Source organism: Aptenodytes patagonicus, chromosome 12 (genome assembly GCF_965638725.1).
Source record: "Aptenodytes patagonicus chromosome 12, bAptPat1.pri.cur, whole genome shotgun sequence".
NCBI classification, from domain to species: domain Eukaryota; kingdom Metazoa; phylum Chordata; class Aves; order Sphenisciformes; family Spheniscidae; genus Aptenodytes; species Aptenodytes patagonicus.
Genome location: NC_134960.1, coordinates 21,535,615 through 21,673,930, shown reverse-complemented (window position 1 = coordinate 21,673,930; position 138,316 = coordinate 21,535,615). Strand labels below are relative to the sequence as shown.

Sequence of the window (138,316 nt, the reverse complement as noted above, 5' to 3'; positions counted from 1 at the left end):
ACCTGCTCCGCAGGGCACTCTCCCTTCAACGCCTCGGGTAAGGGGGCTGCAGGAGCCTGTAGGACCCCCAGCACTGCCCCGCACCCCTCTCGCCAGTCGCAGAGGCAGTGCGCTGCCCAGTAACAAGGCAGGGGAAGACGAGCATCCCTCCCTTGGAGCTGACCTATGGCTGTGCTGCTCCTCCGTGCCTCCTCCTGCAGACGCGCTGACGCCCCAGGCCAGCGAGCAGACAGTACGGCTGCTGCCGGCACAGAATCGCTGACCTATTTTCGTATATGCAGGCATGCACAACATCACAAACAAAGGGCGCTTTAGCTTAGGATATTTAAAGGAAAAGATACTCATCTAACTATCCCCAGAAACCACAGCGGCTCTTATGACATTTATTACCTTCCTGAGAATCATCCTTGTGCATGACTGTGGGAAGGAAAAAAGAAAAAGCACAGAGCAGTTGGGTAAAAGCAAAACAAAAAGCTCCATTAAGCTGCAAAAATCACATTTCTAGGAAAGCAACAAAAAGAGATATAAGAACTTGAGAATAAACTGGGCCTAGAACTTGATAAGCACAAGAGCGACCAGGACTCCCTCCACCTACGTGGAAGGAAGAAATTTCTATAACAGGGAGTTATAGACTGAGCAGTCCTGCACAGATATCCCCCACCTCCCTGTCACTGATGGATGAGCTGCTTGTGCAGACTCATCTAAACAGACTTTAAACAAGTCATCCTTCCCAGGGATTTTTGTTCCAGTTCGCTGACGGACTTGGACCAAATTGTGAAGTATTTCATCTGCGCTTCCAGCAGGTTTTGGAGCTGCCGGCTTCACCTGGTTTGAAGTCAGTTGGATGCATTTATGCCAGCTACTATGTCTGTGCACATACCTGTAAGGGCGAGGACCTACAATTTGGTTCTCAGGTACTGGAACAACAGACGCCACAAAACAAAACCCTTAAACTGCACTCCTTAGTCTGCGAAAAACCCCCAAACAAACCCAGGAGCCCTACAGAGGTTCACAAAACTGTCTCCTGCTAACCAGCTCTCACGGAAGGGAGAGATGTGCTGTGCTCATCTCAGAGCAAGAGCCTGCAAAGAGGCAGCGACCCGGAGTGGACCACAGATGTGCGAGTCCATCTGCGAGCCCGCAGCATCCTTGTTCAGTTGGTTCACTGTCGGAGAAGCCTCCGGCAGTTCGGATTGCCGGCTTGCTTCATATCCTGGATTGGGAAATGCCCGCTCACCCCTAAGTGCTCCACTGCACAACACGAAGGATGCAGTGACGAATAACAAAAATGTTTACTACAAATAGAGACGCTGACAACAGTTACTCAATATCACATGCTGGCAGCTCTCCTGGGGCTCTCCACACAGCTGGGAAAGGTGCTGCTGCCAGGATTTGTTGGCAATGAACCTGGGGCAACATCCTACCCCCTGCAACATGCACAGGCAGGAAGGAAAAAAAGAGCAAGAATAGGTCTCAGTGTCCTGAACAATGAAAACAGGAAAGTCCCTCTCGTCTGGGGACCCCAGACAAGAGCAGCTCTGCAGCAAAGCCTCAGTTCCATCCTGCTTCCAGGCAGTTTGCGGGGTCTGCTCAGCCTGGAGATGTGGGTTAAAAAAAGCAATATTGCAGCTAGAGCATCCTGCGACAGCAAGGGAGGGAGAGAGGGAGGGCAGGCACCATCCAGTCTTGGGGGCTGGCAGGGGCAGGGGGCTCAAAGCAGTATTTCATCTGAAACACCAGCTCTCTCTGCAGACCCCCTCCTCCCCAATTCTGGCATCCCCCCCAAGAGAGCCCCTCGCTCTGCATCCCCCTGGGTACAAGTCAGGGCTCACTGCCTCCCCCCACCCCAGCCCTGGTTCAGAGAAAGCCGCTGCCAAGCTTTGCCTCAGCACGTCCCGCTCCCCCCCATTCTCCCCCCCCTTTGCCAACCTTTTTATTTTCTGCGTCAGAAACATAAAATGGAGACTGCAGGGAAGGAAAACACTTTGCCTAAGATGGCTGAGGGAAAAGAAGGATTTGCACGGCAGTGCACGAGCACCCTCTGCCGCTGGATGAGCCACTCGGGGGGGGGGGGAGCAGCTCTCCAGCCCTGCTCCAGCCCCACAGGCTCCAGGCAGAAAAAGAGACTCCAACCAGCCCTTATTGGGTCATTTAAATTGCCATTATAGCCAAAATATTTGCTTAAAAAACTTCAGCAGCGTTGTCGCCTCCTGAGCTCTCCTGGTTGCCTCTCCCCACCACCCCATTTATATTCTGCTTTTCCTCACTGCGTTACTTTCACAAACCTTAGGAAAAGGATAGTATTTTGGATTAAAACAGTGTGTTTCACACACACAATTCCCAACAACTAATGCCGCTGCCCTCCACCCTTATATAGTTTTCCAGGTTTAAGAAAAACCACCGAATTTCACCTGTGTTACGTTTCACACCAGGGTGAGCACCCGAAGCCTGGCGTTACCTCTCGTGGGAACACACTCAGGCCCAGAGATGGAAGAAAGGGCTGAAGACAGACATGAGGGGGAGAACCAGCACCCACCTGAAATGGGGTGACCAGGTGTTGTCCCTAGGAAAGGTTTAGGGACCAAAGGGTACATGCAAAACCAGCACAAGGATACCTTGCAAGCTGCTCCCTGAGCATCCAACTTTCAAGCCAGGAGCAAGTCAGCGTAGGGCCAAATCCAGCTGAATCTGAGGCTTAAATTCCTATGTGAATCTCGCAGGAAGTTTTCCCGGAATGAGCTCAAAAAGGGCCAAAAGGCATCACTCGGCTATGAGACGAAAAACAAATACATCCAGGATCCCAAGCCCTTTGTGGCAACTGAAACAAATGCAGAGGAGGATGAAGAAGAAAAGCAAGGAGTTTTAAAGAAATGAAAGGAAAAGACAAAGACAAAGCACTTATATAGGTGACTGCAGGTAATATCCTAACACCGAAGGATTAAATTCAGCCGGGTGTGGGGTGCCCAGCACATATTTTGGCACCATAGCTGCACCCATCCAGCCTGCAAGGACAGAGCCGGGCAAGCGCCAGTTCTAGGGGTACCAGCACTTACACGCCACAAAGCTGCACACAAAGTCATGCTGGCTATATAACTAACTACAGAAACGCCTCTAAGGGCCTTTTCTGGGAGACATCAGTCCTTTTTGTGGGATCAGGGTGAGGCTGACCCGGAGCTGGAGCTCTGCGGTGATGCTCCTGCCGTAGCAGCACGCCTGGGTGCAGATGGAGCGTGGGACACCCGGGATGGGGCACCCAGGGAGGCTTGATTTTACTGTCACCTCTGCAGCTGCAGAAACTATGGGCATGTCCCCCTGCATGGCAGGAGACAAGCAAGGCTGACACTGGGACAGCAGGGAGCTCGGCAGGTCAGAGCTGGCCGGCAGGGCAGGGGGATCAGCATCATGGTGTGCTGACGAGCGGGTATTTTTGCAGTGTTGCTGCATAGGAAGCGGCATCAAAAGATGAGGTGCCAGAACATCTCATCCTGTGAGCAATAGGGGACTGAAAAAAACTGTAAAACATAGCTTTGGGGCTACTAAACACGGGTGTATTCCCAGCACACCCTGGGTGACTCAGTCTGGGAGTGCTGGGAAAGTGAGACATCAGGGTGGACCCCAGCCTGGTAAGACGGTGCCACGGGGCAGGAGCGATGGCAATGGGCAGAGCTCTGGGGGACCCCAGCACCAGGGCATGCTGGCACTGCTGGGCAGCCACCTGAGCCTCTAATGTCAGCAGAGAAAGGGGTTTGGGGGGGGTGCAGGAACAGAGGAGCACTACACCAGCACAACAGCAATGGCTCAGAGCACAGGGCAGGAATGGGGTGCACTGGAGAGGCTGTGGGGAGCCCCGCAACAGAGGGATGTAGAGAGGGGCTGGCATAACACCCTAGAGATCCTTGCTTCAATTTAACGGCACAAAACACTGCTAATCCCTGCTCCTGCTCTCAAACTGCCTAATAACTAAGCACCCAAAAGGCTGGTGATGCCGCTGGGGGGCAAGTGCTGCCTTTGTGTGCCAGGGCAGGTGATTTCTCCCTGCGACCCCCCCATTCCTCCTAGCAGCAGATGGAGACCCCCTTCCTAATTATGGTCTTGTCACAGGCAGAAAAAAGAAAGACAAATCTCCCAAAGAAGGCTGTCTGACAGGACAAAGGCTCCTTGAAATGGGAGCTGAGCTGTTGTTTCCAGGTTCAGAATGGGGACGGAGGGAGGGGGACAGAGCACAAGGGGGGGGCCGGGGCTGCCAGCGGCGCAGGGCAGGATGCGCACGCAGCCAGCACTTCCTCTCTTTGTCTGGAAAAGGAGGTCACGGGGGGGGACATGGGGGGATGCAGGGGAGGATGCAGGGCTGCGTCAGCCCCTCATCAGGAAAGCAGCTGATCTCTTCTCCCAATCCCAATCCTCTGACCTCATCCCCAGGAACCGAGCCAACACGGCTCAACTGCGCGCATCTGGCGGATGAAAACAGCACTGCAAGGGACCTGGAAATATTAACACACAGCAAGGGGAGCACAGAGAAACCCCCCAGTTTTTAAAGCCAAAAAAGCTCCAACACCCACATGAGGCCAAAAAAACCCTAGGGCACCCCTGGCCCTAACCTGGGGTTTACCCAGGGGCCTCTCAAAGCTCAAATTGCAAATAAAATCACTGCCCAGTGCTGATGCCCCAGTGCAAATGCGATGGATGAGCGTAGCGGGCACTACAGGCACAGTCTGGCTCCCAGTGTCTCCCAGTAAGCACCAGTCACCTGCACGCAGCCCACCAGTAACATCCCAAGTGCTTCTTGTGGCAGCAGCAGCCTGGCACGGGCAGGAGCTGCACCCCAGAGCTGGGCTCACCCGTCACCCGCAGCACCCCCAAAAGCGAGCACCAGCAGCCGACCGCCGCCAGGCGAAGGCCTGGCAGTGTCAGCACTGATGGGGACAGCAGCAGCTCCTCGCTCCCAAGGAGGCACCCCTGGGTCACAGCCCGATCTCGCTCCCGCTTACTTTTCTACATATCCTCTGTTAGAAGTGCCACCTCCACCTGGCAAAATATCTGCACCAGGACGTCTGCTGCAGCTGAACCAGCGCCTGGGCACTGGCCAGGCGCCCCAGGGATGGCACTGCAATGGCAGGAAAAGTGCTGCTTGCCCAAAAGTGTAAGAAAAGGTCACTCCAAGCCATACAGGCAACACCATCGCCTGTTGCGAGATGAAAACATCAACTGCTAAAATACAGGGCTGTGCTACAGAAAGGTTCTGAGCTGGTTGCGGTTCTTCTCTCTGGACTCTGATACACGTGGGTGGGAAACAGCGGGAACATACAAACAACTCTCAGACCGGCCAGCACTGTACCTGTACTTATAGATTGCATACATGTGATGAGGAGTGACTTCAGTTTCTAGAAACTCCAGGGCACAGGCTCAAAACCCTCTCCTAGGAGGGAACGGATACCCCACATATTCTGCACAGATAAAACACAAGATCCAGGGAGAAAGCTCTCAGACAGGTTCTGCCTCCCTTGAAAAGCAAATGAACGTTCAGTTTCCCACCACCACTGCTCCCAGAGACCCGTCAAAGTACACTGATGCTGTTGGTGTGTGTTCCCCAACCCCACTCCAGGAGAAACAAGGAAGTGAGAGCAGGGAAACAGCTAAGAGATAACAGCCACCAGCTCCAACAAGGCAAATCCTGACTTGATGTAAGGAGAATTATTATCACAAGGGTGGTTAAAACACCAGAGAAGGGAGCCCAGTTACATCTAGAGAGCTGGGGCAATTTCTGTCCTTGAAGAGACTCAAAAACACAACTACAAAAGACCCTGAGCAATCTCCAACTTCTGGGTTAGCCCTGTTGGACCCGAGACCTCCAAAGAAGCCTTTCAATCTGAATCATTCTGCAATGCTGGAAGGACATCTGGTGAGTTCCCCCATTCGTTCTCCTCAGCAGACACTTCTGAACCAGGATTTACCAGCTCCCAGGTTTGTGGACAGACTTCTCCATTTTGGCTGAGAACGTTCCTGAGCAGCACAGGAAGAGAGAAGTTTCTGTCCCTGTTCACTGCCACTTCTCAGCCAACGTTGGCACAACACGTGTGGATGCTTGAGGAAGAGAGAAGCTATAGCTGCAGAATCCTGAAGGCCTCTGCCTCACCATAGAGAGGTGATGGAGCCGGGGACACTGGGCTGGAAAAGGAAGAGGGACGGAGGTATTGGACAGAGGACACACTTGTGCCAGGGATCCCTGCAGCAAGACATGCGTGAGCAAGAGGAAGCGATGCCTCACAGCAGCCTGGAAATCAGAGGACACGTGAAGAGCATGCGGGGAAGCTTTAAATGCATTTGTGAGCACCTGGAGGGCCCAGCAAACCAGCAAAAGACATTTTGCAAGCTAGTCCACAGTGCTGGGCAGCATTTTCAGAACAAAACAAAGTTTCATTCTCAAGAGAAACTTTGGTCTAGGTCCACACAAGGTATTCAGGGCCCTGATCCTTAGCCAGGTGTATGAAGTCTCGCTGTCTGCAATGGTATCTTACATTTCCATGCGTTAGGAGCTAAATATCTTTCTGGATCTGGCCTTCTGGAGCTAAGGAGTCACTGGTTTCTAGCAAATCTCTGGATCTGAATAAGAAACTGGCTGGATGGCTACATCCAAAGAGTTACAGTCCAAATGGAAACCAGTAATGAGTGGTGTCACATAAGGGTCTGTTCTGGGACCAATAATATTCGCTGTCATAACTGATGACATCAACAGTGGGATTGAGTGCACCCTCATCAAGTTTGCAGACAACCAAGCTGAGTGGTGCCGTTGATTTGCTCGAGGGAAGGGATGCCATCCAGAGGGACCTGGGCAGGCTGGAGGAATGGGCCGCGCGAAGCTCGTGAGGTTCAAGAAGGCCAAGTGCAAGGTCCTGCACCTGGGTCAGGGCAATCCCCAGTTTCAGAACAGACTGTGGGATGAATGGTTTGAGAGCAGCCCTGCGGAGAAGGACTTGGGGGTGCTGGTGGGTGACAAATGGGACATGAGCCGGCAATGTGCGCTCGCAGCCCCAGAAAGCCAATCATGTCCCGGGCTGCATCACCAGCAGCGTGGCCAGCAGGTCAAGGGAGGTGGTTCTCCTCCTCTGCTCTGCTCTCATGAGACCCCACCTGGAGTACTGCATCCAGCCCTGGCGTCCCCAGCACATGACAGGCATGGACCTGTGAGAGCGGGTCCAGAGGAGGCCATGGAAATGGTCTGAGGGCTGGAACAACTCTGCTATGGAGAGAGGCCGAGAGACTTGGGCTTGTTCAGCCTGAAGAAGAGAAGGCTCCAGGGAGACCTTACTGCGGCCTTTCAATATATAAAGGGGGCTTGTAAGAAAGAGAGAGGCTTTCTACCAGGGCCTGTGGTTACAGGACAAGAGGCAAGGGTTTAAACTGAAAGAGGGGAGGTTTAGACTGGACATAAGAAATGTTTTAGGACGAGGGTGGTGAGACACTGGAAAAGGAAAAGGTCGTGCCAGAAACCTGCCTCTGACAGGCTCTGCAGGTGCTGCATTGCACCGGCACCCCCAGACCTCCCCGAGAGCACAGCCAGGCCTCTGCTCCCCCAAAAATCCACACCCAGGACTGGAAGTTCACTCTGACAGTCTCCGAAGCAGGGCTGTAAACACAGGCCGCAGCAGGGACACAAAGCCTCCATGCAAAACCAAGAGATCCATGTGCCACCTGGTGTCCAAAAGCAGGTCTGCACCGTGACCCGAATTGCCGCAGACTAAGATCTCGACCCGTCTCAAATGTAAATAGTACCACCATCGGGACAAGCAGCACCCTACTCTGCTGCAGAAACATCGAGTGCCACCCTACCTGTCCTGAACACCTGCAGGTTAGAGTACAGCGACGCAGAGCTTCAGAAAACACCTGTATCTTTTCCTTCACGCAGGTTAATTCCGTCCCAGTAGGAAACTGTTTGCCAGGCTCCCAAGTCCTAGAGACATCTCGAACCATTAAACTCAGTTAGAAACAAAAAGAATCAGGGCATTCAGGAAAGCAGCCTTCAAATTAGAAATCCAAACAAGAGGGGAAACACAAAGCACATGCTTCCAGTACCAGCAGCAGAGCAAGGAGCTGCTGATGAAAAAAAAAAAAGCGGCGTAAAACAGCCTTAAAGTGAAATCTCGCTGTCCCTGCAGCCGGGGCCACCACCGAGGCAGGTCCTGGGCCACAGGAGTCAGGGCTGGCCCTGGGGCAAAGCACCAAACAACAGCTTTTGTGTTTCTGCAACTGCAGGTGCTGCAGGGCTCATCCAGAGCACACGGGCGTCAGGGCACCTCCAGAAACTTCAGTCCCTGGCAGGCCAGCCCTGCTTCTTGGGGGCACTTTGACAGTAGAGGACAACCGAGAAGTGCCGCTGCTCCCTCCCTACCCTTGATCTGTTCCCACAACACAAACACCCACAGGGGATGCACGGCCCTCGCTGGTCCTACAACCACTCTGCTCCTGAGAAAGTCTCCAGGGAGACCTTCTGCTCCCATTACATCCCCCTCACATTGCCCAGACCTCAAGGAGGAAACACAACATGCTCCGTGGTGTCTGCCTGCTGAAGACAACGCCCCAGAAGTTGAAAGGAAGGACACAAAAGCAGTTTTAAAGCAGAATAACCTGGACAACATGAGGCAATTGCAGAAAGCACCTAACCAGGTCAAACCCAGGCTCCTTCTCCGGAGAGCCCTGCCTGCAGCAGAAGCGGGGCAGAGACCAGGGGAGCTCTGGAGAACAAACAGCTCTCCCAGACCCACCACCGAAGCAGGTAACCATCATTTGCCCAGTGGGCTGTCATCTGCCAAGTTGTCCCTTCGCTCAGCACAAATGGACGGAGACGACTTTAAACCACTTCTCCGCTCCCCAAACTCTCAGTCCCTAAAAGATCAGGGAAGGGGAGAAGACGACACCACCATGGCCGTGCTGCACCTTAGCCCGGGAGTGGGACACCCAGCCCGGGCTGTGTTAGTGCCTGAAGACGCAGCAGGCAATCCTCCCGCTCCCCTCGTCCTCCGAGGGGCAGAGATGGTGGGGAACATGGTTTATGGGAGCGAAAGCCAGACGTGGCTGGGCAGCACACCCCAAAATCGGCTCCTGCCGGTGTCAGCTGCAGCTCCCCCTGCTCAGACCGACAGGCTGGGTGTCCTCTGCAGAGGAAACCAGGCACGGGAGAGCACCCAAAGCACTTCTGGTAACTGGGCTGGAAAACAAGCAGCGACAGCATTTCCAGGTCTGTTTCAGAAGGTCTGACGGTGCATTCAGGTCAGGCTGCCCTAACGTCCTCCGAAACATCAGGTACGAGCTTCTGGCGGTAGCAGGACACAAGGTAAAAGCAGCCACTGCTCTGCCCCGACACCAGCGCCGGGTCCCAGGAGCAGGATTTGGTACAGAAATGCTCCCCCCACTTCAGAAGCTGTCTCCTCACATCCCCTAACTCCATCTGTGGTCCCTCTGTCACAGGGTTTCTCCCCTCACTGTTCTCTCAGGCTGGATACATTCACCAATGCTGCACCCTGGGTTTGCTCTGGGGAGTTAAGAGGAGGGAAACTGAGGCAGGATGGAGCTGCAAAGGACCCATCCCAGTGCAGCTGAAGACAGGGCAAGAGTCCACGGGGACAGTCCCATTAATTACAGAAGTGAAGGACAGGGCAGAGCCCCAAAGTAATAACGATTTTTCCATCCTGATTTTCCACCCACGCATGTGGATGCACAAACCTTCTCCCAGCTTATCCTACACCTCCTGCCGAACAGCCTGAGGGCCAGGAAAAGCTGCAGCCGGATTAATTAACTCTGGGTTGCTGCGTTTTGGGGCTGGGAAAGGGCCCAATGCCCGGCACAGCTCCAGCGTAGGGGGCACAAGCCCACCCCATCACCTTTCCACGCTGCCCTCAGCTCCAATTCACTCCGGCTGCAGCGGGACTGGGCAGAGCAGAAGCAGTGCCTGGCCTGCAGCGAAGGCTGAGCCCAATGAATTAAGGCCGTGTTTGGAAATGAAGGGAGACTTTTAACAGGCACAGAGAGCAACGGGAGCTAGCGATGGCTGCTAAGGTAGGTGGCTTATAAGAAAGACGGAGAGAGACTTTCTACCAGGGCCTGCCGTGACAGGACAAGAGGCAAGGGTTTTAAACTGAAAGAGGGGAGGTTTAGACTGGTCATAAGGAAGAAATATTTTACGATGAGGGTGGTGAGGCACTGGAACAGGTTGCCCAGGGAAGTTGTGGATGCCCCATCCCTGAAAGTGTTCAGGGTCAGCTTGGACAGGGCTTTGAGCAACCTCATCTAGTGGAAGGTGTCCCTGCCCATGGCGGGGGGGGGGGGGGGGCGGTGTGTGTGTGTTTAAGGGGATGATCTTTGAGGGTTCCTTCCAACCCAAACCATTCTATGGCCTCTCAATGTGACCACCTCCCACCTCTCTAGATTACACCTACCAGAAAATAAAACAGATAAATACGGAAGGAACTTTATCCACGGGCTGTTTAACACAGAAAACAACCCAGTACAGAAAATGATTGTATGCCCTTGAATGAGTTATCTGGAGCAGCACACCTGAGGCTGAAGCACCCAGGCTGCACTGTGTTACCAACACAGCCAGGGCAAGCATTGCCCCAGGGCACAGCTCAGCTCTGCCTGGCTGGAGCACGTAAAGAATCACATAAAACAAGAAAGAAAAATTATTTTATGTGATTCTTTATGAGCAATTAAGAAAGAAAATTAATTGCTCCCATGGAGAGAACTTCTGGGTGACAGGGCTGCACCGCCCCTGGTCGTAGTGCAGAGAAAGGGCAGCACCACCCTGGCCACAGCTCTGGTCGCTGAGCTGGCCACACTCCTGGTGGCAGAGGATTTGCTGGGCCAGTGCAGAAGCTCACGCAGGAAAGGCACTGATATGCAGCAGTGAGCAAACCCTGCTCCTCTGCAGCCCGGTGACAGTCGTGCTAGAAACCTGCCTCTGACAGGCTCTGCAGGTGCTGCATTGCACCGGCACCCCCAGACCTCCCCGAGAGCACAGCCAGGCCTCTGCTCCCCCAAAAATCCACACCCAGGACTGGAAGTTCACTCTGACAGTCTCCGAAGCAGGGCTGTAAACACAGGCCGCAGCAGGGACACAAAGCCTCCATGCAAAACCAAGAGATCCATGTGCCACCTGGTGTCCAAAAGCAGGTCTGCACCGTGACCTGAATTGCCGCAGACTAAGATCTCGACCCGTCTCAAATGTAAATAGTACCACCATCGGGACAAGCAGCACCCTACTCTGCTGCAGAAACATCGAGTGCCACCCTACCTGTCCTGAACACCTGCAGGTTAGAGTACAGCGACGCAGAGCTTCAGAAAACACCTGTATCTTTTCCTTCATGCAGGTTAATTCCGTCCCAGTAGGAAACTGTTTGCCAGGCTCCCAAGTCCTAGAGACATCTCAAACCATTAAACTCAGTTAGAAACAAAAAGAATCAGGGCATTCAGGAAAGCAGCCTTCAAATTAGAAATCCAAACAAGAGGGGAAACACAAAGCACATGCTTCCAGTACCAGCAGCAGAGCAAGGAGCTGCTGATGAAAAAAAAAAAAGCAGCGTAAAACAGCCTTAAAGTGAAATCTCGCTGTCCCTGCAGCTGGGGCCACCACCGAGGCAGGTCCTGGGCCACAGGAGTCAGGGCTGGCCCTGGGGCAAAGCACCAAACAACAGCTTTTGTGTTTCTGCAACTGCAGGTGCTGCAGGGCTCATCCAGAGCACACGGGCGTCAGGGCACCTCCAGAAACTTCAGTCCCCGGCAGGCCAGCCCTGCTTCTTGGGGGCACTTTGACAGTAGAGGACAACCGAGAAGTGCCGCTGCTCCCTCCCTACCCTTGATCTGTTCCCACAACACAAACACCCACAGGGGATGCACGGCCCTCGCTGGTCCTACAACCACTCTGCTCCTGAGAAAGTCTTCAGGGAGACCTTCTGCTCCCATTACATCCCCCTCACATTGCCCAGACCTCAAGGAGGAAACACAACATGCTCCGTGGTGTCTGCCTGCTGAAGACAACGCCCCAGAAGTTGAAAGGAAGGACACAAAAGCAGTTTTAAAGCAGAATAACCTGGACAACACGAGGCAATTGCAGAAAGCACCTAACCAGGTCAAACCCAGGCTCCTTCTCCGGAGAGCCCTGCCTGCAGCAGAAGCGGGGCAGAGACCAGGGGAGCTCTGGAGAACAAACAGCTCTCCCAGACCCACCACCGAAGCAGGTAACCATCATTTGCCCAGTGGGCTGTCATCTGCCAAGTTGTCCCTTTGCTCAGCACAAATGGACGGAGACGACTTTAAACCACTTCTCTGCTCCCCAAACTCTCAGTCCCTAAAAGATCAGGGAAGGGGAGAAGACGACACCATCATGGCCGTGCTGCACCTTAGCCCAGGAGTGGGACACCCAGCCCGGACTGTGTTAGTGCCTGAAGACGCAGCAGGCAATCCTCCTGCTCCCCTCGTCCTCCTAAGCCCTTTGGCCACATTAGTCCTGTGTGCATGTGTGGACCAGAATCAGTGAATTGATGTGCTAAGGCCTCACAGCGCATTTGTGGTCCTCAGGATTTGATCTTACAAGTTTTTGGAGATTAGAGCAAACACCCACAGGCTGAGGCAGAGAGAGATGTGCTGGGGAAGCAATGAATTCAGGGAAGCAAGCATGAAGAAGAGGGCTACATCCAGACCACAAGCATCACCTGCTGGCAACAGCAAGGCAGCCTGTTCTCGGCTGTGGTCTTGTCCTGAAGCCCTTGCCTTGCGCTTTCGGGGAAGAACAGATTTCTCTGATGAACACACCGTTGTCTTCCCCTGACCAAGAAGAAAATCTCAAAGGCACGAGCCTTTTCTCCCCTTCCACTCTTTTAAGGAACATAAGGTTGGGGATGTCTGTGTTAATCGCCTTTCACGCCCTCCTATTTATACATCCCCTCTACTGCACAGCCACAGGGCTTGCCCTAAGCGCTAGGACAGTCGCATACCCTGTTGTCAGGGCAGGAGCAAGTCCCCTCCAAAGGGCAGGCCTGGAGCTGCAGGCAGAGTGAAGGGCAGAGAGCATGCGGGCAGGAGTGCTCCCTCTCCCCAGGCGATGCACACACACAGCGCCTGGGTCCTGCTGCTCTCCTGCCTCGAGTGCAAAGGTGGGGAAATAGCTCCATAAATATTTAACAGTGAGCGAGATGTTACAGAGATCACTCAGAGATGGGGGACGAGAGCCCCAGCATCTACCTGGTAATGCAGGAGGAAGGAGAGGAGAGAAAACCAGTGAGAAAAGCTGTAACTGGTTGTACACGGTGCCAAGCAGACATCTCTGCCAGGCAGCCTACTCTTAACCCAACTGTTGGGACAGGTAACCAAGCAGGAATGAGAGGGATGGTGCAGAAAGAAAGCACAACGTCCATACTCAAGAGGACGCAAGGCACAGACGGTGCAGCAGCGCACCACGTGCCACAACGTCCTGTCACTGCCACAAACCCTGCCTACAGCCGACCCGGCTCTGCCTCGCAGGCTGCTCACGAGTCGCACCGAGATGCAGGCATCGTGCAGCTGTGGCACAGCCAGGAGATCCCTCCCTCCCCTCATAGCTAAAGAGGACGACATCATCTGGAAGGGCCTCCAGGTCTTCACAAGATCTTACTAAGGACTGCCAGCTTATTAAGCCAGCTTACACAGGAGAGACATCTCAGATCAATGATGAAGACCTTCCAGTCCACCAGAGCCTTTAAAGGTGGCAGAGGAAAGCACGTGCCAGCATGCTGCAAAGCCGGGCCTCCCGCACGGTTTCAGGGGGACCAAGCACTTCAGGTCCCTGTGTGCCCTGTCCTGCCCTCTCTGCAAGCAGAGGCAAAGAAGAAATCACTTCCTTCTACAGAAAATTGGCTTTTCTATAGAGTACAGAAAGCAGGGCCATGAACCCCTCAGCCAGGGTGATGTGAGATGTGGTACAAGGGAAAGGACGAGCTTGCTGGGGTGAAAGAACAATGTGTAAGGTTGGCCTTTAAAATGTAGGTCCTACCTTAGTCCAACGTGGTCTTCGCCATTGTATGGCTGGCTGAGAATCTTCTTCGGAGATGATCCCCGTGGAAGCAGACAAGGTGCACAGGCTCCCTTGAATCCGAAGCCACAAGCAGGAGGGGGAATACCCATTCCTCATGGAGGTGGTGGGATGCCAGAACAACCTAGGAGTGGAGGAGCTGGTGGGAAGTCTCCAGAAACAGTCCCTGGTAGTGGATGGGTGGTGGTGGCTGGATGTTCCCGGCAGTGCCTGGAAGTGAAGCTGCAGGCAGGGAAGAAGAGCCTGAAGCCATTTCTCTCTTGGTGCCTTCAAGATCTTCTTTCAGCCTCTCCATCTGAAGCAGAAACAAGAACATGCCGGTGCTCAGCTCATGCTCAGTTGCCCAGAGCAAACAGGGTACCACCCTGAAGCATGTCCCGAATGATCAGGTCTATCTCAAATCCCCATCCTTCTCCTCACAAGATGCTGCCAACTTCCCTTGTCAATGAAAAACGAGCAGAAGGCGGCATAACAGGTGACCTATACCATCACGTGGGGACTTGACATCCTCCTCCCATGAGCTGATAGAGGGAAAGATGCATTCCTGCAGCAGGGCTACCTCAGAAGAGGTCTGGTGAGCAAGCTGCAGCTGGAAGCACAATAGTGAAGTAGAGTCTGCTCCCAACCCCAAGTCAGTGGTTGAAACAGGCCTCAGAGACGTGTGGTGGTTTATTAGGTCTGTCTCAACTGTTAGGAAGCTGGCAAATATATATAAAAGTGTCCCAGTGATCTACGTCCATGAAGATCAAACAGGGTGCTAGAGACGCACTGTGTAGCATAGAAAGAAAACCCCAATTCTCTGTTTGCACCATCCTAGTGTCAGTGAAGATAGACAGGGAAGAAAGTCTGTGGATCTGCAGGACAGCCAGAGCATATGCTCTTACGGTGGTGTGTCCACACCACAGTCAGCCTGTAGCCCTCGCTGTTTGACACCTCGGAGACCCCGACAGACCTTCTCTTGTGCTGCACGATGCCTTTTCACCATGTGCCCTCCTCTCCTCTCTCAGCTTTTGACCTGACCCTGGTGTCAGGCACTACAAGCCTGGTGAGACAAAACCTCTTGCCCACAGTATCCAGTATCTCAGAAAGGAGAGGTGTCCCCTGGTCAGCTCACTCCTGCCTCGTGATGGGGCAGAGGCAGAGCAGGAGCTGCCACAACCAACTGCCCAGTCCCAAGCAGCCCAAGAACTGCAGCAAAATTAGTTGAATGTTTCCCTCCCTCCAACCTGTGCTTTCTGAACTTGTCAAAGGTAAACAGCCAGAGGGAGAAGGCTCAATAACGGAAATGTTTTTCTTCCTCTCCTCCATCAGAGGAGCTGCTTACAAAAGTATGTAGTCACCAAGAAAGCGATTTCTATAGAACATTGATTTCAAGACCATTTGTTTTGTATAAACAACTGCAAGAAGCTTTATCTTGCTTTCTGTTATTTTTCTCAGGGGTAAAGTACTCAATACGTTTCCAAAAAAAATAACCAGTGTGCATTTTCTATTCTATCAGACAAGGGACTTAGGAGCAGAAATGTCCACATTCAAATCCAAAAGTTTCCTTAACTGTTCGGTCTGCTCTCCAGAGAGCAAAACCAGGTACGCACAGACTGCCTGGGCTCCAGGCAGAGCACGGCACTCGGTGCAGCAACAGGAGACTGCTTGAATTGAGGACGCCAGCTAACACTGGGCATCCTGAAAAACACGATCACAACATTTCTGCTTTTTCCTCCCCCACGTTTTTGTTAATACAAAAAAGCGACTCTGAGAATACGCTTATCAACTTCTGGGGGAAGTCTGTATGTCCAGGGAAAAGCCAAGACACTCTAGGGTCAGTCCCACAAAAGCCAGGTCTCTCCAGGGCAGATCTGGGTGATGCTGAGCTGAAAGAAGCATGTGAGGGGAACGCTGGACAAAGTACAGGAGGAAAGATTCAAGGCAGACAATTCTATTCATGTTAAATCTAAGATTCAAACCTCTTTAGAGCACAACGAAACACCAGAGCTGCCTGTGGAGCAGAAGAGCAGGGCGAGAATCAGCTCAAGGAAAGCCAACCCAGAGACTACTTTTGGGCTAGAGAGAAATTAAAGTAGTCATCTGTGGACTGATCCTGCTGGCCCCAGGTCTATGGATACTGCCAAGAGAATAAGAAAGCAGGGAGCAGCCAGAGCAGCACCAGTGTCATTCAGCCTCTTCATCTTTCTCCTGTCTCTACCTGTTTAAGCAGAAGTGGCTCAGAGCCTCTTGAGGGCACTCCCCAAATCTCTAACCAGGGGAGCCTCTCATCATTGTTTCTCCTCCTTCCAATGTCACCTCTTCCCAGAGAGGGACAGAGCTCTTTGAGAACACAGTCTCTGGACTGCTGTAATCCACCCCAAACTCATCAGCCCATGTCTCAGCCCAAGAAGGACGTCCTCACTCAGATGGGAGACTTTGCTTGCCAGCTTCTGCTTCTCTGCAGTCATCTGCTGCTTCTCCATGTCCAGCATCTCCTTCCCACCACGTGCATCAAGTAGTTTCTCCTCAAGGTCCCTTTTCGTCTTCTTCATTTCAATCTGCAGCTCTTCAGTGCAGTCAGTTCTGAGTTCAGCTGCGGAGGCAACAAACAGGGCTGAGCAGTGACATACAAGGAGTATGTGTATATATAGGGATGGGGGGGCTTCCTTGCTTTTCCTAAAAAGCTCTCAAAACCTCAACCACCCAGCCCTCATGCAGTACTCCAGTCACAGAGATGAAGATTCATGCCTCTGCCTAACCCAAGAGGCAAAAACCCTCCTAACAGTCCATCTCCCGTCCAGCAGTGCTGGCCCCAAGTTTCCCAAGGCACACGTTCACACTGAATCACAGGCAGCGACACCTTTCTTGCTGGGAAGGATTCACTACAGATCTGGCACAGTCTAGAGGCAGCTGCTTGCACCGCAGTGACGGGAATAGCATTCTTCCATTCCACCCCATCACAGCTTCCATTATTTCCTACCAGACAGAAACTGCAGGGGACTATCTGACTGCCTGTGAGTTCAAGAGGTAGGGGAGACCCACGCCCACAGCTCAAACGTTGCTGTGGCAGCTGCAACCCGTTTTTTTTTAAATTAAGATGTAAGCACATGCTCTGTCAGAAAGGTCAAGCACAACGTGTACGGTGGTAATCAATTAGGCAGAAGTGAGCGGCAGCACTTGTAGTCCAGCATCAGGTAGAACAGGCTTCAGTTTGATCCCTGCTAACCTAGCTGTTACCCAACCACATCAGCAAGAAACCTTTGTCTCCAGTTCCACCACTCTGCTTCAACTTTTTCCACCTTGGTTTTATCAATCGAATTATCTAAAAAGAAAAGGAAGGGAAATACAATTAAGAAAAGCAATGCTGCAAACACACTCCCCTTTTCCTTCTCCAATACAACCCACAAGCCTCACGATGCCCCACACCACTCTCTGCAGGGCTGTGCTCTGCCCTTGCTGGAGAAACCCCATCTGCCCACTATCTGCTACTGCAGAACCTCTGCCTGAAGAGTGACATGCCCTTCTCTCAGGGAGGACACCACAGGATAATGGTTTCTTCTGGAAGCTGCTGTCAATATAAACCACTGAATCCTGGCAGCACTCCCTGCCCAAACCCAGCAGCGTTCTGGATTTGATACGGGTGGAATCGCTCTGCCCCAAGCAATGGGAGACGTGTCCCTAATGAAGTAGTGAAGATCGGCCTTGATACCCATCTCACGTGCTGAAAACAAACACCAGAAGACAGTTCAGCTCAAGGAAAAAAATACGGAGAGAAAAAGCAAGAAGCTCTGACGGCCAACAGCTCCAGTGAGTACAGGGATGAAGTAGCAGGGTTTGTCCTGGGACCATGATCTGATGGGGCTGGTTTCAGTCAAGCTATAATCAGTGAAAGGACTTACCCATCCACCGCTCAGGGTTCACGTCAAGCTGCTTGCGCCTGAAGTCAGGGTCAGCTCCATTCTTGTACACTATGATTTGGGAGTCACATTCATCAGCCAGCACGTAATAGTGAGGTCTGCAGCAGAAGACGACAAAGCAACAAAGCATTAATGCTCCTGCAAGCAGTTGTGTTCAAAAAAGGAAAGGTCTCACAACGAAGTACTTGTCGTTGAGTTTACATAAAGATGCCCAACTGCAACTTTTCAAGATTTCAGAGAACATGAACGAGGAAAACATGGAAAGGCATCTCCATGCAGGACAAGCAAGCTAGGACTTCTCCAAATAGACAGACAGTGAAGGGGAGGAACAACAGAGGTTTAAAATGATGAATTGTAGGGGTATGGAAAGGATGGGGAGGATTCTGCTGTTCACTGTCTATTGAAACAAGACTGGAGCCATCCCCCACAGCGGAGCTGTGGCTCCCTTGCCCCAGATCTTACAGATGTTCAGAGAAGATGCAGCTTCAAGGGGGACCAGGCAGGTTTATGGAAAACAAATCTACTCAGGGTTACTCATTGAAACTACACCTGACTTGAACAGTCTTGGAGCAGCGTGTGCTTGGAGGCCGGAAGAGCACCGAGGGAACTGCTGTAGATGCTCCCCCTTTCTCACATGCTTCCCCAGGCACCAGCTTCTGGGCACTGTCTCGGGCAGGATATGGGCTGGACATTCAGGCAGACCAAGTAATCAAACATTTGGTCTGATCCCCCACAGTACGTCCTTTTAAATAACAAGCTTGCTTTTTAGATAACATAGGGTCTCTTATTTCTCAGAATCTCTGACAGAAGCAATAAAGCATCAAGAGATCAACGGCAGGTAGACTCCATACTAGTCAACCCTCAGCTTTTTGACTAGCATCTCCCCTACCGCTGGCTACCAGCTATTTCTCCTCTGAACTAACTTTTATCCTCAGCCCCTGCAGTACAGGTTGCCTCTCTGCTCACGCAGGCAGCAGCAAGCTCACCCCTCCTGCTGGCAGCAGCCTTTACTGCCGTTCACCCACGAACAACAACTCCTCAATGAGTTTAGAAAACTTTCAGAGCTCAGCAGTGGCTAGAAGGTGGCAATTATCTGAGCTATTCTTAGACCTTCCAACAAATTCCTTCCTTCACCTTTGCTTTACATGGGACTTTTAGTTGCTTTATTTTATTCTCTTCCATCTAATGATTTGTCCTGTTTTGGTTTGGCACAGTACCTTTCCGCTTCTGAAAGTCAACTTCTTTCAAAACGGAGAGCATAAACTACCAATGTAAAAAAATCCACAACAATTATCTGATTACAGAAAGTCGTGAACTCTGCAACCATTTGCAAGGAAGCACACAAATAACAATTTAAAAGGAGCTTGCTCTACACACAAACTTGCCGGATTATATCCTTGGTGTATTTAAGCACAGCGGCAGACATATGGAGGGGGTATGTGCATAGATATGGAAAACAAAGGGTTGAAGACTATTTAATTTTTTTTTTTTTTTTAAACTAATTTCAAGTAACTTTAAGCTTTCAATAACCCTTTAGGTGAGCACTACCCTTTGCATGAGGATTTCCCAGGGGATCCTCTGCATGATACTCCTTTTGTCTCTCTTCCCCCTAAAAATATTAGTCTTACAAGTCTTCCTCACAACTGAAAAGAGCAAAGCCACTTTAACAAAAAAGGAAAACAGAACAGCTGTGAAAAACAGAGAATTTATAAATTTTCCCTTTTCTGCTCTTTGCAGGCAAAGGCACAAGAAGAATCATGGCAATTTTGTTAGTCTGTTTTTAAGAATAATTTGGAGTAAGAACAGCAGCAAATTGGCTGCAGAGCACAGCCACGCAGCACTAGACATACTTGCCATCGGCAAAGCCCTTAGAAGGAGGCCACCCTCAGCTCTTGGGCTGCAGGTCCCAGACAATGGCATAGACTCGCATGCAAGCAGACTCCTGCCACCTTCTCCTTAAAGCCTCTCGCTTTCATGTCAAAAAGCAACCCTAAAATTCCCATTCTGCTTTCTGATGAGGCGATTTAGCGCCCCAAGGAGTGATACCAGAACTGATCTTCGAGGGGAAAGAGTGCAGGGGCTGCTTCTGGGGGCAGGGATGGAAAGGTTTCGGTTGAGTCTCTCGTCCATGAAGAGTGCTCGGGAGTTAGTAGGGCAACAGTGGGGTCTCGACTCACCTCTTTACTCTTGCCCACCCCATCCCAAAGCCAGGCCTGAAACACTGGCTGCCTCCTCCACTTTCCAGATCAAGTCGAGAAGTGAGCTGCTCCTTACCTTAAGGAGGTGTTGAAATCCGGGACGCATCAGCTCCCTACCAATGTCAACTCTGAAGTCCAGCTCATGAGAAGGGTTGATCGTGGAACTGATCAGCTGCACACAGGCCACCTAAAAAACAATGAATCAAAAAAATCAAGAGACAAATTCTGACCATGAGCTGCAAGCCAGTGGTTTGGGACTTACAAGGAGGCCAGAAGACCACGCACAAAGCTGCAGCAGAAAAAAAGCAGTAAAGCCAAAGGTATTTTTCATCCATACCAAATCCATCCTGCTACAAGCTCTCCAGCTCCTGCGTTAGGCTCCAAGTGCCACGTCCACAATAACCCGAGGAATTAAGTACCCTTCAGTGCCCCCGAGTCACCACTCTTCAGGCCATCCAACAGAGGCTGGAATTGCTCCACCTCCTTCAGTCAATGCCTCCAGAGCCTGCTCATCCCTGCCATGAGAGAGGATCAGCTGCAGTCCCACAGGGCTGGACAAAGAGATGGAAAGTATTTCGTAAGTCCCAGGACAAGTATATGATGGAGGTGATGGTATCAGAAAACATACAGCAGGGGAAAAAGCAAAACAAAGCAGTGTGAGGGTAGTAAGGATTTATTAAAGAGGAAGAAACTTCCACCACCATTTTTCCTGCTTGTTCCAGCAAGTGCCCTGAGGTACCCAGGCAGACACCACATGGTAGAAGCTGTGGCTGGTTGTCTCCAGGCACTGGACAAGGCCTTTACCTGGTCGTTCACAAAAGCCTTCAGGCATCAGACGATCTCACGTCTGTTCCATGTCCCATAGGAGCTGTGAGGAAGACAGCCAGCTGACAAACTTACAGAACAAGGTACATCCCCCTCTCCCCTCCACAGATCCTCGACAAGGCTCGAACGAGGCTGTTGGCAGCCACACCACGATCCCACTTTAATTGCACCTTACAGAGAAAAGACAGGAGAAAAGGTCGTTTATGCAGGAAACCACTAGACTGAGCTCCGATACAGCCAATATCATATACACGTGTCAATATCTGGGGGTTGGACTAGATGATCTTCAAAGGTCCCTTCCAACCCAAACCATCCTATAATAATATTCATATTGCTATGAACTGCCTCCCTCTACGCACGGGAATCCCTCAGCTTCATCCCAAACATGGATCTCAGCCCAGATTTAAGTAGCTGAGATGCCACAAAAAGACATGGTGGGAAGAAAAAAAAAAAAAAAAAGGTACTTTTTTTTTTCTTCCACGAACAGAGCACCACGCTGGCATTGTGAATCCTAGCACTTTTCAGAAATCTCGTGGAGAAAAAAAATAATGGGATCCCAAGACAGCAAGTCAACGCCAAGAACTGCAGGAGAGATGTGTGAACGTTATCAGCTGCCATGAAAAAGCAAACCCCTCCAAGCGCTGGAGCAGCAGGAGCAGCAAAAGGAAACCAAGGGCAGGCACAAGGGCAGGAAGAAAGGGTTGAGCTGCAACCTGTTTAGACAGTGTTTAGAGAGGAGGAGAGATGGGGTAATGAGGGAGCAGAGGAGCTGAAAACAGTCAAGTGGAGAGGGTCAAGAAAGCAGGCATAGAAACACTCAGCTCGCAAATGCAACGTCTCAGTGCAAACTGCTCAGACTGTCAAAAAAAGCATCAAGTGAACTTCAGAGAGAATACGGCCACATAGCTTAGTCCCCAGACTCAGAAATTACTGGGAAATCTCACTGGAAATCCTGCTCCAAGAGACCTTTTTTTCCTCTCCCCCCTCTAAAAAATTATCTCCGGCCAAGGTTTTGAAAGGATACCAAAGCAGTCAAGGCTTATTCAGGTTTAGGGCAGAAGATATTTGCATGCAGATAGCAGGGGGCTTCACCCCAAATTAAACATGTGCAAGTGGGCCCGTCATTGGACTACTTTTTTTTGTTTAATACATAAAAGCTACACATTTCTGAAACTGGAATTTCACTAATTTTCTCTCTTGCAAAGAGACATTTTTAAACATACCAAGAGATACCCAAAACATTCAGAATGCATCAAGGTTTTCTTTATAGTAAAAACTCTAGTCTGAATAACAAAGAGCATTTTCAGGAAATTGCAAAAAGTTGTATTAAAAGAAAAGATGCCATCGCTGGCTGCAGAACTCCATAGATCCCCCTGTTCCTGTAAAACCAAGCTACGGAAGTTGGCCAAATGGTGAAACAAGGGACAGCTGAACCTTTATTACAATTTAAGGTTGGCTTAATTACTGCATGATCAACCACTTCCCTGAAAGCTTCTTGCAAGGCTTCAGTAAGCAACCAAATAAAGAACTGCGGTGTGATACACTACCGCCAGTAAGATTTAACACTTACTGTCTAGGTACGTACATTTCTTTCAACTTATTCAAAGGACTCTGTTTTAGGTCCTGTTTTAACTTAAGAAGCTTCTGAAATCTGTATTTAGAAGCCAGGCTGAAGTTTTTGGATTGCAGCCACTGCAGAGCCTGGAGTGTCTCCTCCTGGTGACCCCAGCGCAGAGGCAGCAGCCAGGGTCAGGAATACCCACAGCACTGAATGCAGGTAACAGCACACCATCTCCCCCAGATCACCACGTCCTTCTCCTTCAGAGGCTGTTGCTTCTCCTTACTCAGGTTCATCTCCAGCTGCTGAAGAAAAGCACGCCAGTTTTTAAACACCCACGCTCACGGAGTGAGCAAGTTCAGCAAGCAAAGCGGCATTTCCAACACAAGCTATTACACGAGTGTGGTGGCAAATACGACTACTATTAAGCTTATCAAATACCCATCGGATTTTAGTCTCATTAGAAAGCTAAAATCCACTCAGAGAGAAACAAGAGATGTGGCTCTACCCCAAACCTGCTTTCGGCCCATTGAGGCAAGTTTATTTTTTTCTTTTCCCTAAACCCTGTCCTAAACAAATTGCTCCTCCAAAGCTGTTTAGGAACATGCAGTTCACACACCATTAAAAAACAAAAAACCAAAACATAAAGGTACTCAAGAGCTAGGAATGGAAAATATTTACAAAACACTGTAAAGGCAAAACTAACCAAACAGCAAACTTTAATGGGAAAACCTAGGAGCAGAATTATCCTCAGCAGTTCAGCCTCCACCAAGGACCACGCACCCTGAGGCTGATGACGGCTGGTAAATGAGTTTCCCTGCCCCAGACACCTCCCAGTAGCCCGTGCTGAGATCAAGAAAGGAAAAAACAACACGCTTCGAAGACATACAGCTCCAGTCGAAGGCAATTTTTGATTTCTGTAGATAAGCTGCCTGGCCAGTTGTAACACCTGCTTACACAGGACACCGACTTCATCCACCTCCATCCAGAAAAAGTTTTGCCATGCTGAGTAAGTGTGGAGTCTTGTGGACTAACCAGGGGATCAGTTTGGCGACCCGTGTACAATTACCCATGGCTCTGGAGCTGCCCAAAAGCACCCGTGCCCTCGCTGCTGCAGGTTCTTGCCCTGTGTAGGCACTAAGGAAGGCATTTTTGGTTATTTATTCTTTTAAACCGGTAAAGCACAGCAGAGCATACCGTCTATGACCTGCTGGGAGTTATCCCCCAGGCAGAGCAGGAACAAGGGCAGAGCTTGTATACGCGAGAGGCATTTGAGTTACGTTACCGTTAAACATACGCTAAACATTTCACTAGGCTGAAGCTGACAACAGTGTACAAGGACAGTCTTTTCTGAACATCTAACTCCTGATGAGTTATCCTAGAGATTTCCTTTATTTTCATCCATAAAATGCTACCTAATTTATTGACAGAAATCCAAAGAGCTACAACAAGCTTTTAAAACAGAGCACAGCAAATAAAAAGCAATTAAACAAACACAAGATACCCCAGGTGAACCCCTAGGCGCTAAAGAGGAATGTAAGGTCTCCCTTCAGTCCAAGCTCAATGAAAGGGACAAGAAGGACAACAAGAAGGACGACAAAGGCAGACGCCAGGGCCACGAAGGGCTGCTGGGGCTGAATGAAGCCAGGGGACCAAAGCTCTCCCGGCATCACTGCATCCCTTGAGGCTTGGACAGCCCACCGAGCACCCCAGCCCCTCTCACCTCTGCTTGTGCAGCTGGAAGGGAAGAACACCACCCAGCACAGACATTACTCAAAGGGTCTGCAATAGGAAAAGGTGCATTTTTAACACCTATCGGCCAAACATGCTTAAAATGTGCCTTCCCCCACCACTGACGTCACCTAACAAGGCTGCATTTTGGCTAGAAAAGCTTGAGTTTCTTTTCCGCATCCTGAAAAACAAAATTAGGAAAGAAGAAGGAAACCTGCCTTCTAGCCTGTGTTAGGCTGCAGAGAGGAGAAACAGAAAAATCCTCCCCAAGGTAGGAGTTGTGGCTCACATCAAGGGCTTCTGAGCGAGAGGAAAAACAAGGCAGCATCCTTCATCTCTGCATGCTGTTAGGAAAATTTACTCTGTAGTTGTTAGCCTTTGTCCAATCCAACAGTATCAGGGACTGGGAGAGAGATTTTACGATCTCAGTCACCCACTCTGGAATCAATAAAGGCCACGGCACTCCCAAAACCCTGCACATGTCATCTGAGTTCAGGAGTCAGGACCCTTGGGGGAGGAGAATAATAATAATAATAATAATAAATATCAGCAAAGAGAAAACTCCTGCAAGAGATGCAGATTTTCTCACTAATTAACGGGCTAAAGAAGGAGATAAGACATAAACGTTTCTTCCCTTCCTTAGGGGGAACAAAGGTTTAACGGTCAGCACTGCCTGGAAAATCAGCAGCTTCAAAACAGGCTTGTTAACTCCGAAAGCCCAACGCCTACGGGACAGCAGAAGCACAAAGAAACCACAGACCTGTAATCAGGACCCTGCTTTGTCCCCACTGAGCCAGGCTTTGCCTCTCCGCTGCCTCTCCGCTTTCCAGGACAGAGGAGCTCCCGAAAGGCTTTGGATCCCACACTCGGGCATCCAGCTACCAAAAGCTGAAAATAAATGGCATTACTCGATTATCAAAACGCACAAGCACAACTTCACGTACTACACACGCTCTCAGCTTCATTTTTGGGTTTTTATTAACTCACAGGGGCAGATTCTCACCCCATCCGTCAGCCGGGTGCAACAGGAGCGGGAACACCTCCTGCTCCGGCTTTTGATGTGCAAAGAGCCTTGGGACCCCGGGCTGAGGCGTTAACCCAAAACGAGCAACACCGAGCGCTAAACTCAGTATTTCTGGAGTCTCCTGAAAACGTAAGAATAAAAACACAGAACGGAAATATACCATTATTTTTGCAGAAAGGAAAGCCGTGCCGCAGTTTGCCAAGCCCCGGGGGCCCGCATCGAGCACCCAAGCAGCAACTAAACCTAAACCAACCCCTAAAACAGTACAATAAGTGTTTTCATATCGATCAGCGATAATTTGGGGGGGGGGGGGGGGGGGAAACCCGAGTATTTGTTAGCTCCTCTAAAAGCTGGAAGCGCAGGAGGAGCCGGCGGGACCGCCCGGCTCTGCCCGCGGCGCCTCCTCCCCTGAACGCCGAGCCGGGAGCCCGCGGCGGAGGAACCGCGACCCCCCCCGGGGTCCGTCCCCCCCCCCCCCCCCCCCCCCCCGGGGTCCCCCCCCGGCCCCGCCGCGCTCACCGCCGCCGCCAGCCCGCCCAGGCAGCCTCACGCCGGACATGAATATTCATGAGGCCCCGCCTTCCAGCCCCGCCCCGCCGGGCCCCGCCCAGCCCGCCCTGCTCCCCCCCCCCGCCCCGGGCAGGGAGCGCATCCCCGGCGCCTCTCCCGGGTCTATCACTGCCGCAGGCAGGAGGGGCGAAGGAGGGGGCGGGCTGGGCCAGGGGACAAGGCAAAAAGCAAGAAAAAAACCAGCAAGAGAGGAAAAAAACCCCATGCTCTAGCACCCAAAATCGTTTTCACCCTCCCCTGACCCCCCCCCCCCCCCGCGGCACATCCATCCTGCACCTTATAAACTACGTTGCTGTCCGGAGCTGCGCAAGTGCGCGTTCTCAAACACGTCCTACGGATAATTAAATCAGGCCTCGCTTAATTTCGGCTGTCGCCAGCCCAGCCGGCGTTCCGAGGGCAGCCTGCCAGCCCTTCGGCGTCACCTGCGGATCCTGACCCGGCAGCCAGGGTTTTGCCACCTCATCTGGGATATGGAGGTTGGTGTGTGGGGGGGTGTCAGGCTCACCCTGGCCTTACCCCAGCACCAGGCGTCCGTGGCTGGGCGACGTCAGGGACAAGCGCTGGTCTAACGCGGCTCCGGCAGCCCGGCAATGTCGGACAGCAAGTGCAGCGCGCGCTTTCTTATTTTTGACAGCTCTGCTGCAGTGCAAAAATACAACTATAAGGGGGGGGGGGGGAAATCTCTACAGACTAAATTTGTTTTCTAAAAACAAATCAACCTTTAGAAACCCAGGTAAGACGGTACTCCAGATTTCCAGCCCTGTTTCAAAACACAGGACAGAGCAGGGCTCTGAAAAGAGAAAGCTGGGACAGCGCTGAGGTGAAGAATTGGCTGGGAGGGTTGCAAGGTAACTTCATTCCCATCTTCACAGGTAAGAGAGGAAGGAGGAATTCCCTTTTGTCCCTGTCCCCCCCCCAAAAGCAAACACTGCCTGCTACCCAAGGTGGGAGCCTGGATTCCCCCTGTAAATGGGTTTTGCTACAGGGGGTGACGACAGCAGCAGAGGGAACAAGCCAGGTCTGACACCAGGTGAGATGGCAAGCCGGAATAAAACAAGTTTATCTTCTATTCGGACACAAGTGTTTCTTTTTCACGAGTCTGGCTAGTCACTGGAGCAGCATTTTGTGTCTTCTGATTCGCAAAGAACGTTTTCTCAGCTACAGAATACTAGAAACAAATACAGCTGACCAAATAGGGGTCAGAGTAAGGTCCATCTAGCCCAGTGCCCGCTCCGCAGCAGCCAAACAGCAAATGCAGGAACGGTACAAGCACAGGGTAAGCACACAGCAGTGCTTCTCCAGAGCGCTCACCCAGTCACCAACCATTTGCACCCAGAGTGTCTTTGCATTAACCACCTTGATTTCTGCCCGCCCTCCCCCCCAGTCCCTTTCTGAAACCACATTCACAGTACCTGGCGGCAAAAGCTTGCACGGCTCAACTAGGGGTGTGCAAAGCAAGCTTTTTCTTTCCAGCTGGCCCCTTGCAAGTTTCGTTTGATGCTCCTCTAATATCTAAATATTTGGAGAAACCCTGTCCCACACTTGTGGCTTCATAGACCTTACAAATCCTTTCCCAGCTCAGTTCTCTCTCCCCAGCTGAAGAATCCTCATCCATCAAGTCATTCCTCGTACAGGAGCTGTGCTATACCTGTGATCATCCTTCTCCACACTTAAGTCTAATTCCACCACAACTTATTTCTCTGAGCATCTAGTGGGAGTAACGCTGACTTACTGCCTGCTTCACGCTGTAGTTACATGAACTGTAGCTCACTTGTGGCCAAGCTTCACCTCCTCCCCACAAAGCTGACGCCTTGGGCTGGTGGTTGTGTAAACGTCCTAACAGGAGTAGGCATCGCCTGTGAACACATCAACAGATCTGGTCAAGTTGGTGTCTCCCTCTGGCCCTCACCTATCACGTTAGATACCTCCGGGTTCAGTACTTCTTTTTCTTTCCTCCCTCTCTTGTTTTCCTGCAGGTTTATTGGCGGAGGCTAGACCCAAGAGGAACGTCAATCCACGCAGGCCAGCACGAGCTTATTTGATAAAGGACAAGTGTCGTGGGCCTGGGGAGGGGAGTGAAGAGGGAGATAGCGGCAGGTCTAAAAATGAAGAAAAACAGTCACCAATACGGGCTTTAGGAAAGTGAGACTGCAAAGAGCAGACTCTTACGGAAACCGCAACTCAAAGAAACCATGACATTTAAAACAACTGCAGGAAAGGTTTCTTGAATCAGCTCTGCAGCTTTCTGCAAAGCTTTTACCGGAATCGGAGGCATAAGCAGGAGTGTCCACCAGCCCACATGTCCTCTTGTAAGGGAATTCAGGGCTCTCTCCTCACTGTGCACGGATGCTCAAAACTCACCAGCATACGCTTCGAGGAGCTGAATGCCCTCCGTTCATTCAGACAGGTCAGATGGCAGAGGACACTACCCTGCCAGAGATGATACGCATGTTCTCAATCCTTGGGAGGACAGGAGCCAAAAAGGTGTGAGCATTAAACAGACAAACAACAGGTCAGGTAAGAAAAATACTGCCTCTTCATTTAATGTTTAAAGACATCAGTAAACAAACAAAACAGTACAGACAGTCAGAGGCTAAACCCCTCCCGCCTCCCCCAGCGGCACACTCCAAACCACGACAGGTACCAGGTGACAATTCGGGAGAAGGAGCAGCAAAATCTGGGATTCGAGGCATGGCCAAGAGAACTCTGCTGTGTGAGGGCAAGATGACAGGACTTGGAGGAAGCAGCTTCCCTTACCCACGAGCAGAGCGATGTCTCCTGGGTACAGTCAAGAGGGAACGGTTTCCACTCGGAGCAAGCAGCCCAAATCTCTTGCTAACGCACAGAAGGGCCATGTGTGAACTTGGAAAACACAGCTGGAAGCTACATTAGAGGTGCAAGACACACTATGTACTGACCTTGGCAGCCAAACCTCTGTTCCACAGTGATTTTAGCCTCTCGAAGAATAAAGAAAACAGGGGAGTTAGGTCCAACTTGGCAAAGTGTTGCAGTACTCGTTTGTGAACGCAAAACTGAGTACGGGGGGAACGAACAAGACTATGCTCTGCATACATTCTTCCATCCTGCTCCATTAAGCTGCTCCCTGCTCCAGGGACACTCCCGACCCCTATCCCATAACTGGCCTTGTCTTCTCGAATGGTTTTCCTCGAGCTGTGGAGCGTCAGATGGTTAGAAGGGACATCAGGAAGCAACCCTCAGTGCAGGCTTCAGAGGACAATCGACTGGGTACCTGAGTGGAGGGCTGGGGAGAGCAAGATGTATCAGGTGTTGCTGCTGAAGAGAGGCAGAGATCGTAGGCACAACCACTCCAGCTCCCACCTTGCTGGCAGAAGCCTGCATGGGAGTTACGGGGGTGACTGAACCAGGGCGGTCAGGCTCTGAAGGCAGTCGCACGGCTGCCAGCCAGCACACAGCACAGATTCGAGCGCTACTTGAATTTCCATTTCCCAGAGCGGTGACAGCTGGAACCGTGACACGTGGTGGAAAGCAAGGAACACGTTTCACTGCTCTCTGCCTCTTCAGGTAGCAGAAGCCTGCAGCGGTGCTGTTTCTGCTGCCACTGCATGCAATCAAATACGAAGGGAGGGCTAACTGGCTCCTGCGTGGCCCAGTTATCTGCTCCAAGCACCCATATCCAATGCGGGGACCCCCGATAGTCCAGAGCTCCACACTAGAGCCCTCAGATCTCAACGTCACTCTCTTTGTCGTTATCGTGGTCACCGTCATAAAACTCGTTGGCAGCTTCAGGCCTGGGAGAAAGACAATCACCATGAGCAAGGAGAGCCCTGGCACCCTTGGGGCCAGAGAATACCTAGGTCACACTGCCCAAGGTCAGAAGATGCCCTGCACCCAAACACCCCATGAGATGTTATGTCAGGAGACCACACGTTTCTAGAGAAACGGTCCCTGGATAAAACCAGGGACTCAGAAGTGACTTAGTGACTCTTCTAGGAAACAGACGGTCTCCAGTATATCACCTGCCCATCCTAGCAGGGACAGGAAGGGAAGCCCGTTTCTCCAGAACAAGAGAGCTGGTACCTGCTGTAGTTTTCCTCAGAGCCTCTTTCCTCCGGATCAGGCTCATCTGTGCGATCGTAGCTGAGCAAGTCAGAAGGGACATCATGGATCTGCACGCTGGGAGCATGGTTCAGCATTTTCAGATTCTCAAATATCGTCTGCCTGATCTGATCCAAGTACTACGTAGAAAAAACAGACGGATCACCACAATGAGATCTGGCAGTCTGCACAGAGCCACAACTGTTAGCACTGCTACCTGCCTGCACCATCTACGTGATGGCCATGAGAAACATGTTTGTGCAAAAAGCTATTTATCAGAGCAGAGGAGGTGGAAGAATTAAGTCAATCATTTGAGACTCAAGCTCATAGAAAACAGTAAGACAACCCAGCAAGGTTCTCAAATGCTATGAGACTTTCTGACATCCCAGAGGAAAGGTCCTGCTTGTTTTTCATCAGTTTTCTGCCGCGCAAGAATTCCTCGCCTGGGCTCTACCTGGTTTCACAGGACACAGCATCAACCACAGGGTTTTGGGAGTACACAGCTGATATTGCAATAAGGCTGCGAGCACTCACCTGCCTGGAGTTCTGATTTTCAATCCTCGTACTGACATCAGGATGAAGGGTGAAGTCTGGAGCGAAGTATTCGAAGTACTCTGTGATGGAACAAGCAAGAGGGTTACAGCACAGAGGCAAGGGAGCCAGCCTGCACTGCTCTGCAGAGAGCAGAGCTCACTCTCCCACCATGCTAGGAGTGACCAGACCTTAAAAAGCACAGTGATGTACAGCTCTGCAACGCAAGGAATTATATGAAACAACAGAGCATGCAAAAGTAACGCTCAGGTCACTGAATAGGAAACGATCCAAGTTAAATGATACATGACACAGTAAGGGTGTGTCTGCCCAGCAAAGCCTACAAATGGGTGGTAGGAGACGACTAAGGACATCTCTAAGATCAGAAAGTGCTGTCGCTTTGGCCCTGGTCTTATCTCTGGTCAATGCAGAATAGAAGTGTTAATTCTTCAGCTGATCTAACAAATACTTTAGCTCAGCTAATGAGGAAAAAAACAGAACTCCAACTTACCACTGTATGGGAGCTCTTCGCTAATTGCTTCATCTACAAGCAATGACGTTTCGTAAGTCCTGAAAACCCGGAATAAGACGAGCTCAGTCCAGAGAAAGCTACATGGTGCATGCAGGGACAAAGCCCACAACAACTGCTTAACCAGTGACCTTCAACAAGCAGAGAAGAGACTCACCAGCATCGCGCCACGTTGCGGACTGTGTAACCACCTCCTCCCAGTACCAGCAAGGGGATGTTGAAACTCTTTACATACTCCACGCACTCCCTAGAAACGCCAAACAATGTCAGAGCTGTTAACTGCAGCTCTGTTGACATTCACGCGTCAGAAATGCCACCGTGCACTCAAACACCACCACGTCTGGTGTGATACACCTGGAGTTCAGGGCTTCCACCCAGGGAGCCTGAACCATGTGCTACTCCGTGAGCCACCGCTCTGCAGCGCCTTGTACAAAGCCTCATTCTGAGACCCCCCCCTCCTGTCACACGAGAGTTAAAAAAAAAATCCAAAAAACTGCTGGTGCTGCTGGAAGGCCGAAATCAAAGCTCAAGCCTCACAAGAGAGGACTTATTAGAGCCCTTCAGACTAAAGGATGGTCTTTCAACTAACTGCTGTGCCCCAGACCCGCTGTACTTACCCATGTCCTCTTATACTGAGGTTAAAACAACCCAAACGGTCGCAACCCAGAGAATCAGCACCGCACTGGGGAACAGAAAAAGAACAACTGAATTTTGGCTGCGGAGGCACTGCTTTCCAGACACACATCAGCATCCCCATCCCTTGGCCACCCTCATCCACCAGAGGGTACAGACGGAAGCTCAGCTAGGACTCACCAACCCTGATCCCCTGGGAACAGAAGGTAACACATTGATAGCACACCCCTCCAACCTACAGCCTCTAAAAGGGATGGACACATGCAGAGGCTTGCTTTACTTACCTGCAGTACTATGCAGGTGGGCTGGTAGTAATCTACCACCTGGTTAATGACTGGCTGGAAGAGGTGTTTATAACCTTTGGAGAGAAAGGTAGATTAGTCATGGCTCTGGAGCAGAAGGACCAGCAAATGTCTGGGGAAAGGGAAATGGCAGGGAACGCTTACTTTGGTCATCAATGCCATCTCGTAGAGGCACATTGAGACAGTAATAACGGCCGCTCTCAGCACCAACTTCATACATGTCACCTGGCCAGGGAAAGACAGGAGAGTCACAACAGCTCTGAGACTTCAGAGGTGTGGAAAGGCCAGATCTGGTCTGGGTTTAGTTCTCTTAACCTAGCTAGGATCCCTCTTTCTTACAGATAACTATACTTCTGTTCATCTCTAATTGCTTTTCCATGCCCTTTCTTCCATCATTTCTCCCCCCAGCTCTAATTTCGTGATTTTACACTTTTACACTCCAGCAGAGTTTCAAAGGATTCTGAAGCAAGGCCAGGTTCACACTATAAGGGAAAATACATACCTGTACCAGGAAAGAAATAGTTCCCATATTTATGAAATGACACTGTCATGACACGGTCTGTCAAGTAGAAAGCCTCCTGCACGCCATCTCCATGATGGATATCAATATCAATATACAGAACACGTGGGTGATATCTATTGAATACAGGAGGAAAAACAGCATTACTGTCTGCACCGCACCCAACCTCACTATTCCCCACATGCCTCAGTACCACCTGGCGCTCTGAAAACCACCACCGACATCTACTTGCCAAAAGAACTCACCTGTCCCACCCCGGGCATATCAAATGGCTTTCGATATGTGACATTCGTGTACGGTCAAACACACCCCACCACTAAAACATTTTCTTCTGATGTGCTTGGAAAGAGATACTAGAACAAAAGGTCTTCACACGGGGCCAGAAATATCTTGGAAAGCACATGATAAAGAGAACCTATTTTAACCACCTGAGGGTTAGAAAGTTGTGGGTTTCTGTTTCCCCTAACTAACATGCCGTTAGTAAATTTTTAAGAGCTCCAACGATTTTTAACCGTATCAGGAAATGAAAGGCAAGCTAGCCAAGGAGGAGGTAGGAACACTTACTTCCTCCACGTGCCAGAGTACTGGAAGCACTATTTCCCACCTGGCTAGCACCAAGAACACCAGGCTGGACTAAGTTTACTGGAGAAGCAGCCTGCTGGGTCACAGAGACAGATGGTGAAGAAGGGGAGATCATCACAAGTGAATGCATTGGGGTAATCATCAGAGCTGACGTGCTGTTGAGCACTGGAGACATGGCCCTAAGGCATCCCTGCCCGCCAGCTCTAGAGCTGCCTGCTCCGCTGGAGAGAACTTCTGCAACTTTTCACAAGGAAATACTGCACCTGGTGAATCCCCAAAGAACAGGGGATCTGGCATCCATGCCAAAACCCTAGGGGACTGGGGAGAGACCTGAAAAAACAAGACAACATCGAAACAGAGAGGAGGAGCATGTGGTTTGTGCCATCTGCCTTGGAACTATGGCTTTAAGCGTGTCTGCAGTGATGTGATCAAACTGGTTGGTGGTGCTGACCCATGCTGATGAGCAGACGAGTACCTTGCCTCAGTCTCCCAAGAGAGACATAAACTATAAGACAACCCAGATTATTCACCCCGTAGACAAACGACAGCAAGGAGAAAAAGGGGATGCATACACACAGCCCTTGCACACTGGTAAAGGGAGAAAGGGACCTTCCAAGAGCAAAGGCACTGCAGTGCTCCCATGGTGGGAAGCAAACTCAAGTATGCAGCCACCTGCTGCAGAAACGGTTCCTGAAAACAGGGAACAAAAAAATAGGGACATATTATAATCTCCCATGAGGGGTAACTGGGCTGTATTTGAAGCCTCTGGCATATGGGACTCATGTGAGACTAGAAAATGGGTGCACAGAGATACATGGTGAAGACCTGAGGTTCCAAACACAGAGCAGGGAAGACTGGCAGGGAGGAAGGAGGTACAAGAAACCCCAGTACATCCCATAAATCTGACTTTGAGAGCGAGTAAGCTTGCCACCACTCATGTAAATATTGTCTGGTCAACCCCAAATCTTTTTTAATTCCATAACATCTTGTCTCAGATTCAGTGACAAGGAGGGCATTTGAGAGTACAAAAAAAAAAAAAAATCACAGATTAATCCAAGAAACAGAAGGTATTTCAGTAGCTCCTCACATTCTGAATTTATTTTTCATTTTCTAAACAGAAAAAAAAAAAATCTCTTTTCTACTCAAAGCAAGTGTCCTTTGATCATCCATGTGTTGCTCAAGTCCTGCTCTTAAGCCACTCAAGCAAATCAAGAAAGATTCGAGTCATTTAACTGCCTCCAGTAAGCCATAATTTGCATTTACCTACAAAAGGCTCACTGTGGCAAAAACGCTGAGACTCAGGAGACCCTGAAATGAGTATTTCACAGATGGATGAGAAATGGAATTGAAGAACTCTTCTGTATCCCTTAAGCTGCACGCAACAAAACTGGAGTCAGATATTCCAATTCTCAAGCCCCCCTTCTTGTGCCTAAAGAGGAGGCCGCGACAAAAATCAAGTTGTTTGCCCTCCTGGACTCTAGAAAGGCAAAGCGCCGGGGGGAAACAGAGAGAGGGAACAGCAAAGCAGCAGAGGGAAACCACACGCCAGCCAGGACAGTACTGCACTTGCCCCATGTCCTTACTTGAGCAGCTCCAGGATGCCGATAACTATGTCGTTAACATAACAAAACCCAGAAGCCTGCAAGACAGAGAAAACCAAGTAGCATTAGAACCGGATCAACACAGAGCCTGGGCCTCAAAGACAGGAGTACGCAGATTTGTCTCGTTACCTCAAACTTTTTGGCATGATGCAGGCCCCCTGCCCAGTTTATTGCAATATCACAGATCTAAAAGGAAAGATAAGTTAGTTAAAGGTGACAACGTGGTAACAACCACCTTGCACCCACTTCCTCCGTGCACCCACTTCAACCTGCCCAGCCCTATGGCCCACAAACACCTTTCTGACCTTTCCTTCTCCTGCGGAGACCTTTCCAAAGCTCCATCTTGGTCGTTAGCCCAGCCAACAGTTTTGGTTACATCATGTCCATGCGGGATTAGTCCTGTGCTCTACATTCCCCGTTAGACCAGAAAAGACCATCTCCCACCTCCGCTGCTCCCCCTCCAGCCAGCAGCCGGCAGAGCACCTGGCACATACAGTTTGTTCCTGCACTTGTTCTTTACACTCATTAGACCTTTCTCAGGTCTCTAAAAGACTTAAACCTCTGTAGTTTTTTTGATACCCTCCTGAGGGACCCTCTTCTTCAGACGCTCTGCGGGATCTCATTTAGTGCATTTCCACAGCAGAGACTTAGCAGCAATCTTGAGGTCTCAAGACTGGTTTCACTGAAGACCCCAGGTTTGTTCCACAGAGCCGAGAGTACTTTGCGACTTTAGTACGTGCAGCGTTAGTATCCTGTGACTCCCTCTGGATTAAACACCTAGTAAATAGTTGTCTCTGACAGTACAGGAACGGTCTCAAGCTTAACAGTCCTGCAGCGCTAGGTATTTACACTGCAACACAGCAGTGCTTGCTATGTTGTTTTACAAAATACATCCATGAGGTTCTCCTTAAATTGAAAACCAGTTGGCTTACGCCTGTGTTTCAGGAATATAAGCACATCAGCTCAGTTACCTTGTTGTTCAGCTGTGTTGCTCCCTGGAGGGAGGCCCCAGTATAGCGAGAGCAAAATTCAAAGAGGCCTGGAAACACTGGACTGAAAAAGAAACCATGATTCAAACACAGAACAACAACTCATTCCTCCCCCTTTCTCCAGAGCAAAGCCAGGAATAAAACTGTCCAGGGGCATTACCTGAGCAAGACCAGAACTCATTCTCTGCGAAAGAGTTAATTTGGGATCACTCTGACCCTGCTTATAACACACTGAGTACCAGCAGGCGAGCAATCTGGCTGCAAACACAATGGGAAACTCAGTGAATTTGATAATGGTTACCAAAGCTTCCAAGCTAGTCCTGAAAGGGCTCCCCTGCTCACAACGCGTGCCGGCATCTGTACTGCAGCCCTGCTGACATGTGCCCAGAGCTAGGACATGACGTGAGACACTGCATCAGGAGAGGGGAGGACTGGTCTGCTCCTGCACTCTCTCCTCCCTGGCTGTATCTGGAAGATCCTGCTCCCGCTCTGCTTCCAAGCGCACAGCCCAGCACGCGGTATACTGCAACGGGAGATGAACGCTGCTCTTAAGACAGCACTAAGGCCTGATCCATCCCACCACGCAGAGCCAGCCCAGGCACTGGGAGGGTACAGGAACACAGGACATGGAGCCCCTCTGTCACCAGCTTGCTGGCATCATGCCACACATTTCATTCACGGGCAAGCAATGGCTTAAAGACCGTGGGGTTTTATTTCTCCTTTCATTTCTGGTAAGAAGATGGTTTCTGACCATCAGAGCAGCAAGGTTACAGAACAGTCTCCTGATTCTCAGCCTAAATATTAAAAAACAGGCTATACTAGTATCTTCTTGGGATAACACTGTTCTCTAGCTAACATAACTCCTCCCATGCTAGTACTTGCAGCTTTCCTCTCCACAGAATACATAAGAACAATCTTACCCTCTGACAGCCCTTATAATCCTCAACAAGACAAGGCATATTGCTGTTTCCTCAGTCACCCACAGAGCCCTTCCACACATTTCTTCAAGTTTCATCTCTCACGAGCATTAAAGACTGGAATTGAATATTCTCAACAAGATCTCATGTAGTTTTGTACAGAAGCATGAGTATCTCCTTAGTTCTACCTGAAAATCAGGCTCTCAAAGCTGTCTTGAATTTAACATGCACACATTAAGGTAGCTAAAATGACAGGCAATTATTTAAAAAAATAGTTAGCATGTTCAAGAAGAACTGGAGGCTCCGCAAGAACAAGTAGAGATACAGTCTCTAACCCAACAAGGTTACAGCCCAAATATACATCTAAAAAAGAGGACTGCAAGATCTAAAGAGAAGGGAAAGGAATCAAGGAGGTTCCAGTAACACACACAGGAGGGACACACACCTCATTCTGGTTAAAAACAAGTAAGAAATGGGACATTCTAAAAGAGCTCTCTGGACGTGAACAATGCAGGACCACCCTTTCCGACCGTGGGTTCGCAGGTGGCACAGGGCACTCACCAGTCATCGCCCACGTTGAAGGCGTTGAGGCTCTTGGTGAATCCCTGCATGTTGTTGGGACTCACTCTCTGGAGGAAGTCTATGTAGTCCTCGGAGTGGAATCGGCACATGTCATGCTGGGACGCCTGGTACGGTTTGAAAACCTTCGAGAGAGAAAGGCAAGACTTATTTCCCATCCAGACTCGCGTTTGCTTTAGCTGTAAGAAATCTCAAGCGGATTGACAAACGACCTGCATGAGGTATATCAAAAAAATGTTCCAATACATCGGATTCCTGACTTTCGCGTTCATTTAAATTCAACAAGTTGCTCCATGAAGCCCCCTTTCCTATGGATTTTTCTCTTTCAGCCATAAACCCATCTCCTGCCTCTCATAATAACTGCAGCTCTTGCCACATGCTCTCTGATGCCTTCCTTCCCCCACTGCACACACACCCCTCCCTGGGCAAGCCAGCAGAATAAAACAGCTGAGTTCAAACCACAGCTTTTTTCTTCACTGGGGGGCACTATTCCCTTCTCAGTCACCAGCTTTCGTACAGTTTTAAGACCTTGATATATTCGGTCCCTCTGTCAGATTTGCCTGTAATGGGCTGGTAAGTTCAAAAGTTATTTAGAGAAAGCTCACAGGCAGATGGAAAAGTTGCATAAGCTTTGCTTCCTTTGGAAAGCCGGTGAAAAATGGTCAGGGAACTGGATGGATTCAAATTAAAGATCTTGTGACAATACAGGCTTGCCGGTGGGTATCGGTGTCTTCTCCCAAGTAACTAGCGATAGGATGAGAGGAAATGGCCTCAAGTCGCGCCAGGGGAGGTTTAGATTGGATATTAGGAAAAACTTCTTCACTGAAAGAGTGGTTAAACATTGGAAGAGGCTGCCCAGGGAAGTGGTTGAGTCCCCATCCCTGGAAGTATTTAAAAGACGTGTAGATGAGGCGCTTAGGGACATGGTTTAGTGGGCCTGGTGGTGTTGGGTCGACGGTTGGACTCGATGATCTTAGCGGTCCTTTCCAACCTTAATGATTCTATGATTCTATACAGGAAGTTAAAAATTAACACCACATACCTGGTGGAGGAAATTAAAGTTGCTCTGAAATCAAGAAGAGATCTTTTTTGTGTTTCCCAATTTCTCTTAATTAAAGCATGCACTTTATAGAAAAAGTGGAACATGGAAAAAAAACCTAGTAAGATGTACAAGCTTGCCTCCAAAGGGAAAATTTATCAGGGCAACTGCACCAACACGCCTGTTTCCCGGGCTAAGCAGGAAACGTTAATTTTCAGAGATGCAATATACCCTAGCAAACACGTCGTCTCCTTTCCTGAATCGATCTGCATGTGGTGTGGTGTTTTCCACGTGGACGCACGGGGTTCAGTGTTTCTCGGAGGCTGCTGCCTCTGACAACTCAAACAAGGAGGATGAGGCCACTCACAAGCACGAGCCATGAGTGCAGCTGCCAAGGGTGAAGGCAAGACCTATTCCCCGCGAGGGCTCTGCACAGGTACCAGGAATCCAGACAGCTGATTACATCAAAAAAGACCAAAACCAATGCTGAAGAGTCGTCACAGAGAAGAAATAACTCTCACAGGATATTCAGATGCTCTCTTGGACAACAAAAAGTAGGGACGTGTGATTCAAAACAGAAAGGGTGGGGGGGGGAAGACCAAAAGCTCCAAGACTGACGCGGCTGCTGGCAGAAGAAGAAACCTGCCTCCTTCCACCCTTCACCCTGCTCCCAGCAATCCCACCCATCTTCCGAAGCAAGCTCTGGCACTCAGCCCCCTCTGTCCGCTGCCTCGTTTTCCTAACTCCATAGAAAACTCTACTGGCTTTGCCGAGTTACTGAGTTGCACCAGCTCATGCAAGGATCCAACAGCTTCCAGATGCAGCACAAGAAAGGCAGCGGGAAGACGCAGCAGAGGAGCAGGGAAGGTGAGCAGCAGGACAACCCCTCTCTCTTTCAGGAACACTGAGCCTTGGTTCACCGTGTTCTTGTGCGCCGCAGCCACAGATACGCTGGGAAAGGTGCGAAGAGGTGAACCCAGCTGGACGGGATAGCGGCCTTTTATTTGGAGGAGGCAGAGAGGGCGGATAATGATGTAACCACAACACAAAGTTAACAGGACCTTTTAGAGTCACAACTGACCATAATCCCCGCTTTTATTTGCTCATAACCTTGCCAGTCGCTGGCTGTTCAGGATGAAGTTTCCTCTGCGGTTTTCAGCTTCACGATGGCATCTTGTGGAAAATACAACCCCCAAAAAAGGGTTTCAGGACAAAAAAATACAGCAAAGTGTACAGCTCTGCTTACTGCCTCACTCGGGCATGGATTTGACATTTAGAAGTGTTATGTCAGAATATGCTTTTTGCTGTTTCCGCAAGAAAAATCCCAACCCTAGGGAGGTTATTCATAGAATAACTGTACATTTACTGCACATTTACAGTAAAAACCTGAAAGATAAATTCTGCAAAGATTCCATGTGCCCTGAGTGTACTCCAGCTGCGTCCCCCCGTGAGCACAACAGCAGGTCACTGCGGCTGGATGCGATTTTACTAGGGAACTATATTAATTACACAGGGAAGCTTTTCTAATATTTAAACATACCACTTTAATTTCATATATTGCATCAAGGAACTGTTCCACCGGTCCATTTTAGCACCTTCCTTTAAAACCTGATATTGTGCTTTAGTTTTGGGACAGCTTATTTTCTATTTGCTTTCGCTCAACCCGCAAGCCTCTCATCACAGAAGCAGATATGCTGGCAGTGGAAGAGCTTGAACTTGAGCCCGTGCCAAACGCCAGGCGCTTGTACAGTGCTAGAGATAATGACAACGTTGTGCAGCACGGGCGGGCAGGTACAAAGCAGCCGAGATTTAGCTTTTCCCTCTGCCCCGCTTGTATTGGTTTCGCTGTTCAGACTTTGCCCTAAAAAATAAAAAGCAGGAAAACTGTATTGCTATCACGCTTGCAAGAATTTTGCACTTTGACCTGCCCATATAGCGGAGAAGACGCTGTAAACATGCCAAAATTAAAACCACTGCTCTAATCCTGCTCTCTTGTGCTCACAGTGATACAGCTTTGATTTTAACATTGCCCGATTCCCAAGTGCTTGAGAAGTGACCTTTAAGGACAGGCTTTTTTTGCTACCACAACAACTAAATATTTAGTCAGGTCTTTGAGGGCGCAAAGCTGGTTATAGCTTTGCTTAACGTCTAATGGTGGGGATGAGGGAACCTGGGAAGCTAATCAGTCTGGAGAAGTGCCTGGTCTAGCTGGAGAGGGGCTGGAATTTGCGTTTTTCTGTCTGACAGTTCTGCACAATCACCATGTTTTCACAGCAGCTCATGATTTATCCCTAAAGCATGCTGCAGATGTGAAAACACATCACCGAGACAAGCTGATCACGCTTTCTTCTCCACAGCCTCAAAATAAGCCCGACTCTATTACCAGTTACTTGCAATCATCTACAACTGCGAGCAACGATCTATGATCGAGTTCTACGATCGTTTTCAGAGCACATGGCTTCGAGTAACCTGCGGGGTCATCCAGTTCAGGCTCATGAGTAACAGGGGAAGCAGCTGGTTTGCAGAGCGTCACACGGAGCAGAGCCCGATTGCAGACGGCGAGGAACACACATGGGATGCACGAGCACAAAGAGGAAGGATGGGGGAAAAGTCACAACATCCCTCACAGATCGGAGCAATGACGGTTTTGTACCCATTTTTCACCTCCCCTCCCTGTTTACTAGCGATGCACGATGATGACCGTGACAGAAGCGCTCCTCACCTCTTTTAATGAGGTAATTCCCCATGAAAAGACACCGTAAATGCAGGTATGTCCCTATATGTACATATATAAATATATACATATACGTATATAAAACCAGAAGCGCCTCAAGCTGTAGCCTACAACGTTTAGAATAACATTCTGGGTAGGGGCCTTTCCCCAAGGCACATCAAACAGATCACAGGCTGCGGAGACAATAGGCAGCAGCTACACCTGGCCTCTGGATCAGATAACACGACCTGCAACCGCGCCAGTCAGCCCAGAAATTAAATCGCTCAGTGGTCCGAAACAGCTTAGAAGCAATCCTGCCACACCGAAAGGGAGAGGAAACCAACAGGGGACAAAACAAGTTGCCCCCAGATGATCAGCAGCTGCAGGTGGCATGTTCTGCACGTCCAAACGGGCAAAACCCATCTCAAAAGGGGCAGAATGGCAGAAGACTTCTACCATTCCTGCCTTGATCTTGTATCACGAGGCATTAAGCTACACGCCCTGTACTCCCGAGAGCTTTTCATTTGCTCTGTGCTGCAAGAACGGGCAGAAAAGTGAACAAGGATTCCAGGGAAAGGAGCACGGTTCAGTCCGGTTTGCACCAACTGAAATAAAATACTTCAAAAGAGGGGTACCACACATTCGTAGCGATATTCCATCATCCCAAAACTAGTTCATTTCTTGAAATACGAAGATTTAAGTTTTCTTTTTGATTATCGCTACATGCTGATCATGTTTTGCCAGGTTTACGCGGGCTAGATTTCAGGGAGAGAAAAATCTTTCTAACAGTGACAACCGGAGTGCACTGGACTAGGTTGTTTGAGCTGGCTGGGCTACAAAGACTTTGAAGACCAGGTCGGACAATCATTTATCAGGTATGAGATGTGATTAGTGAGCCCCGTTAAGGCATCAAGGTGAATTAGCAAACCTCTTGAAGGTTTGGGGTTTTTTTTTCGGCTTTACTATTCTACGATCTCATGGTCCACAGTGGTCACTAGGTCCTTCCTGGAAGGAGCTACAGGCACAGAGATTTCACGTATGCTCCCCAGCGGCACTGCTGCAGCTCCAGGCACGGCACTGTAAGCATAGGTTTGAGCAAGACACTGACAACCAACGACGGTGCCTTTCAAATCAGCTGTGGGTGGTACGGCGGGGGCTCGGGACGATGAGAATGCCCGAGACTGCTTAAAGCCTTGTCCGCAACAACTCTGTTACCTCCTGTGCCAAAAGCGGAGCTGGAGGAGAGGCAGCGACACAAGAAAGCTGTGAAGACCCTACTAACACGGTCCAAGCCTTAACACGGAGGCCACGACTGAAGTCAGCAGGACAGTGCACAGGTCTCCGGCACCCTTCACGCACGCTGAAGCCTAAAACGCCCACTCCGGCGGCTGCCTGCCCAAGGCCGCCCGCCGCAGCCCCCTCTTCCCCCGCCGCCTGGCCGGGGGGGGGAGGGGGGGGGCCCCCGTTGGACCCCAGGAGAAGCGCCGCTTACGATCATCTTCTTGTAGAGCCCGTAGTGCAGGACCAGGCTGTGGGTCAGCGCCAGGCGATGCGGCTTCATGGGGTGCCCCGCTCCTGGAAGGGAAACGACGCGGGGAGTCACCGGGGGGACACCGGCCGCCCCCCTCCCCCCCCCCGCTTCTTCCCAGGGCCCCCCCCAGCGCGGGGCCGTGACGGGACCCGCCGAGCCACCCCCCCCCCAGCAGGCCCGCTCGACCCAGGGCGGCGGGGAGGGCACCGTCCCCATGCCGCCCCGGCGAGCCGGGGCCGGGCTGGGCCGTCCTCCCGCCCCGAGCCGGGACCGGCCCCGCCCGGCCCCTCCGCCGCCGCCCCGGTTCTCCTCCGGCCCCGCCGCCCGCCCCAGCCCGCACCGTAGTGGAAGTTGCCCACGTCCGGGTCGTAGAAATAGGCGACGGTCTTCGCCATGGCGGAGAGGCCGGGACCCGCCGCCGCGCGCTCCCCCTTACGTCATCACGCCGCGACGGCGCCGCCGGCCCACGCCTGCGCGGCGCCGCCGACGGCGAGCGACGGCCGGCGCCGGGGGGGGGGTGGGGGTGGGGGTGTGGAGAGGGGGCGTGGCCGAGGGCGGGGCGATCGCCGCTGCGGCGGCCCCGCGGTCCTGCCGCCTGCCCCGGCACCGCCAGCTGCCCCCGGTTACCTCGCGTCGCACCCCAGTCACCCCTCGCTGCCTCCAGCTGCCTCCAGCTGCCTCCCCCCGGCACCGCCAGCCACCCCCAGCTGCCCCCCAGTTACCCCCAGCTGCCCCCCAGCCACCCCCAGCTGCCCCCAGTTACCCCCAGCTGCCCCCCAGCCACCCCCAGCTGCCCCCAGTTACCCCCAGCTGCCCCCCCCCGGCACCGCCAGCCACCCCCAGCTGCCCCCCAGTTACCCCCAGCTGCCCCTCAGTCGCACCCAGCTGCCCCCCAGCCACCCCCAGCTGCCCCCAGCCACCCCCAGCTGCCCCCCAGGCACCCCCAGCTGCCCCCAGTTACTCCCAGCTGCTCCCAGTCGCCCACTGGATTCTCTCCCATAACACTGCATCTGCTCCCCAGTCACACTCAGCTGCCCCCAGTCACCCCTTGCCACCCCTCACCTACCCCCAGTCACGCCCAGCTGCCCCCCAGGCTCCCCCAGCTGCCCCCAGCCACCCCCAGCTGCCCCCAGTTACTCCCAGCTGCCCCCCAGGCACCCCCAGCTGCCCCCAGTTACTCCCAGCTGCCCCCCAGGCACCCCCAGCTGCCCCCAGTTACTCCCAGCTGCTCCCAGTTGCCCACTGGATTATCTTCTGTAGCCCTACAGCTGCCCCCAGCCACCCCCAGCTGCCCCTGGTTAGTCCCAGTTACTCCCAGTTGCCTGCTGGATTCTCTCCCATAACTCTACAGCTGCTCCCCAGTCACCCCCAGCTGCTCACCAGTTACCCCCACTTGCCCCCCAATCACCCCCAGTCACCCCCCAGCTGCCACAGCCCACCCACCAAGGGCACAGGGGACGGGGCAGCGGGGTCCCCGCGGGGCACCCACACCTTGCTGGGACTCGTCCGCTTCCCGGGAGCAGCCCCCCCGAGCTGTGAGGGACGGGGACCGCCACTGCTGACTGTCACCCGGCCAAGCAGCCCTCCCAGGTCCCACCCCGCCAGGGTGCAGGTCCTCCCGACCTCTGGCAGCCTCCAAAAATAACCCGCCGGGGCTGGCAGGGAGCGGGGACAGGGAGGCACCGCCAGGCAGGCAGAGAACAAAAGCCGGGTGGAAAATTGCCATGTACGAAAAAGCAGCCATGGAGAACGGGGGAAAAACCCTGAGCCTCACCCGGAGCCGGCGAGGGACGGGGACGGGGCTGTGCCGCGGGTGACGCCGGTGGCAAAAATCTGTTCCCTGTGGGCTGGGAAGAAGAAAGGATGACAGGAGCAGGTAGTCTTGCCCAAAGGCTCGGAAAACAAATTAGCCAAAATCAGCGCTTGGCAAGGACCTGGTCCTGCTGGTCTCCTGTCCCATCGCTTCCCGCCGGCAGGAGGTGGGGGGCGAAGGATGCTGCGCTGGAGGCAGGCTGCCCAAACCACCTGCAATAAAACGGGGTCTCAGAGAGGAGCAGGCAAAGGGCAAGGACCCCCAAGGGGCACGCCAAGAGCTGGCTGAGGATGGAGACCACGGCAGGTCAGCACTGGGATGTTCCCCGGCTTCTCGGCGACGGGATTTTGATGCTCGGTAATAAACGTACGGGAGGGAAACCCCTCGGCACGCAGCAAGGGGAGCTTCAGGTGTGCATGGCCCAGGGTGCGCGGGATGGGGCTGGTGGGGTGGCAAGGCGACGGCGGGACGGCATCGGATTTTGGGTGCTGTGCTGACCGCAAGCAGGCGAGAGAACTAGTGTCAAGGTGCGATTAAATCGTGGGATTATTAAATGATGCTTCTGGCTGGTTCTGCCACTTACTGCGGGGACGCTGGTCCCTCCACGCCGCTCCTCATGCATGTTTCCCTTTAGGATGCCGCCTCCTGAGCACGGAGCAAGGATGCTCCGGGGGACGCCAGGACCCTCTGGCCGTGACCCCACGGGGCACAGCTGTGGTTGGGGACTCCCAGAGCTGCGATCCCTGGCACAGTGAGCACTGAGCCCAGCACCCACCATCTTAAATAAATAGGCTTTATACGTGCTGAACAACAAGGGTGTAGCAGCAAATGCGTGGAATGCGCTGACGTCTCGGCGGGAGCTGCTCACTCGGCATGACGATAGCCCGGTTGCCGCTCCGCAAGGTGCTGCCACCAGATAGCGTCCGGTTGGGGCCACCGAGCTGCCCGAGCGGCACAGCCGAGCTGCCTGGCTGAGGGAAAGGGGCAAGGAGGGGAGAAACACGTCCCTACCTCCAGTGGGATTCGCTTTGCCGGCTGACCTTGCTCTCTGGAAGCTGGTTGCTGCTCTGGGCAACTTCACAGGACTTGGAGCGGTGCAAAGAAAGCATCGGAGAGGGATATTTTTGGATGCTCTTTGTGCTCAGAGAGCAAAAACACACTGTGGTTTAAAGGCCATTAGCTTGCCGGGGATGTTTGAAAAACTTAAATAAGGGCTTAAGATTCAGGGAGATGTTTGACACGATGGGATGTAGCATTTCTGCAGAGATGATGGCAATTTTTGGGCCGAGCGTCGTAGTGGAGAACCCAGGAGGAGCCTGCCCACAGGATTGCCGGAGCCGGGCAATCTGGCCCGTTTAGCTGCCACGTGGACAACCAGCGGGGCCGGGGCAGACGATCCCCCGAGTGGGCGCGTTCGCATTGTTCGCAGGGTGACGTCTGCCATAATGGCTGCGGAGGAGGCGCGGGAAGAGAGCGGACGAGAGGTAACGTGGCGATACGCTGGGACCGGAGCTGGCCGTGGGATGCGGCGAGGGGGGACGGTGCTGTCCCTCCACCCTCTGCTTGGTTGCTCCGTCCCCTCCCTTCCCGGCCACCTCTTGGCCTGGTGGCTTAAAATTTAAGGGCTTCCAGGCAATGTTATGAGAGGGACCGAAGCCTCCAAGGTCCCTCCAGGATTCACACCTGCACCCACCAGGGACCCCTGAGTGGGTGACCCGGAGAGGAAAGGCAGGGGGGTGGCGGCATTGAGTGGAGCGGACAGGCAGCAAGTGGGGCAGCTGCCTGTCCCAGAGCTGTGGCCGGATTGCTGTTGTGTCTCAGCTTGGCTGGTGGGGCCTCACAGGGTGGGGACAGGAGCTGGGACGGGGGCAGGAGGGGACAGAGGATGCAGAGCCCAGCCTCTGGACATGCCACGAGCATCCAGCCCGCAGCTGTATTCGCACCTTCCCAGCACGGTGTGGGGCTTAGCCCCACGTGAGGACCATCCCCACTGGCCAGGATGGACACGGCCAGCCTGTTTGGGAGGGCGAGCTCAGCTGCGTGGATTCACACCTGCCATGCTGGCTGGTCTCAGGGCAGAGAGGAGCTGTGGCCTCTTTTTTGGGTCACCTGTGAGGCGCTGCGTGGGACAAGGCTGACAGTCTGGCCATAAAAGTGCTAACGGGATCCCGCAGCGGGACGAGGATGGAGCAGCCCGGAGGGATGCTGAGGCTGGGGTGGTGGAAGCAGGAGAGCACTGGGGGCACATGATGCTCGGGGGGAGCATCGGGAGGGGAAATGTGATCAGCTGAGATAACCCAGCTGTGGAGCCGGGTGGGAGCAGCTTGGTGGTAACGGAGCCCCCTCCTCATCCCGGTTCACCCCATGCAGGGCCAGGATTTGTCCCCAGGTGGGCTGCTGCGCTGTCCTCCCTCTCCCTGTCCTGTGACCCCGGGCTGTGGAAGTGCTTTGGCACCAGAGGCCGTGGGAAAATGGGAATCTTCCCTCGAAGCAGGGAGGGCTGAGCGACCTGGGCTCGTTTTGTCTGGCACGGCTGAAGGCTGGAAGGAGGGTAGTGTGCAGCAATGCATCGGGTGGGCGGGAATGCCCGGGAGGAGAAAGAGCGATCTATGTGCAGGACAGCGTGCGTGGGCATGAGGAAAATGGGAATAAGCTCACCATGACTGCATCCCCTCAGGGCTCCACAGAAACCCAGACCTGTGAAGTCCCCCTGTCCAAAGAAACAAGGGCAAGGAGTAAACTACCTTTAAGTTCTTGATCAGCAAAGACTCGCATGATGTTGTGGCTTGTTGGTCCAGCATTAGGAGACCTCTCCTCTCCTGCAGCCCTATCAATGCATGGCAGGAGCAGTAAGTCTTGCTGCCTGTGGTCTTTTCTTGCCATAGCTGGTCCATCTTAGGGCCTGTGTCCCTGCCAGGACAGCAGACAGATGGGTGGCACCTATGATGGAGTGACCTCCTGAAGTCACAGCGATGGAGGAGGCTCCTGGGCTCCTGAGAGTTGACTCTTGGTCACTTGTGGAGAGGGACAGGAGCCCTCATCATCACAGAGTTGAGATCCTGGAGGAGTTGCAGGTTGCCTTATGGCAACATGGAGTGTGGTGGGATAATTCCCACAAATGAATATTTATATAGATAGACACTTAGTTCACAGAGATGGGGTGGGAGGGATTTCAAGGGTTGCCTGTGCTTCTCAAGGTCTGAGCGGAGGACTGGCAGGTGGGCGAAGGACGGAGAGGAGCAAGCCTAATTTGCAGTAGCAAACGAGATTTGGGTGAAGCCTCCCAGAGTGAGGATAATGTGGTGGAGATGGAGAAGGAGGTCGTGGGACCGCCATGGCTGGAGATTTTGAACGGCTTATCCATCCCTTTTTCAGGCAGGAGGGAGAGGCAGTTGGCCTGGGGCAGGGTCTGCAGGGTCTCCTGGGGTGCCTTTTCCACCGTCTCCGTGGTGCTGTGATCACGGTGCCCGTGTCTGCACCCCTCTCCCCCACATGCGCTGGTGTGGGAATGGTCCTGGACTTGCTGAGACCCACTTCCACCCCTCTGCCCTCCCATCGCCACGGTTCAGTGCTCTAAAAATCGCCGAGAGCTTCGGAAAGGAGGGTGCCAGTGGAAATCAGGGCTGGCTTGCATGTGGGCGAGGTTATTCGCCCCGGGGCAGGCAGCAGCTTGCCAGCGCTGGCTTCTCTGAGCGGCACTCCTGCTTGCTCCCCGCTGCAGCTGCCGGCGTTTCCCTGAGCCTCTCTCTGCACCTTCATCTGCTGAAACTGCTTCGGAGAGATTTTTCCGGGATCGGGACAGGCGGGTGCTCTCGCTGGCAGATAGCGGCAGGCTGCCGCGGCAGCCAGAAGCAGCTTGGCTCCTTCCCGAGGAAGGAAGGCAGCCGGGAGCCGGGGGGCCGGAGGATGCTCTCCGCGGTCCCCAGCCGCGGGGATGCGGGGTTGCTAGGAGGCAGGTGAAGGTGAAGAGGAGAGCGCTGCGAAGGACCGCAGGCCCAGGTACCGCCACAGCGGGGATGGGGGACAGCTGGGGGAGACGCTGCCTGCACCGGAAAGCAGAGCCGGCGAGCAGGCGGCCGAGCTCTGAGCCCCTGGGAAGGGAGACAGGAAAGCCCAGGGGAGCCAGGGCGGAGGGAGTGAGCTCGGTTCTGCGGGCGGACGATGCGGGAGCTGCCGGCCGGCTCGGCCCTCCGCCAGCCTGGCTGCCGCGGCTCCCTGCCTGCCCTGCCTTTGCCTTTGCCGGCGGAGGCCCTCGGCCGTGAGTAGTGAGGGATGCAGGGGGAGTGGGCTGGCACAGCGCGGTGAGGATGCTCATCCCCCCATAAGGGCGAGCGGGGTGATGCTGCCCGCTGCAGAGCCTGGAGGAGGCCGGGGGACCGGTGCCCTTGGGAAGCCGCCTGCAAGGGACGGGGGAGTGCCGCAGCCCGGGGCCGGGCGGGCCTGCGGGGATGCTGCCGCTGCCGCCGCTGCCCTTGGGATGCCTCTTGCCGGGTGCGTGTGGGGTGGCAGTGTCCTTGGGAGACTGTGCTAAGCTGCCTCCAGCCTGCCTTCTCCTCCACAGGGCGCCTGCCAAGATGGACCTGGCGGGGGGAGAGATGAGCCCTTGGCAGCCCACCCCGAGCTGGGAGCTGGCCCAAGGCAGATGGGAGGAAGAGGAGGAGGAGGATGGGCATGGGGAACCTGGCAGGGGGTGAGGACCGGGGTCTCTGATCCGCCTTCCCCCTTCTCCTAGATCCGCATGTCAGACCAGAACAGCACCGACCATGGGGAGTCAGACCCCCAGCACAGTCTGTCTATGGTCTTCCTCCTCGTCCTTGTCTTCTTTGTCATGGGGCTGGTGGGTTTCCTGATCTGCCATGTCCTGAAGAAGAAGGGTTACCGGTGCCGGACTTTCCGGGACGAGCTCGACCCAGATAACAAAGATGTGCTGGCGGAGCTCCAGGCCAGTGAGTGCAGGGGTGATGGGGGCTCGGGCGCTGCCTTTCGCCCGGCGTGGACTGATGGTCCTTAAACACGCTTCTGGGACGCGGGCTGGGGATGGGAGGGTTACCCATCACCTGCCGCTGGGTTGGGAAAAAGGGATTGGGTGGCGAGAGCAGCACGGCGTTCCCTGGGGATGGGGAGCGTGCGGCCCGGAGAGCCCTCTGATCTGCCGGCTCCGCAGGCTGGCGAAGGCTGGTGGTGCCAGGGAGGTGGGAGCCAGCGACTGGCCCTTCCCAAAGTGGCGTTATCACCAAAAGATAATTCTGATCAACAGCCAGGACCTGCTGTAATCCCCAGCACCTGAATTATAACCCATGTCTCCTACAAGGAAAGCATCCCCAGCCAGGGGGATGTCCCTCTGCCACTTTGGCGTTAGGAGGTCCGGCATGGGGCCAGCATGGTGTTTGCTCTCAGTCACGTGCTCTTCTAGTCCCTGTTGTGCTCATGCAGGCCAGAGGAATAGTGATGTTTCCTTGGGATCTCTGCCCCATGCAGGAAGGGGACCTTTAGGAGTTTATCCATTGTTTCAGGCCATCGTAAGCGGCTCTTGGTTAGTAGGATTGGGAAGTCACTGCAGCATCGAGTGTGGGTGCAAGCCAGAGCTCAGTCCAAGCGAGCTCTGTCATTTAGTGTTTTATGAGTCTCTGCTGAAATGAAGAAGACATGTTCCTCCAGCTTCTTCCTTGCCTGAAAACAGCCAAATGATGCTACATAACTCTGGCTCCTCTATACCATCGGCAGTGCTCAGGAGGGTCAAGACCTCCCGCTGCCACTTCTCGTGCATGGGAGGGAAACGTGGCTCTCTCAGCTTGCCCATGGATGCAGCGGGAGCTTCCAGGCATCCTTGGATATGCTCCTCTGGCTTCAGTGACTTGGCTGCACATGACATGGAGACAGTGTCTGAACCTTCCAGGATTGGCTTTGCCCACTGGAGTTGCCACAGCCCAGGGAAACAACTCTGTGGGCTTCCAGGAGCGCAGCGGCAGCCCCTGACCATGCTCTTTGAGGCAGCTGCCTACCAGACCACAACTCTGACCTGCTCACAGGCACATATAACACTGCAGACTGGGCTGAAGCTCCAGCCAGCCAAGCCTCTTGCCTCCAACCGTGGCCAGAAGCAGGTTGCAATGAATCCTGGGGATGAATACCACAACGGAGCAGACACTGAGCCAAGTTTCCCCAGCATACTGTTTTAAGCTTCTGACAGCGTGTAGCTCTGGGGCTTTCTCCATCAGAGATTGTTTCTCCGTATTTAACAGGCCCCAGTGGGTTTCTTTTCTGTGAACTTGTCCCGTTTACCCTTGGAGACTTTCAGCACCCACAGCATCCTCACCCAGGGGCTCCAGGGCTGGACTGTCCCCACGAGGAGCCTTCGCTTTCAACTTATTTGGAACCTGCTTCCCACTTGTTTCACGCGATGCTCCCCAGTTCTGAAGGAGCAACACAACCCCCCTCTCCCTGCACACACGGCAGCTGTTTTAGCCATTTCTTTTCCAGGGTGAGGGAACTGGTGTTCCCCAGGGGCTTCCCGGCGTGATGGGGGATGCAAAGCTTCTCCGACCTCTTTGTCGACGGTGGCTGCTCCTGGGGAGGGACTGGCGAGCTGAGCGTCCGAATCCCAGCCCTCAGTGCCACGTTTTCTCTTTTCAGATGAAGAGGAGGAGCTGAACGAGGACACTGTGGAGAAGATTGTGAGATGCATCATCCAAAATGAAGGTGAGCATTTCCTAGGGCTGGCCCGGAGACTTGCTGACTGCTTTGGCTGACACATTCCCTTTTCCCCCTCTCTTTAGCAAATGCGGAGGCCCTCAAGGAGATGCTGGGGGACAATGAAGGGGACATCCCAGTGCCAGTGCCCAGGTGAGGGAAGCCTATACCAGCTCGTGGCTCTTGCAGAGTAAGGAAGAAGCAGCCTTTGGGTATCGCCTTGGTCTGCAGACTCTGCAGCCAGCCCCTTTCCAGCTTGTTATAAAGCATCTTCCCAACAAGAAGTCCTGCTCTCCCAAGGGTTGCGACGAGTGCTTCACCCCACTGTCAAGGGGAATAGCCCTTCTCATTCCTGTCCTCGCAGGAGGTCCCCTCCAGAGCTCCTGCTTCTCAGGGCTTGCCGCAGTGAGGCTGCACCAAGGTTGGGAAGACTCCTCCAGATAACACGGCCTGTCATGTCCTTCTCCTGTTGCAGCCTTTGTCCTCACCGTAACAGCCAGGACGGGGGCCCACCACATCACCACACAGTGCATCTGGGCTCCACGCAGGCCCCCTGCATCCACTGCAGCAAGAGGAAGAGGCACCCACTGCATCGGCAAGGACGGTCCAAGGATGGCAAAGGCAGGATGCATCCCGGAGAGACCACCGTCTTTTCAGTGGGCAGGTACTTAAATGAGCTTTGCCAGACATGGCCCATCTGCTCTGATGGACCAAGCGTTGTGGAGAGTCTTCTCAGTTCCCCTATTCCCTTCCCCTTCCCCACTTGCTCCGCTCCAGACACCCTCTTGCTCTTCCCCTTTAGATGCCCCAGTAGTAGCTCTGCAGCCAGGAGTCCCGAGGACCCAGGTGCCTCCTGCACCTGGAAATGCCTGTGGTATGTGGCAGGCCATGACGCACCGGTGGCTTCCCTCCTCCTTCTCCGGGAAGGTGACTCAAGCCTGGCTTGTCCTGCTGACTCAGTGCTGGGCAGAGGCCCAAATCCACGTCCTTTCAAAGCCTGCTATCCCAGCTACGTGCGAGCAGGGCTCTTGCTGCCCAACAGGGCCAGTGACCCCCGTTTTAGCGATCTCATTAGGAAGGGGAGGAGGTGACAGCAGGTCCCAGGTGCAAGTCACCGGCCACCACCTTCAGAATGAAAGAGTAGCTACACTCCTCCAGGTCGTTGCCTCCAATGATGACTGTAATTAGATGCCACGGGAGGAATATAAGAATAGGGGAGTGTACCCGATACTTCCCACAAATACTCTTCCAGTCCCCACCTGGTCTCACCTCAAGGGACTTCCTGAGCTGTCTGTGGTCTCTGTGTAGTCAATAACCTTTAGTACAATCTGCAGGCTTGCCCAGGTTGCCCCATTCCCCAGCAGAAAGCATGCACAAGACCTTTAGCAAGGTCTTCCAGGGCTCAGCTCCATACCACCACGGTGACCGGGGCAGGGTGACAAGCAACTGCTGGTCCCTGGATGGCCACCCCAGCAAGACACAAAGCTCTGCTGCGCTCAGATCCTGCAGCAGGTCTTCATTCAGGGCCTAAGCCTTGATGAAGCTCCATGTTGTGGTCCAGAGAGACAGTCCTTTCATGGTGATGTTGAGCCAGACTGGGCATCAGGGGGTGTGGGTTTTTCCACCATCACAGCTAGGACTCTCAGTAGGGAGGTGAACTGGGGGCTTTATGGGGAGCTGGTAGAGGGGAGAGACGTGCCAGACCTCCCCCTGCTGACCTCCAGATAAGATCACACCTTCTGGAGACTGACAGCTTCTGGCTTCCTCTTTGCCCGTTGCTTGTCAGCTGTCCTTGGTTTAAAGGGTGGTGTTTGGTAAGCCAGATCTCTGCACAATTGCATATTCATGGCTAATCTCATTCCCTGGCTGCTTCCCAGCTCCATCCACTCCTCTGTGTCCTTCGTCCATGCTCTTCTCAGTCTCCTCTCACTCACCTCTGAGTGCTGGAGAAGGCGGTCTTCTTTCCTAAAGGCACTTTCCCTCAACTCTTGGTTTCCTCTCTTTATACTTAATATCCCGTGTCACATCAGCCTTCTCCACGGGACAGTCATTACATTTCTCCAAGGTTATATTTTAAAAGTTTCCGCTTCCTGAATCTCCTTGGTGTGAGGTCCAACTGCTAAGGGGCCTATGTGCCCACGAGGTACAAAACTACCTCCAAATTTTGGTTCTCATTTCCAAGCTGGCCCCTTTGCTCTTTCAGATCCTGGATGACTTTTCTGGCACTGCCCTTGCTGTGTCTTATTTACTGTGAATATCCTCATTGTGCAAAGTACCTTGATTCATCACTGATCCTACATACAAAATCTCCTTTAACCCAGCTCTTCTGTTGCAATCCTCAGGCCTTGTTCCTCTCTTTTTTTTTTTGCTGTTGCTTTTGTTTTGGACGCAGTGGTTGAGAGTCCATCCCCCTTCCCTATTACCTACAGCTCATTGACTGAGTCTGGTCCCCAGCTGGTAGGCACAGGCTCATTGCTAAAGGAGTGGAAAGGAGTGAGATTAGTGGAGGTCCACCAAGATCATCAGGGGCTGGAGCACATGGCATGTGAGGAGCTGCTGAGGGAATGGGGTTTGTTTAGCCTGGAGAAGTCTAAGGGGGGGATCTAATTGCTCTCTAAAACTACTCTAAGGGGTGGGCGGAGTTTAAATGAAGATGGAGCTAGACTCTTCTCAGAGGTGCACAGGGCAATGGCCACAAGCTGCAACAAGAGAAATCCGAATAAGGCTTAAGGAAAAACTATCACCCTGAGAACAGTGCAGCCCTGGGACAGGACCCAGGGGAGTGGAGGGATCTCCATCCTTGGAGATTTCCAAAACCTGACTGGGCGGGGTCCTGGGCAACCTCATTGGCAGTGGGAGGTGGCCCGGTTTCGAGCAGAGGGTTGGACTGGAGACCTACCAAGGGCTTTTCCCACCTAAATTATTTTATACTTCTGAAGTAATCAGGGTTATATGATCTGTACTCTCATATTATTGAATGATTTACCATCCATCTTAGGGCTTTCCCTAAACCAGTTGTCAGTGGCAGAGCTTGTCCACCAAAGCATCTGCATCTGACCCTCCATCCTTAGCCCGATCAGCTGCAGCCTGTCGCATCCTATTGAATCAAATGCCTTAGCGATGCCGACTAGGCAGACAGCCGACGCTCTCCTGCCTTTCCCCTCCCGATCCAGAGTTTGGTTACGTTACCTCTTGTGCCCCCTCCAGTCCGAACCCTGCCTGCTCCTTTGAGTCCGTTCCCGGCTCTTCCAGGCTGACATTGCTCAATAGCATTACCAAGAAATGATCCTGCCACTTGTACCTCCTCCTTGTCCCTCTTTGGGACTGGAATGTTCTCTGGTCTTCCCGAATCGCAGTGCTGGTGCCATGTCTCCAAATATCTGGATAGACCTGTAAGGTCACATTTGCCGCTGCTTGGCCTGACCCGAGCAGTCCTGCGGGTACCTCGTCCAGAGCTGGAGCACTTCTCTTCTTGGCTCTTCCAGTCATGAGCAGCACTTCTGACTGCAGTGCTGAGGGGTCTGTACTGTCCACAGACAGCGGCCCAATCCTCAGTCTGACGGCAGACTCCTTCGTCTCTGGCTTCTCATCTGGGATCTGTTCTTATCTCTTGGACCTTTCTTCTCAGCTTCTTCCTTCAGGATGGCCGTACTGCCATTTGCTTGACCTTTGGGTCTTGTTCTTCTTTCAACCCCAGCAGTGCTTGAACTTTGCTGCTGAAATTGCAGCTGAACCTCAGCAGAGCCAGGGCCATCTGCAGCTTCTTTGTCTTGTGACTCAAGCGCAGGGAGAGCGGTGGCTGGGTGAGTCATGGGCTGCATGAAGTCTCTGTGGTGGGATCTGCGTTCTTTGGCTGGTGGACACCAGCTCACTGTGGAAGAGATTTCCCGTCTGCTGGTCCAGCAGTGGCTTGCATTGCTTACAAAGAGGAATCACAGCGTTAGTCACAACCACTTCACTTGCAATTCAGACTTTTAGGTTTTGCCTATGCGTTACCCCTCACAAATCCCAAAGTTATGGTAGAACCCTAACTTCTCTCTTATCCCCAGGTGCGTTATTGCATCCCCTCTGATTATAGATGCACCCTTTGTGGGTGTCAGACCAACTTCTGCAGTTGTTCTCCTGCCTACCCTGGAGCTCTGAGCTGTTACCTGGTACATGGTGGAGCCTTGGTGAACCACCTAGGTACCATCCATCACTCCAGGGGATGGTGCACAAGGTGCTCTGGCAGATTTTAGCCAAACAGCTCCTCCTGGCTTTTGGCCCCTGTACCCAAATATAGCTCGCCCTACCAAAACCCTGTCCCTGCCTTCACTTAGGGTGCACTGCCTGCCAAAAACTCTGGCTCCTGTTCCCCTGATGGCGGTTGGTCACTGGGCACAACATCCACATGGCTCTGCACGGCCTTCCCTTCCACGCCAGGCTCAGACCGTCTGCATTTCACCTGAATCAACACCTGAATTTCTGTGCAAGCTCCTGTTCGTCCAGGTTGCATCTTGGAGCATTTCTAAGAGCTGTGACCTATCTTGCTGCATGGAGGACAGGCTGGCAGGGTCTGCACCAGCCAACATCTGGATTGACTTTTTCATCCTCTTTCTGTTTGTTTTTCCAAAAATGAAGGGAAAAATGGGGTTAAGTCAGTGAGGGCATGGCTAGAGTGGGGTCAGTGGTATTGAATGGGTCTGAAATGTTGGAGATCAGCACCAGTCCATGACAAAGAGAGGAGAACAGAGGCTGGAGGTGCAGGCAGTACAATGCAAGCTGGAAATACAACTGGGAGAGAGGAGGGAAGGGATTTTGACCCATCCTGCCCCCATTCCAGGTTTCGTGTCACACACATTGGGAAGAAACCCACTTTCCACGAGCAGCAGGACGGTCCCGTGCCCGATGGCAGCCGGGAGCCAAGCACGGAGGAGCTGGAGCACAGCAGCGACCGGCTCCAGCGGGAGCGGGCTCACAATGGGACTGTCCCCGCGGGTGGCCTGCAGAATGGAGCCGTCCAGAAGGGTGCCCAGAGCAGCAAGGGTGGGGAGCAGAGCCGGTCCAGCACCCCAGCCCCGAACACACCAGCCAGCTCCGGCACTCGCGACAGCAGGCGGGCGGGCAAGGGGTCCGGTGTGGCAGGCTCGCTACGGGATGCTGGCACTGCTCCCGGGAGCGTGAGCCGCCAGAGGAAGCTCCTGAGCCATCAGGTGCTGGGAGGGTCAAGTCCCAGCATCCCGGGAGAGCTGGTGCAGGAAGGAGCCAGCATCTGCCTGGAGGAGACTGGACTGGGGTCGGCAGATGAAGTGTCGGATATTCACGGGAGCCTGAGTCTGCACGAACAGGCTGATGAGTTGGGAAGAGACGACAGCAGCAGAAAACAGCCTGGAGCAGAGGAGATGGGGCAGCAGGTAGGTTCCTCCTCTTCCTTGTCCCTGTGTGGTCCCCTGGGATGCAGGGTTTGAAGGGTTGTGGCACAGCACTCCAAGCCCTGCTGCCGACAAGATCAACCAGCCCAAGCGCGGTGGCGTGAGCTGTGCAGCAGGGACAGGCGAGCTGAGGCTTGCGCCAGGCTGACTGTGGTGTGGGACCTGCCCTGTCCTGCTCACCCTGTTTCTGCTTACCTTTTTTGATTGCATTTTCCCACCTGTTTTCTGATGTCTGGGGCATGCAGAGTCACTGTGACAGTTCCCACCTTGCTGGTACCCATGCTGCAGGGGAAAAGGCAGGTCACTGGTTGACTTGCATGGGGGATGCTGCAGACCCACTGCCAGCTGCCCCTTGGGCAAAGGATGCATTTTCCTTTGTGGTTGCGCTCTTTGGGGACATCCATTGGGATCACTTTTTCTTGACCTGGGGGAGGGAGCTCTGCCGCTGCCCATAGCTTGGTCTCTCCAAAACTGTAGCCTCACTGCAGTGCTGGGGCTTAACATGGGGCTTAGCAATGTACCGGCAGGCACAGGTGTCTCCAGGAGCCTTTCTTGCCTTGAAGTCTAGGAAATGGTGAAGCCAACTGGTCATTTCTTGGTTGTTCTTCCCTGCTCCAGAGGGGGTGATGCTGGCTGTGCTCAGAGAGGAGGACAGCCTACCCTGGCTGGAGCTCCCAGTACCCAACCTTCCCACCCGAACACCTTGCTGGAGGTGCTAGAGAGCTCCAGGGCAGCACTGGCGAGGACACCATTTGCTTGGCCATCAACGACCCCTGATTTGGGGGATTTGCTCCCTGCCACTGCCTCTGGGCTGTTACCACTGAGCAAATGATGCTGTTGGTGGTGGTAGCAGACACCCAACGTGTTCACTCACTCACGTGCTCACCCGTGGATCTGCAGTTGGGGAAAGACGATTTTCATGGAAGGGGGCTGGGGGAAGGCACCTGGTGCGATGTCACCCCACCAGGGCTGCCTGCGTCGAGCAGCCCCAAGAGCTGGCCTTGGCTCACCCCACAAAACCAGCACTGGGGCACATGTGGCAAAGCCCTTGGAAGAAAAAGGAAGCGAACCGTCTGGGGAAAAATCTCAGCGTGCTTCAAAGCCAGGGACATTCCCTGGGGCTGGCTCTGCTGGAGCTCCACGGGCCGGGCATGGCACGTGCCAGAAGCCCTTGGCAGGGCGGTGGGATGGGGCAGGACTGGGTCAGTGTGGGAGAGCCCGGGGAAGGGTGCCTAGCTGAGCGTAGGCTAAGGAAAAAGCAGGAACCCGCTGTGTTTATTGTTTCCCTCTTTGCTTTCTGGTGGCTTGGCTGGACGGTTTGAGCTGTTTCGTGGAGAAGGGCAGCCCATGGCAGCCACGCAGGACAGAGCTGATGGGCTGTAGCCCTTCTCCAGAGACCTGGAGAGGTGGCGACAGGTCCTCCTTCCTCCCATGGCCCACTACGCCTTGGGCAATGGCTGTGGTCCCTCTAACTGGGGAAGCAGTTACGTGCAGGGCAAGCCCAGGGACATGGTGATTTTCCCCCTTTTCATCTGTCCTCTCTGTGGTGTCAGGCTCTTGCCTTGCACCCTGCACCAGGCTTTGGCATGCTCCACGACACGGGGTCCCAGGAGAATGGTGATGGGACCTCACTGGGACGTTTGTCACCAAGCCCTGGCACCATTCGGATACTCCCTCATCCCCTAGGTCCCAGCCAGGGCCACCATGAGGGTCGTTAGCTGCTGCTCAACATGTCCTGCAGGTGATGAGGAAGGGCAGAGAGGTGCTGCTCAGGCTGTAGTCAGCTCCTGGAGCCTCGGCGGGCTTCTGCCCACTAGCCCATGGGTCACTGCTGTGGCCAATGGAGACCCGGCCCCCCACCCCAGCACCCCATTCCCATGGGAGCGCTGACATCCACATCTCTCCTCCATCCCCCAGGGGCCCAGAACCGCAGTGCAGGACCGAGGAGCAACCGTGTGACGTGAGTGCTCATCCCCAGCCCCTGGGGCAATGTCCGGGGTGGGGTGGGAAGGCACTGGCAGTGTCCCTGCCCTGGTGGGTCACAGCCTGGTGACGGAGACAGGGTGAACCCCTTCTCCAGGAGGGTCGGTTCCCAATGCATCGGATCTTGCACGGGCAGGTCCTCTTGCCCACATGCCCAGCCACAGGCAGTGATGCCAGTGGGCAGCCGTGCCAGCTCCGGGCAGACACGGGGCCAGGACAGCCTGGTCACGGCTGGCAGGTGATGCCACAACCATGGGGGCGAGCCCCATCCTGCCCCTCTCCCCACAGCTCCTCTCCGCTCCCGGCTGGAGCATGGACAGGAGGCGCACGGCCCCCGGCCCCCATGCTGGGCTGGGGGCTCTGCTGTGGGGGGGACCGCGGGGCAGCCGGCCCCAGGTGAGCAGCTACGCGCTTGGCATGGCCGGAGCGACGCGCCGACGTTACAACCACACTCGGCGCCAGACCTCATCCCATTGGCAATAGGTACCCGACTCCCACCCACCGCACCTGCCCTGGAGACCCCTCCCTGGGGGACCCTCGGGCCTGACAGGGGCAGGACAGCACCCAGTCCCTGCTGCCCACCCAGTCCCCGCAGCCCCCAGCGCTGGGGGAAGGATGCATCAGAGGGGGCTGCAGTGAGGGGCAGGAATGGAGGCAGCGGTTCGAGGCCCCCCAGGGCTGGGGGCAGCACCCCCTCACCCACCCGGCACGTTCACCACAGAGCACAGCCCCCCGGGCACCCCTGCCACGCAGAGCGGTCATGGGCACAAATCCTGCACCGGCGAGGGACCCTGCAGGTCCCCAGGAGATGCTGGCGAAGAGAGGAGGCTCCAGCCCCGTCCTGGCACAGGAGGGGCCGGAGCCCGGCCCTGGAGGCAGGATTGCACCCCGGCTGGGCCAGTGGGCAGCCTCGGTGCCCGCAGCGAGCTTTGGTGTGTAACCGCACTGTACATAGACAAGCTAAAACCATTAAAGCTGCTGAACCCCTTGGCAGAGTCAAGTGGCTTTATTGGGGCACAGCCCCCACCTGCCCATGGGGAGAGGCCTGGGGAGCAGGCAGGGCCCTGGGGCTGAGCCCCCCGGGGAACCAGGGCTGCACCGGGGGCGCACGGGCGATGCCAGGCAGAAGGCTGGGGGAGATGGGGCACAGCCATGGTGCTGAGCACCCCGATAAAGGGGCTGCCAGGATGCCCCGTGCTCTATAGGAATGCAAGCAGCGCTGGGCAGGATGCAACCCCTGGAGAGACCAGCTCGGGGTGCGGGGCAGCGCCAACCCCTGCTGCCGGGACAGCAGCCCATGGGGGTGATGGTTCGCTTGGGCGAAGCTTTTTGGGGAGTGGGGAGGGACAAGGGCACCCACAGGGTCAGCTGAAGTGCAGCTCAGGGTCGGGCTCGGGAGCTCTGCAGGGTGGTGGAGGGGGCGCGCGGAGCTGTGGGGAGAGGAGAGGAGATGCTGTGCCGACACGCCGAGGCCGCTCACCCACCCTCCAGACCCCCCCAAAGCACACGAGTGGCACCGTCCCCCGTTACGGGAGGGCTGGGGACAGGTTTGGAGGGGCACAGCATCGCTGTGATGGGGCTTACCGGCCGGAGGCGGGTGGCTGGCAGGTCCGGAGACCTCTGCCCGCTGCCCGTGCCATCCTGCCTGCAACCTGGAAGGGCCTGGCAGCTCAGCTCAGCTCTCCGCATGTCCCCCCAGCCCCTTTCCCAGCCCTCCCGGCACTCACCTCCCAGCGGCGTTTCGGGAGAGGGGCTGGGGGCCAGGCTGGTCCCAGGCACAAGGCTGGGAGGGGAGAAGGGCGGTGGGGACGGTGATGGCAGCTCCTGCGAAGACAGAGCCAAGAAGGGTAGGAACAGCGGGGAGGGCATCCACCCACCAGCAGCCATGGCACAAGATGGGGAGCTGCCCCACACCGAGGGGACGTGGCGACCCTCCCGCCACCGACCTGCCCGGCTGCTCCCTGGCCGCCGGTGAGCTCCTCCACCACCAGGGAGGGGAAGACACCGATGCGGCCGTCAAAGTCGCCCGTCCAGAAGCCATCATCCACCTCACCAGGGGCACGGGGCAGCACCCGGATGATGGCCCCCTCAGGGAAGCTCAGCTCCTCGGGGCTCTGCCCCTCGTAGTCGTACAGGGCTCGCACCAGCCAGGCTGCAGGGAGGATGGGGTGGGGGGCTTAGTACCCCTGGTGCCGCTGCCGCTGCAGGGGCTCAGCTTCCCCTGGGCACCAGCCCTGCACATCTATTCCCTTCCCCAGGGAAGGTGACACCCTGGCACCCACCTCCGGGCTCCAGCACCAGCTCCGCAGCCATGATGCTGGAGAGCTGGCGGTGCAGGGCAGAGGGTTCTGGGGGGCCAGCCCCGGCCCCTGGCTCACCGCCCAGGGACAGCAGGTACTTTTCAGGGACGTAACCGACCTGGCCCGCCTTGTTCCGAGCCTGAAGGGGCAGAAACTGCATGGCCGTCCCAGCCTCCAGGGCGGGGACAGCTCTGGGGACCTCCGAAATGTGTCCCCCCCCAGCCTGGAGGGGGGACTCAGCCCGCTCCCACCTTCACCCACTCCTCCGCGTCACCGTCCTCGATGACCTCCAGCTCCTCGCCCTGGGTGATGGACAGCTCGTCCGTCTGGCAGCCCTGCAGGGGACAAAGTGCCAGGGAGGCTGGGGGTGCCAGCCCCAGGCAGGCGGGGCGAGGGGCAGGCAGCCGTGGCTGTACCTGGTACCTGAAGATCACCCGGCAGGTGTAGGGGTAGGTGCGGGCAGTGGGGCCGGGCTCGTCGTCCTCATCCGGCTCATCACTGTCCTCGTAGTCGTCGAACTCGGCTGGATCCAGCCCTGCGGGCGCCTGCTTGCCTGCCGCCACCATGGTCCCCGCCAGCCAAGCGTCCACGTCCAGCCCTGCTGCCCGCAGCAGCGCCAGCCGTGCCTCTGCCTTCACCTGGCTGACCTGGGGGAGCCAAGGGGGGACATTGTCAAGGCCTAAGGGGACACCTATGGGGTGGGGGGGACAGCCCAGCCAGCCCCATTGCCCCTGGTCCCCAGTGTGGTTGCCACAGCGGCAGAGCATCCCCAGCGTCACATCCCCAGCCACGCCTCCCCATCCCTGCGACCCCCACCCTGGGGGTGACAGACCTTGAGGCCACCCCGAGCCTCCTGCCTGGGGGACCCACCTCTGCCTTCCGGAGGTTTTCCCTTGCTTCTTCCATCCGCCGCTCCACGGTGGCCACCTCTGCCTCTGGGACCTGCTGCCGCCTGGCCTCCAGCCACTGCAGCACCTGGGTGGGCACCCGCAGGTCAGCGGGGTGGTGGGAGCTGGGTGGGGTGCAGGGGAAGCCCCTCCTTGAGCTCCCCCATGCTCCGTGGGGAAGGACAGCACCCACCTCCTCACTGTGCACCTTGTTTTTGTGGTCCCGAGCCACCCGCGTGGCCCATCGCCGTGCCTCCTTCTCCAGGCTGGCCCCGTCGTCCCCCGGTGGCAGCAGGCACACCTGGGTGAGGACAAGGTGGCTAAGAAGGGGCTGGCTGTGCGGACCACCCCCCCCCGCCACTGTAATGTCCCCCCCCCACCTACCTCTTCCACCCCAGCAAGCTGGAAGCGCTGCTCGGGGGCCAGGGCAAAGGCGGGGTGGTCCTGCAGGAAGAGGAGGAGGTCCTGCTCCCGGCACACCTGCAGCAGGGGAGCAGCGTGGGACCGGGGGGCTCGTCCGTCCCCTCCTGCCCCCCCTGCTCCCAGGACAGGTTCCTTTACCTGCACGGACGCCTCCGCAACGTCCTCGAACCAGTCCCGCGTGGCCTGGCAGGTCTCCACCTCCGTCCGGCTGGCCGCTGACAAGTGCTCCCGCAGCCGCTCGTAGAGGTCACCATCCAGCGCCTGGGGGAAAGCGGGTGGGAAACCCCCCTGCCACTGCCAGCATCCCTCCGGGGAGCATCCCTGACCCCCCAGGGCAGCCAGCCCTGACCCCACACCAGCGGGACCCTCCCTGCTTCACCCCCTTGCAGTGGCACAGGGGAGATGCTTCTTGCGGGATCCCGGGGAGGGGACGCAGTGGGGGGTCCGGGCAGCTCCTACCTGCATGGCGGCGGGCAGCTCTACCCGCCGGTAATGCTCCAGGTGGGCGGTGGCAGACACCAGGGCGAAGCCGTACTCGTTCTGCACCCCTGCAAGCTGCCTCGAGTGCTCGGCCAACCGTGCCGAGAACTGTGGGGATGGGGAGAGTGGGGCTTGGTGACGGGGTGGGGGCCACCAACCTGTGTCTCCCCGCATCCCTGTGCTTGGGGACCCCGCCAGCCCCCCGCGCTGCTGACCTTGGCGCTGAGTTTTTGCAGGCTGGCCTTGGTGTGAAATATCCTCCGGTCACTCTTCCGGAGCCTGGGGAGGATAGAGGGGGGGACGTGTCCACCCTGCAGCCACGGCAGCCCCCCGCTGCCGTCCCCTCTGCTCACCGAGCCTCCACGTCGGCTGCCTTGTCCTTGGCCACCTCACTGCTCCGCTGGAGGTGGGTGAACTGCTTCTTCGCCTTGTCCAGCTCCTTCACCGTCTCCAGCAGCTCCGCCTGTGCCTTTTGCAGCTGCTCGATGCCCTGCAGGGAGCGTCAGCTTTTGGGGGGACAGCTGTCCCCACCGCCCGGGCACGGGGGACATGTCCTCGCCCCGGTACCTTCTTGAGCATCTGCTCCTTGGAGAGACGGGCGGTCCGGGCAGCCTCCGCGGCGAGGGTGCGGTAGCTCTCTGAGGCGGTGACACGGACCTGCCCAGCGTGTGCGGTCCCCTCGATGATGCCCTTCCAGACAGCGACCGCGTTCCTGTGGGTGTGGGGGTTAAGACAGGGCAGGGTACTCTCCTGCCTCCCTGCCAGCTTTTGGGGATGCCCGGCAGGACAGCCAGCACCCCCAGCCCCTGCGGTCTCCTTCGAGATGGGTACCACACCCCTGGGGACATCCCACCCAGGACTGCATCCCCGGGACACCTGAATCCTGGTTGGCATTAGGCATCTCCCAGCTGGGAGGGCCACGGACGGGTGCAGCCAGCCCCAGCCCCTTGTCCCCAGCCCACCTCGAGTCGCCAGCCTCGCCGCGGCCCCGTTGCCAGTCTCTCTTCATAAACTGGCTCGCCAGCCTCTGCAGCGCCTGTGGACAGACCCGTCACCACCAGCACTCCCCAACCCTACCAGGCACCCCAGCACCCCGCCGCCCCACTCCAGGGCTGAAACTGGGCTTCCCCACACCAGCTGCCCACCCCACGGGTGTCCCCAGAGCAGGGGACACACACACACCCCACAGTGGCTCGGTGTCAGCAGGGACCCCATTGCCCTCCCTGCAGGAAAACCTTTTTGTGGAGTAGCCACCACCACGAGATGACCCCCCCCGCTGCGGCTTTTGGGACAGAGGACTGGCAAGGGGACACCACTGAGGGACACCGGCTGCAGAGGCAGAGTAGAGGAGCCCCCAGCAAAGCCAAGCACAGCATGACCCCAACCCTGGGGGGGATGGTCCCCCCTCCAGCCTGGGGGGGGAAGAGGGAGCAGGGTGGCATGGTGCCTGGCTGCAGGAAGGGGGGATGCATCTCTGCTGCAGGGTGTCCCCAAGGGATGCTGCGGGGACATCTCACAGAGCAAAACCAGGCTCTGACATTTAAGAGCGGAGCCCTGTGATGATCCAGCAGACAGCAGAGCCGGGCGGTTTCCTCCCCTGGCAAGGTTTTCCCTCCGGGCCCCCAAAACACCCGAGGTTCAGGCCATGCTGTGCTCAGCAAAGCACCCCAGCGGGTGCTCTAATGTGGTCGGTCCCCCCCCGGCAGGCAAAATGCTGCGCCCATCCGCCACCGGCCTCCGTGGCTGGCACGGAGCAGCTAAGCCCCGCTTTGCTTGGATAATTTCCAACGCTGCCCGTCGCCTGCGTGGGGCCGTGCCCGGCGCCAGAATACCCCACGTAGGGAAGACGGGGCTCGGTGCTCAGGCCTCCCCAGGTATCGGTCCCAAAACCGGCGGCACCTCCTCACCTGCCCGTACTCCCTGTCAATGGCGGCCCTCTGCTTGCTGTAGGACCTGTGGGGAGAGGGCACGTGGGGCAGGCGAGGACCCACGCAGGGGGGCAGGGACGGGCCACCCCTGCCAGCAGTGCCCTGCCATCACCTCCCTGCCATCACCCCGCACCGGGATGTCCCCACGTGGCCACCCCGGCGGGTGATGGAGCCCACGACCTCGACGCGGCAGGCTCAAGGTGAGCCGTGCCTGGCAGGCTGGCCCCCGCCCCACACGTGGGATGAGCTGGCCGATCTCAGCTGGCGGGGGGGACACGCGTGGGGACCCTACCTGATGTCCTCCAGCAGCTCGGCGTCCCGCTGCTGCTTGCCCTGCAGGCCCGAGAGCTGCTCGAGGAGGTGGACCCGCACCTCCTGGGTGAGCTTCACCTGCGGGACGGCACCGCTCAGCGCCCGGCCGGGCCGGGATGCGGGGGGCGTGCGCTACCCCCGCCGGCCCCGGTACCGGTCCCCACCGCCCTCCCCCTCCCCGGGTGCCACTGCAGGTGCCGGTGGCCACCGCCCAGCCGCGGCCCCGCTTCCCCAGCACCGCTCCAGGTCCGCCAAGGGCGACTCCCGATCCTCGCTGCAGGAGCCTGCCCCGCTCCGCCGGCACCGATGGAGGACTCGGTCCCATTTCCCCGGTCCCGATCGCTGATCCCGCTGCCGGGATCCGCCCCGGTGCGCCCCCGGCCCCGCGCTCACCTTGCGCGGCGGCGGCTGCATGGCTGCCCTGCCGTCGGCACCGCCCCCGGTCCCCGGCCCCCGGTCCCCGGCCCTCGGTGCCCTCCGCCGCCGCCCCGCGTGTGCGGAGCCCGGAACTGCCGGGACCGGCCCCGCCCCGCCCTGCGCGTGGCCCCGCCCTCTCCCGGTTGACCCGCCCCCGGCAAGCACCGCCCCCCTCGGCAAGCATCGCCTCCCCCCCCCCGCCCCTTTTCCCAGGCAAGCCACTCCTCCCGGCGGACAAGCACCGCCCACCGCGCCAGGCAAGCCACGCCCACAGCAGTGCCCCGCGCGCCGCCTAGTGGTCAGTGCTGCGCGTCCCGCTGGAGCGCTGGGACACGGGCACGGAGGGACATGGGGACACAGGGAGATGGGGACACGGGGAGATGGGGACACGGGGACATGGGGACATGGGGACACAGGGAGTTGGGGACATGGGGACAAGGGGACATGGGGACATGGGGACACGGGCACGGGGAGACGGGGACACGGGGACATGGGGAGATGGGGAGATGGGGACATGGGGACACGGGGACATGGGGACATGGGGAGATGGGGAGATGGGGACACGGGGAGATGGGGACATGGGGACATGGGGAGACAGGGAGATAGGGACATGGGGACACGGGGACATGGGGACACGGGGAGATGGGGACATGAGGAGACGGGGACACGGGGACATGGGGAAATGGGGAGATGGGGAAATGGGGACATGGGGACACGGGGAGATAGGGACATGGGGAAATGGGGTGACAGGGAGACAGGGAGACAGGGAGACAGGGGGACAGGGACATGGGGACATAGGAACACAGGGAGGTAGGGACATGGGGACATGAGGTGTGTTGCGGCATGGGGACACCGGAAATGCTGAGGACCAAGTCCTTCTACATGAGGACACACAGAGCACTGGCCCCAGGACATGGTGACGTGTGGGGTGCCAGGGCACTGGTTCTGGGGCACAGGGAGATGTGGGGTGCTGAGACATTGGTCCTGGGGTGTGGGGACATGTGGGGCAGCATAACCCAGCCCCCAGGCACAGGGACACATGGGGTCCCATGTCACGTGGAGGATGCAGAGCCCCTGGCTTGGCAGGACCCTGCCATGGGGACACAGGTGAGGTGCTGAGCAGTGGCATTCGGTGGGGGGCATCTGCAACCATTAGGACTCCCCAGCCAGCCCTTGCCCCATCTGTCCCTGGTCCCTCCGTCCCTCTGTCCCTCTGTACCCCTCCCTTCCTCCTCCTGTCCCCTTCAGCTCTCACTTCTCTGTCTGTCCTGCTTTTTCTCTGTCTGTGGTTCCTGCAGAACTTGTGGCTCTCCCCGCTGTCCCTTTTGTCCCCTTACTGCTCTCTCCCTGACATTTTTGGGGTCAGTTGCACATGTCCTGGTTCCCCTGCTGCATGTCAAAGTGCAAGGCTGGGCTGGAGCTGTGTCACCGGGTCTGTTATTCCCCTCCACGGCCCCTCTCCTGCAGGAGGGAGCCGGGAAAATGGACCGGGGGCTACCCAACACCCACTTGGGTGGCAGGAAGGGGACGGCAGAGTGGGACAATGTAGGGCGGCCCCATCTACAGGGTGACATCAGCTTGTCAGCCTCACCAAGGTGATCGATGCCTGGGGATGTCTGGTCCTGGCAGGGCTGGGCATGCAGGGTGCCCTGTGCCCCTGGGGTGCTGCAATGGGGCAGGGGCATATGTCACCAGGCTGGGAGTCAGCTGTGTCCTTCCTGTCCCATGCCTGGGGCACGTACAGTTCCACCTGCCCGCTGTGGTTCACAACCATCTTTTGATGGCTGCCTTACCTCTGCGTCTTCCTCCCTGCAGCGTGCCATTGCGTGCTGGCAGCTGGAAATCATCCCAGTCTCTGTAATGTCCCCCGGGGGCTCGGTGGCGGTGGCAGCTGGTGGTCATCTTGTGCTCCCCACCACCCATCTGGCCACTCGGACCACAGGGACACGGGCAGGACACAGGCAGCCCCCCGGCGCGACGTGGAGGAGAAAGAGGAAGCGTGCCAGCGGGGAGGGGGCTGGTGCCTGTCCTGTCGCGGTGATGCACGGTGGGGCCAGTCCTGCCTACGGCATTTGTGCAGACCCAGCTTGCGCAGAGACCACCCTGCAGGGGTGTCCCAGCCAGTACCTTCGCCCGGCTCTGCTGCTGTCTGTGTTGCCCTCCTGCGCCTGGCTTGGCTCAGCCACCCAATTCTCTCAAAGTAAGTGCCTTGGTGGGTCTGGGGGGTGATGGAGTAGGGGAGGGAGGCTTCTTTGGGACCCCCCGACATCGTGTCCCGTGACACTTTGTCCTAGTTTTGGCTGGGATAGAGTTAATTCGCTTCCTAGTAGCTGGTACAGTGCTGTGTTTTGGATTTTGGATGAGAACAATGTTGATAACACACCGATGTTTTAGTTGTTGCTGAGCAGTGCTTACACTAGTCAAGGCCTTTTCAGCTCCCCATGCTCTACCGACTGAGCAGGCTGGAGGTGCACAAGAAGCTGGGAGGGGGCACAGCCAGGACAGCTGACCCAAACTGGCCACAGGGACATTCCATACCATGGGACGTCATGCTCAGTACATAAACTGAGGGAAAGCTGGCCGGGGGGGCCGCTGCTTGGGGACTGGCTGGGCATCGGTCGGCGGGTGGTGAGCAATTGCACTGTGCATCACTTGCTTTGTGTATTCTTCTTCTTCTTACTATTATTATTAGGATTTTATTTTATTTCAATTATCAAACTGTTTTTATCTCAATCCACGAGTTTTCTCGCTTTTACTCTTCCAATTCTCTCCCCCATCCCACTGGGGCAGGGGAGTGAGCGAGTGGCTGTGTGGTGCTTGGTTGCCGGCTGAGGTTAAACCACGACAGTCCTTTTTGGTGCCCAACGTGGGGCACGAAGAGTTTGATGTTACAATAGATTAACCAGAGCTCATTAAGGAATTTATATCTGTTAACAGTTGCGGGTCACAATAGTGATTCATCTATTCTCGATATTAGTTTATCTGATCTGCATCATGTTCTTTTTTTGCTGTACTTGTTAAAGATTAGTGTTGGTTTTTGCGGTTTGCTGTGCTCTGCAGTGATCAGTGATGTTTTGCCTGGGAGGTTTGTTATTAAAACACTGGCCTTGAGCTTAATCTGGTATTTGAGCTTTGTACTGAAGCCATTACTGTACTTCGGGTACCACTGCGTGGAGACAATTAGCAATTACAGTCCTTCCTCTGAGAGGTTTTTTATGGAGGAAATACAGAATGGCAGCGTTGCTACCTTCTATGATGTTTCCTCCTTCGTTACAGTAACTTTTCAGTATCTTGAACATCCTTGGGTAGTTAAGATACTTCTATTGATATTTCTTGGGAATATTGTTTCGGTTTTGTCTAAGGTTAATAAGCAATTTAAGAATATAATCCAGAGATCTGTCCCAAGGCTGGATAGTTATGAGTGGCAGGGTGTGTGGGACAAGATGGGCAAGTACCTAGGCCAATGGGCACCCCCAGTGTTTTGGAACTTCACCCCTGAGCAGTGCAGAATCCTGAAAGGTTAGTAGAATATTTGGACAAAGTATGCTGTCACCCTGGCAACTCCGGAGAGATGCAGATCATTGCACCATGCTGGGGCCTGGCCCATGCCTACCGAGCCCTGTTCAACACCATTCAGTACCCTCAAAGGGAAGAGAAGGTCTCTGGCTCTGATGGTAAAACGACAGGCCCTGTGGTCACTCAGACCCCGGCGACAGGCCCTGTGGCTGAACCAAAGAACCAGCCTGTGCCGGTATCAGTCACCCCTGTACACAAGAAGAAATCTTGGAAGTGGAAGTCGGCTTGTGTAGTAAGGGTGGAAGAAATGACTTCTAAAAGGGAGCCGGAGGAAGAAGTGTACGAGGCAGACTACCCTGGAGTAGGGCTATCACAAGAACAGGAGGAGGAGAGCTGGCCGCTGCCCGGGGAGGAAGAAGAGGAAGAACTCATAAATGAGGCGGTAACCACTCGATCTCTATCCCTCAGTGAGCTGCGAGACATACGAAAAGATTTCAGCCGTTGTCCAGGCGAGCATATTGTCACCTGGCTGCTCCGATGCTGGGATAATGGGGCCAGTAGCCTGGAATTAGAGGGTAAAGAAGCCAAGCAGCTGGGATCCCTTTCTAGGGAAGGGGGCATTGACAAAGCGATTGGAAAAGGGACACGAGTCCTCAGCCTTTGGAGGCGACTCTTGTCAAGCGTGAAGGAAAGGTATTCCTTCAAGGAAGATGTCATATGTCATCCAGGCTAGTGGACCACCATGGAGAGGGGTATCCAGTACCTGAGGGAATTAGCTGTGCTGGAGGTGGTTTATGGTGACCTGAAAAACAAGCAGCTATGCAAAGATCCAGATGAAGTCAAGTGCACACGACCCATGTGGCAGAAGTTTGTAAGGAGCGCACCATTGTCGTATGCCAAGTCATTGGCAGTGATGGCCTGGAAAGACGGAGAGGGACAAACAGTGCATGAATTGGCTGGTTAACTCCGGCAATATGAAGAAAGTCTCTCTTCCTCCCTCGTCTTGGCTGTGGAGAAACTGTCCCGGAAGCTCCAGCAACTTGAAGAGGGTAGGTCCTACTCCAAACCTGTACGGACCAGTATCTTGGCTATTAGGAGTCAGCGTTCTTTTGCTCAAGAGAGAGAACGTAAAACTTACACACCACAGGGAACCCTATGGTTTTACCGGCGTGACGACGGAGAGGACATGAGAAAGTGGGATGGAAAACCTCCCTCAGCCCTAGAGGCACGGGTACGTGAGTTGCAAGGAAAAGCAATCACAAAAGGGGGTTCTTCCAGGGAAATTGCTGCCCCAGTTTCCAGCGGGCAGTTCCCCAGGCAGAGTAGAAGGGCCCATCTTACTTCTGCTCTTAATGAAGAGACTTCTGACTCGTATTCACAGGAACTGAGAAACGAATACTATGACGAGGACTAGAGGGGCCCTGCCTCCAGCCAGGTGGAGGAAAGGGACAACCGGGTTTACTGGACTGTGTGGATTCGGTGGCCTGGCACATCGGACCCACAGGCGTATAAGGCTCTAGTAGACACCGGTGCACAGTGTACCCTAATGCCATCAAGCTATACGGGGGCAGAACCCATCTGTATTTCTGGGGTGACGGGGGGATGCCAACAGCTAACTGTATTGGAAGCCGAAGTGAGTCTAACTGGGAATGAGTGGCAGAAGCACCCCATTGTGACTGGCCCAGGGGCTCCGCGCACCCTTGGCATAGACTACCTCAGGAGAGGGTATTTCCAGGACCCAGAAGGGTACCGGTGGGCTTTTGGTATAGCTGCCTTGGAGACAGAAGAAATTAAACAGCTGTCCACCTTGCCTGGTCTCTCGGAGGACCCCTCTGCTGAAGGTCGAAGACCAACAGGTGCCAATCGCTACCACCACACTGCACCGGTGCCAATATCGCATCAACTGAAACTGCCCGATTCCCATCCATAAGCTGATTCATCAGCTGGAGAGCCACGGAGTGATCAGCAAGACTCGCTCACCCTTTAACAGTCCCATATGGCCAGTGCGAAAGGCTAATGGAGAGTGGAGACTAACAGCAGACTATCGTGGCCTGAACAAAGTCATGCCACTGCTGAGTGCTGCTGTGCCGGACATGCCTGAACTTCAATACCAACTGGAGTCAAAGGCAGCCAAGCGGTATGCCACAAGTGATACCGCTAAGGCGTTTTTCTCAATCCCTTTGGCAGCAGAGTGCAGGCCACAGTTTGCTTTCACTTGGAGGGGCGTCCAGTACACCTGGAACCGACTGCCCCAGGGCTCAAAACACAGCCATTTGCCATGGACTGATCCAGACCGCACTGGAACAGGGTGAGACTCCGCAACACCTGCAACACATTGATGACATCATTGTGTGGGGCAACACAGCAGGAGAAGTTTTTCAAAGAGGGAAGAAAAGAGTCCAAATCCTTCTGAAAGCCGGTTTTGCCATAAACCAAAGCAAAGTCAAGGGACCTGCACAGGAGATCCAGTTTTGAGGAATAAAATGGCAAGTTGGACGTCGTCAGATCCCAATGGATGTGATCAACAAAATAACAGCCACGTCTCCACCAACTAGCAAAAAGGAAACACAAGCTTGCTTAGGCGTTGTGGGTTTTGGAGAGTGCATATTCCAAATTACAGTCTGATCGTAAACCCCCTCTATCAAGTGACCCGGAAGAAGAACCATTTCAAATGGGGCCCTGAGCAACGACAAGCTTTTGAACAAATCAAAGAGGAGACAGTTCATGCAGTAGCCCTGGGGCCAGTCCGGGCAGGACAAGATGTAAAAAATGTGCTCTCCACCGCAGCCAGGGAGAATGGCCCTACCTGGAGGCTCTGGCAGAAAGCACCAGGGGAGACTCGAGGTCGACCCCTGGGGTTTTGGAGTCGGGGATACAGAGGATCCGAGGCCCGCTATACTCCAACTGAAAGAGACATACTGGCAGCATATGAAGGGGTTTGAGCTGCTTCGGAAGTCACTGGTACTGAAGCACAGCTCCTCCTGGCACCCCGACGGCCGGTGCTGGGCTGGAAGTTCAAAGGGAGGGTCCCCTGTACGCATCATGCAACTGATGCTACGTGGAGTAAGTGGGTCGCACTGACCACACAACGGGCTCGAATAGGAACCCCAGTCGCCCAGGCATCTTGGAAGTGATCATGGATTGGCCAGAAGGCAAAGATTTTGGAATATTGCCAGAGGAGGAGGTGACGCATGCTGAGGAGGCCCCACTGCATAATAAACTACCAGCAAATGAGAAACAATATGCTCTGTTCACTGATGGGTCCTGTCGTCTTGTGGGAAAGCATCGGAGGTGGAAAGCGGCTGTATGGAGTCCAATGAGACAAGTTGTAGAAACTGCTGAAGGAGAAGGTGAATCGAGCCAATTTGCAGAAGTAAAGGCCATCCAGCTGGCTTTAGACATTGCTGACTGAGAAAAGTGGCCAGTGCTCTATCTCTATACTGACTCATGGACGGTGGCAAATGCCCTGTGGGGGTGGTTACAGCAATGGAAGTGGAGCAATTGGCAGCGCAGAGGCAAACCCATCTGGGCTGCCGCATTGTGGCAAGATATTGCTGCCCGGGTAGAGAACCTGGCTGTAAAAGTCCGTGACGTAGATGCTCACGTACCCAAGAGTCGGGCCACTGAAGAACATCAGAACAACCAGCAGGTGGGTCAGGCTGCTAAGATTGAAGTGGCTCAGGTGGATCTGGACTGGCAACATAAGGGTGAAGTATTTCTAGCTCGGGGGGCCCAGGACACCTCAGGCCATCAAGGAAGAGATGCAACATACAGATGGGCTCGTGATCGAGGGGTGGACTTGACCATGGGCACTATTGCGCAGGTTATCCATGAATGTGAAACATGCGCTGCCATCAAGCAAGCCAAGCGGTTAAAGCCCCTCTGGTATGGAGGACGATGGCTGAAACATAAATATGGGGAGGCCTGGCAGACTGATTATATCACACTCCCACAAACCCGCCAAGGCAAGCGCCACGTGCTTACAATGGTGGAGGCAACCACCGGATGGCTGGAAACATATCCCGTGCCCCATGCCACCGCCCGGAACACTCTCCTGGGCCTTGAAAAGCAAGTCCTACGACGACATGGCACCCCAGAAAGAATTGAGTCAGACAATGGGACTCATTTCCAAAACAACCTCATAGACACCTGGGCCAAAGAGCACGGCATCGAGTGGGTGTATCACATCCCTTGTCATGCACCAGCCTCCGGGAAAATGGAACGATACCATGGACTGTTAAAGACTACACTGAGAGCAATGGGTGGCGGGACGTTCAAACATTGGGCTACACATTTAGCAAAGGCCACCTGGTTAGTCAACACCAGGGGATCTGCCAATCGAGCTGGCCCTGCCCAGTCAGAACTTTTACGTACTGTAGATGGGAATAAAGTCCCTGTAGTGCACATAAAAAATGCGTTGGGGAAGACACTCTGGGTTATTCCTGCCTCGGGCAAAGGCAAACCCATCCGTGGGATTGCTTTTGCTCAAGGACCCGGCTGCACTTGGTGGATAATGCGGAAGGATGGGGAAGTCCGATGTGTACCTCAAGGGGATTTGATTTTGGGTGAGAACAGCCAATGATTTGAACTGTATGATGTTAATTGCTGCATAATATTATATGCCATACCAATGATATTACAACAAGAATCACCCAGATTAATGAAGAATGAACTTTGATGAAACCGAGCAAAGCACAGTGATGGTGGAACCAGGACTGGCTTCAACACGAAACAATCCAACACCGCATACCATCTCCATCTTTCCTGCCCTGAAAGATTATGATGACAGATGGAGCCCAAAGTCATGGACTGAATGAACTCAACAAACATTTTAGAGGGATGGCCCATAGACTAAGGGAATGATATCTGTGTGTATATATATCAAAAATAGGAAATGAGGTGGTGATCAGTTGGAATGTATTGGAAAGTGGGGGACCTGGGCATGACGTAGATGGTATAGAATAAGGGGTGGATACTGTCCTGGTTTCAGCTGGGATACAGTTCCTTTTCTTCCTAGTAGCTGGTACAGTGCTGTGTTTTGGATTTTGGATGAGAATAATGTTGATAACACACTGATGTTTTAGTTGTTGCTGAGCAGTGCTTACACTAGTCAAGGCCTTTTCAGCTCCCCATGCTCTACCGACTGAGCAGGCTGGAGGTGCACAAGAAGCTGGGAGGTGGCACAGCCAGGACAGCTGACCCAAACTGGCCAAAGGGACATTCCATACCATGGGACGTCATGCTCAGTACATAAACTGGGGGAAAGCGGGCCGGGGGGCTGCTGCTTGGGGACTGGCTGGGCATCGGTCAGTGGGTGGTGAGCAATTGCATTGTGTATCACTTGCTTTGTATCTTCTTCTTCTTCTTCTTCTTCTTCTTCTTCTTCTTCTTCTTCTTCTTCTTCTTCTTCTTCTTCTTCTTCTTCTTCTTCTTCTTCTTCTTCTTCTTCTTCTTCTTCTTCTTCTTCTTCTTCTTCTTCTTCTTCTTCTTTTCTTATTATTATTTCAATTATCAAACTGTTTCTATCTCAACCCATGAATTTTCTCACTTTTACTCTTCCAAGTCTCTCCCCCATCCCACCGGGAGTGGGGAGAGTGAGCGAGCAGCTGTGTGGTGCTCAGTTGCCGGCTGAGGTTAAACCACGACACACTTGGAGGGGATAGCTGGGTGTCACAGTGAAAGCTCAGGGCACTGTTCTGCTGCCTTCCCTGGGTGTCCATGTTGAAAACCTAAGTGAAGACCTGAAACCCTGCCACCCCTTCCCATTCTGGCAATAAAAATCAGGTTACTGCTCTCGTAATCTGAATTTCCCCTGTTCCCTGCACGCGGAGAGGTGGCAGAGGGAAACCTGTTGGATGTAACTGGGGTCCCCCAGGGCCAGGCATCCTGGGAACCACCTGGATGGAGCTTTTGGAGCTGGGGGTGATGCACAGGGGAGCAGAGCCCAACTGCATTTTTTGAGTAAGCCAGAAAAGAGATGTGATTGGGAGTTGTTTGTGTGGTGTCCCGGGACCTTCCTGTTCTTTGGTTTTGTTCTGAGTGTGCAGTGAAAAGCCTCCAACCACAAGAAGACGGGGAGGTGTGTGCAGCCCTGGATGTGGTGAAGGGCTGAGCCAGGGGGGCTGGCTGGGAGGAGGAGGAGGAGGCAGGAGCCCCGGTAGGACAACATCTCCCATACTGGCATGGGTGGCCACATCCTGACCCCGTCCTGGCGTTGGTTTCCCGTCTGCCCCTTCAATCCCGTTGGTTTGCGGGGGACCCATTGTGCTGGCCTCGGTAGGAAAAGGGATGTCAGCAGAGCTGCATGTCCCCGCAGCGGTGCGTGGGAGCAGAGCCCGTCTGGGCTGTGGGCAGGGCACCTTGCTGGGCTGGCATCGCCGTGGTGGTGGTGCAGGGTGAGCGGCGTGGACGGCGCAGGACGTGGCATGGCTCCATGCGGTGAGGGCGGCAGGATGCTAAGGGCTCCCATGTCCCGAGCTCTGCCTGCCATAAGGGCAGGGAGATGCCAGGTCCTGCATTTGCTGGTGGTTCTGCAGGGAGGGGTGACAGCTCCTGCATAGTCCTGAGCGGGAAGGGGCAGTGGGAGGGGGCTCTTGGCCAAGCCTGATGCCTTGTGTCCTCCACAGTGCATGACAAAGGGTGAGTCTTGATCCCCCTCACTCCGCAAGAAGAAGCCACGTGCCCCAGTGCCTCTGTGGAAGCTTTTCTCAACGTCACCCTCACCACCCACCTCCTTCCTGTCCTCTATTCCTTGGTGCTGCTCGTGGGGTTGCCGGCCAACGCTCTGGGCTGCTGTGTCCTGGTGAACAACTTCAGGAGATATTCCAGCACCCTCTTCCTGCTCAACCTGGCCAGTACCGACCTGCTCTTTGTCCTCCTGCTGCCCTTCAAGATCTCCTACCACCTCTTGGGCAATCACTGGCTCTTTGGAGACTACCTGTGCCGTACCATGGTGGCCTTCTTCTATGGGAACATGTAGAGCTCCATCCTCTTCCTCACCTGCATTGGCCTGGAGAGCTACATCTCTGTGGTGCACCTGTTCCTGTGGAAGGGCTCCAGTTGGACGTGGGGTGAGGCGGGCGTCTGTGTGGGCATCTGGGTGGTGGTGGGGCTGGGCATGAGCCCTCTGTTTTTGCACCCCCAGACAAGTCATATCTCCAGCCTGAACATCACAATGTGCCATGATGGCCTAGGAAAGGATGAGCACGTGTTCTTCGTCTACTATTTTCTCTCCCTGGTGGGGCTGAGCTTTGGCTTGCCCTTCGTGCTCATGACCATCTTCTGCAGCTGCATCCTGGTGCGGCTGCTGGCCAAGGGGAGACGCTACGGGCAGGTGGTGTGTGTCCTGGCCCTGGTCTTCATCCTCTGCTTCACTCCCAGCAATGTGCTGCTCTTCATCCACTACATGCTGGAGGCCACAGGGTGCCACAATGTCACCTATATCTGGTACACCCTGGTCCTGGTGCTTGGCACCTTCAACAACTACTTCAGTCCCTTCGTCTACTTCTATGTCTCCCAGGATTTTCGGGGCTGGGTCTGGGATGCAGGCTGCTGCTGCCCCGGGGGACTCAAAACCTTGGCAGGGAGGGCCTCGGAAAAGGCAGCCCTGCCCCTGAGGTCCAGCAAGCAGAGCCAGCTGTAGGCAGGGCTGAGGGGTGCCAGGCTGTGTCCCCCTGCCCTGGGGAGAGGGGATCCTGCAGCTTGGTGCCCGGCACAAAGGGCCGCACCGTCCCAGGTTGGCAGCAGACTTGGGCAGAAAATCCCACCCTGGATCTGAGGTTCGCTGGGACTTTGCCCCAGTTTTGCAGTTCCTCCAATGCTGCCGGTGCTGGCCCCATCCCATGGGTCCCCCGACTGGGTGCCTGGCCCTGGCACCCCCAGCTCCCTGCCTGCCAGACCGCAGCATCCCTCACCGCTCCTCCTTCAGTAACCGAACCCTCCAGAGTACAAATAAATCTTTATTTCTCCCTGCTGGTGGAAGGAACGGGTATAAATACAGTAGCCAAGCAGGAGCTGTCCTCCATCGCCAGCACTACGTGCCGGGCACACATGGCCAGCCCTGCTTCTGTTGACCCCCCCACCAAAATATGCCATGGTAGATGCAAGAAGGGAAGTGGGGAATGGCTTGGGTGTCCTGACCCTGCCTCACAGGCCCAGTGCTGGGGAAGGGACATCGTGCTGTGTTTGCCTGTGCTGGCAGGCACTGCATGCCCCCCTGCCTGACACCGTGCTGTGCTGCTGAAATATGCAGGCAGGCTTTTATTTTCCCTTTTACCTGCTTCCCTTGGCACTGGGCCTGATGGCAGACGTGCTACCCATGAGCGAGAGCATGTGGGGCAGCATCCCCAGCCCTCCCAAGAGGGGGTACCGCCCCTCAGCATCCCGGTCCCCACTAGTCCCCTGGTCCCCACCAGTCCCTACTCCCAGCCCAGCTCCGGGGTCAGGAGGAGGAGGAGGGCATGGGCTCCGTGGTGTGGGAGCGTGGGGTACCCATCGTCGCTGCCATTGGGCGTGACTTGACCCCCAGGTCGGTGGTTGCCCCTTTGGCACGGCAGGTCATGTCACTGGCTGGCCCGGCCCCGGTGGCTGGCCCTCATTCTTCCTGAGGATGACGCTGCTGAGCTCCTGGATGAGTTTGTTGTTAATGGGCGAGGGAGGCTGCATGTTCCTCTTCCTGGGGATCTCCAGGGAGGTCTCTGTGCTGGGACTGCTCCCCGGAGTGGCTGCCTGCTCCCAGTCCCTGGCCAGCACCAGGGAAGGCTCCATGTTCCTCTCCAGAGAGGCCGTTTTGGTGGGTCTGAGCCCCTGGGCTGAACCTCTGTCGCTCTCCAGGTTCAAGTCCCTTTCGAGGGACAGGGCTTTGGTGACGGAGGGACCTGTCACCCTCTGGGCCGGACTGGCAGGCAGCGAGGAGCGCAGTGCTGTGGCTGGGGGCTGCTCGGGGAATGGGGCCGGCATCTTGGACCTGTCCACGGGGGGCACGGCTGACAGGTCTGCCAGCAGCCCCCGCCCCAGCTCCAGCGTGGCCAGCTCAGGGAAGTTGCCCACCTCCTCGTAAACAGGATCGGCGTCTGCCTCCTTCTCCTGCTGCTCCTCCAGGGAGTCCTGGTGCATCTTCATGGGCTGGGGGAGGGCAGGGAGTCAGGGTGAGGAGCACTGTCTGCACCACTCAGCTGTACCCCTCCGTCCCCCTCACCTTGCCCTCCCTGCACTTGGGCACTGCCCAGCGAGCCTTGCCCCCTTGCCGTGGGGCTGATGCCTGCAGGGGACCCACCCTCCATCAAGTCTCTTGGCTCAGACACTGTTGTCCTTTCTTCCCCCATCGATGATGGAGGGGGAGCATTTTGGTCCCTGCCGAGGCATGGTCCATGCCACCAGGCTGTGGCACCAGCCCAGCATCCCTTGGCAGAAGTCGTCTGGGGCAGGGAGGGCAGATGGATGCCTATGCAGAGCACAAAGCCAGGCGAGGTGAGGTCCAGCCAGGTGGCCCCCGCAGAAATAACCTGATGGTGAGGAGGACCCAAACCTATTTTCTCGCATTTCTTATGTTGATCCCCTCTGGGCAACGCACACCCAACGGGAGAGGCTCTGGGAGCTGGGCTGGACTGTTGTGGTCTTGCTTGCACACACCGGGACCATTCAGGGACCCCCATCCCTGGGTATGGGACACACAGAGCAATGGGCACCCCCTGCTCTGCCACACAGCGTGGGCAGGATGGCCCGGGCATGTTTCCGAGTGCAGGTGGGATGCTGCAGGCGAGGCCTTGCTGCCGTAGCCAGGAGGCACGGTGCAAAGCCAGCAAAGGATGCGCTCCACATGTGTGGGTACTTACAAAGAACATGGACAAAGTCCTTCGCGTGTGCAGGCGGCGCTAGAAACAGAGGAGATGGGCAGAGGTAAGCACATGATAGCGCGGAGCAGGGTCACGGATGCCTCGGCAGGCAGAGGACAGGCAGTGGGGTGCAGTGCCCCATGTACCCTCACAGGGCCCTGCACGCATAGAGAGCTGCCACAGACATGAGCACAGCACGCAGCACGCACGCACCGCCGAGCACAGGGACACACAACCAAAGCATCCATCGGTGCTAGGCGGCGTGCAACCCGCCTCCGGGGCCCTGGGGTGGGCACATGGTCTTGGGACAGGTGCATGGACCTGGGTGGGTGCAGGAGCACCCGTGAGCAGGGGTAGCTGTGGGGGCTTTTACCAGGGTCTGGTTGGCAGAGAGCATGGTGGCGTCGGTGCTGTCCCCGTGCAGGGGCACCAGCGGCATGGTGCCGAACTTCTGCTTGGCGAGGTCAGAGGAGGAGCGCCGGCGCATGATCACGGGGCGCAGGTCATCGTGCTGTGCACAAGGACAGGGCAGGGAGGGGTGTCATGCCGGGCTGCCCTGCCAGCCCACTCCCGTCCCAGCCCAGCCCAGCCCATCTGGGTGGCACAGCCAGCCTGCACCCACCTGAGCCTTGAGGATGCTGGTGGTCCAGTCCCACAGCTCAGCCTGCCCCGAACACACCAGGTACCTGCAGAGGAGTCAGCTGAGAAGCTTCCAGGGAGCAGGGCCAGTGGGGCCCACATCCCCTTGTCACCTTGCCTGTGAGCCCAGGGCTGTCAGGCACAACTATACCCAGTGGGGCTGCACCTCTGAAACTCTCTGCATGCCCAAATCGCTGCTTCAGGTCAAGGCGAGAGCTCGTCGGGCACCCATGAGGCACTTTGGCTCAGCTGTCTTGCTGCTCTTAGAAGAACATCTCGGCCCCATGTCGGGGGCAGGCGACGTGCTCAGCTGCTGCCCCAGCATCGGCAGCATCAGGGAAATGTGGACAGGATCAGCAGGATGCACAGGTGTGCCTGGGCACCCAGCGGTGCCAGGGAGGCTGGGGCAGGGACCCCAGCTCAGGGCAGGGCGCAGAGTGCAGGAGCACCTGGTGTTGGGTGCATGGGGACACAGAGCAGCGCTGGATGAAGGCTGGCAGGCAGCACAGCCATGCAGGTGACATGTACACCTGGGCAGGGTGGGCAGGTCCCTCTGGTGCCTGGTGCTGGGTGCTTGGAAGATGCGTCTCCCAGGGGTGCTGATGTGGATGGGGAGGTAGGAAGGGTGTGTGGTACGGAGATGGATTGCCCCTGGAGCCTGGCCCCCACCTTGTGCCAGGGAGCATGTAGCCCCACCACTCTGTCCCTTGAGTGCCCCAGACAGGCACCAGCTCTGCCCTGACCCCCAGGGCCCTGTAGCACTGCCCTGGCTGTCCCACTCCCACTAAAACTGGGGACAGATCTCAACATCCCCCCAGCCGCAGGATGGCAGGGGCAGATACTCACAGCTGCTGCTTGTCCAGGGTCAGTGTGAAACCCCACCTGGGGAAAGGAAGAGACAGGCTGTGGGGCAGCACCGCCAAGCTCAGACACAGCCCAGGGTCCATGGGCAGTGGGGTGGGGGGCTGAGTTCGCCCCACGGGCCCAGGCTTGTCATGGCTTTGGGTCCCGGTAGGGCTTGCCATGCTCCCAGCGGCTGGGTTCATGTGCCAGGTGCTGGGGGCAGAGACCAAGGGATGCATGCCCCAGGGCCATGGCCAGGGAAGGTCCCACTTACTGGGCTGGTGGCTTCAGCTTCTTCCTAATGCCCATGTAAACCTTGGCTGCATCCAGGGGCCACTCGCGCTCTGGCTTGGCACTCTGGGGAAGGAGATCCATTGGGTCAGCCCAGCTTGGTGCCAGCCTCTCTGCCAGGAGGACAGCCACCACCATGCCACTGCTGTCACCAGGCTCCCCCTCCCTGCCTCTCCTCCCGCCCTTGGGGCGCAGGTCCATCCCTGCAGCATCCCCTGGGTACCCTCTTCTCCTTGAGCAGCAGCAGCCTCCGGTCCCGGATGACGAAGTAGCGCTCCTGAAACTTGTTCCCCAGCAGCTTGGGGGGCTCCTCGCGGCATTTCAGCAACCCACACTTGGGGGTCTCACGCTTGACGCCTGCCCAGTGAGGGGAGACAGGGGTCAGGGGGGCTGGGAGCATGTGAGGGTGGCTGGGGTTTTGCAGGGGGATCCCACTGTGGGTCTCAGGGTTGTGCCCCTGATGGCTGCAGGGCGGTGGCCAGGGCAAGGGGAAGCTCAGGCAGAGCTGTCCCCCTCTGGGGACACACCTAGGGGCTGGGACCCTTTGTGATTGCCTTACCTGTGAAGAGACAGCTGCCCTCACCGATGGGGATCTTCCTCACCAGCAGGTATGCGGAGCTGGGCTCCGGGAGCTTGCACCACTGCAAAGCTTGCTCCAGCACCTTCTCCTTGGGGTGCAGGGGCCGTTCTGGGGAGGCAGAGAGACTCTCACCACTGTGTCCCCTTCCCTGTGCCAGTCCCCATCCCCCCTGCCACCAGCAGCAAGCCACCCCCTGTACCCCACACTTCCTCCTCACCAGCCCGGCCGTGCCGACAGCATCCCCCTGTGCCATCCCCACCATGCTCACCCAGCTCCCCATTCTCCAGGGCCTCAAAGGTCAGCCAGATGTCCAGGCTGGCCGCCACATTGCGCATCTCCAGCACCTGGTTGGTGAGCTCCTCCGCTGTCATTGTGGGGGACACCTGGGGCCAGACACACGGGGAGCTGCGTTCAGTGGTGGCAGGATGGGTGCCAGGGACAGGCTGCGCCAGGAGCCTGCATCCCTCCTCCCTTCCTCCAGCACGGCCCTCTTTTGGGACTCACCTTCAGGGTGACGCAGAAGTCGGGCACCTTCTGCTCCAGGTAAACCTCGATGATGAGGTCCCCTGCCTGTGAGAGCTGGGGGAAGAGCAGGTGGCATTAGTGTCGTGCCAGCATGGGTGCTGTGCACATCCCCTCTCCCCAGGGGCTGGCAATGGTGTCCCGGGGAGCTGGGGCTGCTTCTCCCCTGGGCAGGAGCCTCAAGATGATGGGCGAAGGGGAGACAAGTGGTGGGAAAGTTCTTCCCCAAATATCTGGTGTGGGACAGCGGGGACCCAGGGTGGGCAGCTGGGAGTGCGCCCATCTTCCAGGCAGTCCCACCAACCCAGGGGTCCCTGGCATGATGGGGGCCAGCAAACAGATCCCTAGTACCTGGGTGTCCTTCCAGGTGGTGATCAGACTGTTCTCCAGATCCATCTGGGATACCTGGTCCTCATCAATCTGCCGGAGGAAGGGCACACGGGGTGAGAAGGGAGACACATGGAGTCAATGTGGAGTGGGATATGGCTTGAGGACACACGGCCAGGATGGAGGGATGCAGGGGGAGGCAGAGGTGGGCAGTGTGGGGGGATACAAGGGGAGACAGGCAGAGCCAGCATGGAGCGGGCTGGCAATGCCCCTGCAGGGAGCTTACGTTGAAGATGCTGACATAGTTGTCAATGAGGTCTTCCATCACCTTGACCTCATGCTCCCCTTTGCCATCGGTCTGGAAGAGGCTGGGTGCGAAGAGCAGTGACAGGTTCTTGGTGCTCATCTGGTTGAGGTCTGCACATTTCTGCACCCTGAGACAAGGAGGACAGAGGTGTGGGGCTGGTCCCACTTTGGATGGGGTTTCAGCCCCAGCCACCCTCCTCTGCCTCATACAAACTCTCCTGAAAAACAGCCCATTTTTCCCCTGCTCCCCAGCTCCCCAGCAGTGGGAACTTCAAGCCAGGCAGTTCCTGTTTCCAGGACTTCCAGATGCCACCAAACCAGACAACAACCCCACCTCATATGCTGAGTTGGGGATGGGAATTTGTTTTTTCCCTCTTTTTTGGGCATTGGGTGAAGTTTATGTCCTGCAGGGGGGTGTCCCCTATTCCCAAACTTCCTGTCACTCTCCTTTGTTGCAGGATGACTTTGGGAACGTTTGAGGTGTCCCAGAGCAGCATCCTCCAGCACACCCCAGCACCAGCTGGGGGGCTGGTGGGGCAGGGCATGGGCGCTGGGCTATTCCTGGCTCACAGGGATGGGAGCCAGCATTCCCTGGGCAGCGGGGAGACCCCACACTGCTGGCTGGCCTTGGGGACCCTGGCTGGGGGAGTGGCGAGGAGGTGGCCCACTGACCGGTAGAGGTGCCCGATCAGCGCAGCCAGAGTCTTGTGGTTGAGGCGAGGCAGGCGATGAATGAGCTCCTTGTACCGCTCCAGGCGCTGGGGCTTTGAGGAGATTTCTGGAGGGAGGAAAATGAGCTGTGGACCATTGCTGAGTCTGGTGGACACAGAGCTGATGTGGCACTAGGGCTGGTACCAGGACCCTGTCCTGAGGGACACCAGCCCCGGGGGTCCCTGGCAGGCAGCCCAGCGTGGGAGCAGGGGTTGGGTGAAGGAGGTACCTGCAGCCTCCTTCCACTGTGGGTGCAGCTCCAGGGTGAAGACAGGGTCCTCGAGCTCACGGAAGAACCTCTTCAGCACGTCAGTGACGTCCTCGATGAAGTTGTCGTTGATGCGCAGCTTGACATTGCGGGCATCCCGCCGAAACTCCTCCATCAGTACCTTGATTCGGGACTTGGCTCCGTTCTTGCGGTAAATCCCCTCATGCCGCAGCCCTGGGGCAGTGACATAGGATCATAGGGACCCAATCCAGCCCAGAGGGTCCCCAATGGGGCTGGTGTCCTGAGAGCAGTGCCTCTTGCCCGGACCCCTCGGCTGCCCCATATGTGCCAGAGGATGCTCTGGCTGTGCCGCTGCCATGCGGGGCTCACCGTACTGCGTGATGAAGGCGATGCAGCTGTCCACGATGATGGGGATGTCCCCCCGGCTCAGCTGCTGGTCCCGCAGTGCATTACCCCGGCCCCCCGCTGATGCCTGGATATCAGCGTACCATGCCACCGAGTCTGCCCGCGACAAGCCCTGCAGGTAAAATGTCCTGAGAACGACAAGGGCAGAGAAGAGGGAATGAAGGTTGCCAGGGGGGGTGGGTTAACCCCTCCTGCCCATAGACACAGCCTGGCTCTGGGACAGGGAGCAAGGCACAGCCAGGCTGAGCCGAGGGACATCCTATCCTGATGAGAGACCCCCTGCTGGGGTGATGTCTGTAAGCCCCTTGGCCACAGCCCTGCTGTCCCAGTAGCATCCCCACTGTGGGTTTGGGATCAGCATTGACCCACGCATGAGCGCCATTGCCCCAGGCAGCCTGCTGAGGTTGCTTGGCTCATTCCCCATCATCCCCACAGCCAGGACTCACCTCCCCATCTCCACCAGGATCAGCAGCTCCTTCTTCTCTGGGGTGTCTGTGGGGGGAACCAGACCTGTATTGGGGTGAGAAGTAGAGGGGTCAGAGCCATGCACGGCCACCCATCACACGGTGCCTGACCCAGGCTGCAGCACAGCACTCACTGAGTTCCTGCAGCCGCCGGAGGTTGATGCTGTCCTCAGCCCCGTCATCCTCGGTGGGGCAGATGAAGAGGTGGGCTTTCTGCAGGATGAAGAAGGCCTGCTGCCACCGCTCGGGGTTGAGCATGCACTTGTAGCGCAGCTGGCCCACACGCTGGAACTCATAGCCCAGCAGGCAGTGACAGCTCACAGGCGTGAACCACTGTGGGACAGAGCAAGAGATGAGCCGGGTAAAGACAGGGCTCAGCCCTCGAGCGCAGACCCCCATGAGGATGGGGGCAGGTTGCCGGGGAGGATGGGAGCCCCTGCAAAGGGAAGGAGGGTGCTTGCCACAGAGGATGAAGAGCATATGGAGCTGGGAGGAATCACAACAGGGAAGCAGGGACAGAGCCCAGGGACCCACCAGTGGCACGGAGTGCTCGGGCTGGGGCTGGCTCACCTTGCCAATGGCGCTGGCCCAGGCTTGCAGCATCTCGGGCCTGTCGGTGCCCAGCTGCTGCACTTTTTCCCCAGTGAGGAAGAGCTCGAGGATGAAGCGAAACCTGCAGAGGATGAACCAACCCATCAGGGCAGTCCTCCACACTGAACCTGCACCCAGAGCCAGACCAGACCACTGCACCAATAGGGAGCAATGCCCGTCCTTGCCCTCTGTGGGGGCATGGCTGGGGGTACCTTTCGGTAGGGCTGGGGCTGGCGAGCACCTGGGCTCTGCTCACGCCCAGGGAGATGAGGTCCCCACTCTCGATGTGGCCCAGGGGCTCGGTGCATTTCTCCATCTCGAAGAAGAGCAGGGCTTTCTCCAGGGAGCACCATGTGCGCTGGAAGTCTGTGGGACCGGGTGATCAGCGGCACTGGGATGGGCACCCCACCGGCTGCCCTCCCGCACTCCCCACACTTACCCTCTTTGCTCTTCTTGGCACCCGGGAGCTTGAGGGGGGCCATGGCCCGGTACAGGTACCCGCTGAGTGTCACTGGCTGCGTGATCTCATTGTAGACACCCTCCAGACCCAGTTCCCGTGGGCGGGGGCTCCCTGTGGGGAACGGTGATGAGAGCGGGACAGGAGAAGGCACCCACCAAAGCACAGGTACCAGCAGGGCAGGGAGACCCCACTCATGCAGGTGTAGGCAAGGGGGTGTGTCAGGCACGGGGTTCCCTGAAAAGGGACTCCAGAGGAACCCGCTGCCTTGCCCCATCCCAAAAGAGGAGTGCACTGGGGCAAGTGGGTCCTCCAGAGAGCCACAGCGCCTGATGCCCTGGCTGTCCGCAGCCTTGGGCCATACTGTGGGGGGCAGGGGCAGTGGCAGGGAGGAAGCTCCCCCATCACAGCCAGATGGGGCTCGAGGGTCGTCCTTACCTGAATGGTTCCTGGGCCTTTTGCTCTCTGGTCCCCACCAAAGGTCAGCCCCAGGGGACACCTCGCAGGCAGTGGGGTCAGCCGCCAGCCCAGCCTCTGAGGATGAGAAGAACTGCAGAATGGTCTTCAGCAGGGCTGGTCCTGCCACTGCAGCACACAGTGCCTGGGATGAGACAGGAGCCTTTAGGGACCACGTCCTGGCTCATGGAGACCCCCAGCCCGCTGCCAGGGGTGCTTGAAGGCAGGCAAAGTGGGACATGACCTCCCACCCAAGCTGCCTGGCACAGGGGTGCAGGCGGACACAGTGTTGGCATCTCAGACCCAGAGCTCTGGGGTGGTTTCCAGGTCCCAGCATCCTGCCTGCACCCCGAGGTGGGCCCTACCTGGAGCACATCCTCCTGAGTGGCGTAGTGGGGATGGGGCAGGCGGTACCGACCCTCTCGGTACTTGCGGGAGATGAAGTCCCGTCTCTGCTCGGCACTGGCATCTGGGTAGAGGGCCTCGGCGGCGGGGAGATGAGCGGCCCAAAACCGGTTGGCTCGGTCATTTCCCAGCATGATGAAGAGCTGCAGGAGAGTCTCACAGTCATGGCGAGCACCAGGGCCAGCCAGGAGGAGCAGGATGCCTGGCGTCCCTGCATCCCAGGGGAGACTGTGGGGCTGCTGCCCTGCCCGGGGAAGCAGCCTGTCCCCTGAGCATGCCGTGCCAGCCCCAGTGCCCTGCACTGAGTGCCTCTACCTGTACGATTTCATTGGACCAGACACTGGTGTCAAGCTTCAGACTTTGCACCTTGGAAATGTTGGAGCCCAGGCTGCGGTGCTGCCCTGCGGGGAGCAGGAGAGTGAGCATCCCTTGATCCTGCCAGGGGAACCGGCACCCAAGTTGCACTCATACCCCCAGCCAGCACCCTGCCTGCCCAGGCACGCCCAGCCCACACCCGCCAGGACCCCCACGTGCCCCCCAGGGAGATGTACTGGCCTGCACACTGCTTGCAGATGACCACGCACAGGTTGATGGATGCCCAGTCGGGACTCTGAGCCCAGCAGTCTGCACAGTGTTTGTTGGCTTTGTTGGACCAGATCTTCTCTGCCACCTCATAGTCATAGAGCATCTCTGCTATGGCCTCCTGCAGGGCCTCCATCCACTCCCGCTTCTCCCGCTCCGACTCCGCCACGAAGCTATGAGCACCAGCATAGCCAAAAGTCAGGGGCCTGGAGCAACAGCACCTGAGTCCAGCACCCGGCTGCTTCCCCCCACCTCGTCCCACCTGGACGCCTGGGATACCTGAATATTTTGAAGGGGGTGATGAGCTCGAAGCTGCGGTTCTTGGCTTCGCGGATGGTGGAGCCGCGCATCTCGATCAAGCAGATGCCAATGCCCATTTTAAAGAACTGCAATTCAGAGTGACACTGGTGTTGGGTCTGCAGCACTGCAGCTGCGGTGGATACACCACTCCGGACATACCTGTGATGATGGGGCTGGAGCCAGAGAGCTGTGCCTCATACCCTCACTCCCATCACTGCACTGTTTGGACCAGTCAGACCTGCTACCCTACCACATCTCTCAGCCATCCCATGTGGGCTGACATAAAGCATTCAGCAAATATGTTATGCCTTAAAATGAAAGGCAAGTTCTGCCCACTGCCCCCGAAACCCGGCCATTCAAAACCCTCTGTTTTGGGCATTTGAGTCCACACTGAGTCAGGCACACTCATAAAGCAAGTATCAACTCGAGCAAAACCCACAGAGGTTTGATGCTGCTTAGTGCACGCCAGGCAAACTGGAAATGAGGTGACTGTAAAAAAAACAGGAGTGCTGAGTAAATTCAGCAGGCAGGAGGTGGGGATTTCCATGGGCAGCGGGCAGGGTGCGATGGGTGGGCAGAGACCCGCTGCCTCCTATGGGGCAAGCCCACGTTGCAGCAGGTATGTTTGCTGGTAATTTTGTGGTCATTGATCCACCTGTCCTGTGATGGATTGGGATGCTTTGGTGCGACTAGGACCTAAGTGCCAGGCAGAGAGGAAGATAATTTGGTGATAGCGAGGAGATTGGGAAGGGGGTCCACTCTTGGCAGCCCTGCATCTCCAAGCCCGGGCTCCCACTACAGCTGCCCTGTGCAGGATCTCCAGCTTCCCGCTCCACCGTTCCCTTTCTCCTGCCCGTCCTTTTCCTCTCTACTCTCCCTTTGGCACCAACCCTGGCTAAGCGCCCTCCACCCCTCCATCGCTCTCACCCCTGTCCACCATTGGCACAGCCTGCTGTTGCCAGCGGGGTGTCTGGTCTGGCCACAAACCTGCTCGCTCTTGTACAGCCACATCTCAGGCAGGCTCAGGGCTGCGAACACCTTGGACTTCTGGCCCTTCAGCTCCAGGGTGCCTGACTTCTGACAGTGAGAGGTGTTGGCAGGCCGGGGTCGGGACCCCACCAGGTGCTGGTCCATCACCTTCTTCTGCAGCGTGGAGCACCACTCATTCCTCTGGGCTGGGGACCAGGCATGAGGGAGAGGGTCTGAGCCCTTCCCCCTGGCATGGAGCAGAGCACCCGGCAGGTGTGGCAGGGGAGAGGTCCCCTTGCTCATCATGGCCGGATGTTTTGGGGATGGGGTGAGAGCTGCCCCCGGGATGCTCTGGCTGGAGGAGATAGGCAGGGACGGTTCCTTGGGGGCTGGTGGGCCCTAGCCCAGGTCTTCGCTTACCCTCGTTCTCAGCGCGGAAGACGAAGATCCTGTGGCTGGTGAAGACCTGGAACTTGTTGTCCTTGGTGGAGCGAGCCATCTCGATCACGGACAGCGGGATCACCCCCTTGGGGTAGGGCTCCTGGAACGAGCCCCAGGCAGGGTTACCCCCCTTTGCCCTTCCTGCAGGGCACCTCCATAACCCAGCCACCCCAGCACCTGCCTTGCCGGGCACGCTGGCACTGTAACAATAGGGGTAAGGGGATGTGGCAGGGATGCCTGCCAGCTCCTGCAATAGTGGCTGCTTCGGGGCCATGCATGGTGCCTGTTTCTGCGTGGGTGCCACTGATGTGGGGCCAGCCCGGCTGGCTGTGCCGTGGGACTGGGGCAGCAGTGCCTGTCACCCCAGGTGGTGTGGCAGCCACCAGGCCCCTGCATTAGGCGTAACAGGGCCGTGCAGAGCCCCCACAGAAGGACGATCGGATGTGGGACAGGAAAGGGTTGTTGACTCATCCCACGCACCTAACCCACAGTGCCAGTGCCCACAGTGAGAAAAGCTCCTCCATGCAGCACATGTTCCACATCCCCCAGGTGCTCAGCTGGGTGCTGCCTCATAGCACAGCCCAGGGGACACCAGCAGCCGGGCAGGAGCTGAGGATTCAGGTGGGGATGTGTCCATGGCTGGGACCCAGAGATTCCCCCATTTGCGGTCTGCCCCAGGGTTTGTGAGCCAGCAGGACCCCCCTTGCCTGCTCCTGTTGCTGCCCTGGGCTTCCTATGGCATGAGGTTATGTTCAGAGCCCCCCAGGCACAGGGGCCACAGCTGCTTCACCCTGGTGATGGTAAAGCAGTGTCGGCTCCTTACAGAAGGACAAGGGGAGGCAAAGGGGATATGGCAGCTCACGTGGTGTCAAGGCACCCTGCTTAAGCGACATGGTGCAGCTTCCTCACCCTGCCCACATCCTGCCCCTTCGTACCTTCTCACTGCTGAAGTACATCAGGTTCTTCCCATCGAAACGGACATAGCGCCTCTGGAAGACATAGTTCCTGTTGGGATGGCAGAAAAATGGGGCTGTTGGGAAAGGGACGATCCCCCCAAGGACCCCACATCTCCTCACAGACCCCCCCTTCCTCCAAGGATGGCTGCACAGAGACCCTTGCAGCACAGCTAGGGAACCCAAGAGGGTCCTCTTCCTGTGGGGAGGTCAGGCTGCTCCAGTAGCATGGTGATCAGTGTGCCCACCTCACCAGCCTTGTCCAAGGGGGTTTTACCCATGGGAACTGTCCCATGGGTGGGCACGTACCCCTGTGGGGAGAGCTTGTCCAGCCAGCCACTGAGCATGGTGGGTCGGGGCTCGGAGAGCGACGTGAAGCTGGCATAAGGGGAGATGGTGAGGTCATCCAGGACCTCGTCTGGGTAGAGATGGGCTGGCAGGCTGAACGGGGTGCCCTCAGCCCGCGGTGCCTCCACAGTGGAGTACCCCTCTGTGTCGTTCTGGACGATGCGGTCAATGAGCCGGGACCGGGTCTCCTCATCCTCGCTCCTTCCCTCGCTGCTGCACTCGCTGCTTGTCCTGTGAGAAATGGGGCTGTGAGGGAGCCTGGCTGCGGCAGCACGGCTACTCATTGTGCAGGGTCCCAGTCAATGCCACCCCATTTGGAGATGCCTTGCACTGCTCCTGGCCTCATCCTGAGTTTCTCGGGGCACTCAGTGACATGGGTGTTTGCATCTCCATGAGCAGGGTGGGACAAGGGCTCAGTGCTCATGAGCCCCGTGGCCACCAGCAGCCCAAGGCTCAGCTAGTCCTACATGATGGCAAGGCTGGGGGTAGCTGGCAAAATGGGCTTCCCCACCTTGGGTAATACTGCACAGGCCATCATGCATCTCTAAACCCCTGGCATCACCTCCTTCCCCTCTTCACACCACAGGCAGCAAACCGAAGCCAGGCAGCTCCCCAGTCCCACGTCCTGCTCCCTGCTCTACACCTCCTCACCAGGGGTCTCAGCCTACCCTCTCCTTCTACCCCTCCAGTGTTCATTGCACCGGGAAGGTCCTTGTGCCACAACACCCTCCAACCTGCTCTTGTGTCCAGCCAAAATGTTTTGCAAAGAGATTGGGATTGACAGATGGGCCGGTGGAGCTCCTGCATCCATCTTCTTTTCTTGGGAAGCCATGCTAAAACCCCCAGCCAGGCCTGGTGAGGCTATCCAGCCATAACAATAAAAGGAAATTATAAAAATAAACTGCTAAGCCTGCCCCTTCCCCTCAGCCCTCTCAGCCAGACATTTTTCTTTCCCGAAAAGGAAATGTGCTGGAAAATGTCTGACGGTCCCAGGAGCTCACAGGAGAGCTGCCCAGGTGCAACGGTGATGGGCAGGAAGAGGGTCATGGCAGCTGGGACACCCCAGCACCAGCAGGAGAGCACCCATGTCACTGGTTCGCTCGTGGCATCCAGTGCCAGGATGAAGAAAAGGCCCCAAGAAAGGCAACGAGGATGGTCCAAGCCCTGTCACAGCTTCTGTCTGAGGAGCACCTGAGCAAGCTGGGCATCTCCAGTGGGGAAAGGGTGAGTGATGGGGGCAGGTTTCTGAAGTCATGAGCAGCATGAGGAGGGCAGAAAGGCATCTCCTGGCCACCACTGCTTCAGTCACAGGAGCTGGGTGACATCAGATAAAGCCAGCAGAAGCAAGGTGCAGAACCACATGGGAAAGGAGCGGCTGACCCGTGGGACTGCTCGCCATGGGATGTTGTAGAAGGAGAAATTTATGGAGGAAAAACCCACTGGGAGGTACTGAATATGAGAAACCACCTCCAGCACAAGTCCATGTGCTAGAAATGCTTTTGGACCAGGAGAAGGACCCCAAACACCTCCCCTCATCATAAATTCTCCAAACACCTGGTTTTGAGCACTGCCTCATTGTAGGAGCGGAGGCAGTGCATGGACCTGTGCTTTGACCCTGGACATCTTATGAGGCCATCAGACATCAGATGTCTCTGAACCATGTGAGACAGAAGCAAGACCTGAAGTCTGCCTGGGAGGATGTTGGGCTGAAGCCACGCAGGCTACGGGTCGGCTCTGGAGAAGTGGGATGGTATATGGGGCTGAGGAGGTGGGTGGAGAAGGAAAATGACCTGTTTGGCTCCAGTGTCTGCAAGAAAGACAAGAAATGGCCATGGACGGATTGGAGGCTCAGAGCACAAGGGAAATTGCTATTTAATTAGCATAACAGAGCCTTGGCAGGGCAATTTATCTGGCTGGAGTCCCAGCCTGGCGTCCAGCTTCTTCAGGAGGGACTGGCCAGGGAGCAGGGTGGCTGAAGGACTCTGTATGTTGTAGGTGGACGTCATCCTTGAGTGCCAGAGCCAAGTGGGAGACAGACCTGCTGAATGGGTCAAGGCAAGAGAAAAAGGGGAAAAATCCATGATAGCCCCTTCCTGAGCAATGCTTTACAGCCACTGAAACCACGAAGAGCTGGAGGACAAGCAGCATCTGGCAGGGACAAGCAAAGCCCACAGCCCAGCCGGAGTGGGGTCCCTCAGCATTCCAGGAGCACGCCAAGACCCAGGCCAACTCTCAGCTCTTCCCTTGAGGACAGGGTTGGTGGAGGAAGCCTCCAAGCAACAAGTCTGCAAAGGCCAAGTCATCTCCCTTTTCAGCTGGTGTCAGGCAGTGAAGACAACCAACCTTAGGGCCAAATGAGTCCCCAGGGCAAGGAGAGGGTATTTCCAGGTCAGCTGAGCCTGGAGGGTGATGCTTGAGGTGCAGGCAGTCTCACGCTGTCAGTGCTCACATGGGAGAAATGGTGGAGGATGAAGGATGGGTGATGGAAGAAAGGAATCTGCTGGTGGTGAGGGGACCAAGGAGCTGCTGATGGATCTGGTTACTTCAACTGGGGGTCATGGGTCAGACAATCAACCTGTGAGTGAGCACCTGGAGGTAGGTAGGGAGATAAGGAATAAGCTGTCAAGGACACACCATTCCCAGTGTTTCTTTTCCTGCAGGGAAGATGCCTTGAGGTGTGGGGAGAAGCAGTCCAGGTAGGTATCTGCCTGAGGATCATCTCATCGAGGGTCTTGATGCAAACCAGGGCAGGATCCACCATCCTCACCAAGATGCCTGACAAGTCGCTGTCTGACCCAGTCCCCTGAGCTCCATGGGGTGACACGGGCACTGCTGTGCCACCATCTCTCTCCTGCTGAGACTGATGTCTGAAGTAGGGCAGATGCTGTCCTCCGCACCAACGTTTCATGGGGCTGAGCATCACCAGCTTGGATGAAGGTGCCTAGCGTCAGAGTGGGCAAATCCCACCCTACGCTCCAGGCTCTGCTGGACCCTCAGAGACCCCCACTCCCAGTTTTAAGGGGAATTTTGCATTCCTCTTCCTCTTTGCTGAGGATATCTCATTGCTGGCCGAGGTAGCTCTGCCTGTCTCTAACACACACTCACTGCCCAGAGCCCAAGCCAGAGACCAGTGTGGTCCAGACGAAACTCCCCCAGAACAGAGCGAGAGGAGTTATCTCAGGTAGGAGGAAGATACTGTGCCAAAGGGGTGGGAGGGCCTCTCTGAAGTTTGGCGGTGGGAAATATTTCTCATAATGAGTGGGTTGGTGGGCTGCAGGAGATGCTCGCGTTGTCCCCAGTGACCAGATGCCACTCAGCAGGATGAGGAACTGGCTGAACTGGAGAAACACCAGACAATGTGGAGGAGACCAGACAAAGAGGAGGATCAGGAGGTCCCACAGAGGCAGGGGCCAGGGCTGGCTGGCAGCAGCTCAGCAGCTGAGCAGGAGCCCATAGCTCTGCTCCAGTGGGGTTGGTCTGGGGAGGAAAGCATTGGAGCAGCTGGCCGAGGGGGTCCATGGGCACAATGCAAAAGATCTTCAAAGGCTTTTCTGTCTCTTGTTCAACCCCCCCACCTCAACCACCTTAATGCTCAGGCTGGGAGAAAAAAAACTGTGAACCGCTGCCTCTGACACTCTGCTGATGGTTGCATCCTGTCTCTTCTCAGCAAGACCAAGCTGCAAAGTCCCTGGTGGGTCCAGGGCTACAAGTGCCTGGCTGATGCCCTTGGGATGCTCTGGATCCCAGCACCCTGGAGGCCGCTGGATGGAGACTGTGACCCACGGGCCAGCATCCAGCCCCACTCTGAACTGCTGGTTCAGAGGGTCCATGGCAGATTTCAGTATTTCTGTTTACAAAACTCCTGTTCCCAGGTATTTGCAGTTCCCCACCCATGGCCTGTGTTGGCTCTCATCTGGCTGACTGTGACACTGGATCATCTGCAGTGACTCGCATCCAGAGCAGGAGATGGGCTGGACCGACCAACACTGCAGCCAGAAAGGCAGGGGCATGGGAACGCACTGGCCGGCAAGGCCATGGGCAGAGACGAAGGACACAGAGCTGCAGCTCGCCTCCTCCTCTCTAAGCAACACAGGAAAAGGAACCCTCCCCATCCAAAATGGGAAGAGCAGCTTTCCTTCCTCTTTCTGAGATGCTATCAGGAGTTATGGAAAGTACATTTCAAAAGCATTTTAAAGGTGCCCCTCACAATTTCACTGTCCACCACAGCGTGACAGATCGGCAAATGCTGATCTGATGATGCTGGAGCCTTTGGAGGTCACACATGCCTTCATCTGGAGCTCGGAGCCATCACATTTCTGAGCAATCCCTGTCCCCTGTGGTGTTTCCCTGCTCCCAGTGGCCAAATCCACACTCCGCCTGGTGTGCAGATGCCCAGTGCCACTGGCACTGCCCCAGTTGTGCACCCAGAGCATCTGTTGGCAAGCACTGTCCCCCTGAGGGCCACCCACCAGCAGGGCTCCTTCTCATTTCTGATCCCATCGGTTCTTCTTGAGACTGCTGACCAGATCCCATACGCTCCTGATCACCTCTACAGTGGGGGAAAAGCCCCCACCACCTCTCAGGCTGTCCCCAGGGGTGTCCCCTGTCCCCCTGGCATGCAAACCCCAGACCACAAGCCCAGACCAGCCCCTGCAGCCCAGAGGAGGTGACGCCTACCTGCACGCTTCTCGCTCCAGGTCCAGCTCAGACACTGCCTCGTAGCTCTGATCAGAGGAGATGCCAACACCCTGGGAGGAGAGGTTGGTCACATCTCCTCTCCCCTCTGCCCTCTCCCATCCCAGACCTCCTCAACCTGTCTGGTCCACTGCGCGGGGGGCTCAGCCTGTGACCCCCGCCCCAGCAGTGATGTTCAGCCAGGCACTGCTGGGCACCACGGTCTCACCCACTGCAGCTCCCTACTTTGCAGCAGCTGGTGGGATGCAGAGTGACAGCAGGGGACAGCCACCATCCCCACAGTCTCCTCTCACCTTCTGCTCATGGGATGGGGCTACGTGCCCAAAGATGGTCTCACTGTAGGGGCTGATGGGCTGCTCGCCGACCTCTGTGGGCAGAGACATGGGAAGAAAAGTCAGTCAGCGGTGCTTGCTGCAGGGCAGCGACCATCCAGGACTGCCAACCTTGGAGGGGGATCCCCCCACCGAGCCCACCACAGCGTTCTCCAATATCCAGAGCATCTGGCACAACAGAGATGCCAGCCCAAATATGTCTGGGGCTGGGCTCTGCCTTGGCCCGGGGCCACCCTGGTCCCTGAGCGAGGCAGGAGCATGGGGCAGGACCTGAGGGAAAGGCAGGGTGTGTAGGTGTCCCCCTCACCCCCCTTCCCTGGGGACACTGGGAGGTCCCCGCTGTGCACTGGTGCCCTGGGGGCTCTCACCTGGCTTGCTGATGGGTCTCTGCAGGATGGGGGGCAGGCCCCCGCTGGGCCAGCCGGGACTGCTGGAAAACAGGAGAGGGATTACTGCAGCTGTGGCCAGGATGGGGTGGGAGCCTGCGAGGTTTTTCCACCTTGTTTTCCCATCTGGCTTACATGGGCTGGAGGCTGCGCCTGACCAGGGCAGAGCTCGGCTTTGTCCCCCAGGATATGCAGCATCCCCTCCCTGCTTCCAGCGCCCTCCTTGCTCCCTTCTCCTCTGCACCCTGGGACCTGCTGGGCTGTGTCTCCTGAGGCTGCCAGGCATTTTCCATCCCAGCTCACCCCCCTCTAACATCTCCCGCCTTGCTCCCAGCATAAGCCAGCCCCAGACCCCTCACTCAGCCACCCCCTCACCATGCCAGGGAGCCCCAGCTTCTCCCCCCAGCCAGAATGAGCCATCCGGGGGCCCAGGGCCATCCTGTCAGCTCAGAGGGATCCCAGCTGCCCTGCAGGACTGCTCCATGCAGAGCCTGGGGAAGGCATGGGGAGGGTGGTGAAAGAGGCTTTGTCAGCACCCGGAGGCAGGCAGGGCCAGGCTGGGGATGGGGTCCCGGGGGTGGGGGGCTCTCTGGATCCTCAGCTCTGGCTGCTCTACACCCTTCCTCCACTCCCTGGGGTGAGGGAAAGCATCTGCTTACTCAGGCTTGTCGTCCGGCTGGGTCAGCTCCTGTGGGGACAGAGCCGGGAGCTGAGTGAGAGCTTGACCTTGGGGACCATCCTCCTCTCCTGAGTCCTCAGCGGGTGCTGACAGGGGCTCGAGTCCTTCATAGATGATGTTGGACACCATCTCCAGCCTGCCCTGCTCTGAGCCTGGCTGTGAGGCTGCCCTGGGGCACGGTGAAAGATCTCTCCTGGCTGGGGTGGCTGCGGCGGGCAAGGGAGGGTTGGGTGCTGGGTCACCCTCCAGCACGGTTCCAGGGCTGGTCTCAGCTGCCGGGACCCTGTGGCTGTGCCGTGGTGGGACAGACGGGATGGACAGGGGGGATTTCTCTGATGCCTCCAGGCTTTGTCCATGATCCGGAGCTGAGGGGGCCCGTGTCTCCTCCTGAGCGCTCTCCCGCACTCGCAGCCAGGATGCTCCCATGCCCATGGCCACGGCCACCCCTGGGCCAGCTGGCGGTGCTGGCCTGGGCTCCGGGCTCTCCAAATCCGTGGAGCTCTCCCCTGGCACAAACCCCTCCAGTACCACAAAGGCTGCAGGTGCCCCGTCGCTGCCCAGGCCGTGTGCTGGCACTGTGGTGCGTGCCGGTGGCGTGGGTGCCAAGCCCTGCTCCGGCTTTGAGCGAGGGAAAACCGTCCTTGGCTTGGGAACTGGCTTCACAAGGGGAGGAGCAGGGTCCTTCTCTAGAGGCGATGCCTGGGCGGGCACAGTGACATGCTGCTGCGTCCCAAAGGCATCAGTAGCCCCTCCCAGCTCTGCTTTCATGGCATCCTTGCCCACCTGGGGGGCATCCAGGACCTCGGTGGCTCGGAGATGGGTGTCTCCTGCTGCAGGTCCCCCCAGGGACTGACTGAGCATCCGTGTCTGCTGCACCAAGTTCAGGATCCTTTTACGGTGCCCGGTGGCGGTGATGCCGATTTGCTGCAGGTGGTCGCCGTCCAGCGAGGCAGCATCTCTGGCCATGTGGTACCCATGCTGCTTGAAGACATCCCGGTACCTCTCCAAGTGGATGGTGGCCAGCCAGTCTGCAATATCGGCGTCAGGACCACACGGGGAGCTCATGGCCCTGGGGTGCCTCTGCGACGGATGCTCAGCCCATCATCTGTGGAAGGAGGAGAGAAAGGCAGTGAGGAGGCAGCAGGAAGGGAGAGGGGGGGTTCAGCTGCCGTGAAGGGCACAGATCCTGTGGGTGGGAGCGCAGGATGCTCCTGAAGGTCCCCCCGCCTCGCCACTCTTCTCGGAGCTGCTCACCTCCCAGCTCAAGAAGCCGGCATCCTGTTGTTCCTCAGCCCCAAGCCTCTCCGCCCCTCCCCGGAGCTGCTGGATCCTGGCCCTGCTTTGTCGGTGAGGCCGTGACCTGAGTCCAGACAGGAACTGAGCGGCTGGGGGCTCACGGGGGAGCGGGTGGGAGAGCAGATGCTGGGCGCTGGGGCATCCCGGGCTCCTCTGCGCACGGGACTGGGCGGGAGGAGAACAAGAGCCGGCGCAGCCGGGGGGGTGTCCCGGCGGAGGGGGCTGCCTGAGGCGAATAACGGGGGGAGCAGCTGGGCCCCTCCCAGGGGATGAGCTCCTGTGCCGGCCAGCTTGGGGAGGGCTCTGTGGCCGGAAGGGCCAGACCATAATCTCTCTCTCTCGCTGCTGGTGAGGGCATGGGAGAGGTCAGCATGACTCACGGGCAGGCAGAGGGGGGACAGCCTCCCACCCACCCCCAGCAGGGACGGGCCCCCTTGTGCCCCGCTGCCAGAACCCACAGCTTGAGACAGAGGGGCATGGCCTGGGGCTCGTGCTCAACATGGTGCCCACCCGCCAGGTCCCACTCTGCCGGGGACCCCCATCCCCAAATTATTTGCTGGCACAGCCCTGGGACAGAGCTGCGGGTTCTCTGCAGAGCACTGAGGGCCTTTTTCCCATGAATCATGCTGCTCCGCACTAAACCATCTGTGCTGACTGTGCTGCCGCTGGGTCTTTTTCCAGTTCCTCCATTTCCCTCTATTGTTCGGCGCAGGCTTCCTTCCTGCTGCCTGCATGCTCCCACGCATCCCCTGCCCCCTCCTGCGGGAGCTGCGTCCCGACCTGCCGAGGGACAGCCGGGCCAGGCTCCCTGCTGCACGAGCCCCCGCGCCCCTGCGCAGGCATCTGCCTGCTCCCCACCACTGCCTGCACAGGCAAGGGTTGCATGAGTGGCATGGGGAAGTGTGGCCAGGCTGGTGTGCTGGTGGAGGCGGTGGTGTCCCTCGGAGCACGTGGGGGGGATGCTGTCAGCAAGCACATGAGAACAGCAGGGCTCTCTGCTCACATGCGTGGGTGTGGGGGGTGTGTGCCCAACCCTGTATGCGTGTGCGCTGGGGGCTCGCCATGGGGCGAGCGGCTGTGCACCGGCATGCATTGAAAAGGGACAGTCACGGCAGGAGCTGGCCGAGAAGCTGGGGGAGCAGAGCATGGGGCCATTGCAGCTGGAAGGCTGCCTGTTGATGTAGGACTTACGCAAAGGGCTGGGCAGGGGGGTGTGAAGGGTGATGTCCTGTACTGGTGTGGGCTGGGTGTCTCTGCCACAGGGTTAAAGGGCTATACCCACTTCTGCCCAGCAGCCTGGTGCTGAAATGGGGCAATTTCTCCCTTTTCTTGTGTCTGTATCGCCCCGAGGGATCTGCAGCCAGCTTTGCCTGCTGCCTGCCCTGCCTGGGGCTTCAGCAGGCAGCCTCCTGCGGGGAGCTGGCTCCTGAGACCTCCCCATGCCCGGGCAGTGGGCACTGGGGCCGTGCCAGGCACCAGGCTGTGGTGTGGCACTTTGGGGCAGTCTGGCTGTGCCCGCGGGCAGTGGCGCTTCACAGGGAGGTGGACACCGTCCCTGTCCCTGCAAACCCATGCGGACCAGCTGGTGCAGTGGGCTGGAAGTGGGCACGGACTGCCACGGTCCTGGCTCTTTCCCCCCTGTCCCCAAGTCTATCCCATCCGTCCCCTGCCACCCTCGGGGTTCTCCCTCACCTCTCGCCCCGCAGCGTGGTCCGTAGCCCCCCAGGGCCGGCTCCGGTGGAGCAGCACAGTGGCAGTGCTGTTGTGGGCTCCACAGCTGCCCGGCTCTGGGCTCCAGGGTGATGCCAAGGCGTCCCCGCTGGGCACAGGGCTCAGCCTGCGGGCACGGGCAGGCAGCCCTGCAGGAACTGCTGCGGGTGCAGGCAGGTTTCACAGCACCCAGCCTGCGCCTCCCACTGCCGGTCCCTCCTCCGGGCCAACCCTCCGGTCTCTATCCCTGTCCCACCCTCCAGTCCTGCCCCTTCCCAGGCAAGACCCTGCGCCACACTTGGCCCCTGGCCTGGCTGCCCCATGTTCTGCCCCTCGGTCAGGCTCTGCCCTCCTTCCAGGGCTGTCCCCCACCCTCCCTGCTCACCCTATCGTGCTCTTTCTCTTGTCTTCCCAGCAAGGGTCCTGCTCCCCACCATGAACCCTCGGACATGCATTGCCATGGGGACACCAGGCTTCCCTGAGACCCACACCCCGAGGCTGCACTGCTGGGGGAGATCTTTGAAGTTCTCGGGTGCACTCGGCTCTATCTGTTGCTTCTGCCTCTGGCCGCAGACATATATTCACTATATCCACCATGGCCCGGGACTGGGCAGAGTGCAGGTGCCGGGAAGGTACTGCCAAATTGGAGAAAACAGGCTAAAATGTTCATGCTGATGAGGGGACTTGGGAGGACTGGCACCAGGGCTAGTTGGGTGAAATGCTGGGAACACAAAAACCTCTCCTGTGCTGCAGGGATGCTGGGGATGCAGCACCCCATCCCACTGCCGGTGCCCCATGATGAGGGGGATGTGCAGTGAGCCGAGGGGCAGGACAGCAGCAGGGTCTGGGGTGGCAGGGGGACATCGGGAGGTTTTTCTCTCCTGCAAGGAGGCTGTGCTTTCACCACCACCTGACCTGGCTGCCTTTAACGCAATGCTTTTTGCAAGAGCCCCAGTGAGGCTGGCAGTTAGTCCAGCTCTGCTGTTACCCAACCGTGCACCAACCGTGCAGTCCAAGGCTTGGTATCTCACAACACCCTTCAGCCCTTCTCCGTTCCTGATGGCAAAGCTGAAAACTGCTCCCTGCCCTGTGAGGGTCCAGCTCCCTGGGGACCCCCTTGCTCCAACTCCAGCTGGTCCTTCCCTGCCCCAGCGATGCCCCCAAAAGCCATTGCGGGGGGCTGGGAGCGGTGGGAGCCCCTGGTGTGGGAGGGCCACCCCATACAAGTCTCTGTGCGTGCAGCTAGGTTTGGAAAGGCAGCTTCTCCTTATCACAGGCTTGCTCCTACAAAGCAGAAGCAGAACTCAGCATGAGCCCGGCACAGCTTTCACCTTCCTCCCCTTTCCCCACCAGCTGCTCCATTGGGGGGTGACACGTCCCAGAGACTGGGGACAGCATGGGTGGCCCCATGGACCACCCTGTGGGTGGGGTGCGGAGATAGGGTGCACGGGGACCCTCAGGGTGTGCAGGGACCCTCTGGCCCTGCACTGCAGACTGTGCCATCCCACTGGGCTCCTGCCTCTGCCTCTTCGAGGAAACTTTTTGGCTAAATGTAAGCACTGCTGCTCATGGGAAGGTTGCCGGGGTCTGCAGTGTGAGCAACTAGAGGGGCAGAGCAAAGGGTGCTGGTAGCACTGGTGGCAGCCGGTGTGCCATCGATTCCATCCCGCTGTGCTGGAGGCATTAGCACCAGTGAAGCACACTCCTGCGTGGGGCCAGATCCTGGCTCACTGCTGTTTGGCACCCTGCAGCATCTCTATAGACCCCTCATAACTTGCTGCTGGGAGCAGTGCTCCTCCCTGCGTGCCAGGAGGGGAGAAACGGGCTGCTGGGGAGGGAAATGTTGTCTGAGGGTGGAAGGGACACCCTGGGACATCCCCAGAGTGGCAAGTCTCAGTCCCATCTGGTGGCCCAGCATGACCAAGAGCAAGGTCCAGCCCCCACAATGCACATCCTGATGGCTGCTGACAGGCCAGTTTGGTGCAGAGAAACTTCTCCCCTGCTCCCTTCTCCCTCTGCAGTCACCTAAGTGCCAGGACTGGGGCTCGGTTGCCCTGGCAGGGGGGAAACCCCTGCTCAGGCACCTCTGCTGAGCCCCAGCACCCAGTTCCCAACGGGGACTGCCCCTTCCCAGAGTCCAGCCAAGAGGACAGCTCGAGCCGGGGCATCCTCCAGCCATGGGACCACCCCGGAGCCAGACAGCTGGCATGGGGCCGTGTTGGAGAGGAGCAGGGCGCAGCAGAGCGCTGGGGCACCGGCAGGGGACTGGCAGCTGTGACGTGTGTGCTGTGGCTGGGTTGTTTCCTGAGGGCTTCCTATCGGCCCACTTTCTACAGCGCAGGTTTCAAAACCTCTGCTTGATCTCTTTGGTATCTGCCAACCCGCTGATGCAATCTATATTTAGACGCTAGCCTCCTTGGGCTGAGGCAGAGAGCCCTGTTGTGTCTACGGGTTTGCACAGCAGGAAGGTCTTGCCGGCTCCTTGGAGGAGCCAGATGGGCAGGATTGGAAAACACCCATCTGGCTGGGGGATTGGGCTTCGTGAAGATGCTGGCAAGGGCTGGAGGAAGTGAAGATCAAAGTGAAGGTTGGATCCTTCCAGCACATTGGCCTGTGCGGTCCTTCCCCTTTCCAGGCAGCACCCATGATGACACTGTCCCTCAAGGTCCACATGTCCAGCTGCCCATCCATCCATCCATCCATCCATCCACCCATCCATTCTTCCCTCCATCCCTCCATTCATTTTTCCCTCCCTCCCTCCCTCCCTCTCTCCCTCCCTCTCTCCCTCCCACCCCTATTCTTCCCTTCCTCCCTCCATTCTTCCACCTATCTATCCATCCATCCATCCCTAGCCATCAGTCTTTGCTGCACCCTGGGGCACCCTTTGCTCTACCTGCAGCCCTACCCATGCTGGATTGTGCTGGGGGATGTGTGTGGTGATGGTGGGAGCATCTCTTGGGAGCAGGACAGGGTGAGGGACACTCAGGGCTCGTACCTAGAGGGCAAATGCCACAGTGGACAGCTGGAAATGTGGGGTTGGGACTGAGCCGAGAGGGTTTGCTGGGGCACAGCAGAGAGCTGAGCCCCTGGGAGGGCTTGGTGGAGGAGTGGGGAGGGGGAAGCTGGAGGCTGTTGGGTTTGGAAACCTGCTGGACCTCTCCAGGCAAGAGCCCTGCTGAAGGCCAGTCCATGAGATAAGATGGGCTGCTGGGGGGCTCCCTGCCGGGCTCAGGGTCCTGGTGTGGGTGGTGGAGGCGAGAGCTGCCCAAGACCTATCCATGAGCTCAGGAGATGCAAAGCATGAGATCCCAGGGATGGGGTCACATCTTCCCCCAGCCAGGGCATGTTTGACACTGGGGGCACTGGAGTGGGCTGCGGAGTTGTGTGTGGGCAGGATGGGGGGCCCATGACACGCTCCCCCTACCCCCCATCCATCAGGGTGCTGGCTGACATCACTGCCTCCGGGCTAATCTCTTGCCCAACAGCAGCTTCCTGTTTCCTTTCCAATCTCTGCACCGCGGGGCGGCTCCTCTCCGCTCGGGTCCAGGCAGGAAAAGCCGTCCAGCTGGGCTCTCATGCGGGGCTGCAGCCCCCCTGTGTCTGGCACTCGCCCCACTGGGCTGTGGGCCACCCGCTCTCCCAGCATCCCGGCGAGGGCACCCAGGGGGCTCCGGTCCCCCCACACCCTGCCTGCCCCCTCCCTCGCTCAGGTGCTTGGGGATGCCGGCGCACGGCCCCCTTCCTGTTTGTGCCACAGGAAACTCAGCAGTGGCACATCATTCTGTAAGAAATCACCACGCTGGGGCTCCCAGCACCTCACGGGATCTGGGGCAGCCCCCCTCCCCAGCCCCACAGGCTTCACCCTGCTCCCTGGTCAGGGTGATGCTGGGGGCCAGGAGCTCTGCTACAGCCCAGTGCTAGGTGTGGACCAGTGTCCCTGCCACCCCAGCGGCCCTTGTCCTCCCCATGCACTCGATGCCACCACTGTCCTGGACATTTTGGGCAGCATCCTGGGCTGAGATGTCACCCACCCTGGCACAGCCTTCCCGGCAGCTGGCTGGGGAGCGGGGACTCCCCGCTGGCCTCTTGGTGCTCAGGCAGCAGCTCCTCACACCTACTTAAGGCTGGCTAAAAATATCCCTGCAGCAATGCTGCAGCCCAGCTGCTGCAGAGAAACATCCGGGGAATGAGAAGAGATGAGTCTGCTTCCCGCAGCATGGAGGCCGTGCGGGGTGGTCTTCACCCCAGCACCCTGTGGGCTTGGGGTGCCAGTGGGCTCTGCCCTGTCAGGGTAGCACCCAGGGGTGTTTCTCCCCTTGCTGTGGCCACGGTTCCCTGCCCAGCTCTACCACAATTATTGCAAAGTGTTCTTGGGGCAATTTAGGGCTGGGATGTGTCTTTTCACAGGTAAAATCCTCCCTGCTGCGGGTGCCCTCCATCTGCTGACACGGTGGGAGCAGCACGGGGGAGGGAGGGACTGCTCCCCTCGCTGTGAGCCCCGTGCGCTGCAAGGGGGGAGCCTGCACATCTCCTGCCCTTGGGTTTTCCGCATTTTCCCTGCAGAGGCGGCTTCTTGCCCCTGCTCTGCTTGTGCAGCCAGCCCAGCTGCAAACCATGGGAACTGGTTGCCCCGACGGCCAGGACCTCCTCTCCCCTCCCCAGCACTCTCAGCAGTGAGACATGTGCGTGTGATGTCCCCCTGGAGCAGCACAGGGGACATACGTGACCTAACAGTGTGGCTAAAGGGGGACAGCGAGCATCCGTGCACGGGATGTTGGGGTGGGCGTCTGGACAAATGGGAGGAGAAGCGCAAAGTGGGGAAGCAAGCACAGGGCAGCAGCACAGCTTGGGGTGGGACCACAGGGGGTCCGGGTGACCAGGGAATGTGAGGCTGGGCGGGTCAGAGGAGTCCCAAAAGCCACAGTGGCAGGTGGCTCTGGGCAGGCTGCAAGCCCTGGGTGCTGCCAGGGGGTTGTCCCCCACCACTGCCTAGGCAGAGCTCTGGCTGTGAGAGCGGCTGCCACGTCCTGGCCATGTCCCCTAGTCTTTACCTGGCTGGGACAGGTCTGGAGCTGAGCACCCCAGCACCGTCAGCAGTGACAGCCCCGTTTGCTGGGGGCCTTGCACAGATCAGGCTTAAACTCATCTGGGGTAGGAGCCCAGCAGCCGCAGGCAGCCTCAGAGCATGGGGGCAAACGGGTGGATGGAAAATCCAGTATTTGTCAGCGTATTCCCCCAGCGGTGTCTGTCTAGACTAACTTTCTGTTGTCCAGTGGAAGCTGCCCTGTGCCCACGCACGCTCACCCGCACGCACGTGGGTGTGCGAAGCCCAGCATCTGCCTCTCCTGCCCCACCGCCGACCACCTCGCTCCCTGCTGAGGGTCATCCTTGGGTGCTGGGACTGCACGGCTGGACTGGCCCTCCTGCCCGACCCAGGACCTAGCACGTGGGCAGCCTCAGGGTGGGCTCGGTGCCAGCCCTCCTGCCGTCCCGTGGCAGCCCGAAGCTCTCTCGCACACACACCAACCCCTTTATTGTTGTGCCAGAAACCACAGCAGCGGCAAACACTGAGAGAGTGAAGACAGAGGCTGCCCAAGACCCCACTGCCAGGACAAGCCCCCCTCAAACACCACCTAGGGAAGGGGTCCCCAGAGCCAGCTGGGCTAGAGCCAGCCTGCAGAGGTGAGCCTGATGCCCAGGAGAGGACCTGGGAGGGCTCCCTGAGATGGGGGGGGTCACACAAAGCCTCGGGGGGCTTGGTGGGCTGGAGTGGGTCCAGCCCGATTGCGGGGCTGGCAGAGCCGGACCTCGGGCCAGAGAGGGTCAGTCCAAGCCCTGTGCTGCTGCAAAGCCTGGGCAGGACTCTCATAGAGTCCCCACTTCTGGACCTTTGAGGCACACCCCTAGAAGGTCTTACAGTGGCAAAGGGATATCCTGGTGCCAGGAAAGCTCCTACCCACCCCATGGAGGGTTCCCCCTCTCTTGCCCTGCCCAGCCTCTCCTTGGGGCACCCACTCCCACTGCCAGCTCTACCTCCTGCTTGGGGACATCTCCATGGGCCACCATGGGCGCAGGGGGGACGAGGGTGCCCGTCCTCCTTCTTTCCAGCACCCGTGCTGCAGGTTCCCATGGGACAGTACCCTGCTGCCTGGGTAGGGGGGTCTATGATGAGGGAGTTGGAGAGCAGACGTGACTATTGGGGCGCAGGGGGCCAAATTCCCACCCGTGCCCCCTGGCTGCCAAGCCCTGGTCACAAGGGGGTCTCCCCGCGAGAGGTCTGCGGTGAGGGCTCAGGCCTCATGGTCACTGGTGCTCAGGTGGTCCTCAGGCAGCCCCGTCTCGTCGATGTTCTCCAGCGAATCGGCATGCTGCACCGAGAGCTCAGCCAGGCTGACACTGGGCAGCGTGTTCTGCTCCGGGTACACCCAGGGCTTGTATCCGGGATCGTGCTTGCGTTTCCACTCTGGGTACTTCAGCCCAGCCTTGTAGATCTTCTTCATCGCCTGTGGGCAGAGTGGGTCCAGCCGGTCACGGTGCCCCAAGTTCCCAGTGGGGATGGAGCCACCCCGGTCTGTGGGCACAGCTCCCAGCTCCCCCATTGCTTGCTTTTTGTGGGTGCTGGGAAGGGATGGGGGCCTGGTTCGGACCACACAGCCCCAGCAGCACGCCCAGTGCATGCCCTGTGAGCCCTGGGTCACCCAGCACCCGTCCTGCCCCTGCCTAGGGGGCTACTTTGGGGAAGCTCATCCCTGATGCTTGTGCATCCCACCACCGGCCACGCACCCTGCTTACCTTCGGTGCAACAAACTGGGAGACGCGGTTCACCACCCACTTTGGCAGCGACCCTGCAAGAGCCCAAAGCCCCGTCACCCAGCCGACCTGGGCCAGCCCCAGAGGAGGCACCATGAGCCTGCAGTGCCCCGTGCCAGACTGACCCCCCCACCCCCAAGGCTGATGTCACCTGCCCCATGCTGTGCCCTAGAAAGGGACCCCCTTCTTCCCTGGGTTGTCCCCACTCCCCAGTGCACTTTGGACCTCCGAGTGATGGAGAGCCATGGTGGGTGAGCTCTGGGGGTACAATGGGACCCATCCCTGAGGAGGCACGTTGCACCCTCCCCTCCTGCTGTCACTCACCACGAGGGTCCACTTGGGTGAGATAATAGAGGACGCAGGCACCGGCACCGTTTGCCTTGATCAGATAACCTGTCTGCAGGGACACGGCCCTCACAAAATCCTTCCGGGGTGGGTATTTCTGCAGAGAGATGCCGTGAACCTCAGAGCCTGCCCAAGCCACTGCCCAGCCCTGCCTGTGCCTGCTAGCCCATGGGGCCAGCACCCCTGCCAGGGCTGGGGCCAGCCGGGGGCTCACCGGGTGCTTGACGCTGTAGTTGATGATCATGTAGTCATTGCCCAGGGGCAGCCAGGAGCGCAGGGTGACGAAATCTCGGTTCTTCAGGGGGCTTGGGCATTTCCCTGTGGACAGACCATGTTACACCCCAACCCATTGCCCCCATGGCCCCACACCCATGCACAGGGCTGTGGGGTTGGGGAGGGGGGCCCTGGGAATCCCCAGGGCCTGGGGGCTGCTCACAGGAGTAGTATCCCACGTCAGCATTAACGGTGAGGCGCCCGATGTCATAGGTCTCTATCATGTTCGAGTCCCATTTCTTGCGGTAGCGGGTATCGTGCAGCACATCATAGAGCGTCTCGGCAGGGACATCCTTGCAGGAGATGCAAGTCTGTGGGGAGATGGGCAGTCGGGCAGGGGGGCAGCACCCACCCCCAGAGCACGGAGCTGTGCCCATCTGGGGACAAGGGCTTTAAGTCTGTTCCTCTGTGTGGTGGCATGCCCCTGTGCTGCTATAAAGCCACGTGCACGTATGCCATGGAGGATGCTCTGCACATATGGTGCAGGGCACGTCCCTGCTTCAGGACAGCCCAGGCAGAGCCACTGGCCCCGCTGCCAGCATGCAGCACAGTGCAAAGGCAGGAGGGCAGCAGGGGGTAGAAGGACCCTCTGCCCTCAAACAGAGCTGCCTGCTGGTCCAGGCTCTGGTGCCTGGTTACCCTGAGCCCAGTCCTGTCCCGTCACCCCATGTTCCTGCAGGGCAAGCAAAGGGATGCTCCTGCCCTGGCATGATGCTCTCGGGTGCAGGGTCCAGTTCGGGGAGGTTGTCGGGGCCCTGGCTGTAACCGGAGCCGTGGAGCTGCCCGACCGCGCCAGCAAGTGCATTATTGATGAAGCCGGCTGCCCTGCTCCTTTCAATGCCAGGAGGAAGGAGATGTCATCTGCTCCTCATTAGAGGCCTTGCATCTTTGATGAGGTGTTCGGCAGTGCCGTGTAACTGGAGATGGCCCTCTGAACGTGGCAGGTCCCATCAATCTCGGGCAAGCTTTCCCCGATGGCCTGGGTGATGGTTTCTGCCCAGTGTGCTGGACTCGTGCCCAGGACAAGCTTGGAGATGTGCTGCACTCCCATGGGCACCATGGAGGAGAGTGTGGGAGCACTCAGCCCCCTCCTCCTGCTCCCCCTCCCCAGCCACCCCCTCCCAGATGGGTCTGGAGGTGCTGCTGCTGCAGGGTGAAGCATGCCACCAGCTGGAGGTGGAGCTCATGGTCCTCCTGGGTTCCTGGAAGCTCTGGTTATCACAGCAGGACCATTGCAGTCTCGCACCCCTAAAATCCACTGCTAAAACCTGCCCACCACCCCTCTCCAGCCACAGATGAACAGAGGCTGTGCAACAGCTGCACCAGGCGCAGCAGGTGGTCAGCTAGGACGGGGAAGGCACAGAGCCCAAACCCAGACCATCCACAGTGAATTCAGGTGGAAAAAATCCAAAGCTCCAACTGCTCAGGGACTCTCCAGTTTACGCCTGCATTAATGGAAAGACTGGGGCTCTTCTGACCCCCAAGCCCCAGCCTGTGCAGCTCAGCTCTTCCACACAGACTGGGTGGCATCCTCCATCCCACATTTCAGGAAGGGTCCCTGGGCAGTGCTAACCCCTGCACCATGCCCAGGCCCTCTCCAGAGCAAGGAAAAAACACATCAAGGAGGTATTACTTGCAATGAAACAGGCTGGACGATGGTGCTCAGAGCCCCCTGAGCCTGCCTGGGGTCCCCTCTCTGTGGGGTTCAGTGGTGGCAAAGGGGGATATAACTGCATCCCTTCTGCCGGGCTGTGCTTGTTTGAACTTGGCTGGACTTCACAAGGTTCCTGCCAGCCTGTCCTGCCAGCCTGTCCAGGTCACGCCGAGCAGCAGCCTTGTCTCCAGCACTTCAAATGCTCTCCGCGTGCCAGTGCTGCCTGCAGACTCGCTGAGAGGGCACTCGATCCCATCATCCCAGTAACAGGGTGGGACCCAGCAACTGGCCACCGTCTGGACTCTGCACTGCTGACCACCATGCCATGAGCCCGGTGGTGAGCTGGTTTTCCACCCACCTCATCATCCACTTCTCCAGTCCAGATCTCACCGATGTGGTGATGAGGAGACTATGGGAAACCCTGTCAAAGGCTTTACTAAAGTCAAGGTACAGGGCTTTCACTGTTCTCCCCATACCCACACAGTCAGTCCTCTCATTGCGGGAGGCAATCAGGCTGATCAGGCATGATTTGCCCTTGGTAGGTCCCTGCTGCTGTTACCACTGCCCTTGTCCTTCAGGACATGGCTTCCAGGAGGATGTTCTCCACCACCTTCCCAGGATTGGAGGTGACACAGCAGCCCCTAGTGCCCTGGAGCATCCTTCTTGCCCTTCTGGAAGATGGATGTGACATTTGCCTCTTCCCAGTTATCAGGGACCTCCTGCAGTCACCAGGACTTTTCAAAGAGACATTGGCCAGACCCCTCAGCACCCCTGGGTGTGTTCTGCCTGGTCCTGTGGACTTGTGTGTGCCTAACTGGCTTAAGTGCTCCCTGATCCTAGCCCAGAAGCTCTTCCCCGGCTCATGGCAGCAAGGCGGCGTGTATTGCAGCTACACCTCTGCAGAGAGCACCACTCCTCCTCCTCACTGTGGCCCTGAAGGGCCTCCATCCATGGCAGCATTGCAATCATTGTGTGCCCAGCTCTTCCTCATGTCTCCCCAGCCGCATGCGCTGGTGTGCAGGCACCTGAGATGGGCTGCCGGTTACTCTGTGTTCCTGAGAGCGGTGCAAGAGCCTCCTCCAGTGTACTGTACCCCGGGTGCCTCCTCACCACCTCCCCATGCCTTCCCTGTTCTTCAGGTCATAGTAACCCTTCCCTGACACTCCTAGTTGAAAGCTCTCTTTATCAGATTGGCTGTCCTGTAGGTAAGATGCTGTGGCCCTATTTGCTTAGGCAAATCCCATCCCTGCCCAGCAGTCCTGATCCTCGGTGGCCCGAAAAGCCAAAGCCCTGCCCGTGACACCAGCCACAGAGCCAAGCATTGACCCGCAGGATGCTCCCATGCAGGGCTTACCCCATGGTGGGCCTCCCATGCCCCTTGCCCCCAGTACCCTGTAACCACTCTGGCAGTGTCACTGGTGCCATGTAGATGAGCTACAAGGTGTAAGAACCTGAGGGATGGTTGAACCTCGCTAGTCCCTCTGCAGCATTTCAGATCCGGCCCCTGGCAAAAAACAAACCTCCCAAGACAGCACATGGGGGATCTTAAACTCTCCAGGATGCTCATTCAGTGCAGGATGCCAGGCGATGTGCCCCAGGATGGTGTGGCAGGGGAGAGGCACGAGGGAGGCATCCCGCCAGCCTGTCTCATGCCCGGGGGCTCCCGGCAAGGCCATCTCCATAACGTAATCGATCCCAGGGCCTTCCTGCCTGTGTTTGGATCAAGGGCAGCCGCAACGTGAGCCCGCATGCGTGCATGAATGGCAGGACGCTGCAGCGGGCATCCTGGCAGGTCGAGAGGCTAAAGCCACGAGGCGGGCAGCAAAAGCCTACAGAGCAGCTTGCCAGCTGGGGAAGCACCTCTGGGGGACTAACCCCGCCAGCCCCGGCATTCGGGGCAGAAACATCCCCAGGCAGGCTGAAGCAGGGTGCTGTGCACCCCCAGGATGGGCCAGCACCCCAGGGACCCTTGGGAGCAGCTGGGCATGCAGCTGGGGCAGGGAAGGGCTGGCAGTCCCACAGCCACCGGCGTCTGCTTACCTTGATTTTCTGCACGGTGCAGCTTTCCTCCTGGCCCTGACTCCACACTGTCACGCCAGCCTTGTTATACCGACAGTGCCAGCCCTCCAGGCTCTCGCACTGATCCCTGAAGGAGCTGAAGTCGGAGTCATCTGGGATATAAACCATCTCCCCTCCTCTGGACATGGGGCTGAGCTGCCAGACCCAGGGTGCGGGCACCGGCTGCAGGCAGGCTCCTTCTGCCTCGCCTCCTGGGAAACCTGGCTGTGCCCTTGAGCTCTGCCTTGCTGGGTGCCTGCTGCAGCTCACATCATCCTCTGAGGCCCGAGCCCATGCCCCCGGAGTGGGCACCAGCCGCCCAGGCACACCGGGACAGGCAGAGACCTCCAGCCACCCCAGCCACGCTGCGCCGCACAGAGCAGCGGGGAGGAAGGCTCCTTCCCTGCAGTTGCTATCGCAGCTGCTGGGAGCTCAGATGTCTTCCCCGGCTGGCTAACCAGGATCACATTTCTCTCCGGCTGGCTGTCAGCTCCTCTATTATTCAGCAGGTAGCAGCGTGCAGGTGGCTTGGCTTTCAGAGCAAAGCTGCCCCTGGCTCCCCGAGCCCCCCGGCCCTGCCGGCCCTCCTCTCCCCTCGCTGGCACGCTGGCAATCACTGTGCCTGACTTTGCAGCACCAGCTCGCTGGCGGGATCAGCTGATCACCTGCCAGGAGCAGCGGCCAGGCCTCCCAGCAGCGCGGCAGAAGCAATGGGCTTCAGCATTGGTGGGATGCGGTCCAGCGCGGGTCTTGGCATGCCTGGGATGGGGCCGCGGTCCAGTGCACAGGACCTTGGCTGTCAAGGTGTCCTGGGTCTGTGGGGTGGTCTCCTGGTGTGGGGAAAAGAAAGAATTTGCAGGTGGGGAGGTTGCCCCTCACTGGGCTCTCAGGATCCTGGTGATGCTGGTGGGAGGGGACTCCTGGGAGTCTCTAGCCCACCCTCCCGCTTGGAGCAGAAACACCACCAGCACAGGGTAAGGTCATCCATGGCGTTACCCAGCTGTGTCTTGAAGGATGGACTTGCCCCACCTCCCTGGTGGCATGTCCCACAGCTGCACCACCTCCCCAGGAAAAAAAATAATAATTCCTACTGTCCAACCTGAAGCTGCAATTAATGTCTGTTGTCCTTTGTTACATCTCATGCACTACTGAGAGAGTGGGGTTCCATCGCCTTTGCATCTACCCTCCAGGTAGCTGCAGGATGCTGGTAGATCCCAGCCCACCCCTTTTGTAGCCCCAGGCCCCAGCCCTGCCAGCAGCATCTGCTGGTCCCTCTCCAGCTCCTCCACTTCTCCCTGAACTGGGGAGCCAGTCTGGGTACAGCACCCAGCTGTGGGCTCTCTGGTGCTGCGCAGAGGGGACAACACCTTCTCTGAGGCTGCTGGCCACGCTCCACCTCATGTCACCCAGGGAGGCAGCTTGCCCCATTTGCTCAGCCTCTTGACCAGGGGCCTTGTCCCAGGTCCTTTTCACTGGGACCCAGCCTGGGTGAAACCTGAGGTTATCTATCTGATCTGTCTTGCTGATGTCCATGAGGTTTCTGTTGAGCCAAATTTTGAGTTTCTCAGGGTCCACCTAGACTGAGGCTCTGCCTTTCGCCATTTCACCCATTCCCCCCAGTTTAGCCTCACCTGCAAGGCAAGGGTGCAGTTGTCTCCTCATCTGACCCTCTGATGAAGATGGGGAACATGGCCCCAGTACTGACCCTGGGGTACTCCACTTGAGACCAGCTGCCAGCTGGGCACCAAGGTATGGGCAAAAACTCATGGAAGGGAGAGCAGGGAGAAAGCTGGAGAGCTGCAGCCGCTCACAGTGTCTTGCCTGGGGAGGACAGCTGCCTGCAGCTGCCTGCAGCTGCCCACACTGTAGCAATGTGCGCTGAGCTCCTCCATGCAGACTGGCTCGTCGTGGAGCTGCATGTTTCACAGCTCGGGTTGCTCTGGGTGCCGTGACCATCTGAAGGCGAGGCAGAGCTGCCAAATGCCACGCTTGGTTAAAGAACTGCTGCAGCGGACAGGGAGTGGCAGATCCCGAGTTGGGGATGATGCAGAGGAAAGACCTTGGGGTGGCCTTGGGGCTGCAGAGCAGGGAGCAAGCAAGGCCATACAGATTTATGGTCTAGAGCTGTCTAACACCACTGCTGTAGTGTCCCATGGGGTGCACAGGAGCATGTGCGTGAGCGTGTGCACACCTGTGTGTCCACGTGCAAGTGTGTGCAGTCACTCCAGCCCCTGCAAGTACCAGACACAGCCCGTAGAGCCCATGCGTGGTCGCGTGGGGGAAGGTGGGACCCAAGCCTGGGGGCTTTGGGCTCTGAAGTGTGTGCAGGGGGTGAAGAAAGGAAGGACACTGCAGTCCTGGGGACGGAGGAGCTCGGACCAGCTGTGTGGGAAGGAGCAGACTGCTTGCCCAGCATCACTGAAGCAGGAACCAGCCCTACCTGGCCACATTTCTCTCTGCACCTGAGGGACAGGAGCATTTCTCTGCTTGGTGGGTCAGGCTGGAAACTTGAGCAGAAAGTGCTTTCTTCTCTTCTGAAGCAGCCCTTGGGGGCAGTGTTCAAGCTGGACAACAGTGCAAACACCCAAAAACTCACTGGTCATCACCATCACATATCTCCTGCCAGCCACCAGCTGAGCTGAGATGGGTTTCCATGACCCATTTGCCCTTGCAAGCACTCAGGGCTCAAACCAACCTCATTTACCACTGCCCTTGGTTCTTTTGGACCCAAGGTCTGGATCTGGATGATGCTGCTGGGAGCTGGCACGCCCCAAAGGAGAGAGATGAAGGCAACTGTAGCAAATGTAAAGCAACACGTTAATGTGACCTTGCCTCTGTCACATCTTGTTTAGCTTCTCTTCATGAACACTGAATATCAAATGTCCTGTGGCTGGAGCCACCTTGAGTTCCCAGCCAGGCAGTGGCTATCTCAGGAGCAATGTGACACTGTTTTGTGGGGTGTCCCCGAGGTATGACAGCCCCATCTTTCCCATCCACCATGGAGGAAGCGGCAGGAGCTCAGCAGCGAGGAGGGAGGAAATAAGGGATGCTTCTCTGGAGGCATCAGAGCTGCCACTCTAGCAAGACCTGAGCCCAAGGAAGATGGACTTTATGGGCTCATTTTGCACAGTATGTTAGCAGGGATCTGGCTAGGCTCTGGGCGCGTCCCCATCGCATGGTACCTTCCAGGCCCTGCTGTTGGGGCTGGCTGAACCTGCACCCTGGGGTTAGTGGTGTAACCCCACTATCCTGCAGCTTCCAGCAGCCGGTGGTGGCTTGTCACACCTGGTTTAGTTGGACGCTGGCTTTCATTAGCCATGGGACTCCAGCAGCTTGCGGTGTCCCCATGGCTGGCACGGGGTTACATTCCCTGGGCTGACAGCATAGCTGTTGCTCCATGTCTGTGTCTTCACAAGTGAGAAATACACCGTCAGGAGACAGGCTTGCTCTTCACAAGGTTGTCCCCTCTCTGGGATGCTATCCCAGGGCACTGCTGAGAGGGGTCCATCTGCTGCGAGCATGCAGGGTCCTGTTCTTGGTGGGGCTCTCCATCCACGCTTTTTCACTGTGCACAGGCAGTGGCGGATGACACGGGGGATCGTCAAGCCAGCAGCCCCCAGGACACCCCTGCATGCCCCATGGCCACTGGCTCCGTGAGCAGGGGCCTCTCCAGAGCCTGGTGGGGCCAGGGCATGCAGGGGGTTCTGGTGAGGGTACAGCGAGGAGGACCCAGCTCCCATCCTGGCTGTGTCCAAACAAGGACTTTCTGGTCCCTCCCTCCTTCTCCTTTCATTCTCCAGGTCAAATTTCTAAACTCTCCAAGTGTCTTACAGCCTCCAGAGCTGCGATGTGGGATTTACACACCAGGAGTGGGGTTGCAGGGCTTTGTGTGAAGGTGTTCACGTCTCTGTTAATGAGCTCAGATGCCTCAGCAGGACGAGCTTCCAGCCTCTCCAGAGCTGGAGAAGAGCATCCAATCCCCTCTGCAGCGACCGCTCCTGCTCCTCCGAGAATCAACTTTGAAAGCCTTTGCAAATTGAAATGAAAAATGTTTTTCCTACAGAAAATGGTTGCGCTTTGGCTTTATGTGAACGGCAGTGCTGGCTCCCCTCAGATCCTCGTTCCACCAGGGTTTATCTCTTGGGGAATGAATAAGAGAGTTAAGGAGGAAAAGCTAAAGATGGGCTGAGAGTTTCCTGGCCCAGAGAAACCCAACTGGAACAGTTAGGAAGTGTTAAAGCTGCCACACAGCATTAAGAGATGGTGGCTAGGAGGTGAAGATCGTCCCAGGATGGGAGCAGGAAGACATCAGGGCATGCTAGCTCTGGCCAGGCTACCTGCTCTTTGAAGGACACAGCGAGAAGCAGGAAAACCACACAAAAGCGAGATCCCAACCCAGGAGTGGTGCAAGACATGAAACACCCTGGGGCTGCAGGGACCCCTGGGGAGACCCCAGAGCTCCAGGCCTGCAGGGACCCCTGGATGCCAAGTGTGGTCCCAGAGTCCCAGGACTGCAGGAACTACCCCAGAGTCCTGGGGCTGCAGGGACCCACAGGGGAGCGAGTGAGACCCCAGAGCCCTGGGGCTACAGAGACCTCTGGGGCCCCAGGGAGACCCCAGAGTCCCAGTGACACCAGAGCCCTGGGGCTGCAGTGAGCCCCAGGGCCCTGATGAGACCCCCAAAGTCCCAGAGCTGCAGGGACCCCCACGGTCTTGGTGAGACCCCAGAGCCTCAGTGAGAGCCCAGAGCCCCAGGGCTGCAGGGACTCACAGGGGCCCCAGTGAGACCACAGAGCCCTGGGGCTGCAGGGACGCCTGGGTGCCTGAAGAGACCCCAGAGCCCTGGGGCTGCAGGGACCCCTGGGTGCCTGAAGAGACCCCAGAGCCTCGGGGCTGCAGGGATCCCCCCCCAGCCACGTGCCCATCCAACCCAACCAAGTTAAAACCCAGCTGCAACTCCCTCGGGCAGTGCCACGCCATCCCCCACAGGAAGGCAATGTCCCCCACATCGGTGACATCCTCGGGTCAGGGCCACCGTGCCCTGGGACCCCGCTGCGGGCTGTGCCGCTCGCCCCACGTGTGCAGTCTGGGGCTCGCCCACTGGGTGTCACGCGTGCTCCATGGACGACAGCGACAACGCCAGCACCAGGGAGAGGCCAGGGAAAGGGACAAGCCGAGGGACAGAGAGAGGAGCAGGGCCATGATTCCGGAGGGGACAGCTGCACGTCCCCTGCAGCCACCAGCCGCAGAGGCAACGTGTCCCCCTGCTCCATGCCGATGCCACCAGCTCACCCACGGAGGTGGAGGTGATGCCTGGGGCTGTTTCTGACCTCGGTCCCCTACCCCGGTGCCTGGCAGGTGCTGGCTGCTCCCCCACATGCCCTCCCCAGGGCGCATCGGCAGTGGCTTCGCCCCCACTGTGCTTGGTGTCCCCCGCTGCTCTGAGCTGTTTTGTGGTACCCCACGAACAGCCCAGTCTTGCCAGCTCAAAGCTGAGAATTTGGAGTGATTTGCAGCTCGGTTTCAGGCTCTCGGCACACTTGGTATTACTGGACCCAGCTACAGGGCCCCAGGACAGTGGGCATGCTGGGGGCATGATCCTCTCAGTGCCAGGGAGCCCAGAGAGGGGACCCACCCATAAAATTTGCCATTAAGCAGAGGATGGGATGAAGTCCCAGAAACTCTCCTCTTCCTCCTTGCTCCTACCCTGTGCTGCCGTTGCATCCTTCTTGCTCCTGGCAGGGTCCGAAAAGCCGAGCCCATCCACAGTGGCCTCCTTGGCCACCCGGAGCCCTCCCAGAGAGGGGGACAGAGCAGGGACAGCATTGGCACCCTGCACCTGGGGACCAGCAGCTCCTGTATACTTCTGTGCAGAGCTTTTCCTGACACTTTGGGAGCTTCTGGTGTCAGGGAGAAGTGCGGAGACATGGTCTCATCTCTGGCACCATTTCACAGGGAGATGGGCAGAGGGCAGCACCATCTCCCTTAAGCAAAGGCAGGGCAGGGGGTTCAAAGCATCCACACTGCCAAAATCAAGTGGCACCGATGGCAAAGCACGGGTGGGTGGGGGGAAGGCTGCCAGGCACATTCCCAGGGGCTGGCACAGTGAACAGGGGCATGAAGGGGTGGGGGTTCCCTGCTCACCCGCGCCATGAGTTTTGGCCTTAAATCTGCCCTCAAGAAACCGGGTGGAGGGCAATGCATGGGGTGTGCTCCCTGGAGTGCAGAAACTAGGTAGGCAGGTCTCACAGCAGGTCTGTCCCATTGCAGATGGGTCAGAAGGTCCCTTGGGTGATGTGACTCCATATATCTCCCTAGTACCTCTCTGCCACTCCTCAGTGTCCTCCTACAACTGGGGTCATGCCAGGGCAGGGTCCTACCCCAGGGTGCTTCTCCAGCTACGTGCATCCCACGTATCCATGTAACACGTCTACACAGGACACCGTGCAGTGACACGCATCTGTGTGACACACAGCACAGAAATGGCAGCACACTGCACGCGTGACGCAGAGTCACGTGGGGCAAGCGCATGCGTGGACACAGCCGTGGAGCAGCGACGTGCCCACAGGATCCTGTTACATGCATGGACATCCAGCAGGCACCTGTGAGTCCTCCACCCAACTGGTGGCACAGAAGCTGTCACTGACAGAGACCACACAGCAATGGCATGTCTGGATACGCGTGGCAGCCACCCACAAGTGCCGAGCTTGCCAGCGCAGCACATGCAGCTGGTGAGACACGCACCCCACAGCTCGGCAGTGCACCAGCCGGGGGTCCGGGGCAGCCCACAGGCGCTGAGCACCCACACACCCATGCACATACATGTGCATGCACACACAGAGTGGTCAAACGTGCTCTATATGTGTGCAGACACACGCATGCACACTGCAGCTGCTTTGGCGTCTATCTTGATGATCATCAAAGGCCTCTCCTTAAGCCCCCACTCCCATCTCTCTAAGCCTCCTTGTTGCATCCTGCTCCTCACTTGCCTCCTGCCACTGTCCCTGTACTATGGCCCCATGTTCCCCCTTCCCCGGCTCTCCCACCGCCCCACACTGCTCGTTTTAGCTTAACCCTTCTGCTCAGAGCTGCTCGGGTGGCAGCCAGCCTCGTGTCACCCCTGCATTGTTTGCCCTGGAGCATCCCTCCCTCCCCGCGCTGCCCGCTGCCAGCCCGGGACCCTGTGCCAGTCCCCGGCTGCCCAAACCCCCAGCTCTGCTCCACTGTGCTTTTCCCAGCCTGGCAGACAGGGCTGCGGTGCCCGCAGCCCCACGGCTGCCAGGCCAGGGCTTGTTTGCACAGTGCTCTAGCCGGGCATCAGAATGATTTAAAAAGACTGTGAAAAATGTAGTTATTTTTCCCCCTTTCAGCTGCAAGTCAATACTCAGGGAAGGATGTTTAATTATCTTTGTCACCCTCCTAAATCTCTTTATGAGAGGGTTTGGCTGCAAATCTCCACATCATTTCAAAGTTATTGGCTAGCGTGGTACACAGTGGCACAGTAAATTAGCCGGTCAGAGCAGGCATGGGTGCCCCCCCCGTGCTGCCTGTGCTGTGCATGGCCATTCCCCCCTACCCTGGGGCCATGCCAGGGCTGGTGGCAGCAGGGAAGCCCCCTTCTAGCTCAGGGGTTAGGGCTGGTGTCCCCTCCAGGCGTGGGCACTGCCCTGCCGTCATGCCCTGGTACATGCCCCATCCCTGGGGCCTGGCTGCAGCAGGTAATGCCACAGGCTGGTAGCTCCTGTGGGGTCCAGGACCAGGCAGGATCCAGGGGACACGAGATGGCCAGGGCCACCCCAGGGTGACCTCCTGCACCATGAGGTCCATCCTTCTCTCTGTGGCATGGTACCCCCAGCACAGCCTTGCTGCACCCGCTTCCAGATGCTCTCCCCAGCCCCGGGGACACTCTCCCCAGAGCCGGGGCTGTGGTTACCAGGTGCCTGGCACCCCCATGGCTGGCAGGATCCCCCTGGGGTGACCCAGTCTCACCCCTGGCTGACGGATGGACCAGGATGGGGCTGAGGCATCTGTACACCAAAGATGCGGGGTCCACCCGGCTGCTCTGAGCCCCCCAAACTCCCCAGCCCTCCACTTCGCACCTCCTCAAAGACAGATGGGAGAGCGGGCGGGTGTGCTGAGATCCAGCGTGGTCGGTGCCAGGCGCTACTGCCATCCCTGGGGCAGGAGATACCCAGCCTGTGGGTGCAGGGCTGGGTGCTGCAGGGCGGGTGGCTGTGGACCAGCGAAGGCGCAGGATGGAGAGCAGGCACTGCCGTGCTCCCTAACCCCTCTCTGCTGGAGGGGCACAGAGAGCGGGGTGCAGCCCCCCCACCCAGCAGCATCTCTCGCAGGCAGCACTCAGCACCCGCCATGCCCTAAGCCTCCTGTTCTCAGGCAAAGCCAGCAGAGTCGGGGCTGGGCTGGAGGCCTGAGATACGCCAGAATGAAATGCCACCTTCCCGATAATGCCTTTTATGGGACTGGGTGACACGCAGGTTTTAGGGGATAGCAGGAGAATCCTCTCGGCTCATCCGCAGAAAGGATTTCCACAGCCTTCCTGGCGGCTTGTCAGCGCTCGGCTGTGAGTCCCTGAAGAGTTATTACCTTCCAACGCTTGGCTCTGTCTGCTGGGAGCTGAATGGCGTCCCTGCCCCCTGTTTGCTGCTTAGAAAGATTACGCCGCCTTTGAATAAGCTCTGTGGAGCGCTGCTGCCGACGAATCAGACAGGAGCTAATCAGAAAATTAGCAGGGAAAGAAAACTTTGTGGCAGGAACTTATCTCCGGCGCGGGTGCATGCTGCTCCGGCTGCCGCTGCTGCCGCTGCTCCCGCGCCCGGCCGCGTCCCTCAGCCAGGCTTAAGCGAAACTTCCCTGTGATTGCAGCAAGGAAACTTGCTACAAATGCATGGTACGAGGAAGTGGTATGCACACACCCACGCGTGTGCGTGCTTGAGCACCCAGATGCAGCGTGTGCAAACATACCTGCATGCACAAGCAAACACATGCAGCCTTACACACACGTACACCCATCTGGTGCCCGGTTGGCACAGACATTTCTGTACCTGAGTGCACGGTTATACACATGCACACACACACACACAGAGGCATGCCTACACTGATGCACATGCATGCGCACACATGCAGACATGTGCATTTATATATATGCACATATCTATGCATATGTGCACATGCATCCCTGTATACACAGAGGCATGATTACACACTTGCATGTGCACTCGCACACCTGCACTCACAAGCATGGACCTGCACACACATGCACCTGGACACGCATATCCTGCACAGGTGAATACACACACGTATGTGCATACATGCACATGTGGCCACACAGGGCGCCTCGGGACCTCTCCCATCGCTGGCTGAGCGGTGGGCGGCGGACAGATGCTGCACCGAGCCCATATTGCGCCACCAATGCCTTGCCCACTCAGGACAGAGGTGCGTCCCACGCCTGCACTGGCATGACATTAGTCCCCATGCTGCAGTGCCATCCCAGGGACAGCCCCCAGGAGAATTGCTGGACACCCTTGGGTGGTTCCCCCAGCCATCCTGTCCTGTGCCACGGGGAAGGGCGTGGGATGGGGCCCGCGGTGGGCAGGGGGGCAGTGAGTCGTGCCGGGCGCAGGGAGCAGCGCCTGGGAGCGGTGTGCAGGGGTGATTAAAATGCACTGTTTGTTTTATTTAAGCACAACCGTCAGGAAGAGTTACAGGGCACTGAGCTAGAAAATAGCATTTACAGAAACCGCCTCCTGAGACCCAGAGCCCTGACCTTTGCAAACTTCATTAGTGCCATGTAGACGCTTGCACGTCCAGCCTGGGGGGCACGCGGAGGGGGAGGGCAGGGACCCCTTTCCACCTTCCCCAGTGCTGGCAGCCCCTCCGTGGGACCCCAAACGCAGCCATGTCCCAGCGCAGGGGCTCTCTGTGGGATGCCTGAGACCCATGCGACTCAGCACCGTGGCACAGTGGTGTTGGTGGCACCAAGGGCAGGGGAACATGGACCGTGCTGGGATCCCCGTGCCCCCTGAGCTGCCGCTCCCAGGGCTGTGGCTGGTGCCGGGCAATACTGCCAGCTCCACTCAACCACGGCCACGTTTCGGGGATGGCCAGTCCAGCCGTAGCAACAGTTGCTATGATTCCCTTTTCCCATTCCCTTTTCCTGACTCCAGCGACTTCCCATGGCAGCTCTGGTGCTGCTGGGGATGTGTTTACAGGCAATTAAAGCTCATTAATTGGGCAGAAGCAACAGAGGCCCCGCGGCAATGTGTGGGGGTGAGTCGCGCAGGGGAGAGAGCGACACCCGGCTGTCCCTGGCACATCCAGGGCAGCGTGGGGGGAAAGCAGGGGTCTGCACCCACCTGGGGTGATGCAAGGGCTGAGCTTGGCCTGGAGGGATCCCGGAGCTGGCAGCAAAGCCTGGGGGATGGGAGACGTGCATGGGCATTGCGATGGGTCTCACCCACTCAGCAGCCCCACGTGGATGTTAACCCAGGCGTCGAGTGCTGCCAACACCAAACTCTGAGCATCAGAAAGGGGGCCAAGCACCCAGCTGCCTCCTGCCTCGGGGGGTGCCAGCCCCGTCTTCCCTCCTACAGCCCAGCAATTTGCCATGGGAATGAAATCAGCTCTGCTCTCAGCAGGCAGGAGCCGAGCGAGGGTTTGCTCAAGGCTCTTGCCCGCATGTGTCTGAGCAGAGCGGGCGCGGGCAGGTGCCAAACCGCTGCTCCCGAGCTGCCACGCCTCGGAAAAACAATAGCATTTGGTAGCAGGGGGAGAAAAACCTTCTCCCAAACAGATTGAAATGATGCTTTGATTGGGAACAGATGCAAGAGATAAGGGGGGGAGGCAGGTACCCGCACGGTTACAGCACAGGGCCAGCCGCCAGCCTGCTCGCGGTTCCTTGCTGCAGGGAAGAGTCCCGGGAGGTGGCTGGTGCTCAGCTTCCCGCTGCCCTGCCCGCTCCAGGGCTGCCGGGATGTATGCGGGCTTGCCCAGGCAGGCAGCGGTGCCAGTGTTGGGCACGGGAGTGGGTGGAGGACGCACCGGCGCACGGGATGCCCCCGGCTGCTGGATGTGGGATGCTGGATGCAGTCCTGGGGGGACTGGGTGCTGCCGTGGCAGGGTGTGGGCATCACCCCGCATCACTCCTGGGGGGATGAGCTGTCCCCTGGCTGAGTGGGGGTGACTGGTAGCGGGGCATGTGCTCTGCCATACTGGGAGGAGCTGCAAGCCCAGGACTTACCCTGCCAGGGAGGATGTGGGACTGCGTGTGTGAGGCTGAGCTCCGTGCCCCATGCACTGCTGCCTGTGCCTGGCTTGGCATCCTGCAGGACCAGCACAAGAAGTGCTGTGGGGAGCATGGCGTGGCCTCCCCCTCCTCATCCTCTTCTTCTTCCTCCTCCTCCAGTGCTGGCAGCAGGGCCCAGCAGGACAAGCCACAGCTCTGCCAGGCTGAGGCCAAGGGCACAGCTGAAAATAAAGATTAATCATGACGCTGCTGAAATTCAGTGCCCCCTGCCCTCCTGCCTGCACAGAGGCTGGCGTGCATGGGGCTGGGTCCCGGGGTGCCAGCAGGGATGCTCAGGGGCGTGCTGCTGTCAGCAGGAGATGGAGCGTGGCTCGGTAGGGCCTGACCCCTGCCCCGGCTCTCACTCCATCCCCTCCAGCTTTCACACTCGCCCATGGGGCCATGGCCTGCTGGCCTCCCCCCCGTGCCTGGCAGAGGCTGGTGCAGGGAGCAGGAGGGTGCAGGAAGGGTATGGAGCTGCCCACTGCTGGGCCTGGGCTCGTATGGGCAAGTATGTCCTGCCACAGGAGTGGGGAGAAGAGAGCACCCGCCTGCCCTTTGGAGACCCCCAAATTTCCTCGGCAAGACCTGCAGAGGGTCATCACCCACCCTCGAGGATATACAAGCCTTTTCCCCCCTAAAAGCCTGTTCCCAAGGCTGGGAGGTGGCCGTGCCTCCATTCCCTGGGAAGGGATGCAGCACAGTGGGAAGAGATGCAGAGCTCGCTCAGCTTCCCTGCGAGGCTGCAGGCACCCACCCATCCCCACATTGCCCCACTGCCCCACCATGCTTTGCCCCAGGGCTGGGCAAGACAGGGCTGATGTGGGGCTGCTCGCTGACCCCCAGGACCACGGGCTGGGAGATACTTACGTGAGCCAGAGCATTGGGGTGCCCGGCACCCCGAGGAGTTGGGAAGGGGTCCATCCTGCCTCTTGCCCCGGCTGGGCTGATGCTTGGGTGGCAGGCAGCACCAGCGATGGTGGAAGATGCTTGGCCCATTTTAACCCTTTCCGTGGCACCGCTGCCTCTGCCTCATGATTGCCACTGGGCTGGGTCCCCGCGCCCCCCGTCATCCGCAGAAGATCCAGCGGGAGGCAAGCTGCAGGCGCACGCTGCGGAGCGGCGCTTTTCTTCTCTAATCTTCTTATTTCATTTTAGCATTTACAATACACCCAGCCGGTAATCCTGACATCAAACACGCCACGCGCACTTTCAAGCTGCACCAACGTCAGGCTGCGTGAGCGCTGGCAGGAGCTGGCAGCTCCGACGTCTTGAGATAACACGCAGAAGAAAGACAAGGAAAGCTGCTCTGCCAGCATGACAAGCAGGCACCGGGTGCCGTGTCCTCCAGAGCCCTTCCCCAGGGGCCACCCACAAGGTGCCCCCTCGGGACTGTGGGGTCTCTCCGTTGGGGTGTCCTGGGTGCAGGACTCATGGGGTGCCTCTGTAGCTGGCATGGCTGGGCTGAGGTGGGTGCCTGTGCTGTTCAGGGCAGGTTTTGTCTCTAGTGAGAGGTTGGAGTCAAAGTCATCCAATCTGGCAGCCCAGGGGGCAGGGGCAGAGCTGGGTGACCCCGCTGGTGCCCACTCAGCTGCCTTCCGCCCCCCAGAGCTGCAGACACCTCTGGGGCAATCGCAATGGCAGAATATGCTGGAGGGTCTTCCCAGCCTTCACCTTGCCGGAGCATCCTTCGGTGACCGGGCACGGCAGCTGGACCTTGGCTGGGGTACCTGGGGGACCCATCCCCGATGCAGGGATGTGCCCCCTCCCCAGCGGGAGGGCAGGCAGGGGGCAGCTGCATGCTTTTGGTGGGTGGGTGGGGGACAGTGTCTGATACCTGCTACCCACGGGCACCGCCAGCTGTGCAGTGCCATGTCACCACGCCCCACGTGGGGCTGCACCAGGGCTGGCTGCAGAAACCCAAGGGCCGGGCAGCCGGTGATGTTCACGAGTCCCTTTCTCTGCTCCCCTGTCACCGGCTGTCGGACACCAGCTGCCAGGACAGAAATTTAGGTGGCAAACACTGCCAGGGAAACATTTCCCTGTTCCCATGAGGTGTGGTGCAACACCCATCTCATCGCGGTGAGACAGATCCGCTAGCGTTTGCCGAGTCCCCTGGGGTGGCTTTTTTTCCCCAGCTTGGTGTCCAGCACTGAGTTTCCAGCAGCTGGGAAATTCCTGGAGGTTTCTGGGAGTTGGAAGTCTCAGCGGGGCTGGATCGGGGAGATGGGGATGAAGGGCTGAGAATCCACCCTCAGGCCCCGGTGGGGATGGGATCCCTGCCCGGCTCCCTCTCATGGGTTGTTTCAGTGGGCACCCCGAGGCTTAGCAAGGCTTCACCATGGCAGAGCATCACAGTACCCTCCACCCACACGGCTTTATCATCATCTTCCTCAGCCCACACAGGAGGAACAAGCCCAGCTAATACGTGCTCTGCCCAGTGCTGGCAGTGCCAGGGGACGTGAGGAATGACAGCCTGTCAAGGATGGCAACGGCTGGTGTCCCTGTGCAAGCCCTGGTCCTGCCAGCCCCTTCCTCGGCGTGCCTGCACGGTGCCAGGCAGACGTTCCCTTGGAGCAGCCCAGGCCCCACTCCGCATGGTGGGGGGCACCCCCCCAAGGAATAGTCTCAGCTCTAATCCTTGTCTCGATATTTGGGATTTAATCAGCACTGAAATAAGTAGCTTTTTTTTTTTTCTTCTAAGGCAGAGAAGAGCTGCGACTCAATAGGAATTAATTTGCCTAATTAGCGTCTTTGGGAAGCTCTCCCTCCTGCGCATGCCCTGGTGGGGGGATTTCAGGGCTTGGGGACCCACTGCGAAGGCTGTGCCTGGTTGGGTGCTGCACAGCATGTTGCCCGTACCCCCCTGCCTGCCTGGCCCAGGCAGCACTGCCCTCGTGCCCCTGCAGGATCCGACCCGGGATGCAGCCGTAGCGCATCAGGCAGATGCCCATCGCTGCAGCGGCACCCACCAGCCCCATGCGGTGCTGAGCCTCGCCGGCCACAGCGGGCACAGGCAGCAGGGGGCTGGCCAGGGGGGGTGCGGGAGCGGGCGACTGACAGGGAAGATGAATGGTTTTAATCACACCGCTTACAGGGCACCATCTGAAGTTTCGTGTAAGTTATGATAGCGACAGTTTGCACGAAAATTGTATTTCCAGGCTTCATTGACTGGCTTAATGAGAATCTTTACGTGTCAGATATTAAATTAAGAAATTAAAGAGCTGTTTCGGTGTGTATAGACTCCTTCCCTCGCACTGAGCTGCTTCTTCCAGATCAATCAGGAACACGCCTCTAGAAAAGATGGGAGAAGCCTTTGATTTTCTGTCACCGGGGAAGTGAATCTAATACGCGTTGGCACCTAATTCATGTTTTATTAAAAGGCATGAGGTGGATGCTGCCGGCCCCCGCCTCTGCCCGCTGCCCTCTCTCCGCCTGCGCTGCTCTGGGAGGAGGGAGCATCCCCAGCTCTGCCATACTCGGGTCTCCGTGCCGCCTGGCTGTCACACTGTATCCCAAATGCCGGCATCCTGGGGCTCGGGTGATGCTGAGCACTGAGAGGGTGCAGGGCACTGTGTGCCCTGGCCAGTGGGTTTTGCTCTGCTAGCCAGAGATTAAGGTCAATTTGGAAAAACCCATGTTGGAATCACTAGGTTGGAAAATATTGCTGCTCTCCTGCGTTGCATCCCTGCTTTCATTTCTGTACTGGTCGAGTTTGACCTGAATTCACTGATCGTTTTGGACTTCCCTGAAATTTTGCTGGAAATTTGTACTTGGCCAACAACTCACCAGCTGGTGGGGGAGCGGGGAAGATGTCATGGCCATGGGGAGGGACTCGAATGGCCGGGGGACATGGAGCATGCCGTCGGCACTGGCAGGCTCTCGGGCATGGTGAACGGGAGTCATGAACCAAAGCAAGATGGGAGCAGTGAATCACTTAATGCCACGCCATGGACACTGGAGGTAAACACCTAGCACAGGGATGCTGGAGAGTAACACCTGGGGCAGGCACACCAGGGATAAATGTCCTAGGGCAGGGGCATCCAGGGACACCAGGGATAAACACCCCTGGATGGGAGCATCCAGGGACACCAGGGATAAATATCCCCATTCAGAGGCATCCAGGGACACTGGAGGTAACCTCTGGGGCAGGGACATGCTGGGACAGTGCAGATAAGCTGGGGACACCGGTCAGCTCAGTGTGGTTGGAGAGGGAGTCCAGCTGGGATGACTCCCAGTTTCCTGATTCACCTGGTCCCTGCAACATGTCACAGAGGAGCCTGGGGCCACCTTGGCCCCTGCCACCATCTCAGGTGTCCCTGGGGAGGGGGACAGGGGCATTGGGCTCTCTCTGGCTGGCAGGATGCTTGGGTGAGCCCCAATCCCCATTGGTCAGCATGCCTGGATGGGGTCCTGCTGCCTGGGTGCTCTCCGAGTCCCCTTGCTGCATCTCCACCTTCCAAAGTCGAAGGCGAGGAGGAGAAGGCCGTCGTTGTTGCAAACTGTCTGTCACAGCAAGAAAAATCACACCTCCAGGTCCTTGAACATGCCATCCATCTTCGGCTCCCCCCACTGGCCCCGGCTTCTCCTTGTGCGGGGAAAGTTTGAGTAAACAGCTTAATTTGGCACTAATATGAGCGGAGACATCGTTCGCGGTGTCAACTATTGATTTGCGTCCTTAAGGCCCCATCAGTCATTCGGGCTTTTTCATTTTTTGATATTACAATCAGAAGGGATAAACATCCCAGCAGTCCCGGGCTGGGCTCCCCGTGCCCGTCCCTGAGCCTGGTGCCTGGCGACCCCATGTCCCCATGGGAGGCTGGTCCTGGTGCCGTTAGCCCTCTCCCCACTGCCACTCCCAGTGTTGCTCCCATGGGACATACGTGGGTGCAAAGGGGGAGGTGGGGGGTGCTGGAGCCACAGTGTCCCCTGCAATGAGGATTTGCTACCAGGATGCCTGTGGGGCCGGTGTCCCGAGGACCCTTGCCCAGCAGCGGTCAGGAGCAGGGCAGGGATGGGGTCAGGACTAGGATCCATCGGTCTCGTCGTCCCCAGGCGATTGCCAGGCTGGCCGAGAAACCCCGCGCTGTCCCCACTTCCATCACCACCGTGGCCAGGCATGGGTGCCAGCCCACCCCGGCAGCCGGGCACCCCACTGGCCCAGACTAAATGTCTCATTAAAGGGATTTGCAGGGCTGCCGAGCCGGGCTGTAATCTGGCACTTACCGTTCATTTGTTCCAGCGTCTCAGACAGCCGGCAAAGGTCGTTGGATCTTTAATTAGGCAGAGGCAAACGGCGGGTGCAGCGGGGAGGAGGAACGGCTGCGGGCATTGGGCAGGCAGCCCAAGAGTGGCAAGCGTGTCCCAGCTAACGAGTGAAATGCTTTCTGCCCTCAGGGGCCCCGGCAGACGCAACGAGCCTTCCCTGTGCGGCGTTGTCGTGGCCAGCCAACTCATCCCCTGGCTGCGCAGTGACCGCAACCTCGGCTGGCATTGCCCCCTTCCTCCTCCTCCTCCTCCTCCTCCTTGGTGGTGCACTGCCTGCCCCACAGTCCCAGCCCAACCCCTTCGCCTCCTTCCTGCTCCTCCTGTGCTGTGGGACATGGTGGGAACCCAGCCCTGGGCGCATGGAGTTGGCTGGGCACACACCTGTGCACACTTACGCATGCTCAGTGCATGCAGCATGCATGTTTGGGGACACATCACCCCTCCCTGGGCAGGTTTCGGGGCCACAGCTGTGCCTGTGCCAGGCTGAGTGGGGTGGCTGGAGCTCAGCTAGGACAAGGCAGAGTCCGACAGGCAAAAACACCGGGACGTGCTGGTACCTCACGTGCCCAGGCAAGGGCATGCGTGTGCTCCCTGCCTGCAAATGCATGTAGGATGGAGATGACGGGTGTGGGAATGCTGTATGGGTGTGTTTGCATGCCTCGGTGCTGAATATGGGCTGTGTGTGCATGTACGTACATCTCCCAGGGTTTAATATGCATGTGTGTGTGCATGTCTGTGTGTACACGTGTGCGTGTGCACGCTGAACGGGCGGTGTGTTTGAGCGTGTGGGGGTGTTTCTTAGTGCTGAATGCCCCCAGAGTAAAGGATGTGTGTGTATGTTCTGCATGTGTGTGCAGTGACGTGTCTGCAGGATATAGGCTGCATTTGCACGTGTGTGCGCATGTACCTCACTGCTGCGTGCAGGCAGGGTAAGGGATATGCATGCGCACTGCATGTGCACACAGGTACGTGAGCTCCCGTGTGCGAGAGCTCAACACTTGCAGGATACAGTGCGTGTGTGTGTGCCGAGCCATGCGGTGCTTCTTTGTGCTGCGGGAGGGGGCTGGAGGATGCCGCATGGTTGACAGGGCTCCGAAGAGCAAGTGACAGCAGGACGGGAAGTAAAGAAAATCAAACAATTATCCCTCCCCCACGCGCAGAGCCGTCCTGCTCCACGACGGTCATTAATGGCCTGTCAAATCCCATGCTGACAGGTGGGGATCAGTGCCTGATGCAGATTGGCAAGGAACAAGGCACTCCGAGGCTGCGGTCTCGGGGCGACAGGCAGGGACCGCGGCAGGTGCTGCTGCCTCCCACTGCCCATGTGCTGTGGCTGGATGCAGCCCCCCTGGCCCCCCACAACCTGCAGGGTGACACTGTGCCCCAGTGCCCGGGGAGGCTCGGTGGTGGCATGCAGCCCTCCCCGCTGTCCCTGTGGGCTGCAAAGCATGCTGGAGGGATGCAAAGCCTCTGCCACCCGCCCTATGCTGGCGGGGGTCCCTCCAGCCCCAGGTGTGCCCCCAGGGCTGGCTGCAGCCTGAGTGACAGCCTGTCGTGTTAATGAGCCCCGATACCAGGCAGGATGGCTGACACCCACGGCCTCCTCCTCGGGCCATCCCTGGGGGCTCACCACCGTCAGGCACCACCGGAGGAGGTCCGGGGTGAGTGGGGGCTGACAGTGATGCCATTGTTTCTCCTGAATGCCAGTGGAAATCTGTGCGGGTTTGCCCAAACCCAGCAGTTTTGGGGCGCCGATTGTCCTAGAAAACATGAGGGCTTCAGGAGATGCAGCTGTGCTGCCCATGCTCCCCGGCATGCAGGGTCACGCTGCCTGCTGCCTGCCCAGACCCACGGTCCACAAGGACTGGTGGCACCCAGGAGCCTCCCCTGACTGGCCCCAGCTGTCACGGACAGGGCAGAAGGGTCTGGAGAAAGGATGAGCCTGGCCAGGGCTGCAGACCATGGTGGGCACTGGGCATTCAGCATTGCTTCTGGAGCATCCTCGTCGTGCCACAGCATCATCCTCCTGCCACAGCGCCATTTCTGGACCATCCTCCTGCCTCAGCACCAGTATTTCTGGAGCATCCTCCTGCCTTAGCCCATCATTTCTGGAGCATCCTCTGCCTCCGTATCACCATTTCTGGCACATCCTCCTGCCTCAGTCCTACCATTTCTACAGCATCCTCCCTCCTCAGCACCAGCATTTCTGGAGCATCCTCCTGCCTTGGCCCATCATTTCTGGAGCATCCTCTGTCTCGGCATCACTGTTTCTGGAGCATCCTCCGCGCAGCTCTGCATCGCTGCAGCTGTACCCCCAGTGCCAGCTCCAGCTCCTGGCTCCAGCCTTTGCAATAGCAAGGGGCCCTTATTCTGCATCCGCCTATCTCCTCTCTCTCTTCCTTCCTCTCACATCTCTGCTCGCTCACTCCCTTGAAGACACACATGCCTAATCCGCTTGTTAGCCTATCCCTTCATCTAAAACCAATATGTAGCTGAATGCTAGAGATAATTAATTGATCAATTAGATAGAGAACTGCCTGTGCTCGTGGCACCGCACACACGTGGAGGGGCAGGCTGTGCCAGCACACCTGCCAGCGTGATTCCCCAGCACACGTCCCATGCCTGTGCGAGCGGGTGCTGCAATTCACACCTAGTCGTGCTCAGTGTGTGCACGCAGCCATGCACGCCCAGCTGCATTCAATGTGCACACCCAGCCGTGCACACCCAGCCGCATTCAGTGCGCACACCCAGCCGTGCACACCCAGCCACACACACTGTATGCCTGCACACTGCTGTTTGGAGGGTGCTGAGCACCGGTGCTGAGCTCAGGGTGGCACACACCACTCCTGCATCCCCTCCCATCTCCCACACCCCGCTTCCTGCCCCTATTTGCTTGCCAGCTGCAGGGGCACATCTGCAGAGGTCCCACCGGAGGGGACAGGCCACCAGCCAAGGTGACCACAGGGTGCTGGCAGCTCACGGGGCTGGGGCCAGCCCGCCTGCCCCAGCGGAGGGACATAGTCAGTTGATGGGTGCTGCCATGCAACGGGGAGCCCGGGTTGCAGACCCACTGACCCCCCCCCGGCCCATCCTGGACGTGGGTGAGGGATGGGCCACCTTGTCACTATGCCACCTGCCCCAGAGCCATGTGACACTGCAAAGCTGGGGGGTGCCCGCTCTGCTCCCCGGCAGAGTATGAGTGCTCCAAATCCTGCCCGGGGGCTCCTGCCTGGCTAAGCAGGACACCCCGACTGCTGGGCACAGTGTGGGTGCCCCCCAACCCCCTACTCCTCCTGGGTGCTGCTGTGCCTGGGTGACCCTAACCACCCCAGAGCACGGGGTAGGATGCCGAGCGTCCGGGGGGGTCCCAGCTGGCAGGACGGTTGCCCCAGCACCTGGGGGGGAACAGGCAGGGCTGCCGAGGAGGTAGGGCGCCGCGGGGAAGTAAATAATGCAGCAAACCCATGTCTACCAACCCCCTCCTCCACGGGCTTTGAAAAGCAACACATTACCCTGATCTCCAGACATGAGTTTTTGTCACCAAACAGGGTGATGAGGAGACTTTGAAGCAAATACAAACACCGGGAAAGGGAATACATAAGAAGAGAGTTGTGTGTTCTCTTCAGAAAACAATTGCGGTGTCAACTACACGGAGCAGCTCCGTGGAGGGGGAGCTGCTAACCAGGAACCTGACAGCCCCAAACGCCAGGAAATTATCATCAAAATAAAGAAATCCTCCCTCCGCTGACAGCGCTCCAGCCCCTTCCCCGCTCCTGGCTGCAGGGAGCCTGGGATGCCCCTTCCCCTCCTCCCCTCGTGCCCCACGTTACCCCAGGTGCTGTATGTGCCCCCACCCCTGCGCCCCAATAGGTCCCCTGCGGTGGCATCGCTGTTCCAGCTGGGGACACAGAGCCCCTGAGCCCCTCTGCACCCACTCGTGCTTTGCACGTGCGCTTGTCACCTGCAAACACATACCTTGCATGCACGCTCCTGCCTTGCACGCGCATGCTTGTGCCCTGCATGTGGATAGCTTGCACACCTCGCATGAGTGCTCACACCCCGCACATACCTCCTGCTTTATGCATACACTCACACCTTGCACAGGCACTCACACCTTGCACACTCACACCCCGCACACACTTGCACATGCGCTCGTGCCCTGCATATACACTCACACCTTGCACGCCTTGCACACTTCACCCCCACAGTCCTACACATGCCCTACCTGTGTGTTCCCCTTCTCCCTGACATCCTCCTTGAAGCAGCATAAATAAATATATATCTGTATATGTATGTAAAGGCAGCACTATATATAGCATGGAAGATGTTATCATTTTGTGGCAGGTCCCTCTCTGCGGCTGCCAGCTCCTGCCGGATTTTGCCTGGGCATTTAAGGTGCCTTGGTAATTTGGGCAGGATTTGCGGGGTCTCCCTTTGAGCCGGGCCCCGCTGGTGTGCCCTGTGTGGGAAGGGCCACCAGATGCGTGTCCTCGTGGAGCTCAGGGCAGCCCCGGGGAGCCCGGCACGGGGTCCTGCCCCTGCACCCCCCAGGGCAGCCAGGGAAGGGCTGTCCCCCAGGGCACAGCTGGTACTGGGGGTGCCTTGGTGTGGGGGTCCTGCCACAAGGACCCCTGGAAGCTTGGGGGAAGGAGCACCTTTGTGTAGCACACAGTCACCCTCTCGCTTTCAGATGCATGTGCACTAATGCTCTGCACGTGCACTCCCGCCCTGTGCACACTCGCAGCACGTGCACGCTCACCCCCTGCAGAAGCACTCCTGCCCTGCTCACACTCAGTCCCTGCACGAGCACTCCCAATCTGCTCACCGCTCCCTGCGCGAGCACACCCACCCTGCTCACACTCACCCCTTGCACAAGTGTTCCCACCCTGTTCACACACGCTGTGTAGACACCCTCCAGCCCTGCATGCTTTGTACACTTATTCACGCCTTGCGCACACACTCGCCTTTCAGGCATGCACTCGTGGCCTGCGTGTGCGCTCACACCCACCTTGCACTTTCACACCTTGCCTGTGTGCTCAGCCACTGCACGTGTGATCACACCCTGCCCACACGCTCTCCCTTGCGCTCCCGCTTGTGCCTTGCACACGTGCATCCTGGTGCCTCCCGGGCACGACCATACTTCAACGGCCCCCAAACACGCCTCTTTCCATCCCCGCGGCTCCAGGCACTCCTCACCCCTTCCTGCACCCTGTACCCCAAACCTTGCTCACGCCCCCCTGCTGCGGGGGCATGCTGCAGACCCAGGCATGCTGGCGCACTCCCCCCCGCATCCCTGCGGACACCTCTCCCCCTTCCCTCCTTCCCGCTCTGCTCATCTCCCATCCATCCGTCTGTCCACCCCCTCATCCATCCATCCGTCCGTCTGCCTGACACCTTCCCGCACTCAGTGCTGGGCACCCTTCTCCTCCCTCTTTATCTCCGGCTCCCAGCTGCTTCTCGCCCCTCCCTGCCGCTTTCTCCATCCCTCCTTCTCCCCATCCCTCGCTCTTGCAGCCTTCCGCCGTGGTTATCACTCCCTTGCACACATCCCTCCTCCCTCCCTCCCTCCCTCCCTCCCTTCTTCTGCTCATCCTTTCGCCCCTCTCACGCGCTCCCCTTCTTCCTTTTCATCTCCATCGCTCATCCCCTCCATCCCCAGATTTCTCTCCTTTCCATCCCTCCCTCCTTCCACCACCTTGCCCGGGCACCTTGCAGTCCAGCCTCGGCGCCGCCACCCCGCCCAGCCGCGGGCGTCCCCCGTGTCCCCCTTGCTCATATGACCCCTCGGTCCCTCCACGTCCCCACGACGCCCCGTTTTACCCTGCTGCCGCAGCCTTTAAAGTTTCAATCAGCGCTCGGCTGGGAGAGGTGGGGAAGGCTGCGCCTCCCGCTCCCAGCCCCGCGACGCTGCGCTGCCACTCTGAGCGCTCCCACCTTATAAATTTTACATTATTACCCTCTTTAAAGTATATAAAATAACTATTCATAAATTATTGAGGGGAAATTTAAAATACTACAAATGTTTATAAATGTTTATCAAGAGGTCTTCAGAAGTGAGCAAGCAGAGCCTGAGTGACTTCCCACGGCTGGCAGGAGCACGGCAGCCGCCCTGCCCCTGCCCGCGGGGGGATTTTCGTGGGACTGCTAGCAGGAGATCAGCGCGGGTTCCCACAGCCTCTTTAATTCATGTCCCCGTGGATGGCAAGGAACAAATTACCATCCGTGCTCTGTCTCCTTCTGCCAGCGGTGCTCTGCTTCTGGGCAGCCCCGGCCCTTCCCATCGCCTGCTGCTGTGCGACCCCGCTCTGGGGCTGGCACTGGGCAAGGGCAGATGGCCTGCCCTGCTGGGGATATGTCCTGCCCCACTGGGGACACATCCTGCCCTGTGGGAGACACGTCCTGCCCTGCTGGGGACACGTCCTGCCCTGCTGGGGAGATGTCCTGTTCAGCTTGGGAAGATGTCTTGTCCCACTGGGAACGTGTCCTGTCCCCCAGCCCAATGCCCGCTGTGTGCCCAGGTCACAGTCTGGCTCGGGGTCCCCAGCGAGGGACCGAGCGGTGCATGCACACAAACACCTCTATGCACACACGCAGGTGTGGGTACATGCACGGACACATGCAGTGCCAGCTGGCTCAGCCCTGGCACAACTGCCAGCATTGCCTGGCCAGTGCTGGTGACTCCAGGGCTGCTTGGAACCCTGCAGTGCTGTGGGAGCCGCGGTGTGGTGGCACCGAGCCATGCCAGGATGCCGGTGGCAGGCAGGCAGGAGTGTGTTGGATGCAGTGAGCAGGACCTGGCCAGGGCTGCCCGAATTGTGTGGCACGGCTCAGACACTGGCTTCATCACCCGCCAGTACGGGGCCTGGCACTGACACACACACATGTGGTACCTCCCCGGCAAGCACAGCACCCCCTGAGACTGGGCAGCCGACATGGCATGGCACAGCACGGCATGGCACAGCCCTGCAGGTATGGCACTGCCAAGCCTGGACAGCCTGCTCGGCACGGCATGGCACAGCGTGGCAGTGCACAGCACTGCAGGGATGGCGCCGCCGAACATGAGCAGCCTGCATGGCATGGCACAGCATGGCATGGCATGGCACAGCCCTGTCAGGTATGGTACCACTGAGCCTGGCCAGCCTGCTTGGCACAGCATGGCACAGCATGGCATGGCACGGTGCTGCAGGGATGGCACTGATGAGCCTGAGCAGGCTGCACAGCACGGCACGACACTGCAGGGATGGCATCGCTGAGCCTGGACAGCCTGCTTGATGTGGCACGGCACGGCACGGCATGGCATGGCACAGCACATCCCTGCAGGGAAGGCACTGTTGAGGCCAGGCAGCCGGCATGGCACAGCCCTGGCATAGCTGTGGCACAGCCTTAGCACACCGGCTGGCACAGCACAGCCCCAGCACATTGATCCTACACACCCTCTGCTCCTCTTCTCGAAGAGCTCCAGGAGCCAGGATTCGCCCGTAGGCAGGGTGTCACTGCCAGCTGGGTGCAGTGCAGGAGGGTGCTCGGAGGTGGGATCTGCCAAACCGCCTGCCCAGGGAAAGACCAGTGACTGGGACAGCTGCGTCCCCATGCAAGACACAAGCGTGTGCCACATGCATGCTGCATGACACGGACACAACCAAGGCTACTGGAAAGGCACAAGACTCTGGAGATATCCCCTGGTCTGGCCACTGCGGGACGCCCAGCTCAGCCCGGAGACTGTGCCCACCACGACGGGAGCTGTGCCCACCACCATGGGAGCTGTGCCTACCGCAGGGTGGCAAAGGAGCTCTGCTGTAGCCCCAACGAGCGGGTCTGCCAAGTGTGCACAACTCGTGCGTGGATGCTCAGTGATCCTACAGCTTCCAACAAGAGCTGCCTGCAGGGATTGTGTTTAAAGCGCCAGCTGATTGGGGTAATCATGGGAGCACAGAGTGCATTAGCTGTGAAGGTTTATAAAGGGAAATTAAAATAAAATTGGATGTGACAGAAAAGTACATGGAAAATTAGTATAAGAATATGAATATTTATGGCTGCAGGAGCACGGACTGGGAAAGTGCTCCTCTGTGCTCCTTGTCACCCTCCCCGCCATGGGTCTCGGGCAGGTCCCGGGGGCAGCACCAGGCCGTGGGGCCAGGCTGCAGGGCTGGGCCAGCTGGGGCAGGCACGCCACGCCTCTGTCACCACTGACCTGCCTTCGGGGGGACTTTGGGGGTGATGGAGGCTGCGGCGTCCCAGCTGCATGCCCATGTGCCCCTGGCAGCCCAGGGGGTGTCCGCAGGGCTGGCATGTCCCAGTGGTGGTGGTGGCACTGGTGCTGGGGCACATGGGTGCTTCCACTGACGTGACAGCATGATGGCATGGGGATGGGGACAGGGACAGCTCAGGAGCATCGCGGGTGGCAGAGAGGAGGGGGTTGGCACCATGCAGTGCTGGCACATGCCGAGGCTGCTCATGCAGGAATTAGGGCACTAGGACAGAACTCGGCCTGCCAGGATGGCAGGGCACAGCTCTCCTCCTGCCTGCTGGGGCTCTGCCCGCCTGGCTGAGCTCTGGCAGGGCTCACACCGGCAGCCGGCAGCACTCGGCACGGGCAGCTGCCCAACAGCGCGCTGAAGATGCCACCACCCTGCTGGGGACGACACACTTTCCCCCACCCCACCCAGAGCAGGGAGCTGCCCGCAGCACCCCTGCCTGCCCTGCTGCAGGCCCCGTGCCGGACCCGGGGGCAGCCATCCCCCTGTCCCCTCCCGCTGTCACACTTAGAAGCCATTAAAATAATTGAATGCTTTAAATATTCAGCACTCAGCTTAAATATTCATCAGCAAAGTTATTCTGATTGCTAAACTGCATCAGCACAGGCTGGGAAATGGTTCCTCTCAACAGAGCTCCCCCCACCCATGTGCACAGCCATGTGCACCCTGACCCTCACGTGGGCACGCATGGGCACACACACGCAGGTACACACGTATACGCATACATGTGTATGCATGTGCATGTATGTATACACGCGTGCACCTCTGCGTTAGACATGCATATGCACGCATACATGCAGAAGGATGCACACAAACACACTCCCAAGAGCGGGTGGGTGCGGGCACTGGGACCAGCGGGGGGCACTGGGAGCACGTGGTGCTGGTTTGTACCCCCCACCCGAGCTGTGTTCCCCTGGCAGGGCTCCCAGCCCAGCATCGCCTGCAGCATCCCCATCACTGCCCACCCTGGCACCAGCAGCCTAGATCCCACTCCAGGACCACTCTGGGATTGTCCCCCGCACCCCCAAAGCTGCGTCGCCCAGGCTCCTGGCACGGTCTGTGCCCCTCCACTCCAAAAAGGCTCTGGGTGGTGGTCTTGCAGCTGAGCATCCTTGAGCCGGTGCTTGCATTATTTACATGTTTTTACAAGGAGGAAGGACAGATTAAGGATTCATTCATAAAAAAATAGTAGTGAGAGACTGTCCTGAGCCAAGCTCATTGCCTGGGAAGGCATCGCTTAGAACCCCCCTTGCCCACCCCGGCTGCTCCCCACCAGTACCCCAACCCTTGTGGTGCTGCCAAACCATTGCATGCTGGGGACGGGCAACAGAGAGGTGCCTTTGAACACGAAAGGAGGGTTTGCTCTCATCTCTGCAGGGCTGATCCACCCAGCTGGGTCCATTATAGCCACATCTTTGTTCTTCTTAAGTGCCCACTGCATAATCCTGTCCCTCAGGCTTGCTCTTGGCGGGGATGCTCTCCCCCAGCTCTGCAGATGCGGCACTGCACGTTGCTTGCCAGGGTGACGGCAAGATGTGCCCAGTCTCGGCTGTACCATCCTGCCCTTGGTTCTGACAAGCAGATACTCCACTTTACCCACTGCTGTGTATTTTCTTGGCCCCCAAATGCTGACCAGGATGGCCTGAACCAGGGTGTGAAGGAGAACACCAGTGGAGCATCCCCTGCAAAGCTGGGGGACAAAGCGGGACCTGCTGGGAGCCCCGAGACGGGTAAGAGCTCTGCACCACACCGGGGCTTTCAAACTCCTCTCATCTTCTGCTGAGCTTGACAGCACTCTGGTATAATCTTCCATTGGGAGACAAAATATCATTGCTCGACACCTTTGTTCCTGGAACAGAGCAACTCGGCTAAGAGAAGAGCAAGAGGAGGAGAATCAAGAGCTGATATAACCCATGGCTGGGAGCAAAGGATGCCCTGAAAAGAGGAAAACAACTTGCCGGCGGCAGCGAAACTTCTGCTACCCTCTGGAGGCAGGTGAAACCAGAGCCAACCTTTTAAAAGGATTTTCCTTCATCACTGAGATGCACCGAGGTGCGGCAGCATCGTGGGAGCCTGTGGGGAGCCTGCACGTTCCTGGCCAGGCAGGCGCACCGGTGCTTTCTCCACCTTCCCATCTGGAGTCTCGCAAAAGGCAAGATCTGAAGTTCAACACCTGCAGGAACTGGGGAACAAGTCCATTGCATGAAGCCTCAGAGCCACCAGGTCCTCTAGTGAACATCTGCAGCCGCCGGGCACCTTCCTGGGTGAAACCTGCCAGCAGTCCTGCATCCACAGCCCTCGCCGCAGGTGTCATCAGTCGATAAAGAGCTTTTGCCTTTCACACAGGATGCATTTTCTCTCCAGCAGCTGGCTGGCAGGGAGGGTATTACACATGGGCGCTGGTGCACAAGTGCATTCCCGCATGCACACGGGTGCTGGCATGTGCAGGCGCACGGAGAGGTGGAAACGGCCCCAGCAAAGCTCTGCAAACAGCACTGATAAAATTGTTCCTCAAATACCTAAAGCAGGCTTAGATTTAAGCACTCTCGCTCCAAAGACGGCTCCCGCATACATTTCACAGGCTAGAGCTGCATCTTTAATCCCGAGGAATCATGTACTTTGCATCCGCATTTGCCATTCAGATTTGCACCGCAGCAGGCTGTGCCGTCCCGCGCGGCGCTGAGGAGCGGGGGCTCGGTGCTCCCCGCCGTGCCGGGGCTGCCGGCGTGCTGCCAGCCCTGGGTGGCCGGACCCTGCCCATGCCATGGCTCAGATGGACCCAAAAGCAGAGCGAAGCAGGGCTGCCTGCCTCCCTGCGTGGCTGCTGAGCACTGGGAAGGAGTCGCTGGTTTATCTGATACGATTTAATCAGCCCTATAATTAGATTAATTTGTTGATTTGATAGCAACCCATTTCTCGCTGTTAGATTTGTTTATGTGTGTTTTATGCTTCAGTTTGGCAATAAAATAGGAACTGAGGAGGTCGGAAAGTCCTTCTGTGTGCCCGTGCTCTGTCCCTACAGAGTGCCTGGGCTGGAGATGCACATCCTGGGGCTCTGCCGGCTCCTTGCGTGGGGCAGGAATGGGAACAGCCCACCGCAGGGAGGGTACATCCCTACAGGGGCAGCTGGCGGGGATGGAGGTACCCGGGATGGTCCCCGTGGCAGGAGTCACCCTGTGCCCCGGGCTGGGCTCAGAGGAGCGGCCACAGGAGCCAAGGAGCTGCAGCCCCCCGCTCGCTCCCCGCTGCCTGGGGTCTCTCACAAAGGCCAGTTCTGCTTGCTGAAGTGGGTTGCGTTTTGTTTTGGTGAATGGGCACGCAGCTGACCTGAACCTGCTGCATCATTTCCCCTATCGGCAGAGAAGCTCCGGCCGGTCCCACGCCAGCCACTTCCCTGCATCCTAAAGCAGCATCCCCTTAGAGGAAAAAAAAACAACATGACTTGCTTGTTCGAGCGGGGAGTAGATGGGCTGCAGAGTGTGTTGCAAAACAGAGGATGCTCGTGCTGACTTGGTGAGGCAGGGGGAAGAGAGGGCTTCAAAAGGCTTTGCTCACCCCTCCGGGCTCTGCTGCCAGCTCACCCACCCAGGCAGCGCGGCACGGCAGCCAGCAGCTGCTGCTGACGGATGCAGATGGACGTGGCCCTCGCGATGCCTTCAGCTATGGGCTATGCACAGCCCCGAGCTGCTGCATGCCCCGCCTGCCCCCCGCCAGGCTTCTCCCGCGAAGGAGCGAGCGGCTCGCATGGGATGGGAGCAGGACGAGGGTGTGCACGGGGGCAGGATGAGTCCCAACCCTCCTCATCCTCCTCCTTGCTGCTCTCCCCATGGCTGCAGCAGGACGGGAGGTGCATCATGTTGCAGCACCCGAGCATGCCCGCTCCCAGCTGTGGGACAGCTGCTTGGCCACGGTAACCCTGCCACCGGCTCAGGGCCACCTCTGTGGCAGGTCATTCCTTCACCTCGCTGGCAGCGAACGTGGCATCACCATTTGGCTGCCCCGGCAGCCCTTCCCGACCACCTCACAAAGGGAACAGG

The 138,316-nt window shown here is 57.4% G+C and overlaps 5 protein-coding genes and 1 pseudogene across 7 annotated transcripts; 2 read left to right on the top strand and 4 right to left on the bottom strand.

The window, feature by feature from the left end:
- Positions 1–28,379: 28,379 nt before the first annotated feature.
- HDAC3 (histone deacetylase 3) lies at positions 28,380–42,823 on the bottom strand. The gene is made up of 15 exons (XM_076349736.1): positions 42,745–42,823; positions 42,366–42,448; positions 37,104–37,246; positions 35,608–35,689; positions 34,766–34,822; positions 34,619–34,674; positions 32,436–32,569; positions 32,078–32,158; positions 31,916–31,989; positions 31,616–31,680; positions 31,156–31,245; positions 30,981–31,039; positions 30,473–30,552; positions 29,921–30,078; positions 28,380–29,631 (listed from the first exon to the last, which is right to left on the bottom strand). Exons 1-15 carry the CDS (start codon positions 42,797–42,799, stop codon positions 29,562–29,564), a joined length of 1,287 nt encoding a protein of 428 aa, XP_076205851.1. The 5' UTR covers positions 42,800–42,823; the 3' UTR covers positions 28,380–29,561.
- A 5,014-nt stretch (positions 42,824–47,837) lies between these two features.
- Positions 47,838–58,072, top strand: RELL2 (RELT like 2). Its single transcript, XM_076349735.1, has 6 exons — positions 47,838–48,216; positions 48,950–49,163; positions 50,851–50,916; positions 50,994–51,060; positions 51,383–51,571; positions 55,730–58,072. The coding sequence occupies exons 2-6, from the start codon at positions 48,956–48,958 to the stop codon at positions 56,352–56,354; spliced, it is 1,155 nt and encodes a 384-aa protein (XP_076205850.1). The 5' UTR covers positions 47,838–48,216; positions 48,950–48,955; the 3' UTR covers positions 56,355–58,072.
- A 1,206-nt stretch (positions 58,073–59,278) lies between these two features.
- On the bottom strand, positions 59,279–65,057 carry FCHSD1 (FCH and double SH3 domains 1). The gene is made up of 19 exons (XM_076349734.1): positions 65,025–65,057; positions 64,612–64,709; positions 64,299–64,344; positions 63,354–63,427; positions 62,959–63,103; positions 62,745–62,881; positions 62,607–62,670; positions 62,371–62,499; positions 62,050–62,172; positions 61,873–61,968; positions 61,682–61,789; positions 61,472–61,576; positions 61,018–61,248; positions 60,853–60,936; positions 60,584–60,740; positions 60,248–60,453; positions 60,029–60,125; positions 59,886–59,953; positions 59,279–59,731 (listed from the first exon to the last, which is right to left on the bottom strand). Exons 1-19 carry the CDS (start codon positions 65,043–65,045, stop codon positions 59,666–59,668), a joined length of 2,055 nt encoding a protein of 684 aa, XP_076205849.1. The 5' UTR covers positions 65,046–65,057; the 3' UTR covers positions 59,279–59,665.
- A 9,932-nt stretch (positions 65,058–74,989) lies between these two features.
- LOC143166225 (proteinase-activated receptor 2-like) lies at positions 74,990–76,206 on the top strand (annotated as a pseudogene).
- A 303-nt stretch (positions 76,207–76,509) lies between these two features.
- ARAP3 (ArfGAP with RhoGAP domain, ankyrin repeat and PH domain 3) lies at positions 76,510–98,448 on the bottom strand. 3 transcript variants are annotated; one of them, XM_076350050.1, is made up of 35 exons: positions 98,297–98,448; positions 95,289–96,413; positions 94,612–94,673; positions 94,205–94,278; positions 93,894–93,964; positions 89,178–89,447; positions 88,851–88,920; positions 87,895–88,015; positions 87,493–87,680; positions 86,485–86,591; positions 86,179–86,378; positions 85,939–86,024; positions 85,584–85,766; positions 85,201–85,363; positions 84,745–84,876; positions 84,518–84,671; positions 84,285–84,387; positions 83,849–84,047; positions 83,697–83,760; positions 83,215–83,378; positions 82,846–83,058; positions 82,578–82,683; positions 81,886–82,033; positions 81,624–81,692; positions 81,255–81,329; positions 81,019–81,133; positions 80,730–80,858; positions 80,394–80,527; positions 80,154–80,236; positions 79,883–79,918; positions 79,020–79,083; positions 78,771–78,908; positions 78,398–78,436; positions 77,613–77,687; positions 77,136–77,529 (listed from the first exon to the last, which is right to left on the bottom strand). In XM_076350050.1, exons 2-35 carry the CDS (start codon positions 96,371–96,373, stop codon positions 77,206–77,208), a joined length of 5,244 nt encoding a protein of 1,747 aa, XP_076206165.1. In that variant the 5' UTR covers positions 96,374–96,413; positions 98,297–98,448; the 3' UTR covers positions 77,136–77,205. The 3 variants fall into 3 exon arrangements, with proteins under 3 accessions (XP_076206163.1, XP_076206164.1, XP_076206165.1); XM_076350048.1 differs by having other exon boundaries at positions 76,510–77,687; XM_076350049.1 differs by having other exon boundaries at positions 76,510–77,687; positions 94,612–94,670.
- A 5,384-nt stretch (positions 98,449–103,832) lies between these two features.
- On the bottom strand, positions 103,833–109,665 carry STARD10 (StAR related lipid transfer domain containing 10). Its single transcript, XM_076349840.1, has 6 exons — positions 109,437–109,665; positions 105,906–106,053; positions 105,684–105,787; positions 105,449–105,566; positions 105,107–105,159; positions 103,833–104,817 (listed from the first exon to the last, which is right to left on the bottom strand). Exons 1-6 carry the CDS (start codon positions 109,599–109,601, stop codon positions 104,605–104,607), a joined length of 801 nt encoding a protein of 266 aa, XP_076205955.1. The 5' UTR covers positions 109,602–109,665; the 3' UTR covers positions 103,833–104,604.
- Between the last annotated feature and the right edge of the window lie 28,651 nt (positions 109,666–138,316).

Bases quoted from the DNA above. Each gene is read 5' to 3' on its own strand.
- ARAP3 (XM_076350048.1), bottom strand. From the start codon at position 96,373: ATGAGCTCCCCGTGTGGTCCTGACGCCGATATTGCAGACTGGCTGGCC. The intron at 88,921-89,177 runs GTACGTGCCCAC...CCATCCCAACAG, and splicing joins GACAAGCTCTCCCCACAGGG to GAACTATGTCTTCCAGAGGC. The intron at 84,388-84,517 runs GTACCCCCAGCC...CATCCTCTGCAG, and splicing joins AGCCCCAGCCCTACCGAAAG to GTTTCGCTTCATCCTCGAGC.
- FCHSD1 (XM_076349734.1), bottom strand. From the start codon at position 65,045: ATGCAGCCGCCGCCGCGCAAG. The intron at 63,104-63,353 runs GTGGGCTGGGGA...CCACACCCACAG, and splicing joins GGCGAGGCTGGCGACTCGAG to GAACGCGGTCGCTGTCTGGA. The intron at 59,954-60,028 runs GTGAGTGCCGGG...AGGCCCTTCCAG, and splicing joins TCCCGAAACGCCGCTGGGAG to GTTGCAGGCAGGATGGCACG.
- HDAC3 (XM_076349736.1), bottom strand. From the start codon at position 42,799: ATGGCGAAGACCGTCGCCTATTTCTACGACCCGGACGTGGGCAACTTC. The intron at 35,690-37,103 runs GTGAGTGCCCTG...TTTCTTTTTCAG, and splicing joins TTCAACGTGGGCGATGACTG to TCCAGTGTTTCCAGGCCTCT. The intron at 31,681-31,915 runs GTAAGTAAAGCA...TCTGTTCCCCAG, and splicing joins CCACCTGCATAGTACTGCAG to TGCGGTGCTGATTCTCTGGG.
- RELL2 (XM_076349735.1), top strand. From the start codon at position 48,956: ATGTCAGACCAGAACAGCACCGACCATGGGGAGTCAGACCCCCAGCAC. The intron at 50,917-50,993 runs GTGAGCATTTCC...CCCTCTCTTTAG, and splicing joins ATGCATCATCCAAAATGAAG to CAAATGCGGAGGCCCTCAAG. The intron at 51,572-55,729 runs GTACTTAAATGA...CCCCCATTCCAG, and splicing joins ACCGTCTTTTCAGTGGGCAG to GTTTCGTGTCACACACATTG.
- STARD10 (XM_076349840.1), bottom strand. From the start codon at position 109,601: ATGTCCAGAGGAGGGGAGATGGTTTATATCCCAGATGACTCCGACTTC. The intron at 105,567-105,683 runs GTGAGCCCCCGG...ATCTCTCTGCAG, and splicing joins ACTACAGCGTCAAGCACCCG to AAATACCCACCCCGGAAGGA. The intron at 104,818-105,106 runs GTAAGCAGGGTG...CTCTGCCCACAG, and splicing joins CCCAGTTTGTTGCACCGAAG to GCGATGAAGAAGATCTACAA.